The sequence below is a fragment of the Hemibagrus wyckioides genome, linkage group LG11 (assembly GCF_019097595.1).
Source record: "Hemibagrus wyckioides isolate EC202008001 linkage group LG11, SWU_Hwy_1.0, whole genome shotgun sequence".
NCBI lineage: Eukaryota > Metazoa > Chordata > Actinopteri > Siluriformes > Bagridae > Hemibagrus > Hemibagrus wyckioides.
In genome coordinates this window covers 18,031,793-18,175,971 of record NC_080720.1, presented here as the reverse complement: position 1 = coordinate 18,175,971, position 144,179 = coordinate 18,031,793, and the positions used below count along the sequence as shown (strand labels likewise).

At 37.2% G+C, this 144,179-nt stretch overlaps 11 protein-coding genes across 21 annotated transcripts in view; 9 read left to right on the top strand and 2 right to left on the bottom strand.

Annotated features, from left to right (window-relative positions):
- The window catches only part of LOC131361068 (centromere protein S-like), a 5,210-nt gene extending 4,976 nt beyond the window's left edge, over positions 1 to 234 (top strand). Inside the window, exon 6 of one of the 2 annotated variants that reach the window (XM_058401916.1) lies at positions 142 to 234. The gene's annotated coding sequence lies outside the window, so the exon portion shown is untranslated. Of the gene's footprint in view, positions 1 to 13 lie in introns of both variants that reach the window. The other variant, XM_058401915.1, reaches the window with a different exon arrangement.
- Positions 143 to 3,308, top strand: LOC131361067 (cell surface glycoprotein 1-like). The gene is made up of 2 exons (XM_058401912.1): positions 143 to 234; positions 1,727 to 3,308. The coding sequence occupies exon 2, from the start codon at positions 1,803 to 1,805 to the stop codon at positions 2,793 to 2,795; it is 993 nt and encodes a 330-aa protein (XP_058257895.1). The 5' UTR covers positions 143 to 234; positions 1,727 to 1,802; the 3' UTR covers positions 2,796 to 3,308.
- A 3,417-nt stretch (positions 3,309 to 6,725) lies between these two features.
- LOC131361100 (centromere protein S-like) lies at positions 6,726 to 11,900 on the top strand. Of its 3 annotated transcripts, none has more exons than XM_058402006.1 (6): positions 6,726 to 6,904; positions 8,990 to 9,113; positions 9,198 to 9,231; positions 9,464 to 9,530; positions 10,184 to 10,323; positions 11,808 to 11,900. In XM_058402006.1, the coding sequence occupies exons 1-5, from the start codon at positions 6,878 to 6,880 to the stop codon at positions 10,316 to 10,318; spliced, it is 387 nt and encodes a 128-aa protein (XP_058257989.1). In that variant the 5' UTR covers positions 6,726 to 6,877; the 3' UTR covers positions 10,319 to 10,323; positions 11,808 to 11,900. The 3 variants fall into 3 exon arrangements, with proteins under 3 accessions (XP_058257989.1, XP_058257988.1, XP_058257987.1); XM_058402005.1 differs by having other exon boundaries at positions 11,680 to 11,819; XM_058402004.1 differs by lacking the exon at positions 11,808 to 11,900 and having other exon boundaries at positions 10,184 to 10,606.
- Positions 11,808 to 14,908, top strand: LOC131361099 (cell surface glycoprotein 1-like). Its single transcript, XM_058402003.1, has 2 exons — positions 11,808 to 11,900; positions 13,392 to 14,908. Exon 2 carries the CDS (start codon positions 13,468 to 13,470, stop codon positions 14,458 to 14,460), a length of 993 nt encoding a protein of 330 aa, XP_058257986.1. The 5' UTR covers positions 11,808 to 11,900; positions 13,392 to 13,467; the 3' UTR covers positions 14,461 to 14,908.
- A 3,493-nt stretch (positions 14,909 to 18,401) lies between these two features.
- Positions 18,402 to 23,581, top strand: LOC131361093 (centromere protein S-like). 3 transcript variants are annotated; one of them, XM_058401995.1, is made up of 6 exons: positions 18,402 to 18,580; positions 20,657 to 20,780; positions 20,865 to 20,898; positions 21,131 to 21,197; positions 21,851 to 21,990; positions 23,489 to 23,581. In XM_058401995.1, the coding sequence occupies exons 1-5, from the start codon at positions 18,554 to 18,556 to the stop codon at positions 21,983 to 21,985; spliced, it is 387 nt and encodes a 128-aa protein (XP_058257978.1). In that variant the 5' UTR covers positions 18,402 to 18,553; the 3' UTR covers positions 21,986 to 21,990; positions 23,489 to 23,581. The 3 variants fall into 3 exon arrangements, with proteins under 3 accessions (XP_058257978.1, XP_058257977.1, XP_058257976.1); XM_058401994.1 differs by having other exon boundaries at positions 23,361 to 23,500; XM_058401993.1 differs by lacking the exon at positions 23,489 to 23,581 and having other exon boundaries at positions 21,851 to 22,273.
- LOC131361092 (cell surface glycoprotein 1-like) lies at positions 23,489 to 26,570 on the top strand. The gene is made up of 2 exons (XM_058401992.1): positions 23,489 to 23,581; positions 25,073 to 26,570. The coding sequence occupies exon 2, from the start codon at positions 25,149 to 25,151 to the stop codon at positions 26,139 to 26,141; it is 993 nt and encodes a 330-aa protein (XP_058257975.1). The 5' UTR covers positions 23,489 to 23,581; positions 25,073 to 25,148; the 3' UTR covers positions 26,142 to 26,570.
- A 3,482-nt stretch (positions 26,571 to 30,052) lies between these two features.
- LOC131361090 (centromere protein S-like) lies at positions 30,053 to 35,243 on the top strand. 3 transcript variants are annotated; one of them, XM_058401988.1, is made up of 6 exons: positions 30,053 to 30,233; positions 32,311 to 32,434; positions 32,519 to 32,552; positions 32,785 to 32,851; positions 33,505 to 33,644; positions 35,151 to 35,243. In XM_058401988.1, the coding sequence occupies exons 1-5, from the start codon at positions 30,207 to 30,209 to the stop codon at positions 33,637 to 33,639; spliced, it is 387 nt and encodes a 128-aa protein (XP_058257971.1). In that variant the 5' UTR covers positions 30,053 to 30,206; the 3' UTR covers positions 33,640 to 33,644; positions 35,151 to 35,243. The 3 variants fall into 3 exon arrangements, with proteins under 3 accessions (XP_058257971.1, XP_058257970.1, XP_058257968.1); XM_058401987.1 differs by having other exon boundaries at positions 35,023 to 35,162; XM_058401985.1 differs by lacking the exon at positions 35,151 to 35,243 and having other exon boundaries at positions 33,505 to 33,927.
- Positions 35,151 to 38,251, top strand: LOC131361089 (cell surface glycoprotein 1-like). Its single transcript, XM_058401984.1, has 2 exons — positions 35,151 to 35,243; positions 36,735 to 38,251. The coding sequence occupies exon 2, from the start codon at positions 36,811 to 36,813 to the stop codon at positions 37,801 to 37,803; it is 993 nt and encodes a 330-aa protein (XP_058257967.1). The 5' UTR covers positions 35,151 to 35,243; positions 36,735 to 36,810; the 3' UTR covers positions 37,804 to 38,251.
- Positions 38,252 to 41,714: 3,463 nt separating this feature from the next.
- On the top strand, positions 41,715 to 45,592 carry LOC131361607 (centromere protein S-like). The gene is made up of 5 exons (XM_058402932.1): positions 41,715 to 41,892; positions 43,979 to 44,102; positions 44,187 to 44,220; positions 44,453 to 44,519; positions 45,170 to 45,592. The coding sequence occupies exons 1-5, from the start codon at positions 41,866 to 41,868 to the stop codon at positions 45,302 to 45,304; spliced, it is 387 nt and encodes a 128-aa protein (XP_058258915.1). The 5' UTR covers positions 41,715 to 41,865; the 3' UTR covers positions 45,305 to 45,592.
- tardbpb (TAR DNA binding protein b) lies at positions 45,437 to 50,542 on the bottom strand. Of its 3 annotated transcripts, XR_009206052.1 has the most exons (7): positions 50,407 to 50,542; positions 49,476 to 49,723; positions 48,626 to 48,795; positions 48,367 to 48,507; positions 48,069 to 48,239; positions 46,782 to 47,830; positions 45,437 to 46,019 (listed from the first exon to the last, which is right to left on the bottom strand). XR_009206052.1 is itself a non-coding variant. In XM_058402930.1 (6 exons), the coding sequence occupies exons 1-6, from the start codon at positions 50,439 to 50,441 to the stop codon at positions 47,351 to 47,353; spliced, it is 1,245 nt and encodes a 414-aa protein (XP_058258913.1). In that variant the 5' UTR covers positions 50,442 to 50,542; the 3' UTR covers positions 46,103 to 47,350. The 3 variants fall into 3 exon arrangements, 2 of the variants coding, with proteins under 2 accessions (XP_058258913.1, XP_058258914.1); XM_058402930.1 differs by lacking the exon at positions 45,437 to 46,019 and having other exon boundaries at positions 46,103 to 47,830; XM_058402931.1 differs by lacking the exons at positions 45,437 to 46,019; positions 50,407 to 50,542 and adding an exon at positions 49,902 to 50,220 and having other exon boundaries at positions 46,103 to 47,830.
- A 2,502-nt stretch (positions 50,543 to 53,044) lies between these two features.
- Positions 53,045 to 132,411, bottom strand: ca16b (carbonic anhydrase XVI b). Of its 2 annotated transcripts, XM_058403704.1 has the most exons (30): positions 131,970 to 132,411; positions 115,259 to 115,342; positions 87,950 to 88,129; positions 83,781 to 83,929; positions 81,068 to 81,163; positions 78,882 to 78,948; positions 78,293 to 78,450; positions 76,180 to 76,363; positions 71,688 to 71,872; positions 70,650 to 70,758; positions 70,530 to 70,579; positions 69,719 to 70,436; positions 69,426 to 69,564; positions 67,437 to 67,475; positions 67,101 to 67,192; positions 64,521 to 64,612; positions 63,612 to 63,708; positions 63,401 to 63,483; positions 63,151 to 63,285; positions 62,875 to 63,009; positions 62,594 to 62,754; positions 59,949 to 60,084; positions 59,329 to 59,475; positions 58,187 to 58,274; positions 57,820 to 57,896; positions 57,534 to 57,662; positions 56,730 to 56,876; positions 54,735 to 54,877; positions 54,491 to 54,626; positions 53,045 to 53,970 (listed from the first exon to the last, which is right to left on the bottom strand). In XM_058403704.1, exons 1-30 carry the CDS (start codon positions 132,052 to 132,054, stop codon positions 53,824 to 53,826), a joined length of 4,188 nt encoding a protein of 1,395 aa, XP_058259687.1. In that variant the 5' UTR covers positions 132,055 to 132,411; the 3' UTR covers positions 53,045 to 53,823. The 2 variants fall into 2 exon arrangements, with proteins under 2 accessions (XP_058259687.1, XP_058259688.1); XM_058403705.1 differs by lacking the exon at positions 67,437 to 67,475.
- Between the last annotated feature and the right edge of the window lie 11,768 nt (positions 132,412 to 144,179).

Sequence of the window (144,179 nt, the reverse complement as noted above, 5' to 3'; positions counted from 1 at the left end):
TCCTTTTAAACAGTAAGGTGTTGAGGTTGAGAAGATCGCAAGACTTGGCTTATCCTTTGCTTTGTGATTTTTCTACACGCCTGTTTGGGATTTCTTCTAACTCCGTTACTGGACCTGACTCCTACACCGACTCTACAACAGTGATGATGAACTTCAGAGGAGGAACCGCGCTTCAGCAGCACCAGGATGTGGAGCCCGAGCCCGGATGGAGCGGACTGGACGACCCCTGGACCGGTCAGTTACTGACTTTTCTCTTTTTCTCTTAAGTATAAAGTCTTTTAAACACCGCGGTATTACAAAAAAACCGCAATCGGGAATATCGTTTTATTTGGTTAGATGATTTGGAAAAAATCTGTTCGGCTAATCGATATTTGGCTAATCTCTTTACGGACACGATCATTACGGTATGCTAAAGCTAGCGGACAAAGCGGCAGACTCCGGTGAAACGAGCAGGGAGGAAATAAACAGTGTTAATGTTTTCAGATATGTTAAAATCAGCTTTTGATAAAAGTCGGGATGTTTATTTAACGCTTATTAAAGTTTACTAAGACAAGCCGAAGAGTATTAGCAAAGATTAGCTAGACGGCTAGTTAGCATGTAGCTAAGTAATTGTTTTTCAGTGTTCATAGTTTTTTTTAAGAGTGAATAACACAAGTTAAAATGTTTACAATAACATGATCTATTTTATTATTTGAACGATTTTTCATTGTCCGTGTTTGTCGAGTTGTTAAAGCGGAGAGAGGAAGGGGCTGTGAGGAAAGGCAGCTAGCTGAACAAAACCAATCGCTAGAAATAAATGGAGCTAATGCAGAGGGCAGCTTAGGCAAAAATATCAAGCTGTTTGTTTCACTTCTGTTCAGCAAGGATTTGTTTATAGCTGTGCTGAATAAAATAGTTAGGAGTAGTGTCATTCAAGATTCAAGAAGCTTTTATTGTCATTTCAACCACATACAGCTGGCGCAGTACATAGTGAAATGAAACAACGTTTCTCCAGGACCTGGTGCTACATAAACATACAACTACAAGTTCAATACAAAACAACAAACAACACCACAGAGCTAGGACAGAAGTTTGTCTTAGCCACGTAAAGTGCACAGTGTGCAGCTAGGTGCAAACAGAGCATAGACAAGACAGTGCAAAAAAGACAATAAATACAATAAAGACAACACAAAAGAACACAGGACACTTAGTGCTGAGAGGAAATAAAAGAACGTGTACTGGAATGTAAGTGAAATAAAATAGATAAAGTGAAATGATGTAGAAAAAAGTATTGTGCAAAAATATTGTGCAAAAATACACAGCAGCAGTTGAGGTAGATACATTTACGATCAAGGGCAAATTTTTGAGACGAGACACAAATGGACTCAAAGGGGATGTGAAGCATTGGAGTAAGGAACTGATAAAGAAACACACTGTAATAGAAATGTAGTTTAATCTGCACTGTTGTGGGGAAGATACTTTTGAGCATTGAGAAGTGACCAGTGTGAGTAACAGTGAAGCCGTGATAGCGTAAGTGACTCCTATATATGCAGAATATAAATACTGAGTTTTTCTGCACTGTTATAGGAAGATTACAGTAATGTAACTTGTGTAAATACATCTTGTTTTGATAGGGAGGTTTTCCTGCTTTACAAAACATACACAGTGCTATTTAAAAGGGTTTCTGCTTCTTTTTATGAGATGTTTTTAAATGTGCCGCATTGTCTGTTCATCTTCTTTGACACAGGGACACAGAGGGAGACGTTTGTGTTTCCGGAGGATGAGGACAATGACAACTGGCCTATGAGAAGCCAATCTCCTGTATGGATCCCACCACCTGTGGGGAGCCCAGCCCCACCTATGAGAGGTCCCTTTTCTGTGTGGACCCCACCACCTGTGAGGAGCCCATCCCCTCCTATGAGAGGCCTCTCTCATGTATGGACCCCACCACCTGTGAGGAGCCCATCCCCACCTATGAGAGGCCTCTCTCCTCTATGGACCCCACCACCTGTGAGGAGCCCATCCCCACCTATGAGAGGCCTCTCTCCTCTATGGATCCCACCACCTGTGAGGAGCCCATCCCCACCTATGAGAGGCCTCTCTCCTCTATGGATCCCACCACCTGTGAGGAGCCCATCCCCACCTATGAGAGGCCTCTCTCCTCTATTGGTCCCACCACCTGTGAGGAGCCCATCCCCACCTATGAGAGGCCTCTCTCCTCTATGGATCCCACCACCTGTGAGGAGCCCATCCCCACCTATGAGAGGCCTCTCTCCTCTATGGATCCCACCACCTATGAGGAACCCATCCACACCTATGAGAGGCCTCTCTCCTCTATGGATCCCACCACCTGTGAGGAGCCCATCCACACCTATGAGAGGCCTCTCTCCTCTATGGATCCCACCACCTGTGGGGAACCCATCCCCACCTATGAGAGGCCTCTCTCCTGTATGGATCCCACCACCTGTGGGGAGCCTCTCTCCTCTATGGAACCCACCTCCTGTATGGATCCCACCACCTGTGGGGAGCCCATCCCCACCTATGAGAGGCCTCTCTCCTCTATGGATCCCACCACCTGTGGGGAGCCTCTCTCCTCTATGGAACCCACCACCTGTATGGATCCCACCACCTGTGGGGAGCCCATCTCCACCTGTGAGAGGCCTCTCTCCTGTATGGAGACCATCCCCTTGCAGAAACCCTTCCTCTGTGATGAGTCCATCCCCAGGAACGCAACCATCCCCATTGAGGAGGCCATCACCTACAGGGAATCCACAGCGTTTCACAGTTCCTCTGCCCCAGCCTCATGTCCAGATTAACCCCCACCACATTGTGGCTGGTCAGCTGTATGTTCCTGTCCCACGCCAGGGCATAAGGAGGAGGAGGGACGAAGAGGATGATCAAGAAGCCCCTCCGAGTAGACGGCAGCATGTGGATCAGGATGGGTAGCTGGGTTTCATCAGGAGGATCGTCCGATTCCCCGTTCACTGGGTTTCTATTTACATGGGAGAGCTGTATGTTCAAAAGTTCAGTCATCACCTCATGTTCATCACCTCATATCCATGATGTATGGTAAGTATCTGTGGTAAGTATGTATGGTAAGTATTTCACCCCTAGATTTCAGCATTAGTGTTTTTTTCAGAGAGAGATTTCAGCATTTTAAACATGTGGGGTGGTGAGAATCTGTAGTTTCTTTTGTATTTTGCATTTGCATTTAGTTTGTGTTAAATGTATAGGATTTTTATAATATTAATGTTGTTTATCTATATATAATATATTTTATATATATATATATATTCATATATATTAATAAATAAATAGAAATTGTTTTGTTGTAGAATCATGCATTGTTGTAAATATGTAAATATTACATTTTTAAGATTTAGATTTCAATATTAAGTTATTCATATGTAGTGTTGCATTATAAAATGTTAAAATAGTGTATAAAATATTAATATCTGTAATAGGTCCATGTACTTTTTGGTATTTGAAGTTTCTTTTTATGTTTATAAAAAGAAACTTCAACTACCAAAAAGTACACGGACTGTAATAAGTGTACAGTTTGTCATAGTTTGTAAATAGTTAATAAATTATTTTTTGGTTCAATACACACGTGTCTCAAGTGTCTTTTTTTTATAACACATCATAAACATTTCTCATTTGTTTCTCATATAATTACAAAATAAAAAAAGTAGAGTATTGCTGTATTACATATCAGTATTTTTCTAACACAACAGCCATGTTACTGTGTGAAATGCTGTCAGAGAGAGAGAGACAGTGAGTGTGTGTGTGTGTGTGTGTGTGTACTGAGATGAATCACTGAAAGCTAAATTAAATCTGAAGGTTGTGAGTTCCAATCCCAGATCCACCACAAGGCCCTCAACCCTCAATTACTCAGTTGTATAAAATAAGACAATATGTAATTCTCTCTGGATAAGGGCATCTGCTAAATCCCCGAAATGTAAATGTCTGATATCTGCCTCTTGTCTCCTCAGTTCTGGTTAAACCTATGAGTGTGTCGCACTTATTCAGAACACATGTCACTAAGACCTGTTACAAACATATTCTGTCTCATTTAACTCTGAATGAAACAAAACCTCATAAACCTCCTGATATTAATTATACTATTTTCCTTCCACCCTCATCGTCCTGACTCCTGACCCTGAGACTGACCAGTGTGCCTGCACACCAGGGGATAGTGGATAGTAAAACTGCTTTATCTTCTTCATATCTGTCTGTTGGATTTTTTTAATACATTTTGGACTTGTTTAATTTTGGACTGCAGTTGTTGTGTCTCAGCTGTGTCTATATATATAAAAAATTACGGGAAAAAAAGTTAATATCAGGTTCATTGTGAGAGAAGTTCACACTCTGTAGCCACTGCAGAATATGGTTTCTGTATTTATGTCTGGTGTAAATGGACTACACAGATATATATTTTTCACAGGCCACTGGTGTCTCAGGTGTCTGATGCGACTGATTTATAATTCAGTGATTCATCAGAAACTTGTTGCCAAATCATTTCACTGTCAGTCCACTTTGTGAATTCAGGTGGACTTTCCTTTCCCTTTGGGCTCAAGACACTTCAATACATTTTTTAAGAAACTCTGAGTTTTAGCTGTGTCAGCGTGCCCAAGAAACTTTCAAACAAAGAAAGAAAAACTTTCACAGCTTTCACCCCCCCCCCCACACACACAAACACACTTTACTATCCTTTTGAGGACCTTTTAATAGGAATAACCCTGAGCTCATATGTTTTTTGGTTAGTTTTAAATAAAATCTGTGTAAGAGGCAGATCAAAAGTCCATAGAACAAAGGTACCACACTGTATGTTCCTGTAGCTGTAGTGTATAGTTTTAATGCAGTTTACCTCTAAAGCTTAACTGTAAAAATGAAAATGCTGCTCCTTAAGGTTCACTTTGTGCTTTAAAAGATTTCCTACACTCTTCATGTTACTAGGTGAAAGATACATAATGAAAGCAATCATTTTAAAAAGGTACTTTTTCTGAATGTACAGTTTTTTTTCGGTTCCTTTAGTTCAAGCAAGAGGTGAATAATAAAGTGACATTTTTATTGCTGTCCCGCTCAAGGGCTGTAAGCAGGGGTGATTCTAGGATTTTCATTAAGGGGGCAATGAGAGTATAATAGTAAAAATAAATAAATAAATAAATAAATAAATGATTAAGAGGGTAGGATGGTAAACTTATTGCAGTATTCCACTGTATTGCATAGATGTGTATAGCATTTGAGTACTGAACAAGCCAAATACAAGTCTTCCTGATCACACACACACACACACACACACTTGTCCTCTGTTCCTCGCTACTGCGGTCAAGTTAGTTTGATATTCGGACATTAGACAGACACTCAGAAGCGGTATTTCATGGACTGTCGACAAATTTCTGTACGACTGAAATGTGGTACTTACCTGGCTATGTGCCCCAGTTATTCTAATTTCTTCTTAAATATACATATGGCATGCCTCATTGCAATCAGATTTTGTTTATTTATAAATAAGAATTTAATTAATAGATAGTATTAATTATGTATCATATGAATACATTTTTTATTATTAATTTATTTTTTACTAAAAAGATTAGGCCCTATTCCTTCAACAGCTGCTAGGTCATGTGACCCTGTGACCCCAAACTAGTACCAAAATAATCTTATTGGAAACCCCCACAAGATACACCTCTTTGTATCTTCTTTTATTTTTATTTTTATTTTTTTTTTTTAAAAAAAAACACTATTTCTTCAATAGCTTCTAGGTCATGTGACCCTGTGACCCCAAACTAGTACTAAAATCTATCTATCTCTGTCTTAATTATTATAAGATAGATAGATAGATAGATAGATAGATAGATAGATAGATAGATAGATAGATAGATAGATAGATAGATATGCACAGTGTGTAAATTAATAATTACAAATTAATTCACATGATACATAATTAATACTATTACTATTAATCTATTAATTAAATTCTTATTAATAAATAAACAAAATCTGAAATTTAAAGGGGACTGAGGAGATCCCCAATTTGTGTACAGTTTATGGAGAATCGCAGAAGGGGGGCTGAGTAGAAATGTTCTAGCCTAGCAACGCCCATGTTTCTAACTCTACATGTCAGCATGTCCTGTTCTTTTGCTATATTTTCTATTTATACTACTTTCATGTGTGTTTCCTTGGAAAACAATACAATTTTTGAGTGATCCCAAACTTTTGAGCGGTAGTGTATGTTATAAGATACCCCTAGTTTACAGTTTCTCTAGTTTGCACATTTTATTTTGTTTGCACATTTTTCTGTGCTATGTGTCCTGTACAGTATTGTGTTGCGTCTTCCATCTTGCACTGTTTGCGCACGATCTGCACTTAAACTTTCTGTCCTTAGCTCTGTTGTTTTTGTTTTGTAGCTATATGTTGTTATGTTGTATGTGTAGCACCAGGGTCCTGGAGAAACCTTGTCTCATTTCACTATATACTGCGTCAGCTATATGTGGTTAAAATGACAATAAAAGCTTCTTGACTCTTGACTTGACTAAATGAGCAAATGAGAGAGTAACTTATCTTTTGATCTTATTTTGCTTCAGATTATTATTATTATTAAAAAAAAAAAAAAAAACAGTTGCATTCCCTTTTTTTCTATTTAAAATAAATAAGAGAGAGATGTAAACTTTTGTAATCAAGTCACTGATGGTCACCACGAGGTTTTCTCCGAACCGGGAGAGGGCGCTGTTTATATATCACACAGTACAACCCGCTTTACAGGAAGAAATGTTTTCGCGCAATTTTTAACCAGTTAAAAAAGTACATCGAATTGGGGTCAGTTTTCTTTTGTAGCTTTAGTTTTTGTCTTTATTTAATATAAAGTGATTCGTTGAATACGTGTAGTGAATTCACTATGGATGAGAAAGAGGCGCACACACAGGTAGGAAGCTCTGATATTCTCACCCATGCACACCAGCTGTGTTCATCAACACACGCCTCCTTGTGGAAATAACATTTATTATTTCTTAAACGTTTTGTTTTTTGACCAAGCGCTTTAAAAACATAGAAAATAACGTTTTTACTGTCCCTGTGAAACGACAAGTCCTGGAAAATGATCGCTAATAAATGTTAGCCGTGTGTAGATGTGTTACTGGACTCTACTGTAATAGTCCAGTGGCTCTGAATGTGAGGTCTGTGAAGATAAGCCTGACGACGTTGATTTGTTTTCGGATTTACTTTTGTGGAATAATAACAACTGTCCATGTCCGTTACACTATATTAGCAAAAGTATAGAACACAAAAATATAGGAACTTCACAGAGTTCTGATCTCAACCTTTAATATCACCTATAACAGCTTCAACTCTTCTGGGAAGGCTTTCCACAAGGTTTAGGAGTGTGTTTATGGGAAGTTTTGGTCATTTCTCTAGAAATGCATTTGTGAGGTCCGGCACTGATGTTGGAGGAGAAGGCTCGCAGTCTCCGCTCTAATTCATCACAAAGGTGTTCTTTCTGGTTGAGGTCAGGACTCTGTGCAGGCCAGTCAAGTTCCTCCACACCAAACTCTCCCATCCATGTCTTTATGGACCTTGCTTTGTGCCCTGGTGTACAGTCATGTTGGAACAGGAAGGGGTCATCCCCAAACTGTTCCCACAATGTTGGGAGCATGAAATTGTCCATAATGTCTTGGTATGCTGAAGCATTAAGAGTTCCTTTCACTGGAACTAAGGGGCCAAGACCAACACCTCAATTCAATGATTTGGAGGGGTGTCCCAAAACTTTTGGCAATATAGTGTATAATATTTACTTTGGGTTTTGTAATTCTGTAGTTGTAGTTCTTAACTTGGACAATAATGGCAGTTTTCTGTTGGTTCAAAGGTCTGCCATAAAACACACTCTAATAATAGTATCAAAAAAATGCATACTTATATAATGAGCCTAATATTTCAATTATGTTCATGGAATACATTTTTACTAAAGGTCTGGAGGCCTTTGTCTGGAGAAAAGTTTGAGAAGCTCTGCTTTAGTAACTGCTTAGGTAGAAATCATAATGCTCCTCTTTACTTATTCCACTAAGGTTTTAAAATCCAGATTCCCAGTTAGAGTTATTTGGTGTATTACAGAGAGAAATCCAGCAACCTAGCAGAGGAACCTCACTACCTACATCTCCTGTCCATCAGTGACCGAGAGTTAAATGAAAACCTTAAGACACAAATTAAATTAGGGATTGAATAAAATATTTCAGAGGGATCTAGAACATATTGACAGAACCCTTTGCATTGGACTCACTGTTTTAAACTGACCAGCAAACAGAGAGCTTCATCACAGAACGGTGTTAGTTATCTACCAGTAGGTACATTTTTAAAAATGTAGTTGGAGTGCACAGTGCTCATGAAGCTATTATTATTTATTAGCTTATTGGACATAGTTTGTCCATTTTCTGTACTGCTTATCTTACACAGGGTCACTGAGTTTATCTCTGGGGATGCAGGGGACACCCTGGACGGGGTGCCAACCCATGACAGGGCACAATCACACCCACACATTTGCACATTATGCACAATTAGGATGACAATCAGCCTAGATGCATGTCTTTGGACTGGGGAGAAAACCCTGGGGAGAACACCCTGGGGAGAACATGCAGATTCTACACACACACACACAGGGTGGGGCAAATGTGTTAACCACTAAACCACTGTCCCTCCCAATTAGACATAGTGTTCAATGAAAAGCATTTATAGGACTTTTTACAGGACAAGTTAACAATAATGATGTCCTTTAGAAATACAGGGATGTTCCTCAGAGATAAATAATAAACATGAACAAAAAAAAAGGTTTACTGTACCGTATGTCAGTGATTGTTATCCCAAACAGTTGGTGTGCATTGTTCCTTGTAATTATGTTGCTGAATTGTATTGTTGGTGTATTAACAAACTCAGTCACTTCAAATGTTATTACAGATAAACTAGACTAATGTGGAAATACCCCTACGTATCAAAAACTTGTTGGCAATAACCTTTGTCTCAGAGGCTGAAAGCAGCGGTCCACTACACGGTCAGTAAAATTTGCCAGAGCACAGTGGCGGAGTGTGAGAAGCAGATAAGCAAGCAAGCGGTGGCTGCAATAGCTGAAACCACTTTCAGACAGTGTGGTGAGTTTAACACGCCGATGATTATTTCTTCATTAGTGTTGAGTTTTGTTTCACCATGTATCCGTGTGTCTTTCCACATTGTAGAGATATTTGCAAAAGATCTGGAGGCCTTTGCGAGGTAAATTTGACCTATTTTCTGTATCATACTGTATTGTTTCCCAATCCTGATCGTGAAGTAGCTATGTGCTTTACATTGCAGTGACTCAACCCGTCAGAATGCAATTGCTTCATGAGTGTAAACACTCTAGTCATGGGCTACTGTTAAATCCAGGATTGGGAAAACATGGCTTATTGTCAAAAGATTTGACGGCATGTTTTCACATACTCCTCGTTTCTCATTCTCCTTCCAGACATGCCAAAAGACAAACAATCACTGTGGATGATGTGAAACTTCTAGCAAGGAGGAGCACAGCACTGGTACGAGTCTCTGAGGCACACAACAAATAATCAGTTATAATTTGAATTAGAATTTAATTGGCCTCAGTAATCACCTAATATCTAATTACTAAATCTAGAAATATCAGTACAAACTGACTTTTTTTTTCTTCATTAAGAAAAGAACAAAAAAGCCTGTTTTTCACTTATAATGAAAGTCTAAAGATGACTTTGATAAGAAATGATTAAAAATATAAATGCATATTTAGAACCTAAAACTTTATATTCATTTTTGAATTAGGCAAACATGAGAGAAAATATTACTCTTTTTACAGGACTGTGTTTAGTGTTCATTCATGATGTGATGCTTCTTTTAGACTACTACCAATGTAGACATACAGTACACATTTTTTTATGATGGCTCTACTCATCATTAAATGAATATAACAGGGCTTTTGCTGAATGTGTATTGAGGTTCTTATTCAGAACAATTTCAAGCTCCATTGAATATTGTGGATTTTGCTTAATTTTGTGTTAATTTTTGCCATCATAAAGACCTGAAGAGACTGATCAAACCCAACTGTGGTGTTTGTATCTCTCTGGACATGAAGTATTTCTTCTAGAAGAATGCCACATTTTCATATAGTTAATGGAAAAGTCAAAACTGTATGTATTGAACAACTTTACTCCTATAGTCCAGCCACATGCAGCAAAAGAGTGAAGAACTAGCAATGAACAACCAGGAGCTGAAGGAGAAGAGAAAGAAGAATGCTGCCAAGAGAAAGAGTAAAGAGATGGAGGGAAATGAGGCAGAAGAAACCGAGAGCTGATTTAAGTAAGCACAACCTCATTAACCGTCACTGTGGATAAGTGCATCAACATTATTAAGGGGGGAAACCCCACAAAGACAAATGTACTCTGAATCTTTATAAGTGTATCAATTAAATACACAAAGCCATGCATCAAGAATGTGTATTTTATTGTAATATAGAAGATGCAAAACATTTTCGCTGCCTGTGAATGTAGGAAATTGTGACTGTATAAACAGTGTTGGATTCAGAGGGCGAGACATTTAGTAAATATATCTGGAATAAAGAATTTTGTTTTGGGTTTTTTTTTTAAAACAAAAGTCCCACAATTAACTCCATTTTGACAAAAAGGGGAAAAAAATACAAAAACAAAACAAAAGGACCAATTATTGCATTATGCAGCAAACTTAAATTTTGTACAAAACTAGTGTTTTGCCATCATTTCCACTTTGCACCAGAATGCTTGGGCCATTGTTCTGGATCCAGATTAAGCCTAATTAATCCTGCATTAAAAGATTTCCTAGCATGTAGACATACAGTAGGGTCTGATTGGTCCTTTCCTTCCCTCCCCTCTGACAGCTGGGTCTGAGTTCAGCATAGCTTTAAGTTGCTTCATTCTCTTCATTCGTAGTGAGTCATTTTGCATAAAAGCAACCAGCAAATCCACTAGTGAATGCTGCTAGAAAAATGACAGTGATCTGAAACACACCAGCAAGTCCACCTCTGAATGGATAAAAAAAAAAAAAAAAGTTCAAGTCCAGACTTAAATCCTATTGAGATACTGTGGCATCACTTTAAACAGGCCGTTCATGCTAGAAACCCTCCAATGTGGCTGAATTAAAACAATTTAAAACAATTCTGCAAAGAAGAGTGAAGCAAATTTCCTCCAGAGTGATGTGAAAGACTCATTGCCAGTTATTGCTTATGCTTGATTGCAGTTGTTCCTGCCAAAGGGGCCACAAACAGGTTATTAGGTTTTGGGGGCAATTACTTTTTCACATAGGGCCAGGCAGGTTTGGACAGTTTTTTACCCTTAATAAATGATATCATAATTAAAAACTGCATTTTGTATTTACTCGCATAATTATCTTTGTATAATAAAACTGATGATCTGAACCATTTAAGTGAAAAAAAACCTTTTCTTTTTACACTGTAAATATATATATATATATATATATATATATATTATACACAGTGCTGTGAAAAAGTATTTGCTGATTTTATATAGAATAATATTGAATGAGAAATAAAGCTCAGATATTCAGAGATAGACGGCCATGTTTTTTTTGGGGGGGGGGGGGATCACTGCGCATGCGCACTGCGCAGTGACGCAGAACACTTGACGTAATGTTTGTGTTTAAACTGTGTTTCCTTTTAAACAGTAAGGTGTTGAGGTTGAGAAGATCGCAAGACTTGGCTTATCCTTTGCTTTGTGATTTTTCTACACGCCTGTTTGGGATTTCTTCTAACTCCGTTACTGGACCTGACTCCTACACCGACTCTACAACAGTGATGATGAACTTCAGAGGAGGAACCGCGCTTCAGCAGCACCAGGATGTGGAGCCCGAGCCCGGATGGAGCGGACTGGACAACCCCTGGACCGGTCAGTTACTGACTTTTCTCTTTTTCTCTTAAGTATAAAGTCTTTTAAACACCGCGGTATTACAAAAAAACCGCAATCGGGAATATCGTTTTATTTGGTTAGATGATTTGGAAAAAATCTGTTCGGCTAATCGATATTTGGCTAATCTCTTTACGGACACGATCATTACGGTATGCTAAAGCTAGCGGACAAAGCGGCAGACTCCGGTGAAACGAGCAGGGAGGAAATAAACAGTGTTAATGTTTTCAGATATGTTAAAATCAGCTTTTGATAAAAGTCGGGATGTTTATTTAACGCTTATTAAAGTTTACTAAGACAAGCCGAAGAGTATTAGCAAAGATTAGCTAGACGGCTAGTTAGCATGTAGCTAAGTAATTGTTTTTCAGTGTTCATAGTTTTTTTAAAGAGTGAATAACACAAGTTAAAATGTTTACAATAACATGATCTATTTTATTATTTGAACGATTTTTCATTGTCCGTGTTTGTCGAGTTGTTAAAGCGGAGAGAGGAAGGGGCTGTGAGGAAAGGCAGCTAGCTGAACAAAACCAATCGCTAGAAATAAATGGAGCTAATGCAGAGGGCAGCTTAGGCAAAAATATCAAGCTGTTTGTTTCACTTCTGTTCAGCAAGGATTTGTTTATAGCTGTGCTGAATAAAATAGTTAGGAGTAGTGTCATTCAAGATTCAAGAAGCTTTTATTGTCATTTCAACCACATACAGCTGGCGCAGTACATAGTGAAATGAAACAACGTTTCTCCAGGACCTGGTGCTACATAAACATACAACTACAAGTTCAATACAAAACAACAAACAACACCACAGAGCTAGGACAGAAGTTTGTCTTAGCCACGTAAAGTGCACAGTGTGCAGCTAGGTGCAAACAGAGCATAGACAAGACAGTGCAAAAAAGACAATAAATACAATAAAGACAACACAAAAGAACACAGGACACTTAGTGCTGAGAGGAAATAAAAGAACGTGTACTGGAATGTAAGTGAAATAAAATAGATAAAGTGAAATGATGTAGAAAAAAGTATTGTGCAAAAATATTGTGCAAAAATACACAGCAGCAGTTGAGGTAGATACATTTACGATCAAGGGCAAATTTTTGAGACGAGACACAAATGGACTCAAAGGGGATGTGAAGCATTGGAGTAAGGAACTGATAAAGAAACACACTGTAATAGAAATGTAGTTTAATCTGCACTGTTGTGGGGGGATACTTTTGAGCATTGAGAAGTGACCAGTGTGAGTAACAGTGAAGCCGTGATAGCGTAAGTGACTCCTATATATGCAGAATATAAATACTGAGTTTTTCTGCACTGTTATAGGAAGATTACAGTAATGTAACTTGTGTAAATACATCTTGTTTTGATAGGGAGGTTTTCCTGCTTTACAAAACATACACAGTGCTATTTAAAAGGGTTTCTGCTTCTTTTTATGAGATGTTTTTAAATGTGCCGCATTGTCTGTTCATCTTCTTTGACACAGGGACACAGAGGGAGACGTTTGTGTTTCCGGAGGATGAGGACAATGACAACTGGCCTATGAGAAGCCAATCTCCTGTATGGATCCCACCACCTGTGGGGAGCCCAGCCCCACCTATGAGAGGTCCCTTTTCTGTGTGGACCCCACCACCTGTGAGGAGCCCATCCCCTCCTATGAGAGGCCTCTCTCATGTATGGACCCCACCACCTGTGAGGAGCCCATCCCCACCTATGAGAGGCCTCTCTCCTCTATGGACCCCACCACCTGTGAGGAGCCCATCCCCACCTATGAGAGGCCTCTCTCCTCTATGGATCCCACCACCTGTGAGGAGCCCATCCCCACCTATGAGAGGCCTCTCTCCTCTATGGATCCCACCACCTGTGAGGAGCCCATCCCCACCTATGAGAGGCCTCTCTCCTCTATTGGTCCCACCACCTGTGAGGAGCCCATCCCCACCTATGAGAGGCCTCTCTCCTCTATGGATCCCACCACCTGTGAGGAGCCCATCCCCACCTATGAGAGGCCTCTCTCCTCTATGGATCCCACCACCTATGAGGAACCCATCCACACCTATGAGAGGCCTCTCTCCTCTATGGATCCCACCACCTGTGAGGAGCCCATCCACACCTATGAGAGGCCTCTCTCCTCTATGGATCCCACCACCTGTGGGGAACCCATCCCCACCTATGAGAGGCCTCTCTCCTGTATGGATCCCACCACCTGTGGGGAGCCTCTCTCCTCTATGGAACCCACCTCCTGTATGGATCCCACCACCTGTGGGGAGCCCATCCCCACCTATGAGAGGCCTCTCTCCTCTATGGATCCCACCACCTGTGGGGAGCCTCTCTCCTCTATGGAACCCACCACCTGTATGGATCCCACCACCTGTGGGGAGCCCATCTCCACCTGTGAGAGGCCTCTCTCCTGTATGGAGACCATCCCCTTGCAGAAACCCTTCCTCTGTGATGAGTCCATCCCCAGGAACGCAACCATCCCCATTGAGGAGGCCATCACCTACAGGGAATCCACAGCGTTTCACAGTTCCTCTGCCCCAGCCTCATGTCCAGATTAACCCCCACCACATTGTGGCTGGTCAGCTGTATGTTCCTGTCCCACGCCAGGGCATAAGGAGGAGGAGGGACGAAGAGGATGATCAAGAAGCCCCTCCGAGTAGACGGCAGCATGTGGATCAGGATGGGTAGCTGGGTTTCATCAGGAGGATCGTCCGATTCCCCGTTCACTGGGTTTCTATTTACATGGGAGAGCTGTATGTTCAAAAGTTCAGTCATCACCTCATGTTCATCACCTCATATCCATGATGTATGGTAAGTATCTGTGGTAAGTATGTATGGTAAGTATTTCACCCCTAGATTTCAGCATTAGTGTTTTTTTCAGAGAGAGATTTCAGCATTTTAAACATGTGGGGTGGTGAGAATCTGTAGTTTCTTTTGTATTTTGCATTTGCATTTAGTTTGTGTTAAATGTATAGGATTTTTATAATATTAATGTTGTTTATCTATATATAATATATTTTATATATATATATATATATATATTCATATATATTAATAAATAAATAGAAATTGTTTTGTTGTAGAATCATGCATTGTTGTAAATATGTAAATATTACATTTTTAAGATTTAGATTTCAATATTAAGTTATTCATATGTAGTGTTGCATTATAAAATGTTAAAATAGTGTATAAAATATTAATATCTGTAATAGGTCCATGTACTTTTTGGTATTTGAAGTTTCTTTTTATGTTTATAAAAAGAAACTTCAACTACCAAAAAGTACACGGACTGTAATAAGTGTACAGTTTGTCATAGTTTGTAAATAGTTAATAAATTATTTTTTGGTTCAATACACACGTGTCTCAAGTGTCTTTTTTTTATAACACATCATAAACATTTCTCATTTGTTTCTCATATAATTACAAAATAAAAAAAGTAGAGTATTGCTGTATTACATATCAGTATTTTTCTAACACAACAGCCATGTTACTGTGTGAAATGCTGTCAGAGAGAGAGAGACAGTGAGTGTGTGTGTGTGTGTGTGTGTGTACTGAGATGAATCACTGAAAGCTAAATTAAATCTGAAGGTTGTGAGTTCCAATCCCAGATCCACCACAAGGCCCTCAACCCTCAATTACTCAGTTGTATAAAATAAGACAATATGTAATTCTCTCTGGATAAGGGCATCTGCTAAATCCCCGAAATGTAAATGTCTGATATCTGCCTCTTGTCTCCTCAGTTCTGGTTAAACCTATGAGTGTGTCGCACTTATTCAGAACACATGTCACTAAGACCTGTTACAAACATATTCTGTCTCATTTAACTCTGAATGAAACAAAACCTCATAAACCTCCTGATATTAATTATACTATTTTCCTTCCACCCTCATCGTCCTGACTCCTGACCCTGAGACTGACCAGTGTGCCTGCACACCAGGGGATAGTGGATAGTAAAACTGCTTTATCTTCTTCATATCTGTCTGTTGGATTTTTTTAATACATTTTGGACTTGTTTAATTTTGGACTGCAGTTGTTGTGTCTCAGCTGTGTCTATATATATAAAAAATTACGGGAAAAAAAGTTAATATCAGGTTCATTGTGAGAGAAGTTCACACTCTGTAGCCACTGCAGAATATGGTTTCTGTATTTATGTCTGGTGTAAATGGACTACACAGATATATATTTTTCACAGGCCACTGGTGTCTCAGGTGTCTGATGCGACTGATTTATAATTCAGTGATTCATCAGAAACTTGTTGCCAAATCATTTCACTGTCAGTCCACTTTGTGAATTCAGGTGGACTTTCCTTTCCCTTTGGGCTCAAGACACTTCAATACATTTTTTAAGAAACTCTGAGTTTTAGCTGTGTCAGCGTGCCCAAGAAACTTTCAAACAAAGAAAGAAAAACTTTCACAGCTTTCACCCCCCCCCCCCACACACACAAACACACTTTACTATCCTTTTGAGGACCTTTTAATAGGAATAACCCTGAGCTCATATGTTTTTTGGTTAGTTTTAAATAAAATCTGTGTAAGAGGCAGATCAAAAGTCCATAGAACAAAGGTACCACACTGTATGTTCCTGTAGCTGTAGTGTATAGTTTTAATGCAGTTTACCTCTAAAGCTTAACTGTAAAAATGAAAATGCTGCTCCTTAAGGTTCACTTTGTGCTTTAAAAGATTTCCTACACTCTTCATGTTACTAGGTGAAAGATACATAATGAAAGCAATCATTTTAAAAAGGTACTTTTTCTGAATGTACAGTTTTTTTTCGGTTCCTTTAGTTCAAGCAAGAGGTGAATAATAAAGTGACATTTTTATTGCTGTCCCGCTCAAGGGCTGTAAGCAGGGGTGATTCTAGGATTTTCATTAAGGGGGCAATGAGAGTATAATAGTAAAAATAAATAAATAAATAAATAAATGATTAAGAGGGTAGGATGGTAAACTTATTGCAGTATTCCACTGTATTGCATAGATGTGTATAGCATTTGAGTACTGAACAAGCCAAATACAAGTCTTCCTGATCACACACACACACACACACACACACTTGTCCTCTGTTCCTCGCTACTGCGGTCAAGTTAGTTTGATATTCGGACATTAGACAGACACTCAGAAGCGGTATTTCATGGACTGTCGACAAATTTCTGTACGACTGAAATGTGGTACTTACCTGGCTATGTGCCCCAGTTATTCTAATTTCTTCTTAAATATACATATGGCATGCCTCATTGCAATCAGATTTTGTTTATTTATAAATAAGAATTTAATTAATAGATAGTATTAATTATGTATCATATGAATACATTTTTTATTATTAATTTATTTTTTACTAAAAAGATTAGGCCCTATTCCTTCAACAGCTGCTAGGTCATGTGACCCTGTGACCCCAAACTAGTACCAAAATAATCTTATTGGAAACCCCCACAAGATACACCTCTTTGTATCTTCTTTTATTTTTATTTATTTTTTTTTTTTTTTTAAAAAACACTATTTCTTCAATAGCTTCTAGGTCATGTGACCCTGTGACCCCAAACTAGTACTAAAATCTATCTATCTCTGTCTTAATTATTATAAGATAGATAGATAGATAGATAGATAGATAGATAGATAGATAGATAGATAGATAGATAGATAGATAGATAGATAGATATGCACAGTGTGTAAATTAATAATTACAAATTAATTCACATGATACATAATTAATACTATTACTATTAATCTATTAATTAAATTCTTATTAATAAATAAACAAAATCTGAAATTTAAAGGGGACTGAGGAGATCCCCAATTTGTGTACAGTTTATGGAGAATCGCAGAAGGGGGGCTGAGTAGAAATGTTCTAGCCTAGCAACGCCCATGTTTCTAACTCTACATGTCAGCATGTCCTGTTCTTTTGCTATATTTTCTATTTATACTACTTTCATGTGTGTTTCCTTGGAAAACAATACAATTTTTGAGTGATCCCAAACTTTTGAGCGGTAGTGTATGTTATAAGATACCCCTAGTTTACAGTTTCTCTAGTTTGCACATTTTATTTTGTTTGCACATTTTTCTGTGCTATGTGTCCTGTACAGTATTGTGTTGCGTCTTCCATCTTGCACTGTTTGCGCACGATCTGCACTTAAACTTTCTGTCCTTAGCTCTGTTGTTTTTGTTTTGTAGCTATATGTTGTTATGTTGTATGTGTAGCACCAGGGTCCTGGAGAAACCTTGTCTCATTTCACTATATACTGCGTCAGCTATATGTGGTTAAAATGACAATAAAAGCTTCTTGACTCTTGACTTGACTAAATGAGCAAATGAGAGAGTAACTTATCTTTTGATCTTATTTTGCTTCAGATTATTATTATTATTAAAAAAAAAAAAAAAACAGTTGCATTCCCTTTTTTTCTATTTAAAATAAATAAGAGAGAGATGTAAACTTTTGTAATCAAGTCACTGATGGTCACCACGAGGTTTTCTCCGAACCGGGAGAGGGCGCTGTTTATATATCACACAGTACAACCCGCTTTACAGGAAGAAATGTTTTCGCGCAATTTTTAACCAGTTAAAAAAGTACATCGAATTGGGGTCAGTTTTCTTTTGTAGCTTTAGTTTTTGTCTTTATTTAATATAAAGTGATTCGTTGAATACGTGTAGTGAATTCACTATGGATGAGAAAGAGGCGCACACACAGGTAGGAAGCTCTGATATTCTCACCCATGCACACCAGCTGTGTTCATCAACACACGCCTCCTTGTGGAAATAACATTTATTATTTCTTAAACGTTTTGTTTTTTGACCAAGCGCTTTAAAAACATAGAAAATAACGTTTTTACTGTCCCTGTGAAACGACAAGTCCTGGAAAATGATCGCTAATAAATGTTAGCCGTGTGTAGATGTGTTACTGGACACTACTGTAATAGTCCAGTGGCTCTGAATGTGAGGTCTGTGAAGATAAGCCTGACGACGTTGATTTGTTTTCGGATTTACTTTTGTGGAATAATAACAACTGTCCATGTCCGTTACACTATATTAGCAAAAGTATAGAACACAAAAATATAGGAACTTCACAGAGTTCTGATCTCAACCTTTAATATCACCTATAACAGCTTCAACTCTTCTGGGAAGGCTTTCCACAAGGTTTAGGAGTGTGTTTATGGGAAGTTTTGGTCATTTCTCTAGAAATGCATTTGTGAGGTCCGGCACTGATGTTGGAGGAGAAGGCTCGCAGTCTCCGCTCTAATTCATCACAAAGGTGTTCTTTCTGGTTGAGGTCAGGACTCTGTGCAGGCCAGTCAAGTTCCTCCACACCAAACTCTCCCATCCATGTCTTTATGGACCTTGCTTTGTGCCCTGGTGTACAGTCATGTTGGAACAGGAAGGGGTCATCCCCAAACTGTTCCCACAATGTTGGGAGCATGAAATTGTCCATAATGTCTTGGTATGCTGAAGCATTAAGAGTTCCTTTCACTGGAACTAAGGGGCCAAGACCAACACCTCAATTCAATGATTTGGAGGGGTGTCCCAAAACTTTTGGCAATATAGTGTATAATATTTACTTTGGGTTTTGTAATTCTGTAGTTGTAGTTCTTAACTTGGACAATAATGGCAGTTTTCTGTTGGTTCAAAGGTCTGCCATAAAACACACTCTAATAATAGTATCAAAAAAATGCATACTTATATAATGAGCCTAATATTTCAATTATGTTCATGGAATACATTTTTACTAAAGGTCTGGAGGCCTTTGTCTGGAGAAAAGTTTGAGAAGCTCTGCTTTAGTAACTGCTTAGGTAGAAATCATAATGCTCCTCTTTACTTATTCCACTAAGGTTTTAAAATCCAGATTCCCAGTTAGAGTTATTTGGTGTATTACAGAGAGAAATCCAGCAACCTAGCAGAGGAACCTCACTACCTACATCTCCTGTCCATCAGTGACCGAGAGTTAAATGAAAACCTTAAGACACAAATTAAATTAGGGATTGAATAAAATATTTCAGAGGGATCTAGAACATATTGACAGAACCCTTTGCATTGGACTCACTGTTTTAAACTGACCAGCAAACAGAGAGCTTCATCACAGAACGGTGTTAGTTATCTACCAGTAGGTACATTTTTAAAAATGTAGTTGGAGTGCACAGTGCTCATGAAGCTATTATTATTTATTAGCTTATTGGACATAGTTTGTCCATTTTCTGTACTGCTTATCTTACACAGGGTCACTGAGTTTATCTCTGGGGATGCAGGGGACACCCTGGACGGGGTGCCAACCCATGACAGGGCACAATCACACCCACACATTTGCACATTATGCACAATTAGGATGACAATCAGCCTAGATGCATGTCTTTGGACTGGGGAGAAAACCCTGGGGAGAACACCCTGGGGAGAACATGCAGATTCTACACACACACACACAGGGTGGGGCAAATGTGTTAACCACTAAACCACTGTCCCTCCCAATTAGACATAGTGTTCAATGAAAAGCATTTATAGGACTTTTTACAGGACAAGTTAACAATAATGATGTCCTTTAGAAATACAGGGATGTTCCTCAGAGATAAATAATAAACATGAACAAAAAAAAAGGTTTACTGTACCGTATGTCAGTGATTGTTATCCCAAACAGTTGGTGTGCATTGTTCCTTGTAATTATGTTGCTGAATTGTATTGTTGGTGTATTAACAATAACAAATGTTATTACAGATAAACTAGACTAATGTGGAAATACCCCTACGTATCAAAAACTTGTTGGCAATAACCTTTGTCTCAGAGGCTGAAAGCAGCGGTCCACTACACGGTCAGTAAAATTTGCCAGAGCACAGTGGCGGAGTGTGAGAAGCAGATAAGCAAGCAAGCGGTGGCTGCAATAGCTGAAACCACTTTCAGACAGTGTGGTGAGTTTAACACGCCGATGATTATTTCTTCATTAGTGTTGAGTTTTGTTTCACCATGTATCCGTGTGTCTTTCCACATTGTAGAGATATTTGCAAAAGATCTGGAGGCCTTTGCGAGGTAAATTTGACCTATTTTCTGTATCATACTGTATTGTTTCCCAATCCTGATCGTGAAGTAGCTATGTGCTTTACATTGCAGTGACTCAACCCGTCAGAATGCAATTGCTTCATGAGTGTAAACACTCTAGTCATGGGCTACTGTTAAATCCAGGATTGGGAAAACATGGCTTATTGTCAAAAGATTTGACGGCATGTTTTCACATACTCCTCGTTTCTCATTCTCCTTCCAGACATGCCAAAAGACAAACAATCACTGTGGATGATGTGAAACTTCTAGCAAGGAGGAGCACAGCACTGGTACGAGTCTCTGAGGCACACAACAAATAATCAGTTATAATTTGAATTAGAATTTAATTGGCCTCAGTAATCACCTAATATCTAATTACTAAATCTAGAAATATCAGTACAAACTGACTTTTTTTTTCTTCATTAAGAAAAGAACAAAAAAGCCTGTTTTTCACTTATAATGAAAGTCTAAAGATGACTTTGATAAGAAATGATTAAAAATATAAATGCATATTTAGAACCTAAAACTTTATATTCATTTTTGAATTAGGCAAACATGAGAGAAAATATTACTCTTTTTACAGGACTGTGTTTAGTATTCATTCATGATGTGATGCTTCTTTTAGACTACTACCAATGTAGACATACAGTACACATTTTTTTATGATGGCTCTACTCATCATTAAATGAATATAACAGGGCTTTTGCTGAATGTGTATTGAGGTTCTTATTCAGAACAATTTCAAGCTCCATTGAATATTGTGGATTTTGCTTAATTTTGTGTTAATTTTTGCCATCATAAAGACCTGAAGAGACTGATCAAACCCAACTGTGGTGTTTGTATCTCTCTGGACATGAAGTATTTCTTCTAGAAGAATGCCACATTTTCATATAGTTAATGGAAAAGTCAAAACTGTATGTATTGAACAACTTTACTCCTATAGTCCAGCCACATGCAGCAAAAGAGTGAAGAACTAGCAATGAACAACCAGGAGCTGAAGGAGAAGAGAAAGAAGAATGCTGCCAAGAGAAAGAGTAAAGAGATGGAGGGAAATGAGGCAGAAGAAACCGAGAGCTGATTTAAGTAAGCACAACCTCATTAACCGTCACTGTGGATAAGTGCATCAACATTATTAAGGGGGGAAACCCCACAAAGACAAATGTACTCTGAATCTTTATAAGTGTATCAATTAAATACACAAAGCCATGCATCAAGAATGTGTATTTTATTGTAATATAGAAGATGCAAAACATTTTCGCTGCCTGTGAATGTAGGAAATTGTGACTGTATAAACAGTGTTGGATTCAGAGGGCGAGACATTTAGTAAATATATCTGGAATAAAGAATTTTGTTTTGGGTTTTTTTTTTTAAACAAAAGTCCCACAATTAACTCCATTTTGACAAAAAGGGGAAAAAAATACAAAAACAAAACAAAAGGACCAATTATTGCATTATGCAGCAAACTTAAATTTTGTACAAAACTAGTGTTTTGCCATCATTTCCACTTTGCACCAGAATGCTTGGGCCATTGTTCTGGATCCAGATTAAGCCTAATTAATCCTGCATTAAAAGATTTCCTAGCATGTAGACATACAGTAGGGTCTGATTGGTCCTTTCCTTCCCTCCCCTCTGACAGCTGGGTCTGAGTTCAGCATAGCTTTAAGTTGCTTCATTCTCTTCATTCGTAGTGAGTCATTTTGCATAAAAGCAACCAGCAAATCCACTAGTGAATGCTGCTAGAAAAATGACAGTGATCTGAAACACACCAGCAAGTCCACCTCTGAATGGATAAAAAAAAAAAAAAAAGTTCAAGTCCAGACTTAAATCCTATTGAGATACTGTGGCATCACTTTAAACAGGCCGTTCATGCTAGAAACCCTCCAATGTGGCTGAATTAAAACAATTTAAAACAATTCTGCAAAGAAGAGTGAAGCAAATTTCCTCCAGAGTGATGTGAAAGACTCATTGCCAGTTATTGCTTATGCTTGATTGCAGTTGTTCCTGCCAAAGGGGCCACAAACAGGTTATTAGGTTTTGGGGGCAATTACTTTTTCACATAGGGCCAGGCAGGTTTGGACAGTTTTTTACCCTTAATAAATGATATCATAATTAAAAACTGCATTTTGTATTTACTCGCATAATTATCTTTGTATAATAAAACTGATGATCTGAACCATTTAAGTGAAAAAAAACCTTTTCTTTTTACACTGTAAATATATATATATATATATATATATATATATATATATATATATATATATATACACAGTGCTGTGAAAAAGTATTTGCTGATTTTATATAGAATAATATTGAATGAGAAATAAAGCTCAGATATTCAGAGATAGACGGCCATGTTTTTTTTGGGGGGGGGGATCACTGCGCATGCGCACTGCGCAGTGACGCAGAACACTTGACGTAATGTTTGTGTTTAAACTGTGTTTCCTTTTAAACAGTAAGGTGTTGAGGTTGAGAAGATCGCAAGACTTGGCTTATCCTTTGCTTTGTGATTTTTCTACACGCCTGTTTGGGATTTCTTCTAACTCCGTTACTGGACCTGACTCCTACACCGACTCTACAACAGTGATGATGAACTTCAGAGGAGGAACCGCGCTTCAGCAGCACCAGGATGTGGAGCCCGAGCCCGGATGGAGCGGACTGGACAACCCCTGGACCGGTCAGTTACTGACTTTTCTCTTTTTCTCTTAAGTATAAAGTCTTTTAAACACCGCGGTATTACAAAAAAACCGCAATCGGGAATATCGTTTTATTTGGTTAGATGATTTGGAAAAAATCTGTTCGGCTAATCGATATTTGGCTAATCTCTTTACGGACACGATCATTACGGTATGCTAAAGCTAGCGGACAAAGCGGCAGACTCCGGTGAAACGAGCAGGGAGGAAATAAACAGTGTTAATGTTTTCAGATATGTTAAAATCAGCTTTTGATAAAAGTCGGGATGTTTATTTAACGCTTATTAAAGTTTACTAAGACAAGCCGAAGAGTATTAGCAAAGATTAGCTAGACGGCTAGTTAGCATGTAGCTAAGTAATTGTTTTTCAGTGTTCATAGTTTTTTTTAAGAGTGAATAACACAAGTTAAAATGTTTACAATAACATGATCTATTTTATTATTTGAACGATTTTTCATTGTCCGTGTTTGTCGAGTTGTTAAAGCGGAGAGAGGAAGGGGCTGTGAGGAAAGGCAGCTAGCTGAACAAAACCAATCGCTAGAAATAAATGGAGCTAATGCAGAGGGCAGCTTAGGCAAAAATATCAAGCTGTCTGTTTCACTTCTGTTCAGCAAGGATTTGTTTATAGCTGTGCTGAATAAAATAGTTAGGAGTAGTGTCATTCAAGATTCAAGAAGCTTTTATTGTCATTTCAACCACATACAGCTGGCGCAGTACATAGTGAAATGAAACAACGTTTCTCCAGGACCTGGTGCTACATAAACATACAACTACAAGTTCAATACAAAACAACAAACAACACCACAGAGCTAGGACAGAAGTTTGTCTTAGCCATGTAAAGTGCACAGTGTGCAGCTAGGTGCAAACAGAGCATAGACAAGACAGTGCAAAAAAGACAATAAATACAATAAAGACAACACAAAAGAACACAGGACACTTAGTGCTGAGAGGAAATAAAAGAACGTGTACTGGAATGTAAGTGAAATAAAATAGATAAAGTGAAATGATGTAGAAAAAAGTATTGTGCAAAAATATTGTGCAAAAATACACAGCAGCAGTTGAGGTAGATACATTTACGATCAAGGGCAAATTTTTGAGACGAGACACAAATGGACTCAAAGGGGATGTGAAGCATTGGAGTAAGGAACTGATAAAGAAACACACTGTAATAGAAATGTAGTTTAATCTGCACTGTTGTGGGGGGATACTTTTGAGCATTGAGAAGTGACCAGTGTGAGTAACAGTGAAGCCGTGATAGCGTAAGTGACTCCTATATATGCAGAATATAAATACTGAGTTTTTCTGCACTGTTATAGGAAGATTACAGTAATGTAACTTGTGTAAATACATCTTGTTTTGATAGGGAGGTTTTCCTGCTTTACAAAACATACACAGTGCTATTTAAAAGGGTTTCTGCTTCTTTTTATGAGATGTTTTTAAATGTGCCGCATTGTCTGTTCATCTTCTTTGACACAGGGACACAGAGGGAGACGTTTGTGTTTCCGGAGGATGAGGACAATGACAACTGGCCTATGAGAAGCCAATCTCCTGTATGGATCCCACCACCTGTGGGGAGCCCAGCCCCACCTATGAGAGGTCCCTTTTCTGTGTGGACCCCACCACCTGTGAGGAGCCCATCCCCTCCTATGAGAGGCCTCTCTCATGTATGGACCCCACCACCTGTGAGGAGCCCATCCCCACCTATGAGAGGCCTCTCTCCTCTATGGACCCCACCACCTGTGAGGAGCCCATCCCCACCTATGAGAGGCCTCTCTCCTCTATGGATCCCACCACCTGTGAGGAGCCCATCCCCACCTATGAGAGGCCTCTCTCCTCTATGGATCCCACCACCTGTGAGGAGCCCATCCCCACCTATGAGAGGCCTCTCTCCTCTATTGGTCCCACCACCTGTGAGGAGCCCATCCCCACCTATGAGAGGCCTCTCTCCTCTATGGATCCCACCACCTGTGAGGAGCCCATCCCCACCTATGAGAGGCCTCTCTCCTCTATGGATCCCACCACCTATGAGGAACCCATCCACACCTATGAGAGGCCTCTCTCCTCTATGGATCCCACCACCTGTGAGGAGCCCATCCACACCTATGAGAGGCCTCTCTCCTCTATGGATCCCACCACCTGTGGGGAACCCATCCCCACCTATGAGAGGCCTCTCTCCTGTATGGATCCCACCACCTGTGGGGAGCCTCTCTCCTCTATGGAACCCACCTCCTGTATGGATCCCACCACCTGTGGGGAGCCCATCCCCACCTATGAGAGGCCTCTCTCCTCTATGGATCCCACCACCTGTGGGGAGCCTCTCTCCTCTATGGAACCCACCACCTGTATGGATCCCACCACCTGTGGGGAGCCCATCTCCACCTGTGAGAGGCCTCTCTCCTGTATGGAGACCATCCCCTTGCAGAAACCCTTCCTCTGTGATGAGTCCATCCCCAGGAACGCAACCATCCCCATTGAGGAGGCCATCACCTACAGGGAATCCACAGCGTTTCACAGTTCCTCTGCCCCAGCCTCATGTCCAGATTAACCCCCACCACATTGTGGCTGGTCAGCTGTATGTTCCTGTCCCACGCCAGGGCATAAGGAGGAGGAGGGACGAAGAGGATGATCAAGAAGCCCCTCCGAGTAGACGGCAGCATGTGGATCAGGATGGGTAGCTGGGTTTCATCAGGAGGATCGTCCGATTCCCCGTTCACTGGGTTTCTATTTACATGGGAGAGCTGTATGTTCAAAAGTTCAGTCATCACCTCATGTTCATCACCTCATATCCATGATGTATGGTAAGTATCTGTGGTAAGTATGTATGGTAAGTATTTCACCCCTAGATTTCAGCATTAGTGTTTTTTTCAGAGAGAGATTTCAGCATTTTAAACATGTGGGGTGGTGAGAATCTGTAGTTTCTTTTGTATTTTGCATTTGCATTTAGTTTGTGTTAAATGTATAGGATTTTTATAATATTAATGTTGTTTATCTATATATAATATATTTTATATATATATATATATATTCATATATATTAATAAATAAATAGAAATTGTTTTGTTGTAGAATCATGCATTGTTGTAAATATGTAAATATTACATTTTTAAGATTTAGATTTCAATATTAAGTTATTCATATGTAGTGTTGCATTATAAAATGTTAAAATAGTGTATAAAATATTAATATCTGTAATAGGTCCATGTACTTTTTGGTATTTGAAGTTTCTTTTTATGTTTATAAAAAGAAACTTCAACTACCAAAAAGTACACGGACTGTAATAAGTGTACAGTTTGTCATAGTTTGTAAATAGTTAATAAATTATTTTTTGGTTCAATACACACGTGTCTCAAGTGTCTTTTTTTTATAACACATCATAAACATTTCTCATTTGTTTCTCATATAATTACAAAATAAAAAAAGTAGAGTATTGCTGTATTACATATCAGTATTTTTCTAACACAACAGCCATGTTACTGTGTGAAATGCTGTCAGAGAGAGAGAGACAGTGAGTGTGTGTGTGTGTGTGTGTACTGAGATGAATCACTGAAAGCTAAATTAAATCTGAAGGTTGTGAGTTCCAATCCCAGATCCACCACAAGGCCCTCAACCCTCAATTACTCAGTTGTATAAAATAAGACAATATGTAATTCTCTCTGGATAAGGGCATCTGCTAAATCCCCGAAATGTAAATGTCTGATATCTGCCTCTTGTCTCCTCAGTTCTGGTTAAACCTATGAGTGTGTCGCACTTATTCAGAACACATGTCACTAAGACCTGTTACAAACATATTCTGTCTCATTTAACTCTGAATGAAACAAAACCTCATAAACCTCCTGATATTAATTATACTATTTTCCTTCCACCCTCATCGTCCTGACTCCTGACCCTGAGACTGACCAGTGTGCCTGCACACCAGGGGATAGTGGATAGTAAAACTGCTTTATCTTCTTCATATCTGTCTGTTGGATTTTTTTTAATACATTTTGGACTTGTTTAATTTTGGACTGCAGTTGTTGTGTCTCAGCTGTGTCTATATATATAAAAAATTACGGGAAAAAAAGTTAATATCAGGTTCATTGTGAGAGAAGTTCACACTCTGTAGCCACTGCAGAATATGGTTTCTGTATTTATGTCTGGTGTAAATGGACTACACAGATATATATTTTTCACAGGCCACTGGTGTCTCAGGTGTCTGATGCGACTGATTTATAATTCAGTGATTCATCAGAAACTTGTTGCCAAATCATTTCACTGTCAGTCCACTTTGTGAATTCAGGTGGACTTTCCTTTCCCTTTGGGCTCAAGACACTTCAATACATTTTTTAAGAAACTCTGAGTTTTAGCTGTGTCAGCGTGCCCAAGAAACTTTCAAACAAAGAAAGAAAAACTTTCACAGCTTTCACCCCCCCACACACACACAAACACACTTTACTATCCTTTTGAGGACCTTTTAATAGGAATAACCCTGAGCTCATATGTTTTTTGGTTAGTTTTAAATAAAATCTGTGTAAGAGATCAAAAGTCCATAGAACAAAGGTACCACACTGTATGTTCCTGTAGCTGTAGTGTATAGTTTTAATGCAGTTTACCTCTAAAGCTTAACTGTAAAAATGAAAATGCTGCTCCTTAAGGTTCACTTTGTGCTTTAAAAGATTTCCTACACTCTTCATGTTACTAGGTGAAAGATACATAATGAAAGCAATCATTTTAAAAAGGTACTTTTTCTGAATGTACAGTTTTTTTTCGGTTCCTTTAGTTCAAGCAAGAGGTGAATAATAAAGTGACATTTTTATTGCTGTCCCGCTCAAGGGCTGTAAGCAGGGGTGATTCTAGGATTTTCATTAAGGGGGCAATGAGAGTATAATAGTAAAAATAAATAAATAAATAAATAAATGATTAAGAGGGTAGGATGGTAAACTTATTGCAGTATTCCACTGTATTGCATAGATGTGTATAGCATTTGAGTACTGAACAAGCCAAATACAAGTCTTCCTGATCACACACACACACACACACACACTTGTCCTCTGTTCCTCGCTACTGCGGTCAAGTTAGTTTGATATTCGGACATTAGACAGACACTCAGAAGCGGTATTTCATGGACTGTCGACAAATTTCTGTACGACTGAAATGTGGTACTTACCTGGCTATGTGCCCCAGTTATTCTAATTTCTTCTTAAATATACATATGGCATGCCTCATTGCAATCAGATTTTGTTTATTTATAAATAAGAATTTAATTAATAGATAGTATTAATTATGTATCATATGAATACATTTTTTATTATTAATTTATTTTTTACTAAAAAGATTAGGCCCTATTCCTTCAACAGCTGCTAGGTCATGTGACCCTGTGACCCCAAACTAGTACCAAAATAATCTTATTGGAAACCCCCACAAGATACACCTCTTTGTATCTTCTTTTATTTTTATTTATTTATTTTTTTTTTTAAAAAAACACTATTTCTTCAATAGCTTCTAGGTCATGTGACCCTGTGACCCCAAACTAGTACTAAAATCTATCTATCTCTGTCTTAATTATTATAAGATAGATAGATAGATAGATAGATAGATAGATAGATAGATAGATAGATAGATAGATAGATAGATATGCACAGTGTGTAAATTAATAATTACAAATTAATTCACATGATACATAATTAATACTATTACTATTAATCTATTAATTAAATTCTTATTAATAAATAAACAAAATCTGAAATTTAAAGGGGACTGAGGAGATCCCCAATTTGTGTACAGTTTATGGAGAATCGCAGAAGGGGGGCTGAGTAGAAATGTTCTAGCCTAGCAACGCCCATGTTTCTAACTCTACATGTCAGCATGTCCTGTTCTTTTGCTATATTTTCTATTTATACTACTTTCATGTGTGTTTCCTTGGAAAACAATACAATTTTTGAGTGATCCCAAACTTTTGAGCGGTAGTGTATGTTATAAGATACCCCTAGTTTACAGTTTCTCTAGTTTGCACATTTTATTTTGTTTGCACATTTTTCTGTGCTATGTGTCCTGTACAGTATTGTGTTGCGTCTTCCATCTTGCACTGTTTGCGCACGATCTGCACTTAAACTTTCTGTCCTTAGCTCTGTTGTTTTTGTTTTGTAGCTATATGTTGTTATGTTGTATGTGTAGCACCAGGGTCCTGGAGAAACCTTGTCTCATTTCACTATATACTGCGTCAGCTATATGTGGTTAAAATGACAATAAAAGCTTCTTGACTCTTGACTTGACTAAATGAGCAAATGAGAGAGTAACTTATCTATTGATCTTATTTTGCTTCAGATTATTATTATTTAAAAAAAAAAAAAAAAACAGTTGCATTCCCTTTTTTTCTATTTAAAATAAATAAGAGAGAGATGTAAACTTTTGTAATCAAGTCACTGATGGTCACCACGAGGTTTTCTCCGAACCGGGAGAGGGCGCTGTTTATATATCACACAGTACAACCCGCTTTACAGGAAGAAATGTTTTCGCGCAATTTTTTAACCAGTTAAAAAAGTACATCGAATTGGGGTCAGTTTTCTTTTGTAGCTTTAGTTTTTGTCTTTATTTAATATAAAGTGATTCGTTGAATACGTGTAGTGAATTCACTATGGATGAGAAAGAGGCGCACACACAGGTAGGAAGCTCTGATATTCTCACCCATGCACACCAGCTGTGTTCATCAACACACGCCTCCTTGTGGAAATAACATTTATTATTTCTTAAACGTTTTGTTTTTTGACCAAGCGCTTTAAAAACCATAGAAAATAACGTTTTTACTGTCCCTGTGAAACGACAAGTCCTGGAAAATGATCGCTAATAAATGTTAGCCGTGTGTAGATGTGTTACTGGACACTACTGTAATAGTCCAGTGGCTCTGAATGTGAGGTCTGTGAAGATAAGCCTGACGACGTTGATTTGTTTTCGGATTTACTTTTGTGGAATAATAACAACTGTCCATGTCCGTTACACTATATTAGCAAAAGTATAGAACACAAAAATATAGGAACTTCACAGAGTTCTGATCTCAACCTTTAATATCACCTATAACAGCTTCAACTCTTCTGGGAAGGCTTTCCACAAGGTTTAGGAGTGTGTTTATGGGAAGTTTTGGTCATTTCTCTAGAAATGCATTTGTGAGGTCCGGCACTGATGTTGGAGGAGAAGGCTCGCAGTCTCCGCTCTAATTCATCACAAAGGTGTTCTTTCTGGTTGAGGTCAGGACTCTGTGCAGGCCAGTCAAGTTCCTCCACACCAAACTCTCCCATCCATGTCTTTATGGACCTTGCTTTGTGCCCTGGTGTACAGTCATGTTGGAACAGGAAGGGGTCATCCCCAAACTGTTCCCACAATGTTGGGAGCATGAAATTGTCCATAATGTCTTGGTATGCTGAAGCATTAAGAGTTCCTTTCACTGGAACTAAGGGGCCAAGACCAACACCTGAATTCAATGATTTGGAGGGGTGTCCCAAAACTTTTGGCAATATAGTGTATAATATTTACTTTGGGTTTTGTAATTCTGTAGTTGTAGTTCTTAACTTGGACAATAATGGCAGTTTTCTGTTGGTTCAAAGGTCTGCCATAAAACACACTCTAATAATAGTATCAAAAAAATGCATACTTATATAATGAGCCTAATATTTCAATTATGTTCATGGAATACATTTTTACTAAAGGTCTGGAGGCCTTTGTCTGGAGAAAAGTTTGAGAAGCTCTGCTTTAGTAACTGCTTAGGTAGAAATCATAATGCTCCTCTTTACTTATTCCACTAAGGTTTTAAAATCCAGATTCCCAGTTAGAGTTATTTGGTGTATTACAGAGAGAAATCCAGCAACCTAGCAGAGGAACCTCACTACCTACATCTCCTGTCCATCAGTGACCGAGAGTTAAATGAAAACCTTAAGACACAAATTAAATTAGGGATTGAATAAAATATTTCAGAGGGATCTAGAACATATTGACAGAACCCTTTGCATTGGACTCACTGTTTTAAACTGACCAGCAAACAGAGAGCTTCATCACAGAACGGTGTTAGTTATCTACCAGTAGGTACATTTTTAAAAATGTAGTTGGAGTGCACAGTGCTCATGAAGCTATTATTATTTATTAGCTTATTGGACATAGTTTGTCCATTTTCTGTACTGCTTATCTTACACAGGGTCACTGAGTTTATCTCTGGGGATGCAGGGGACACCCTGGACGGGGTGCCAACCCATGACAGGGCACAATCACACCCACACATTTGCACATTATGCACAATTAGGATGACAATCAGCCTAGATGCATGTCTTTGGACTGGGGAGAAAACCCTGGGGAGAACACCCTGGGGAGAACATGCAGATTCTACACACACACACACAGGGTGGGGCAAATGTGTTAACCACTAAACCACTGTCCCTCCCAATTAGACATAGTGTTCAATGAAAAGCATTTATAGGACTTTTTACAGGACAAGTTAACAATAATGATGTCCTTTAGAAATACAGGGATGTTCCTCAGAGATAAATAATAAACATGAACAAAAAAAAAGGTTTACTGTACCGTATGTCAGTGATTGTTATCCCAAACAGTTGGTGTGCATTGTTCCTTGTAATTATGTTGCTGAATTGTATTGTTGGTGTATTAACAATAACAAATGTTATTACAGATAAACTAGACTAATGTGGAAATACCCCTACGTATCAAAAACTTGTTGGCAATAACCTTTGTCTCAGAGGCTGAAAGCAGCGGTCCACTACACGGTCAGTAAAATTTGCCAGAGCACAGTGGCGGAGTGTGAGAAGCAGATAAGCAAGCAAGCGGTGGCTGCAATAGCTGAAACCACTTTCAGACAGTGTGGTGAGTTTAACACGCCGATGATTATTTCTTCATTAGTGTTGAGTTTTGTTTCACCATGTATCCGTGTGTCTTTCCACATTGTAGAGATATTTGCAAAAGATCTGGAGGCCTTTGCGAGGTAAATTTGACCTATTTTCTGTATCATACTGTATTGTTTCCCAATCCTGATCGTGAAGTAGCTATGTGCTTTACATTGCAGTGACTCAACCCGTCAGAATGCAATTGCTTCATGAGTGTAAACACTCTAGTCATGGGCTACTGTTAAATCCAGGATTGGGAAAACATGGCTTATTGTCAAAAGATTTGACGGCATGTTTTCACATACTCCTCGTTTCTCATTCTCCTTCCAGACATGCCAAAAGACAAACAATCACTGTGGATGATGTGAAACTTCTAGCAAGGAGGAGCACAGCACTGGTACGAGTCTCTGAGGCACACAACAAATAATCAGTTATAATTTGAATTAGAATTTAATTGGCCTCAGTAATCACCTAATATCTAATTACTAAATCTAGAAATATCAGTACAAACTGACTTTTTTTTTCTTCATTAAGAAAAGAACAAAAAAGCCTGTTTTTCACTTATAATGAAAGTCTAAAGATGACTTTGATAAGAAATGATTAAAAATATAAATGCATATTTAGAACCTAAAACTTTATATTCATTTTTGAATTAGGCAAACATGAGAGAAAATATTACTCTTTTTACAGGACTGTGTTTAGTGTTCATTCATGATGTGATGCTTCTTTTAGACTACTACCAATGTAGACATACAGTACACATTTTTTTATGATGGCTCTACTCATCATTAAATGAATATAACAGGGCTTTTGCTGAATGTGTATTGAGGTTCTTATTCAGAACAATTTCAAGCTCCATTGAATATTGTGGATTTTGCTTAATTTTGTGTTAATTTTTGCCATCATAAAGACCTGAAGAGACTGATCAAACCCAACTGTGGTGTTTGTATCTCTCTGGACATGAAGTATTTCTTCTAGAAGAATGCCACATTTTCATATAGTTAATGGAAAAGTCAAAACTGTATGTATTGAACAACTTTACTCCTATAGTCCAGCCACATGCAGCAAAAGAGTGAAGAACTAGCAATGAACAACCAGGAGCTGAAGGAGAAGAGAAAGAAGAATGCTGCCAAGAGAAAGAGTAAAGAGATGGAGGGAAATGAGGCAGAAGAAACCGAGAGCTGATTTAAGTAAGCACAACCTCATTAACCGTCACTGTGGATAAGTGCATCAACATTATTAAGGGGGGAAACCCCACAAAGACAAATGTACTCTGAATCTTTATAAGTGTATCAATTAAATACACAAAGCCATGCATCAAGAATGTGTATTTTATTGTAATATAGAAGATGCAAAACATTTTCGCTGCCTGTGAATGTAGGAAATTGTGACTGTATAAACAGTGTTGGATTCAGAGGGCGAGACATTTAGTAAATATATCTGGAATAAAGAATTTTGTTTTGGGTTTTTTTTTTTAAACAAAAGTCCCACAATTAACTCCATTTTGACAAAAAGGGGAAAAAAATACAAAAACAAAACAAAAGGACCAATTATTGCATTATGCAGCAAACTTAAATTTTGTACAAAACTAGTGTTTTGCCATCATTTCCACTTTGCACCAGAATGCTTGGGCCATTGTTCTGGATCCAGATTAAGCCTAATTAATCCTGCATTAAAAGATTTCCTAGCATGTAGACATACAGTAGGGTCTGATTGGTCCTTTCCTTCCCTCCCCTCTGACAGCTGGGTCTGAGTTCAGCATAGCTTTAAGTTGCTTCATTCTCTTCATTCGTAGTGAGTCATTTTGCATAAAAGCAACCAGCAAATCCACTAGTGAATGCTGCTAGAAAAATGACAGTGATCTGAAACACACCAGCAAGTCCACCTCTGAATGGATAAAAAAAAAAAAAAAAGTTCAAGTCCAGACTTAAATCCTATTGAGATACTGTGGCATCACTTTAAACAGGCCGTTCATGCTAGAAACCCTCCAATGTGGCTGAATTAAAACAATTTAAAACAATTCTGCAAAGAAGAGTGAAGCAAATTTCCTCCAGAGTGATGTGAAAGACTCATTGCCAGTTATTGCTTATGCTTGATTGCAGTTGTTCCTGCCAAAGGGGCCACAAACAGGTTATTAGGTTTTGGGGGCAATTACTTTTTCACATAGGGCCAGGCAGGTTTGGACAGTTTTTTACCCTTAATAAATGATATCATAATTAAAAACTGCATTTTGTATTTACTCGCATAATTATCTTTGTATAATAAAACTGATGATCTGAACCATTTAAGTGAAAAAAAACCTTTTCTTTTTACACTGTAAATATATATATATATATATATATATATATATATATATATATATATATATATATATATATATATATATATATACACAGTGCTGTGAAAAAGTATTTGCTGATTTTATATAGAATAATATTGAATGAGAAATAAAGCTCAGATATTCAGAGATAGACGGCCATGTTTTTTTAGGGGGGGGGGGATCACTGCGCAGTGACGCAGAACACTTGACGTAATGTTTGTGTTTAAACTGTGTTTCCTTTTAAACAGTAAGGTGTTGAGGTTGAGAAGATCGCAAGACTTGGCTTATCCTTTGCTTTGTGATTTTTCTACACGCCTGTTTGGGATTTCTTCTAACTCCGTTACTGGACCTGACTCCTACACCGACTCTACAACAGTGATGATGAACTTCAGAGGAGGAACCGCGCTTCAGCAGCACCAGGATGTGGAGCCCGAGCCCGGATGGAGCGGACTGGACAACCCCTGGACCGGTCAGTTACTGACTTTTCTCTTTTTCTCTTAAGTATAAAGTCTTTTAAACACCGCGGTATTACAAAAAAACCGCAATCGGGAATATCGTTTTATTTGGTTAGATGATTTGGAAAAAATCTGTTCGGCTAATCGATATTTGGCTAATCTCTTTACGGACACGATCATTACGGTATGCTAAAGCTAGCGGACAAAGCGGCAGACTCCGGTGAAACGAGCAGGGAGGAAATAAACAGTGTTAATGTTTTCAGATATGTTAAAATCAGCTTTTGATAAAAGTCGGGATGTTTATTTAACGCTTATTAAAGTTTACTAAGACAAGCCGAAGAGTATTAGCAAAGATTAGCTAGACGGCTAGTTAGCATGTAGCTAAGTAATTGTTTTTCAGTGTTCATAGTTTTTTTTAAGAGTGAATAACACAAGTTAAAATGTTTACAATAACATGATCTATTTTATTATTTGAACGATTTTTCATTGTCCGTGTTTGTCGAGTTGTTAAAGCGGAGAGAGGAAGGGGCTGTGAGGAAAGGCAGCTAGCTGAACAAAACCAATCGCTAGAAATAAATGGAGCTAATGCAGAGGGCAGCTTAGGCAAAAATATCAAGCTGTTTGTTTCACTTCTGTTCAGCAAGGATTTGTTTATAGCTGTGCTGAATAAAATAGTTAGGAGTAGTGTCATTCAAGATTCAAGAAGCTTTTATTGTCATTTCAACCACATACAGCTGGCGCAGTACATAGTGAAATGAAACAACGTTTCTCCAGGACCTGGTGCTACATAAACATACAACTACAAGTTCAATACAAAACAACAAACAACACCACAGAGCTAGGACAGAAGTTTGTCTTAGCCACGTAAAGTGCACAGTGTGCAGCTAGGTGCAAACAGAGCATAGACAAGACAGTGCAAAAAAGACAATAAATACAATAAAGACAACACAAAAGAACACAGGACACTTAGTGCTGAGAGGAAATAAAAGAACGTGTACTGGAATGTAAGTGAAATAAAATAGATAAAGTGAAATGATGTAGAAAAAAGTATTGTGCAAAAATATTGTGCAAAAATACACAGCAGCAGTTGAGGTAGATACATTTACGATCAAGGGCAAATTTTTGAGACGAGACACAAATGGACTCAAAGGGGATGTGAAGCATTGGAGTAAGGAACTGATAAAGAAACACACTGTAATAGAAATGTAGTTTAATCTGCACTGTTGTGGGGGGATACTTTTGAGCATTGAGAAGTGACCAGTGTGAGTAACAGTGAAGCCGTGATAGCGTAAGTGACTCCTATATATGCAGAATATAAATACTGAGTTTTTCTGCACTGTTATAGGAAGATTACAGTAATGTAACTTGTGTAAATACATCTTGTTTTGATAGGGAGGTTTTCCTGCTTTACAAAACATACACAGTGCTATTTAAAAGGGTTTCTGCTTCTTTTTATGAGATGTTTTTAAATGTGCCGCATTGTCTGTTCATCTTCTTTGACACAGGGACACAGAGGGAGACGTTTGTGTTTCCGGAGGATGAGGACAATGACAACTGGCCTATGAGAAGCCAATCTCCTGTATGGATCCCACCACCTGTGGGGAGCCCAGCCCCACCTATGAGAGGTCCCTTTTCTGTGTGGACCCCACCACCTGTGAGGAGCCCATCCCCTCCTATGAGAGGCCTCTCTCATGTATGGACCCCACCACCTGTGAGGAGCCCATCCCCACCTATGAGAGGCCTCTCTCCTCTATGGACCCCACCACCTGTGAGGAGCCCATCCCCACCTATGAGAGGCCTCTCTCCTCTATGGATCCCACCACCTGTGAGGAGCCCATCCCCACCTATGAGAGGCCTCTCTCCTCTATGGATCCCACCACCTGTGAGGAGCCCATCCCCACCTATGAGAGGCCTCTCTCCTCTATTGGTCCCACCACCTGTGAGGAGCCCATCCCCACCTATGAGAGGCCTCTCTCCTCTATGGATCCCACCACCTGTGAGGAGCCCATCCCCACCTATGAGAGGCCTCTCTCCTCTATGGATCCCACCACCTATGAGGAACCCATCCACACCTATGAGAGGCCTCTCTCCTCTATGGATCCCACCACCTGTGAGGAGCCCATCCACACCTATGAGAGGCCTCTCTCCTCTATGGATCCCACCACCTGTGGGGAACCCATCCCCACCTATGAGAGGCCTCTCTCCTGTATGGATCCCACCACCTGTGGGGAGCCTCTCTCCTCTATGGAACCCACCTCCTGTATGGATCCCACCACCTGTGGGGAGCCCATCCCCACCTATGAGAGGCCTCTCTCCTCTATGGATCCCACCACCTGTGGGGAGCCTCTCTCCTCTATGGAACCCACCACCTGTATGGATCCCACCACCTGTGGGGAGCCCATCTCCACCTGTGAGAGGCCTCTCTCCTGTATGGAGACCATCCCCTTGCAGAAACCCTTCCTCTGTGATGAGTCCATCCCCAGGAACGCAACCATCCCCATTGAGGAGGCCATCACCTACAGGGAATCCACAGCGTTTCACAGTTCCTCTGCCCCAGCCTCATGTCCAGATTAACCCCCACCACATTGTGGCTGGTCAGCTGTATGTTCCTGTCCCACGCCAGGGCATAAGGAGGAGGAGGGACGAAGAGGATGATCAAGAAGCCCCTCCGAGTAGACGGCAGCATGTGGATCAGGATGGGTAGCTGGGTTTCATCAGGAGGATCGTCCGATTCCCCGTTCACTGGGTTTCTATTTACATGGGAGAGCTGTATGTTCAAAAGTTCAGTCATCACCTCATGTTCATCACCTCATATCCATGATGTATGGTAAGTATCTGTGGTAAGTATGTATGGTAAGTATTTCACCCCTAGATTTCAGCATTAGTGTTTTTTTCAGAGAGAGATTTCAGCATTTTAAACATGTGGGGTGGTGAGAATCTGTAGTTTCTTTTGTATTTTGCATTTGCATTTAGTTTGTGTTAAATGTATAGGATTTTTATAATATTAATGTTGTTTATCTATATATAATATATTTTATATATATATATATATATATATTCATATATATTAATAAATAAATAGAAATTGTTTTGTTGTAGAATCATGCATTGTTGTAAATATGTAAATATTACATTTTTAAGATTTAGATTTCAATATTAAGTTATTCATATGTAGTGTTGCATTATAAAATGTTAAAATAGTGTATAAAATATTAATATCTGTAATAGGTCCATGTACTTTTTGGTATTTGAAGTTTCTTTTTATGTTTATAAAAAGAAACTTCAACTACCAAAAAGTACACGGACTGTAATAAGTGTACAGTTTGTCATAGTTTGTAAATAGTTAATAAATTATTTTTTGGTTCAATACACACGTGTCTCAAGTGTCTTTTTTTTATAACACATCATAAACATTTCTCATTTGTTTCTCATATAATTACAAAATAAAAAAAGTAGAGTATTGCTGTATTACATATCAGTATTTTTCTAACACAACAGCCATGTTACTGTGTGAAATGCTGTCAGAGAGAGAGAGACAGTGAGTGTGTGTGTGTGTGTGTGTGTACTGAGATGAATCACTGAAAGCTAAATTAAATCTGAAGGTTGTGAGTTCCAATCCCAGATCCACCACAAGGCCCTCAACCCTCAATTACTCAGTTGTATAAAATAAGACAATATGTAATTCTCTCTGGATAAGGGCATCTGCTAAATCCCCGAAATGTAAATGTCTGATATCTGCCTCTTGTCTCCTCAGTTCTGGTTAAACCTATGAGTGTGTCGCACTTATTCAGAACACATGTCACTAAGACCTGTTACAAACATATTCTGTCTCATTTAACTCTGAATGAAACAAAACCTCATAAACCTCCTGATATTAATTATACTATTTTCCTTCCACCCTCATCGTCCTGACTCCTGACCCTGAGGCTGACCAGTGTGCCTGCACACCAGGGGATAGTGGATAGTAAAACTGCTTTATCTTCTTCATATCTGTCTGTTGGATTTTTTTAATACATTTTGGACTTGTTTAATTTTGGACTGCAGTTGTTGTGTCTCAGCTGTGTCTATATATATAAAAAATTACGGGAAAAAAAGTTAATATCAGGTTCATTGTGAGAGAAGTTCACACTCTGTAGCCACTGCAGAATATGGTTTCTGTATTTATGTCTGGTGTAAATGGACTACACAGATATATATTTTTCACAGGCCACTGGTGTCTCAGGTGTCTGATGCGACTGATTTATAATTCAGTGATTCATCAGAAACTTGTTGCCAAATCATTTCACTGTCAGTCCACTTTGTGAATTCAGGTGGACTTTCCTTTCCCTTTGGGCTCAAGACACTTCAATACATTTTTTAAGAAACTCTGAGTTTTAGCTGTGTCAGCGTGCCCAAGAAACTTTCAAACAAAGAAAGAAAAACTTTCACAGCTTTCACCCCCCCACACACACACAAACACACTTTACTATCCTTTTGAGGACCTTTTAATAGGAATAACCCTGAGCTCATATGTTTTTTGGTTAGTTTTAAATAAAATCTGTGTAAGAGGCAGATCAAAAGTCCATAGAACAAAGGTACCACACTGTATGTTCCTGTAGCTGTAGTGTATAGTTTTAATGCAGTTTACCTCTAAAGCTTAACTGTAAAAATGAAAATGCTGCTCCTTAAGGTTCACTTTGTGCTTTAAAAGATTTCCTACACTCTTCATGTTACTAGGTGAAAGATACATAATGAAAGCAATCATTTTAAAAAGGTACTTTTTCTGAATGTACAGTTTTTTTTCGGTTCCTTTAGTTCAAGCAAGAGGTGAATAATAAAGTGACATTTTTATTGCTGTCCCGCTCAAGGGCTGTAAGCAGGGGTGATTCTAGGATTTTCATTAAGGGGGCAATGAGAGTATAATAGTAAAAATAAATAAATAAATAAATAAATGATTAAGAGGGTAGGATGGTAAACTTATTGCAGTATTCCACTGTATTGCATAGATGTGTATAGCATTTGAGTACTGAACAAGCCAAATACAAGTCTTCCTGATCACACACACACACACACACACTTGTCCTCTGTTCCTCGCTACTGCGGTCAAGTTAGTTTGATATTCGGACATTAGACAGACACTCAGAAGCGGTATTTCATGGACTGTCGACAAATTTCTGTACGACTGAAATGTGGTACTTACCTGGCTATGTGCCCCAGTTATTCTAATTTCTTCTTAAATATACATATGGCATGCCTCATTGCAATCAGATTTTGTTTATTTATAAATAAGAATTTAATTAATAGATAGTATTAATTATGTATCATATGAATACATTTTTTATTATTAATTTATTTTTTACTAAAAAGATTAGGCCCTATTCCTTCAACAGCTGCTAGGTCATGTGACCCTGTGACCCCAAACTAGTACCAAAATAATCTTATTGGAAACCCCCACAAGATACACCTCTTTGTATCTTCTTTTATTTTTATTTTTATTTTTTTTAAAAAAAAACACTATTTCTTCAATAGCTTCTAGGTCATGTGACCCTGTGACCCCAAACTAGTACTAAAATCTATCTATCTCTGTCTTAATTATTATAAGATAGATAGATAGATAGATAGATAGATAGATAGATAGATAGATAGATAGATAGATATGCACAGTGTGTAAATTAATAATTACAAATTAATTCACATGATACATAATTAATACTATTACTATTAATCTATTAATTAAATTCTTATTAATAAATAAACAAAATCTGAAATTTAAAGGGGACTGAGGAGATCCCCAATTTGTGTACAGTTTATGGAGAATCGCAGAAGGGGGGCTGAGTAGAAATGTTCTAGCCTAGCAACGCCCATGTTTCTAACTCTACATGTCAGCATGTCCTGTTCTTTTGCTATATTTTCTATTTATACTACTTTCATGTGTGTTTCCTTGGAAAACAATACAATTTTTGAGTGATCCCAAACTTTTGAGCGGTAGTGTATGTTATAAGATACCCCTAGTTTACAGTTTCTCTAGTTTGCACATTTTATTTTGTTTGCACATTTTTCTGTGCTATGTGTCCTGTACAGTATTGTGTTGCGTCTTCCATCTTGCACTGTTTGCGCACGATCTGCACTTAAACTTTCTGTCCTTAGCTCTGTTGTTTTTGTTTTGTAGCTATATGTTGTTATGTTGTATGTGTAGCACCAGGGTCCTGGAGAAACCTTGTCTCATTTCACTATATACTGCGTCAGCTATATGTGGTTAAAATGACAATAAAAGCTTCTTGACTCTTGACTTGACTAAATGAGCAAATGAGAGAGTAACTTATCTATTGATCTTATTTTGCTTCAGATTATTATTATTATTAAAAAAAAACAAAAAACAGTTGCATTCCCTTTTTTTCTATTTAAAATAAATAAGAGAGAGATGTAAACTTTTGTAATCAAGTCACTGATGGTCACCACGAGGTTTTCTCCGAACCGGGAGAGGGCGCTGTTTATATATCACACAGTACAACCCGCTTTACAGGAAGAAATGTTTTCGCGCAATTTTTTAACCAGTTAAAAAAGTACATCGAATTGGGGTCAGTTTTCTTTTGTAGCTTTAGTTTTTGTCTTTATTTAATATAAAGTGATTCGTTGAATACGTGTAGTGAATTCACTATGGATGAGAAAGAGGCGCACACACAGGTAGGAAGCTCTGATATTCTCACCCATGCACACCAGCTGTGTTCATCAACACACGCCTCCTTGTGGAAATAACATTTATTATTTCTTAAACGTTTTGTTTTTTGACCAAGCGCTTTAAAAACCATAGAAAATAACGTTTTTACTGTCCCTGTGAAACGACAAGTCCTGGAAAATGATCGCTAATAAATGTTAGCCGTGTGTAGATGTGTTACTGGACACTACTGTAATAGTCCAGTGGCTCTGAATGTGAGGTCTGTGAAGATAAGCCTGACGACGTTGATTTGTTTTCGGATTTACTTTTGTGGAATAATAACAACTGTCCATGTCCGTTACACTATATTAGCAAAAGTATAGAACACAAAAATATAGGAACTTCACAGAGTTCTGATCTCAACCTTTAATATCACCTATAACAGCTTCAACTCTTCTGGGAAGGCTTTCCACAAGGTTTAGGAGTGTGTTTATGGGAAGTTTTGGTCATTTCTCTAGAAATGCATTTGTGAGGTCCGGCACTGATGTTGGAGGAGAAGGCTCGCAGTCTCCGCTCTAATTCATCACAAAGGTGTTCTTTCTGGTTGAGGTCAGGACTCTGTGCAGGCCAGTCAAGTTCCTCCACACCAAACTCTCCCATCCATGTCTTTATGGACCTTGCTTTGTGCCCTGGTGTACAGTCATGTTGGAACAGGAAGGGGTCATCCCCAAACTGTTCCCACAATGTTGGGAGCATGAAATTGTCCATAATGTCTTGGTATGCTGAAGCATTAAGAGTTCCTTTCACTGGAACTAAGGGGCCAAGACCAACACCTGAATTCAATGATTTGGAGGGGTGTCCCAAAACTTTTGGCAATATAGTGTATAATATTTACTTTGGGTTTTGTAATTCTGTAGTTGTAGTTCTTAACTTGGACAATAATGGCAGTTTTCTGTTGGTTCAAAGGTCTGCCATAAAACACACTCTAATAATAGTATCAAAAAAATGCATACTTATATAATGAGCCTAATATTTCAATTATGTTCATGGAATACATTTTTACTAAAGGTCTGGAGGCCTTTGTCTGGAGAAAAGTTTGAGAAGCTCTGCTTTAGTAACTGCTTAGGTAGAAATCATAATGCTCCTCTTTACTTATTCCACTAAGGTTTTAAAATCCAGATTCCCAGTTAGAGTTATTTGGTGTATTACAGAGAGAAATCCAGCAACCTAGCAGAGGAACCTCACTACCTACATCTCCTGTCCATCAGTGACCGAGAGTTAAATGAAAACCTTAAGACACAAATTAAATTAGGGATTGAATAAAATATTTCAGAGGGATCTAGAACATATTGACAGAACCCTTTGCATTGGACTCACTGTTTTAAACTGACCAGCAAACAGAGAGCTTCATCACAGAACGGTGTTAGTTATCTACCAGTAGGTACATTTTTAAAAATGTAGTTGGAGTGCACAGTGCTCATGAAGCTATTATTATTTATTAGCTTATTGGACATAGTTTGTCCATTTTCTGTACTGCTTATCTTACACAGGGTCACTGAGTTTATCTCTGGGGATGCAGGGGACACCCTGGACGGGGTGCCAACCCATGACAGGGCACAATCACACCCACACATTTGCACATTATGCACAATTAGGATGACAATCAGCCTAGATGCATGTCTTTGGACTGGGGAGAAAACCCTGGGGAGAACACCCTGGGGAGAACATGCAGATTCTACACACACACACACAGGGTGGGGCAAATGTGTTAACCACTAAACCACTGTCCCTCCCAATTAGACATAGTGTTCAATGAAAAGCATTTATAGGACTTTTTACAGGACAAGTTAACAATAATGATGTCCTTTAGAAATACAGGGATGTTCCTCAGAGATAAATAATAAACATGAACAAAAAAAAAGGTTTACTGTACCGTATGTCAGTGATTGTTATCCCAAACAGTTGGTGTGCATTGTTCCTTGTAATTATGTTGCTGAATTGTATTGTTGGTGTATTAACAAACTCAGTCACTTCAAATGTTATTACAGATAAACTAGACTAATGTGGAAATACCCCTACGTATCAAAAACTTGTTGGCAATAACCTTTGTCTCAGAGGCTGAAAGCAGCGGTCCACTACACGGTCAGTAAAATTTGCCAGAGCACAGTGGCGGAGTGTGAGAAGCAGATAAGCAAGCAAGCGGTGGCTGCAATAGCTGAAACCACTTTCAGACAGTGTGGTGAGTTTAACACGCTGATGATTATTTCTTCATTAGTGTTGAGTTTTGTTTCACCATGTATCCGTGTGTCTTTCCACATTGTAGAGATATTTGCAAAAGATCTGGAGGCCTTTGCGAGGTAAATTTGACCTATTTTCTGTATCATACTGTATTGTTTCCCAATCCTGATCGTGAAGTAGCTATGTGCTTTACATTGCAGTGACTCAACCCGTCAGAATGCAATTGCTTCATGAGTGTAAACACTCTAGTCATGGGCTACTGTTAAATCCAGGATTGGGAAAACATGGCTTATTGTCAAAAGATTTGACGGCATGTTTTCACATACTCCTCGTTTCTCATTCTCCTTCCAGACATGCCAAAAGACAAACAATCACTGTGGATGATGTGAAACTTCTAGCAAGGAGGAGCACAGCACTGGTACGAGTCTCTGAGGCACACAACAAATAATCAGTTATAATTTGAATTAGAATTTAATTGGCCTCAGTAATCACCTAATATCTAATTACTAAATCTAGAAATATCAGTACAAACTGACTTTTTTTTTCTTCATTAAGAAAAGAACAAAAAAGCCTGTTTTTCACTTATAATGAAAGTCTAAAGATGACTTTGATTAGAAATGATTAAAAATATAAATGCATATTTAGAACCTAAAACTTTATATTCATTTTTGAATTAGGCAAACATGAGAGAAAATATTACTCTTTTTACAGGACTGTGTTTAGTATTCATTCATGATGTGATGCTTCTTTTAGACTACTACCAATGTAGACATACAGTACACATTTTATGATGGCTCTACTCATCATTAAATGAATATAACAGGGCTTTTGCTGAATGTGTATTGAGGTTCTTATTCAGAACAATTTCAAGCTCCATTGAATATTGTGGATTTTGCTTAATTTTGTGTTAATTTTTGCCATCATAAAGACCTGAAGAGACTGATCAAACCCAACTGTGGTGTTTGTATCTCTCTGGACATGAAGTATTTCTTCTAGAAGAATGCCACATTTTCATATAGTTAATGGAAAAGTCAAAACTGTATGTATTGAACAACTTTACTCCTATAGTCCAGCCACATGCAGCAAAAGAGTGAAGAACTAGCAATGAACAACCAGGAGCTGAAGGAGAAGAGAAAGAAGAATGCTGCCAAGAGAAAGAGTAAAGAGATGGAGGGAAATGAGGCAGAAGAAACCGAGAGCTGATTTAAGTAAGCACAACCTCATTAACCGTCACTGTGGATAAGTGCATCAACATTATTAAGGGGGGAAACCCCACAAAGACAAATGTACTCTGAATCTTTATAAGTGTATCAATTAAATACACAAAGCCATGCATCAAGAATGTGTATTTTATTGTAATATAGAAGATGCAAAACATTTTCGCTGCCTGTGAATGTAGGAAATTGTGACTGTATAAACAGTGTTGGATTCAGAGGGCGAGACATTTAGTAAATATATCTGGAATAAAGAATTTTGTTTTGGGTTTTTTTTTTAAAACAAAAGTCCCACAATTAACTCCATTTTGACAAAAAGGGGAAAAAAATACAAAAACAAAACAAAAGGACCAATTATTGCATTATGCAGCAAACTTAAATTTTGTACAAAACTAGTGTTTTGCCATCATTTCCACTTTGCACCAGAATGCTTGGGCCATTGTTCTGGATCCAGATTAAGCCTAATTAATCCTGCATTAAAAGATTTCCTAGCAGTCTAGGGCCAAGCTTGATCTGGCTCTAAAAATGAAGCCCAACATTGTGGTGGTTGTTTGTCAGCTACATTCTAGAGTCTTGTATTTCGGTTACCAGAGATGCTAATGCTGTAATGGGGAACCAGACACTCCTCCATCTTCCTCCGTCCCCAAACGGACTTTCCACCTGGGGGTTCAGATGCAACCTGCAGCCAGCCATTTTCCAGGCCCCTAAACGTGTGAATTCAGTTAGTTTTCTGATTTGTTCCCCCCATTCAAAATCATTTGAGGTCAATCCAGTATGAAAAGAAAAATTGATTCAAATTAAGTTTTATTGGAGCACTCCCTTCTTTTCACAAGCCATATAAAATTTTTTTTTTTTGGGAAAACATTAAGCAAATGTAATCTAGAAGAAATTCATTCCACAGACATCCACATCACTCAACATACAAGTCTCACTTACACCATCACTCGTTCTCCCACCCCCTCAGTGGCCACTGAAGATGTCATCCACAAGTTCAAACTTACAGGTCAAATCACAAGGAAAAGCACACACACCATACAGCATTCAGAACAGTTTTATAGAAGCAAGACAAAAAAAAAAATACTCATCACAACATTCCACTAGCTATTTAAACACATTGTCAGTATATGATAGGAGAAAAAGCAAAATGGGAAGCCTAAGAGGGAAAAAATGTGAACCTTCAGGTACAGGTGAACTAATCGTCCATCTGCTCAGGGCTGTGTATAGGTGAGGCTGGGAAGTGTCAACAAGCTCTCATTCACGCGCTCACAAAAGCCACCCAGTCACATTTTAGCTCTTTCATCGCACTCGCATCAGTCTTTTCGCTCGCTCGCTTCCATGCCTTCCGTTCGCTCACTCTTCGCCACCACCAAGCGCACTCAACAGTTGTTAAAAAATGTTCACTTTTTCTGTACAGTTCTTGTGAAATCGAAAATATGCTGACTAAAAAAAAACAAAGGGACACCCACCGTGTCAGCGAGCCGAGCGATGAGAGCTTTTAGACATGAGGAAGATGGGCTTATGATCTCAGCCGCACAGTGCTGCCATAGAGGGCCTTCTTCTCAGGCAAAACCCACAGATGGCAACTGCAGAAGAGATTTCGATGAAGGCTTTTTAAATTGATCTTGCTGTAAATAAAACATGTACTTAAAAGTCTTAGGTTTCAACCAGATTCTTCCCAATGCAAGATTTTTAAATTTGGTGATCAAACATGCATGTTTGTGATCACAGATCAAACTGCATGCATTTTCAAGAATCCAGTTGAAAGTTTCTGCCTACCCCAGAATTAACCAATTCAGCATGTAAAGGGGGGGGGAGTAAATTACACAGATGATGATGTTTGTGTAACACTGCCTGTTTTAAACTTTAAATCATATTTAACATCTTGTTCAAATGTAGAAAAACATCCTGGTCTCCCCAAACTCCCCATTTGCTCCTGCTCCCACTCCCGCAATGCACAAAAAGAGTTAAGTCTCTCAGAAAATACTTACCAAACACACACTAAAAATACCAACACTTCAAAAACAAACCCCACCACTTACATGCCCCACCCTGCAGACTTGGACTCCATACTGGAGCCAAAGCTCGAGTTAAACCCACTTCCACTACTAGCAGGATTAGAGCCTGCACCCCAGCCAAGTGCAGCGGAGCTGCTGCTGTAGTTGCTGTTTCCTGTGCTGTACTGTGTCTGGTCTCGAGCGGAGCTTGCGCCACTTGCGCTTGAACCAGATGTAGCTGACTGACCCTGCTGTGCCAACATTCCCATCATCCCCCAGCTACTCTGCAGTGCAGCCTGAGCAGCAGCCATCATGGCTGGGTTCAGGTTGAAGTTGCTGAAGTTTCCCAGGCTGCTGGAGCTGCTGCGGCTGCTGCTTCCGAAGGCCTGAGCCCCGAAACCATTCCCGTAGCGGACCCGATCCATCATGTGCCCTCTGCCACTGTGCTTGGGTTCAGCATTGGATATGTGAACACTCACTCCCTTGATGATTAAGTCCTCCCCACACAGGGAAGCGGCAATCTGTGCAAGGGAGATGGAATGAGAGAAATAATGTTTTAATGAGCTATAGATGCAGAAACAGCAATCAAAATGTCAAAATATACAGGGTGGAATATCCTAACAGTCTCCATACATAGAAGGAAATAGATTTTTCATAGTTAATTGTCCTTTTAAATGAAATTGAATCAGAATAGAGGCTTATGAAATTGCGTTAGTGCTGTTTGGCTAAACTGCACTTTAAATGAACAACACGACATACCTGATCATCAGCAAAGGTAACAAAAGCGAAAGCTCGGAAAGGCTTGGGGATAAAGACATCCGTGACCTCGCCATATTGCATGAAAAACTGCCGCAGATCATCAGCAGTCAGGTCCTCAGTGCAACGGCCAACAAACACCTTCCTGCTCCTCATCGGCTCATCAGGACCTTGCTGTTAGACATGACATGAAACAAGCTGTTGGCTGTGTGACACTCACAATAACCCCAAATTCTCCATAGATGTACCACTATGCAGCAAATATCAATGAAATTCGAAAAAGTCACATGTTCTTTTTAACCTTTGAGTTGGGTAGCTTGCAGTCACACCATCGCCCATCAATCATGTGCCGCTGTGTAATCACTTTACCCTGGGTCTCCCAGTCAGCAAATCGAACAAAGCCAAAGCCTTTTGAATTTCCGGTCTTTGCATCTCTTTTCACCTAGAGAGTAAAATATGAGCTGCCTTATAACAGTGCTTGTAAAAGGCAAATGAATTCTTGCAAGTGTCAATCTCCAATCACGAACACTTTGCTGATGGAAGTAAAATTGGAAACTTACCTGCACCATGATTACATCACCAAAGGTACTGAAGTAGTCTTTCAGGTCCTGTTCTGTAGTTTTCCATGGCAAGCCCAACACGATCAGATCTGACGTCTTTTGGTCTCCTCTCTTCATCTTTGCCGATGATGCCTCGATCTCATCCATTTTGCGCTTGTTGTCTGCAGATTCTTTAAATTAAGAACGTTATAGGTTAGCACTTCTATAAAGCTCTAGAATATTCCTATTATTTAGTTAGCTCTCTTAGCTCCTTTGCATTAGCTGAATTATGTTTATGTATTTGTATATTTACAAGTAGCAAGTCTGAAATTAGTCCTTTTTGTAATTGACTTGTGGTTCTTAATGGGGTGGTGGAAGCTCATGTGGTTAAAGCTCCGGGTCGTTGACCGTAAGATCAGGGTTCAAGGGCCCTTGAGCAAGGCCCTTAACCAGCTGCTCCAGTGCCTCTGCATCATGGCTGACTCTGCACCCTGACCCCAACCCCCAAGGACAGGATATGCGAAGAATTTCAGTAATGTACATGTGACAAAGACAACTTATAAAATCCCTGTGGTCTGAAAAACACTGCCAAAAGGTTACTGAATGTATTCATAGGGTTATCCTTATTATACTATTTAACTAACCCCATAATTGAAAGGATTTGATTCAGTAAGTACTTAGTATTGCTATATTTATCTATTTAGAAGTACTTTTGAATGGACTGCTGCAGTTCTGTAAAAAAAAAAATCTGTGAGTGTGTTTTTAATATATAAATATATACACACTATATATATATATATATATATATATATATATATATATATATATATATATATATATATATATATATATTATACATACACACACGAACCTTTTGGGTAATTGACGACATAGACGAGGTTTCCCCAGCCATTTTCCGGCGCGTGCAGCACTCCGTCCACCAGGCGCACGCCGCGCATGCACTGTGAAATGGGGCTCCGGTAGCGAAGGCCGCAGGCGCCCGGGAACTGCGCCGCCACCGTGGACAAAAGCACCGTGCCGTCGTCCTCCGAGGGAATCTCCATCGGCTCTTCGTTCTCCTCCTCAGCCACTCGAATGTACATATCAGCCATCTCTCCCCTGTTAACACAAAGAAAACATTATAAGAGCTGAACCGGATTTGAGAAAAAAAAAAAAAACGAGGTGCCGACCGCTAAATGCTAGCTAGTCGGCTACTAACGTGCTAAGGACGCGCTTTTTAAAAATATAAAACTTGCAAACACAAAAACTCTTTTCTGGAAGTTTCTGGTTAATATACCTGGTCTATGAAAACTGGATGTTATTCTGTAGTGAATGGAAATGTTATATCACAACAAAACCAGAGAGCCGACAGCAGTTAGACCCGCTCGTCTTCCTTTGTTAGCTTTTGCTGCTCTCAGGCTGCCTCCCCCTCTCGAAGCGTGCTACTTGAATGAATGAGCGAGCCGAGCGGCTAACGTCTCCTCTCTCCGGCTCACACAGCACGCGAAACACAAATCCTAATGTTAAATATGTTTCTAATATTATGCCGATTTCAAATCCTAAAACAAACAATTATTTACGTTAATGTTCCCTAAACCCCACGCGCCTGTTTTCGTAGCGAAAGACATTACCCAAGTCATGGGGGAAATACGTCATCTCTAGAAGGAACCATTTTTTGGTGGGGTCGGCGATGAAGATGCATTTAGTCGACGCATAAACACCAATAATTACATTTTCGAGTCGAAATATGGTGCACGAGAAAGTTAGACAACCGATTAGGAAAAACTCGTGCAGTTACTTACAACAATTGTGCCTCCTGGTTATTCTCGTACTCCATTATCGACTACTGCTCCGTGCGAACAAACAGGCCACTTGAAACCGGAAATCTCCTCATAAAACTTGCAGGAGACATGCGCAGTTGGCAGGTCAGGGGAAAAAGACTTTTATTCTATAATAGGTATCCTATTCCGTCCCAGTATCTGGGGAGATTACTGTTGTGAGCAGCTATAATTAAACTGATTGCGTTTACATTCTTTATCTTTAAATAAATGAAAGATAAAAATGGAAAATAATAATAATAATAAAAACAAAACACGACATATAGTGTAGTAAATGGAATACCGATTATATAAAGGCATATATTTTACGAGTATAAGAGTCAATTTGAAGGTCACCCACAGCATGATAGATAATAAAGGCCTGATGTAAAAAAAAGAAAAGGGAAGCTTTAAGCACATTTATTATCTGGACCCTTACAAGTGGGACATTTGCTGCAGTGTGTGTTTTGTTTTGTATGGTAATTTTTTTGTCATATTAAACGTTTCTATAGAACCTAAAATCTGTATAAATCTGTAGGTCACAATATTTTCAAAGGGACACACACACACACACACACACTTACAAATTCATATCTGAGGATGGAAACCAGATCAGTTCAAAGCACAAAACCATCGGGAATGCACAGTGCAGACTTTTGTGATGAAGTTTAAAATAGTCCTGGCCTTGTCCTTTTAAACCCTGCAACTCTGGAAAGCTTTTTGAAGAAACTGTAGTGCTTATAAAAATTAACAGCCATGCCTGAAGATGGTGCTAGCAGATCAATAAGACCTTCCATAATCATGAGCTCATGAGATTGGAATCTGGAAAAACATGCAGTGTTCTACAAACCTGGATTAGATAGACAGTAACTGAAAATAAAGACTTTTGAGAGTCCAATATGTTCTTACCTATCTTAGTCTTAATCTTGTCCACAGTGACCCGAGCCAGTCAAAAATGTTTCTATTATGATTGCAGTGCTTGCAAAACAAAAACGATCGACAATACATTAGCATCCAGTATATTTGGTTGTACAATGTATTGTATATATACTATTAGATTTTTGTTTTTCTGTATTGTAAAATATAAGGATTATAGTAATTTCCCCCCTGAGATTCACATACATTATGATTTATATGGTGACCACATATTTTTATTTACATTTACATTTCTGGCTTTTGGCAGACACCCTTATCCAGAGCGAAGTCCAAAAGTGCTATGAAGTCTCTATCAATGAACACATCAACACTGGCTCACTAGGTAACAGACTTAGGATACCATCAACCTAAAAATGGTGTTGGGAGGAATTATATAACATTTTTTAAAATTAAAATACATAAACAGGGAAAATATGTGGTAGTTTATATATTTCAGGAAGAAGTAGGTCTCCATCTGTCACTTGAAGTCAGTGACTCAGCTGTTTGGACATCTAGGTGAAGTTCATTCCACCACCTTGCTGCCAGAACAGAAAAGAGTCTATATGTATACCTACTTCTTACCCTGAGAGATGGTGGGACCAGTCAAGCAGTGCTAGTAGATCAGAGGGAGCGTGGAGCAGTGCGAGGGGTCCAAGGAGTAATAAGATCTATAGCACAATAATTTAGATGACATCTACTATTGCGGACTGTATATTTCCATAAATATCTTTTCATTTTTTAAACACTGCTTTTTTATTCCACTAACTGGAATTGGTATTGGTATTACATGATCTTGGCACAACATGTATTTATATGTTGCACTGCTGGTATCAGTTTCACTGACACTAATAACAGAACATCACACATAGTTCCACTTTTGCTTTTGTACATTAATATACATACACTCACTGGCCACTTATTAGGAACATCTGTACATCTGACCATTCATACAAGCAGACAATCATGTGGCAGCAGCACAATGTATAAAATATTGCAGATACAGTGCAAGAGCTTCAGTTTATGTTCATATCAGAATAGTGGAAAAGTCTAATCTCTGTGACTTTAACTGTGGCATGGATGTCGGTTCCAGATGTGCTGGTTTGAGTGTTTCAGAAACTGCTGATCTCCTGGGATTTTCATACAGAACAGTCTCTAGAATCTCCACAAAATTGAGTGAAAAACAAAAATATTTAATAAGCAGAAGCTCTGCATGTAGAAACGCCTGGTTAGTAAGAGCAGTCAGAGGAAAATAGCCAGACCTATTCGAGCTAAGAGGAAGTCTACAAAACTTAAATAAGTACTCCTCACAGCACTGATGAGCAGGGAAGCATTTCAGAATGCACAACATGCTGAGACACATGAAAACTGCAAAGATTCACCGTAACTTGATAGTTCGGAAGACTGGAAAAAGACCAAGTGATCTTTGCATTTCTGTTCTTGACTTTCAGGAACAGAGCCGAATGATCCATTGGTTTGTTCTGGTCCAACTGGACCAAAACATTAAGGCAATATATTTCCTCATATTTTCCAATATGTCACAATATATTGATGTTTTAGAATGGATTCCTGTTTCAACATTCATAACCACAGTCCTTAATTACCTGCCTCAAGTAAGCTGTGGCTCTGTGAGGTGCTCAAAGTTAAGCTGATTCAGTTCATTGGAAGAAAAAGACAGAACACACTTTTTGTATCAATATATTTATATATTTTACAAAACAATAGAAATTCTACCAATAACAATATATGTTCACAGTCGGTGTTATGATACCACATTGAAATAATGTCTATAGAAGATAAACCAAGGGCACACAGTGACAGTCCACCGAGCACAGTTTGATGATTCGTTGTTCAAACACATCTAACCATGGCCAGTAACTGACAAGTTTAGTGAGGTGTGTGAGAGCAGCGAAATTATATAAACTGGGCTGGAGACCTGCTTTCCAGGCTGCTGTTGTGCACCCCTGAGTTCGACTGAACATGGTACATCTTAATAACATATTATAAAGAAAAAAAACATTAATCCAACATTTCCAGTCATGAAGGTTGCATCATGAAAGTAATCATGTGAGCATGAGGAGCTTTGTTGTGAACAGTTTGTGTGTGTGTGTGTGTTAAGCAGCTATCTATGTGCTAGTGTGATGCTGACTTGCATTTGTTTTCAGTCCAGTTTCACTGCTTATTGTCCTTCTGACAAAACAACCAGCTCAGTGGCCAGATTGGGTGGAAATCTAGGCATCAGGCAGTAACACTGACAATATAGTGCAAAGTAGACAGCTGCAGTTTGTTGTGTTTAGGTGTGTTGAAGAATAAGTTGTGACACTCAGCAGGATAACAAAAAGCAGCAAAAATAAATATCAAAAGAATTTTTCATCAGTATACAAAAAGTCTTTAGACTTTTTTTTTTACTTTATCAACGAGTCTGGCAAAAATAAAGGCCTCAAGAAAAGTCTGCCAAACAAATTCGTCCCTCGTTGTTTTCTGGAAACTTCACACCAGAGACTCCATGCTCTCCATTGGATTGGCTTTATCCGTTATCGGAACCCTCCCATGTCTGTCCATATAGGAACCAAACATTCCATTGTCTGTACTACCAACCAGGCTGAGCATTGCTTTGTAAAGATACTGATAATGCTCCTGAAATAGATGGAGAGAAGAAAAGACACAGAAATACAGATTACAGTTGACAGATTTTGTTCAGTGAACCTGCATTGATTAAGGGACAAAGCAGCCTTGCATAATAATCTTCCTAATTATCACCTGATCTTCAGTGGCATCCAAGATATATTGTGAAATGAAATTTTGAGTTAATTCAGGGTTTTCACAAGTTTGAATTTTAAAGACAATGCTGCAGCAGCGCTTTAGTCCTTCTCGATTTTAAAGCTTCAACTTTCATGATGTTGTCAACAGCATTGTGCTTATTATTTCGTCTATCACTGATCTGTCACTGTACCTCCTTTAAGGCACTGACTAACACACAATTCAAATTCTTGTACAGCAGAACTACTTGTATTGTCTTCGACCTGATATATCTCTTTGCTTATATTTACTCATTTGTATGTTGCTTTGGATAAAAGTGTCTGCTAAATGAATAAATGTAAACGCCTATCTTTGTACAAGCTGGAATGAGAACATTTCACTATTCTTCAAATCTTACAAAGTCTGTGAAGACTCCAGGACGCATGAGATTGATCATCTTGGCCACCTGGTAGACGTCCACAGCACTTTCGCTCTCTAGCTGCTGACACAGGGTGGTGAGGGCACACAGCATCCCAGCAGAGATGCCTCCAAATCTGCAGAGTCAAAGAAGTAGGAGTGAAGAAGAAACAAATCTTACTACACTACAGTTGCAGTAACTGTATCTGTTCATCCATGCTGTAGGACATGTGCAGGACACTCACTCATCGTGTACTACAGTGGGACCATCTCTGGACATGGCCTCTTCTTTGATGATGTTGATAAGCTGAAATGTGTTGCTAATGGGACCAGTAAGTTCAGGCCAGTTTGGACACTGAAAATGGCGAACTTCAAGCACATAGTCATCCTCAAACACACACAAACACATACAGAAGAATGAGTCAACTATGGTAGTTTCATTGTCTGATTATTAGCTTACTATAGCTACTGTTTTTTGCATATAAAAACAATTACAGTATGAGAGTGTGGCTACTCTTGCCTGATGTGTGAATGAGTGTGTAAATGCGCTGCTTTGTGATAGACTGACGCCCCAGCTAGATTATACCACTGTCCAATGCTTAGTGATATGATGCATAATTTGTATTTCCCCACCTCCAAACAGTAAACATCACAGAAAACAACCCTCAAATTGAAATTTCAAGGTAGTTTTCTCAACTACCAGTTCCTCTCTCTTATACTGAGATGTCACTAGCTATCTTTGTTGAAATAAAGCTATCTTTATGTGTCTGTCTTTTCACTGTCTCCTGTCTTTCACCTTCTTTTGTCTTGCACATATGCAAATTAAGTGCACAGGTTAAATATAGCCCTTAGTTCTGTGTTGTCTTATGTAGCTCAGTGTTTTTATGTAGCACCAGGCTCCTAGAGGAAGGTTGTTAAATTTCACTATGTACTGCACCAGCTATATATGGTCGAATGACAATAAAAACCTCTTGACTTGACATACATTCTTTTAAGAAAGATAATTATCAGTGTTTTGAATTATCACTGCATCACTGGCTTGCTTGATGCTAAAGCTACACTTCTTGCAGTCTTATATGTTGAAGGAATGCTGGAGGTTCACTACATTAGAACAGTATGAGAAACCACTCAGGCCTGGAATTGCAAATGTGTAGCTTTTTATGAGCTTTACATGGTCTGACAGAGCAAACAAAAGACATGCTTTTTGTGGAGTTTTTTTTTCTACTTCACACGTCTTGAGGTGGGACATGCCTTCATTATAACTTATAAATTTCCACTTACATGGCACCATGCATACAGCATTAATACAGCACCATGCTGAGCAGAATAAAGTGGTTAATGAAGATGAATGAATGAACTAGGCTTTGATGGACAACAATTCTCCAATATTTTACAAATATCTACAATAATCCATTTATGTTTGACTACAGTGAATAAATTGATTATTAATCTGTGAAATGTTGGCAAAAATTAGAAATATTTTGACATTCTGAGAGAATTTTCTGTGTTTAACGCATACTGCGTGTACAGTAGTTGTAGTTAAGTTAGTTCATGTTTGTAGAAATTTTGCTATTATGCTGTCCTTTCCTATGCATCTAAGAGGAATGGTAGAGCTTGCTAAACAAAAGTCCATGTATAAAAAGAAGCTTATATTAATAGTTTCTGAAAGTATTTTAACCTTTTTTAGCAGAACACTGGTGTTCCAATTGACTAATCAGAAATCGACTTATCAGACATTTTCAATCAGAATTAAAAAATGAATGATTTTATCGCCACAAGCCTGATATAAAATTAGTCAGGACACTGTTGGCCTGCATTTCTACATCTGTTCGGATAATTCACAGAGAAATTTAGTAGATGAAGTTTCTTAGGAAGAAGCACTTACGGCATCTCATAGAATAGAAATGGGTTTAATATCACCATTTACTTTTAAGATATAAACATTTGTGTGGAAAAAACTGTTTTTGTTTTTTTTTTGGAACTTTTCTATGAATATATTGCCCCTAGTGGGCTAGGAAAAAAACTTATAAAAACTGCAAATTCTTAAATCACTGTGTGTCTACTTTCAAATGAACCATTAAGCATGCCAAACCACGGGAAAAAAGAAAAAGAAATTCAATTTTTTTTGCCTCTGGTAAAAAGAGTTAAAAAACTCAGCTTGATATATGGTAATGAACTACAGCCATGTTAAATTCTGAACTACGGGCATCAGTGTTTGTGCTGCTGAGTGTATGAAGTACTTGTGTGGCCTCCAGGATAAAGTCATGGATGATGATCTGCTCTTCATTACACAGACACAGTTTGTCAGTGTTGATGAGGGTTACACTAAATGCTGCACAGTTCATGGGCTCTTCTCTGCTGGGCCAGTACACGAACTCATCCTCCGTCTGTAAGAACAAACAAATCATACCATCGGTTGTAAATCAGTGTTTTTGAGTCTGTAGGTATGAATTATTTGCTTCATTTTATAAAATGTATCCTAAATGCTAGACTAGTACTATGAACTTCGAACACGAACATAATTATAGTGCTAAAAGCAGCCTTCACTGGATTTTGGGGTGTCCAGTCTCATCTGGAAAGGGCTGGTGTGGCTAAAGGTTTTCTTTCCACCAAGCAGAAGCCACACCTGGGTCTGTTAAAAGCCAAGATCAACAGATTAAAAAGGTGCATCAGGTGTAGTTCCTGTTTGATTGGAATGAAAACCTTCAGCCACACCAATCCTTTCCTGATGAGACTGGACACCCCAACATTCAGTGTATGCTGCTTTTAGCACTATATTTATGTTTGTGGTCACAGTACTTAGTAGTAGTAACTAAATATCAGACTTTAGTCTCCACAAACACACACACACATCTTAATGTCTACATAGTACATTCTTCTAAGTGTTCAATGCAAGGTGAGTTTTGATTCAGTTCAGTTATTTCAGCTTCTTCTGATCACATTCATCAGTCATGTTCCTAATAAACTGGGACGTTATATGAAACCCATATCACTTTTTCAAATTCTTTATTAGCTAATCAAATGTTCTATTACATTCTACTTACTAGACTGAGATTATCTGGTAGCATGACAATGACTTGAACATTGTGATCCCAGATCATCCTCCAGAAGTCCACGGTTGTGTGAGGCAATGGATGCTGGGTAATAATGAACTCATTGCTCCTGTAGTAACCCTGTTATTGATTTAACACAAATTGTAACGTGTGTACACACACACAGACACACACACACGCAAATGTTTCTATTTTTCAACTTAGTCTCACGGTCGTTTGTCTCAAGCATTGAATTAATCTTCTCATCCAGTTGGGACCAAAAACATTTCACATATACCGTAATGTAAGAGGCATTGATGTACTCGTTGCCCTTCATTCCACGCAGGGGAGAAAGTGGGACCCGAGCTTGCTCCGCTGCACAGAGAAAAAGAATCATATATTACACCTGAGTGAAACAGCTGCAAACAACTGCAGAGTACAGCACACAACGCTATCTGCTAAAGGTCACATGAATGAAAAATGACATCCTTCTACAGAAAGATCATTTAATAATTTGTGATCTCAATTTCTCTATGAAAATGAAGATTAAATTGTAACGTGCGCAAAAACAAAAAACGACCTTTCGTCATTTCGAGAATGTGAATTTCATAACTCAAACTCGCCCATAATGAAGGGACTGATGCATGATGTTTACTGAGACTCACATGGCACCACTGAGGAGTTTCGGTTCTTCCCTTTGTTGCAGTCTTTCTGGGAACTGAAGCATTTCTGAATGTTACACTGCATCACCAGCTGAGGAGACACCGAACAGTTAACCAGCAGGGGGAGCAAGTTAGTTTAACTGAGCAAAGAGAAAAGATGGTGCAGCTCTCAGGAAAGATTGTTCATGATGTGTGGATATATACATATATCACAGTGCTCTAAGACATATTCAAATTATCAGAAAACTACCAAACTTTTCATCAGTAGCTCTTCAAACCTGGTTTTGTTATTGTTATTTGTCATTTTTTTTAAAAAATTAATTATTATTTTGGACAAGTTGATTTATTTTATTTACTTTTCTCCCAATGTTAAATCTCTTCCACATGTGCTTTATTCTGGATTAAGAACCTGTCTCAAAAACGGACATGACCCTGGAAACATACCCTGAATGGGGCATCAGTTCATGCAGGACATCACACACACATATATTCCCATCTAAAGGCAATGGAGCTTTGCCAATTCACCTGCATGCATGTTATTGGAAGGTGGAAGAAAACTAGAAATCACAGAGGACATATGGAAAACATGCAAAACTCTACACAGTTTAGGATTGAACTGAGGAGGACCCTGCAACTGTGAGCAGGCACGGGCAATATGACAAAAAATACCATCACTCTTCTTCAAGGCATTTCACTATACATAATATGTATCATGATATATAAGCTTGCTAATAAACTGCCAGCAATACAATAATTTTGCAGTGTATTTCTTATTTCTATGTTTACACAAAGAGATTCATCTTATTTTACTATAAATGCTTTCATGTAGAAATTGTAACATTTGAACATTCAAGATTAAGTACAATACACACATACACACACACACACACACACAGAAAAGAGTATTAAGATATAATTCTTCAGATTTCAGTTGGATATTTAGTTTCCATATTTTCTTCCATATATCTTCTTTCCAGTTTTTTTGTTAATTGTCAAATTGCCCAACCATAGCTGTGAGGCAGCACTGCTGCCTGTTGCACCACCAGGCCACCTGGCATTTATGTAAAATACATTTATATAATATTTATTTGTAGCTCTACTTGGGGAATTAGTTTGTATTCGGTGATAGCAGATGGAAAGTTCACCTTAAACTGTTTCTCCATGTGAGTAATGCCAGAAGGACTAGGGGTGAGGATGCTGTTCACATAGCTGTGGAGCTTCCAGGCAGGAACTTCAGTATTTTTACCAAGTACCGCCTCCATCAGAGCATCATGGATGAACACATACTGTTCCTGTAGAACGCACACACACACACACACACACAAACACACAAACACACACACACACCCCTCTGAGACTATGCTACCAGCAATATTTTTTAGTTATTGATTTATTCATCCATCCATCCATCCATCCATTTTCTGTACTCTTTGTCCTACATGTTGTCACAAGGGACTCAGAGAGGCACAAGGCATGGGACACCCTGGACAGGGTGCCAACCCAATGCAATCACACAATGCAATTGCCAGCCTACAATGCATGTCTTTGGACTGGGAGAGGAAACCAGTGTACCCCTGAAGAACAGAGGTGTGAGGCAAATCCCATGCAATCCAACATTATACATTAAAGTAGTTCATTTTGCTCTTGACACATGGATTAGCTTTAAAACACCATCCTCCAGGTACTACTCACCATATTGTCTCCATGGCACACATAATCACTGGTTTACACACACACACACAAAGTTCTATCACTACATACTCACCTCTGTCTGGACGAGGTAATTGCGCTGGGTGCGGATGTGTTTGAGAAAGCCCAAGACATTCACTGTTCCTTTATCCTTTATCTGCTGAAGCATGCTGTCAATCACAATATATGTGCCTGTCCTCCCCACACCAGCACTACACAGAGGAGAGAAGAGAGAGAAGGGGACAGCGACAAATCCAAACTTGAGAAAGCCTTACATCAAGTCTCACTACCAAAGTATGAAGTGTTTTTATTTAATATATTTTCCCATCTTTTTTTCAATCTTTTAGGACAGCTGACAATTTTGGTCTAGATATTTACAATGTCTTGGTGAATACAGTGTATTGGTGGGTCTCTGGTCAGTAAAAAAAAACATTATTAAGTTGCCATCACACTGAGTTATTTTCACTGCCGCATGAAAAAATAATGTCCAAAAAAACAAAAAAAAAAACTTGTAAACATATCTGGATCACTCTATACAAAAACCAGACAAGCTGGATAGTGCGGTGTGTCACCATTTATAATCTCTCAGTATGTAGATTTTTTTGTGTATTTACATCATTTTCATGTATTAATTATTTTCTATTTAGTATTCCTGTTTTGCCCATTTTCCAGCTTTGTTTAATGTTTTCCTTTCATAGCAATATTAAAAATGCACAGAAATTGCATGACTCCATTAGCATCTGCTAATGTTCAAAAAAGAAAAAATGGAGTAAATGGATTGGACTGCTGTGAGAACATGTGATTTTTTTAAAAGCTATATAAAATATAAAGAAGCTTGTTCAGTTTTCACAATGAAATCATTTATGTAACGGCATAAATGATTTCATTGTGAAAACGGAACAAGCTTCTTTATATTTTATATAGCTTTTAAAAAAATCACAAGTTCTCACAGCAGTCCACTCCATTTACTCCATTTTTTCTTTTTTGAACATTAGCAGATGCTAATGGAGTCATGGAGTCTTGGAGTCTTCTGTCCACTAACATGCTATTTTGTGGTTAAAAACTGTAAGTAATTTCCCCCAACTTGTTTAGATTTTTTCTGACCTTGTGTTATTCTTGTATTGATCATGTTACAGACCCTTTGCTGTGTTCCTTGTTTTCTCTTTGCGATTATTATTCTGGTTGGTTTTATTTTGCCCTGCTGTGTTTGACCCTTGCCTGCTCTACCACTCTGAGTTATGGATTGTGTTTATCTGCTTTGTTTGCCTGGATTTTTATTAAATAACATCTCCAGGACATGGATTCACTACCAGCTCTAATATTTTTTTTTTGCACACATACCTATAAATTAATTTTAAATGACTTGGAGACAGAAACATCTAGCTGTAGATGCTTTGCCTGATTCAGTTTTGTATCGATTGATGTCCTTTTCTCATTATACATTTAATTATGTTGTAGTTTGATTTCGATTATTTGATGTTTGTGTGTATGTACGACTGCTGTCTGTTAAACCTGTGTGAATGGTGCAGCTGCATATCTTGTCCAGAATGCACTTGCAAAAGACATTTTTAATCTGAATGTCCTTTTTTTCTGGTAAAATAAAGGTTTTAGAGACTGTGGGAGAATTTTTGAGATATAGAATGTTTTTTGTTTGTGTTTGTGTAAGGAAAAAAAAACAGAAGACAATATGGGTAAGTTATTCAGAGCCACTGCTCTTCCTTCTGTTAATTAATTTTAAATTTCCAACTATTTTATTCTTTTTTAATTTACAGCTATTTCATATATCCCTCTTGTTTCCTTGTCCTAGCTTTAAACCCGCACTCAGCTGAATTACATTCAATCCTCCCTCAATGTGCTTCAACGCAACATAAATTTTCTTAAAACTCTGTACCAGTCTTCACAAGGTACCAGCACTTCCACAAGTGGACCGGATGGCCTTGACCTTAGCCTCAAATCCAGCTGTGCTAAAGTTACTAAAGATGCAGCAGTTCAAGTTCTATCTACTTCTGAAAAGGCTTGTCAGACTGTGGCTGCTAAAACAGTTCATCTAGATCTCATAAATTCTCCAACATGACAGATCAAGGTAACGACATAAAATGACTATTACAATTTTAATAAACCCGTATTTTGTATGCACCATGCAATTTATATACATAAAAATAAAATAGTGAACAGAATGTTTTTTTTAAACATTTTTAAATGCTATTATGCTTGGTATTATAGTATTAGGCTTTTCAAAACATTGTAGGTTTCATGTGTCTAATTTCAGAGGTCATGTTTACTGGACACTGAATTGATATATATCTCCAAAATATAGAATTCATGGTCTTTGGACAGCATTATGATGTTATTTAATAGTCAGGACTGATGACGATAAATATTTGATCTTTTTTAACAGCTTGTTTTACATAAATGTTTATATATTCAAAGTATATTGTAATATCAAACCAGTTTATACTCTCTGAGAAAGCCAAAAGTGTCCTGAGTAATTTTATTGTCAGACTTGCGGCTTTAAAGTAATTCATTTATTAATATTGATTGAAAATGTCAATCAGCCAAATATATAATTGTAATGTATTAGAACAACAAAAACAATAATAATCTATAAGTATAATAAGTAGCAAGTGTATTTTCAAGAACAATAACAATAATAATAATAATAATAATAATAATAATAATAATAATAATAATAATAAAGTATCATTAATATTATTATCCTACCTGCAGTGCACTAGGACAGGGCCAGATTTTGGCGCACAAGCTGTAGATGATCTTGAGATGAATGTAAGAACTGGTAGTGCATATTCAGGCACACCCATGTCTGGCCACTGAGTGTAGTGATACTGAACCACTAATCTCTCATTCTGTCTTCCTTTTTGACTCTTAGAGAAAAACACAGACCCAAAACCACAATTTTGTTTATATATAACTAACCAAAAGGAGATACACCACAAACAAAAAAAAAACCTATTTTATGTCTGCTTACTGATGCAGTGACTGACCTTTGTGACTCTGGTGTTGCGTATGAGAAAGTGGCGTAGTGTGTACCAAGCGTGCATCTTCGTGCTCTTCAGTGTCACTACCATACTTCCATATTCTTCAGTGTTCTCTGAGGGCCAGTACTGATCACATTTTCTCTAAAAAAAAAAAAAAGACAAGCAATTGGGAAATAAGCAGGTGGTTACAATCCTAGCTAGGTTACGAGGAGTTCACCTACTCTTATAAGAGCTTGCAAGCTCTTGTCACATGTGGCTGGAAGTGAGTTACTGATGACTTACTCTGCCCTGCTCCACCAGATTAGTGATCATGACAATTACAGTGATGCTCTGTTCCCAGATCATTCTCCAGAAGTCTTCAAAAGTGGACTTCAGTGGCCCCTGAGCAGCAATATATGCCCTTGGTTTGTTATAACCCTAAGAAAGAAGAGAAATAAAACGCATACAGGCATAAATGGATGCACACACACACACACGCATGCACGCACACACACACACACACACACACACACACACACACACACCTACTTACATCGACATAATTCGCGTTTATGTAGTCAGTGTGTTTGGAATCTTTTCCTGCCAACGGTTGCAACTTCACTCTGCTATGATCATCTGTTGGCCAGACAAAAATGCAGCCAATGTTTATATCACAGCTTATGTCACACTTGTCCAAAATATTGGTTATGCACTATCATGCAAAATGTCTCGTATGCATACTAACATCTTCACTGAACACTCACAGGCCACAATGTTGATGTATCTGTTTTTATGCTTGTTGTCCAGGCGGTTCGAGTGCTCCGCTGTAATCTCTAGACTACCCACACAATGCTGAATGTCCTATAGAGACAAAGAAAGAAAGGAAAGAAAGAAAGAAAGAAAGAAAGAAAGAAAGAAAGAAAGAAAGAATCACATTCGTTTCTACAGTAGTAATAACGTGTCTTTCATGCAGCTCAGAATGTCATGCTGAAAGCCTTTAACCTTTAATTTTTATTCATCTATTTATTCACCTCTAGTAAGCGGTTTATCCTCATTAGAGACAAAGTGCATCCGGATTCTGTCCCTCAACCATTAATTTGACCAACAAAACTTCTTTATACTGCCCAAATTCATTAAAAAAGAGCTTGAAAACAAATCTCTAGATATTCCATCCCCTATGCTTTAATCTTGATTGTAATTTGCATAAATTATCCAATTTGTCCAAATCATTTAATTAACTCATCAACACAACTTTGACTACATTTTCTTCACCGTCACCATAATTACCACCCCAGTGTGAAGCGACAGTGCTGAGATTCATCTTACCATATGGCTAATAGTTTGTCTTTTGTCCTAACTGGGATGTTGCAGCAGATGTTTATTACTTAAACAGATCCCTTCTGTACGAGTATGTTTTGAAAACAGTGTACGATTAAACTGCTCAGGACTCATCTGTATGATGGCAGCGAGAATTTAGTTAGAAGACGGCTGCAGAGGATTTTGTGTCTGAGTAAATCGGAGTAGGCTGAAATTGAGTAGTGTTCCTGCAGTTAGAGGATGGCTTTAATGAGACTCTTGTCTTTAATTAGCTCTTTTTTTTTCCAAGACCATCTGCATTATGAGGAACAGTGATGCACATGCACAAAATTACACTCAAATCACTTCATACTCACATTGAATTCTTGAGAGAATCCCTGTTGGTTATTAGAATAGAGCTCCATTACGTGTTTGATGAACTGTCTGACTGATAGTGCTTCCAGGTCATCTAAAACACACACACACACACAGGGTCAATGCCAATCACTTTTAGTATCTGAGTGTAATTTTACAATAAAGCATGTTGATGCAATACTCCAGTCCTAATTTCCTAAAATCACAAATAAAGAGGCTAATTAGCAATGTGCCCTGTAATATATCACATGACCAGTTAATGTTAGTTGTGAGGATCATCTTTAAAGTATATTTGCATAAATGACATCACACTGAATCAGTCCCTCCAGGATTGCACAGAGATTATTGTAATTGTTGTGGCCAAAAATGCTTGATTTTGTTGTGTAATTTTTCTAAAATTATTATGCAATTTCTTGAGTTTCTTGTGCTTTTTGCAGGATTCGTATTTTAAACTACTTCCAGTAAAACACACATGCAATTAAATTCTATGATGGCTGTACTCATGTATGATGCACAGGAATCAAAGCGGACTTCAGATGAATATCTGTTGTGATGATATAACATCATGTATCTTGGGCCCAAATCTGCAGAAAATTAGTGAAAAATTTTTGAAAAAAAAACTGACAACAATTTTGCAATAATTTTTGCGTTTGCAAAATCACAATACTGGAGGGATTGTTAAAAATGGGATGAGGAAACAAAAGACAATATTTAAATGGATGTTTTGTGTTTGCAGTTGGTCTTAATAAGCATGACATTTCCTGATCTCATGGCAGATTAATGGTAATTTATTTATTTATTAGTTGTTTCTTGCTTTATTGTTTATTGCTTTATTTAGTTAATTGCAAGACACACACAAAAAAAGGTAATACAGTGTATATGATAAAGACATGTATAGACATGTGGTTTGTTTGTCTCATCAGGTAAATGTGAATGACATTTAAAGGCATTTTAACAGGCTGTGTTTGAATGCTGTTGTTTTCAGAGGTGCAAATCTGTGCTGGAAATTTAACATAAAACAAACTTTGCATCTCATTATTCTGACAACGTTAAAAAATGAGCTTATAAATGAAACTGCTTTTTGGTTGTTTTAGTCTGCTTGTGCAATCCCTGAGTAGCTTCCAGGCTTGCTACAGTACATCATGCTGCAGGTGTTAATTTATCCTTTTGCATAGATAACACCCTGTATTTTTCCACTTGTAAGTGTAAATGTATCCTATTTATTTAGGCAACCAAGAAAAAAATGGCCAAGACACTTGTGTGAAAGAAACACAACTCTGTGAATAATGTTCGTAAATCAGCTTGCATGTTTTTTTTTCTGATAGATGTTATCAAGCTTGTACGATTTTGTCACAGACAACCCTTTCATAAATCAAGGCCTCTGTGTGCAAGCCATTGTTAATATAAACTGCTGATGAAGGAACACACACAAAATATATTTACAGAGATTTTATATATTCATGAATTCTGCTCAGTAAACTGAAGCTGTGACAAATTACACAAATGTAGTATACAGTATGTGAGGTATTTATAGGGAAGATGGAGCTGCACAAATTTGTGATTTGCCAGTGAAAACAACCGTCTAAATTCACACCGAAGGTAAATGTGTAATATTCAATGCTTTTTTGAATACTGCACAAAAGGAGCAATCAATGTAGCACTGAGTTGATGATATACTATACAGTGACGTTGAGAAAGGCTACACATCAGTGCTGGTGTGATTTGTTTATGGCTGCCTCTCTCAGCAGGAGGTACTGAGTGTGGATGATATTTAGAGGGCAGCATCTGTGTGTGGGGAACCTCATCAGTTACCCCTGAATAAACAAGGTCTGTGCCACTGGCCATTGTTATATATAATGGCCCATATGAAGATGTAGCTCGCTGTTGAGTGGGAACATAAGACACAGCTGAGACCATTATTTGATGTGTTTGAATTTTTGTCTTCTTTGTGGTTCTTTATTAAACTTACAGTGCTTACATAAATTAATGGAAGGGTCTTACATGATCAAATAAAATAAAAAAAATCACTCATACAAACACATACACAAAGAAAGAGAGTGTATGTGTGTGTGTGTGAGAGAGAGAGAGAGAGAGAGAGAGAGATTAACTCAGTTGGTTTGATAGGTTCTCCATTACAGAGACATTAAACTATCACCTAAATAGTGGTGCACTCGTAAACCTTAATGGTTGATTTTTACTCCCTATGTGTACACCGATATAGGCCTGTCAGTCCAGATAAAAGAGGGGAAAAAAGCTAAGAGGTAAAAAAAGGAGTCGAGAAAGCTGGATGGATGGTTGCAAAATACTAACAGCAGCTGGGTGATTGAACAACATCAGTTACATGAATAGACCTATTTAAAACTCGACTTTCTTAAGAATTATATATATTCTCATCTGTAAAAAAGCAATGTTTGTGTGTGTGAGAGAGAGAGAGAGAGAGAGAGAAAGAGAGAGAGAGAGAGAGAGAGAGAGAAAGAGAGAGAGGGAAAGAGAGAGAGAGAGAAAGAGAGAGAGGGAAAGAGAGAGAGTTATACAAAATACAGTCTTTCTGTTAGTGTGAAATGCACATAAGAATGACTCACCCGGTATTAAGAATCCAGTTAAGCTCTCATTGTGAATCACTTGCAGAGAGTTTCTGTCCTCTATGTACATATGAGTAGTCTGGAAAAACTTCCTAAGAATACAGAGATTTAGGTCAGAAGAGCAGTGTTCAAACAAACCCCATCCCACAGTCTGAATCTGGCAACAGAACTATTCAGCACTTCAGTGTGTCTTTGAATGTCTTTGACTGCAGGTATTTAGTGTTAACAGCAGGTATACATGCTCTTCAAATAGGGAAAAAAATCAGATAAAAATTTGTACAAGATAGCAATAGTGAATTGTAGATATTCCATAAATGCTTTCAAAGAGCATCTTACCTGTAACTAATGCAGAGTAAAGCGCAGATGCTATTCATCCTTAAGAGGTGAGATGAAAAGAGAAGAAAAGATGGGTGTTAGAACAGAATGGGGGAATGAAGGGAGGGGATATAATGAAAGAGGAGGGCCCTAGGGATCACCCCCATACCTCATTTATATTAATGACTTTCCCTTTGAAATGATGTATTGTTTTTGTCTCTGTGAGTATGCCTATGTGCAGTTTAAAGGGGTGTTATTGCACAAAGTCGGTCCAAAAGCTGGAGCTGTTTAAAATTTTTTTTTAAAGTCTGGCTATTGTATCAACCGTAGAAATCTAACAGGGGCTGAGTGAATGTGTCTTGCAAATTGGTGTGTTGTAGCAGACTAAGAAAAAGACTCTGAGCCATCCCGATGGATTATATTGCACATAATCATTAGCCTATTGACTTGGCAACCTAAAAACCTTATTTCAGTTAATACAGCATACTATCTGATAACAATTTGTGTGTGAGTTAAATGAGTTAGTGTGTGTGTGTGTGTGTGAGAGAGAGAGAGAGAGAGAGAGAGAGATTGCACAGAATCTTACCTGAGTGACTCAAAGGCTAATGCCCAAATACATGAGTATAGAGTTGTTAAGTGAATGCTGATAACACAGTAACATGCCATACAGTACAGCATGCTCCAGCATCGTAATGATAAACCAAACATATTCCATCGTCTCTTGGAAGCTGTCAAATTTCCATCTGCTTCACTTTCATTCAGTTAAAAGATAATCGTTCATTAAATTCCTGACAAGCCTATTCAACCACATCACCATTTCATTCACTTCACCATTAACTTCCTTCCACTCAAGCCAGATTGCCAATTACAGAGATGAGATTAACCAAATAGGTTTCACACAGGTAATGATAAAATTAGGCTTTTTGTTCTCATTTCTTATTATTTAGATAGAATTTACAGGAAAGGAATGAAGGTTACATGATTGCATTGTTGCAAAAATAATCCCCAGGAGTCAGAAATGTGTTGCTCCTTGTGGCTATTATCATTCATTGATCTTCGTGACAGCTTTATCCTGGTAAGGGTCATGGTGGATTCGAGGCAGGTATACACCTGGGATAGAAGGCCATTTCATAGCAGGGAATGACACACACTTCATAGCTAGGGGTAATTTAGATTTGGCAGTTGCCTACTGGCATGTTTTTAGGAGGTGAGAGGAAACCCACACAAACATTGGCAGAATATGCAAAACTCCACAGACAGCAGCCTGGATTAAACCCAGTAGCTGTGACTATCATTGCTACATGCTGTTTTGCTCTGCAAAATTTACATACATTTATTCATTTGGTGAGTGCTGAACTGAGCAGTTAAACGCCCTGCTCAAGAGCCCGGGAGTGTTTGAATTTTCAACTTTATGATCATAATCATTAGGGTTGAAACCATCAGTGCCAGATTTTGGCTACTTTTCTAATACTAGTTACATCCAGCTTGTTGGAAGGTGAGGGTGATGCAGAAATTAAGCAACTTCAGTTTTCTGATGTAACTGTAGCAACTAAACTATCCAAACAAAGTAAAATCCCTTATACATAGAAGCTACAAGCATTCCTCAATTCTCTCCATTTCCAGTTTTACATTTCATTGCATTTTAATGGCATCTTCAAGTCATCACAGCTGGTGCGTAGGCCTCGCATATTGGAGCACAGCTGTGTCCCTCCTCCAAAGGCTCATGGGTAGTTAAGGTTCTGCATCCTACACTCTAATGGATGGGTGTGGCCCCCTTAGAGAGTTAATGGTGTTAATACAGTGTGTTCCAGTAGCCAGCAAAGGGCTAAGAGAATGTTAATAGAAGGATCTGGAGCTTCCCAGTGAATCATTTTCAAGTTTATGAAGACAGAGCATGGATATTAGCAGCATCATCTTAATCAGAATGGGATAACTGAAGCTGAAGGTATAATTCAAATGTTTTGACCAACATTCCCTAAATCAGAAGAACACTGCTGGTGAACATCTTACCTCCAGTAAACCAGGACAGCCAGCAGCAGGATTAAGCAGAGGAGCGTAAGAGCCGATATCACCATTAAAGGGATAATCCATTCCATCCTGTTTGGTGAGGATGTGGGATCCTTAGACACAGTGGATATGCTGTTCTGATCTGAATGTTGAACACAGAAAAGAGTGAACTCAAAAGCAAATGAATTTTAAAGACAGAAAGGTCCACAATATTTTGAGCAACAGTGACCCTTTGGCTATGACTGAGTTCTATAATGTAAGCTTGAGCATGAGCACAGGCTCTATGACTTGCTTACCAGTGTGAATGTAGATAGGCCAGACACTTTGCTCTTTATTGCTAAGTTTTGTGGCTTGTGTGGGGCTGCTGGTAAGCTGCATATCGGTTGTGTAATTTTCTTGCAGCCAAGTTGATCCTGAAGGTCTTAGAGTAACGGTATATATTTTCTCCTCTGGGGTTATAGGTGGTACTGTAGAGACTTCTCTATTTACAAGCCCACCATCCCCCCCCCTCTCTCTAGGTGGTGATACAGAAGACGCTGGTTCCTGAAATGTGGTCTGCTCTTGTTTCCTCTCATTTACAGTCACATTTTTTTCTTTCTTTTTCTTTTCCTCCATTCTGTCTTCCTCATTATCGTCCTCCTCATCTTCCTCTTGTTTGTGCTCTTCCTTGTCCAGCTCTTTAGTTATTTCTCCCTCTTCCGAGGGGAGGGGCTTGTTCCCATTTTGGTTGGTCTCAGATGTAGGTGAGGCAGGTTGCCTAGTTGGTGCAGGGCCTGAGCTGGGAGAATGGGTGGGCCAAAGTGATCCAGGGAGAGAGGAAATCACACCACCACTAAAGCCAAGGCCAGCCAGCAGTGTGCTGGTGACCAGAGATGCCATTGTGGTCTGCCCCCCACTGGATGGTGGCCCCATGCCTGTTGCAATGGACACAAAGGAAAAAGGGAGACCAGAAGACGACCACGTAGAGGAGCCAGAGCTAATGGGTGCCATGTCTGAAGAGGATGACATAGTGGGCTAGAAAAGGGCAACATGAGAAAGGAGGGATGATTATTTTAAGGTGGCAGTGTTTATTCAAATAGATATATCACCAACTACTCAAAAACTCACCATTCCAGTTTTTATAATTCTTGTCCCTTCAAATATCCTTGTGGTATTTGCTGAAACACACAAACTGAAACTTTAGCTGATGCAATTATCATGCAATATAAGCCATATAATTATGCTTACCTTTAAATAAAAGTGTTTGACTAAAGTCGCTGCGCTGGTCTCTCTGGCACAAGGCTTGTACCCTAAAGAGATACAGAGCATCTGGGGACATGTGTGTGATCACTGCCCGCTGGGGAGACACAAACATAAATATCCATGATAAGAAATATTAGTGTGTGAGAACTAAGTTTGGTTTTCAACATTAGAGTGTCTTATAAAAAATAAGAGAAAAATACATTTCTCTTAATGCAGACAAATTACTCAATGACAATATGTCATAAACTGACAAGATAGGAAATTGACAAAATGTAATTTTCCAGGACACAAACGTTGATGCAAATTCAGATTTATGTCAACATCATGCAGGTCAAAATTGCATTTATTCTTTGAAATTTCCTGATCATTCAATTACATTCTAGGTTTCAGAAATGGGAAAGCTGCGTAGGATAGACTCCTATGACAAAATTCGTCTTGACTCCCTAATGTAGACAACACCCCCAGCTCCAAATTGAAATAAAAATGTAAATGTGGTGCAGAAATGATTAGGGAGACAGAATGTGTTGGAGTCGAGAGCTGTAATTGGGCTTTGGCCGTTGCGGATGGATTTCTCCAATTGAATCCAAATCTAATTCGGCTCGAGCCAGAAAAAAAAGATTGGCAGCTTTCATCACAGAAGTTTCCTCGGCTGGCAAGGCCCATTTTTGTTGTCATGGATACCACATGTAGAAGACCAAGCTGACACTGTGACTGATGAAGTGAAGAGTTTGGGGTTGTCTCATTCATCAGACTCCTAGGAAGATAGAGCACATGTTGTCTAATTCTATCAGCTGTGCAGAGTCTTTGAGGTATCTAGGGCTCCACTCTGGCTAAGGGGACTACTTGGCCTTTTTTCTTTTGCTGCTTCTGGGTAAAAGTCTGTTACGGTGATTGAGCTAATATTGATAGTCATACTAATTTTGGAGCGCCATCCTGGACTTAGAATAACTACCAAGTTACCAAGATTATAATGCCCTTTAAGCAAGTAATTGCTTGCTAGTGGTTATGAGCTAGGACACTCACAGTGTGGTGCTCGCTGCTTTGGGTAAACATCTTCTCAATGGTTACATCGTCCTTAACCCAGCTGTAAGTGACAAGGAAGCCCACAAGGGGTGGATGGTAGATAGTGGTGGGACGATCCCATGTCAGCACCATTGCTGTTTGGTTCAGAGGACGGACCTTCATGTTGTCAGGAATGCTGCTGCAGACTGAAGTGAAAGCAAATGGGAGAGACAGAGAGAAAGACAGAATCAGAGAAACAAAACAGTTAGAAAGACAGAGAACTACAATGTGTAACTTGACATCTCATCTCAATGAGAAAGTAAAGAGCTTTTCTCATTCGATTAGGGCTGGTGTGGTTGAAGATAAATGAAGCAAATGATAGTGGAAGCACATCCATGATCTCAGACATATGGATTCCTGGCTACAGACTGAAGGTGAAGCTAAATCTTTTATTACCGTCTGACTCACAAGTGTTCTAAGCAGACATTGCTTCAAAAAGGCAAATAACACACAATTTCATCTCAGTCTGTCTCCAAGCTTTCAAACCACTTCTGTGTGTGTGTGTGTGTGTGTGTGTGTGCACGCATGCAAGTATGTAGGAGAAAGTTTTGCCTATGGTTTTTAGCAGTTATGGGGACCTATATTACACCATTACTGATTCACTTTACTTGACTCGGACTGAAAAATCATGAAATTTTGCTCAGGATATAAACATGAACAAAAAACAATCAGGATGCAGTAATGCACTAAATTAATAACACTGCACCTTTCTCTCTGTGGCTTTTCAGGTCCATGACTGCCACGAAGGGTAATTTATTGTAGATTTCTTCATGAGTAATGAAGATAGTGGTAAAGTGCAACATTGGAAAACAGGCTGCAGCAGAGTTAGGAGTAATGCTGTTTCCATATTTCAGTTTATGTTCCACACAAAAAAACCCTTTCCTGAACCAAAATTGAGAATTTGACCATTTATTCCCTTAAAACTTGAGATTTGACTTCATCTTAGAGAACTCAGACTTGACTCAAACAAAAAGTAAATTCTAACCTAGCTGTGGTCCAAATGTAACAGAGGTATGCACTGGAGACCAAAAGTATTGACTACAGACATAACATAATATCTGGCTACTGTCAAAAGAGCTGCATTCACCCTGCATGGCTGACAGCCCCCACCCCTTTTACATGCAATTTTTGCTATGATAGCTGGCTATTTTGCTCTTCAATCATCAAAAGACATGAAGAAGAGAGTAAATCATCACAGGATTAATAGAATGGCCATTATTTTAAGGGCAATGTATGAGCGTTAGTTACAAACATCATAGAAAAACCTGGTTGTTGTCTATCTAAAGACTTTAAATAAGAATATTAGCTATAATAATAGTGGCATTAGCACTGATTACTCAAGTCATTTTGCTGTTGATGTCCCTTATCATGCAGTCTATTTCTTGTTTTCATTAGGCAGGGAGGACCATATATGCAACGTCTATTTACTTAGGAAATTAACACTTGACTCATTTTTGTAAGATTGTTGGACTGTGAATGTTTTTATGAAATACTGGCCTTTGTTTCCTTGAATTTCTTTTAATCCTGGCATTAAGCATTAAAACCTCTCTTTATTCCTTGCCTGCATATTTGTAATGGGTTTTTGCTATTTTTATACTAAGCCTTTCTTTCAATTTTATTTTTTTTATCCTTTTGGGTTATTTACTTTGTGTATTTGGTCTTAGGTTAATAATAATAATAATAATAATAATAATAATAATAATAATAATAATAATGTTTTAGTAGTAACAGTAGTAGTATTAGCAGTATTAGTGGTAATGGATGGAGGAATGTAGATTGTGAAATATAAAAAAAGGTGGAAAATTGGTACAAGAGGTGATTAAGGAAAGGGCATCAGCTGTGAAAGTTGGCCTCCCTCGAGCTCTATCAGTCTGAGTGACTCAGCAAGAGACCATTATCTTCAGCAGTTCAATCGACAACTTTATAATCACTGCTGCTGCCGCTGTAGAGCAGTAATAAGCTGGGCACTGCAGAGCCAAACACTGAAGCAAAGTTTTAATATTTTGCTTAAACTAGATAGGGTGCTCTATTTCTGCACTGATGCAAGAGTAATTTGCCTGTTAATGCAGGCATGTTGCTATTTTGGTTGGGCACAAGCCAAATTTTTTGCACATTGCTGCTATTTTTACAGACATAAATTAATGCAGGGCAGCGCAGTGGTGCAGTGGGGTAGTGCTGCCACCTAACAGCTCCAGGGTCCCAGAGCCGTAAGTGAAGATGAATAAATGAATAAATGAATGAATAAATGAATAAAATAATGCTTTAAGCTAAATCATTTTGAAGCAGCACAAAAGATGTACCATTCAGTGTCAGCAGGCTCTTAGTGCAGATGACCTCCAGACTTCAAGTGCAGCCTTGTTCCATTCCAAAAAACTTTTGTTTCTGTATATTAACTATTTAAATCAACTAAATACAACTGAATTTTTGTATTTGTAAAAACAAGAGCAAACAAAAATGGCTAAAAAGGCCATTTCACACCAAAAGCATTCATGGAGTGTGTTTTATTATGATACAAGCATCGGTCTTAATTGGCATTTCAGTCCACACTAGCTGTGAGATGTATATAAAAAATAGTCCAAAACCACAGACGAAATTCAGTAGAAAATATCTATCTATTAAAATATCTACTTAATTTACATAATAATTACCAGTATTATCATATTGTTATGATTATTACCATATTGTTACAATATCTAATCAAAGGCACTCAGTCATCATTTGCATTTTCACATTCACTCTTGCATGACCTTCATCTCAACATCATTTAAAGCTTTAAAGAAGAACTTTTACCTTTTTCAGGCACAGGGCTTTAATTCTCTCACAACATCTAGCATTCAGAAGTTGATTCAGAAACAGATGTGGCAAAAATCATGGTTTGCAAGGAAAAAGTTGACTGAAAAATAAGCACATACTCTTATGCAGTGTTCAAGGAGCATTGAAAAAGGTTTTATTTATTTATTTATTTATTTATTATTATTATTATTATTTATTATTATTATTTATTATAACATTTATTTTTTACAGTTTATTGGGTTTGTGACCAAACTATTAAATGTAAACCCATATCTTGTTATAACACATCAGAACATAGTAAATATCCTGTATTTCTTATAGTGTTTATAATGAGAAACCTAAGAAGAAAATGCGCTATGTGGCTAGGGGCACAAATGAAAGTCTGTGTTTGTGGCAAAAACACTAAAATACTTTAGTAAATGAAATCTAATGACATCGTTGGAAAAATTATTTGCTGTATGTTCTGTCAATCGGCCGGTTATTTCCACTGTTAATGTATATAAATCTTCCAAATGGATTAAAAAAATCTGTAAATGAAATATAAGATTTTACTGTCTTTACAATTAATGATAATGAAGCCTAATAATGAAGCCTATTTATGACAACCCTACTTTTTTGTTTTACCAACTGTATGATGGCCATGGAGATATAACAGTATATCATCTACTTATACTAATATATAGTACAAGATATAATAGTACAATTTGACAGTCTTATGCTTTATTTTTGTACATGCCCCATGATCACAAAACCTGAGAGGAGAGAAAGTCACACTCAGAGATTCACAGATCTGCTTTAACTGCAAACTAACTGATTTCGCAATGTTGTGATAGCAGAAATGAACACAGCATTATGCAAACTCTGTAATATTTGGAGAACCTTGCAATTTTTCAAAATTACAGCAGATTTTCGGCAGATTTTTCTGCACTAATTTGAAAAAAGCTCCATGAAAATCAAGCCATATTTGGCCACAACAATCACAAAAAAAAATCAGCAAAATCGTAGAGGGACTGAATTGAAAAGACAAAAAAAAATGTGACAAATTTATTCGTAAACTGACAGGCAGGATAGAAATTGCTGTCCATGTAGGGTTCCCACAATCTTTTCTCCCACATTGCAGTCCGTTAGAATTAGATTTTATTTTTGCCACACAGTATCCATTTGCACAGTTTTATTTTTAGAATGAATATTAATGATGATTATTCTGCCCCTTGGCTGTGTTACATTGCTCCCTATTCATCACCGCCAAAAGCAATCAATTCCCCCTGCCAGGGATGGAAACAACAGTGATTTATGGCAAGAGCATTCAAACTCCTGCCCATTTGATCTGTTTGGCCTGGCATGAGCTGTCTCTTCATGCTACTCTCTTTTATCAAATAGGATGTCTGACTGATGGACTCCACAACTTGTATTTATTAGAGAATTTTATTACAGATATTAGAAATTCCACATTACCATCCACTTAATTTAAAACCTAAATAAGCATCCACTTACTTAATTTTCAGTTTCAGAAGTATTTCATGGTATGTAGCTTTGTTTAGCAATATCATTGTTTTATCTTTTAATGTAACATTTTATCTTTTCCCTATTAAAACAAACTGGTTAATCTCCTTATTTATTTATTTTATTTTATTTATTTAAAAATTTATTTTTTTTTTACCTCTGGAGGGCTCTGTGTCTGTGGCATGCCCATCAGGGTCTGGAAGCCAGGCGTCCTTCACTGCTGATTTAAATACAAGTCGGTTGTTTAGATCTTGAGTGGGCCTGTAGTTGTTCCTGAGGTACTCCACTGACTTCACATGATCCTGTTGCTCAGTGGTAAAGATAGAGTAGAATGCTTCCAACTGTAGAGCACAAGTGATAAACAGCAGTGAGTGCCATACTGAAACATGGTTCTCATGGTAATAGTATCAGTATATTCTTCTGAACACTTTAAGTAATATGAACATGTTCATACTTGACTTAATAAAACCATATTGTGCAAATACAGTTAGTCACTTTATAAGCAATGATAACCTTGGCCCTACTGAAAATTGATAGCTTGTGTTTTGACAAGGCTGTCAATGTCTAACAGCCAACAGTGTGTCAACTATTAAGTGTGTATGTCATGAAAAAAATATCAAAATGTCTTCAGGTTGTTTCTGAGAAAGTGTTTCATTCTAACAGCCTTGGGTAAAGCAATATCTAATGTGAAAGACACATACAAGTGGCTAGAATAGAGGGCATGCTGTGTACAGCTAGAGTGGGCTGATTGAGAGAAGCACTTGAACACAGCAGTGCGATAATCCTCACTGGAGGGCAAAGCTGTGTGTGCATTCACGCAACCTTTTAAGAACTGATTCACTAATGCATGTGGCAGAAACATAATGATCAGAGCTAGGAAAGCACTTGCCTACTAGGGATTCAGGAGACTGGACATTCTGCACAGTAAAAGCAGTGTATGCATTTACACTGTCATAAAATGAATAGTTTCATAACTATATGGTTCATCATACTGAAATTATGTGCTACATGTGTTCATTTAAAATAGGTCTTCTATCTAGAATAGGGCAAAGTTGGGTGACTTACTTTGTATTCATTTAATCATTCATTTATTCATTTTCAGCAATCACTTTCAGTAATTCTTTATCATAGTCACAATGTACTCAGAGTCTATCCCAGGACCAGAGGCAAAAATACATCTGAATGGTACATCAGGCCCTTGCAGGAAACTACACCCACATATTCACAACAGTATTCACAGTCATGCTTTTGGGAGGTGGGAAGAGAATCTGGAGAAAATTCAATTCAATTCAATTCAATTGTTTTTGTACAGCACGCTTAACAATGGTACATTCCAGATAATAATTCCAGATAAAAATGATAAATTTTAAAATGATCCCTAATGAATTTAGTCAGAGGTTATGATGGCAAGAAAAACTCCCTGAGATGATATGAAGAAGATACCTTGAAAGGAAACAGATTGAAAAAATTAACCCATCCTCATGTGGGTGTTCCCCATCTATAACTATGTACTATATGGTCAGAATTCATTCTAGTTTTAATATGAAGTCTATTTTAAGTTATCAACTCTTCACTGATGGAGACTTGAGTGCCCATGTGGATGCAGGGAGAACATCTGAAACTCCATTTTATACCGTGCCTAATCTTATTTTTATTTATATTGCTGCATTTTTATTTATACTGCATCATCAGCAGTTGCTTGCAGTAGATTAGAAAGTTTCAGATATTGAGGATGAAAGTTTGGACACAGTGGGAGACTGGGGGGTTCAGTTTGGCTTGTGCACATTCTAGCATTTTCATATTCCATGAAATATTTCTATTCGGATCACCAGACACAGCTTGGTTACTTCCCTAAGCATGTGTCAGTAAAAGATAGGAAGAAGGATGGGAGAAGGACACCAGTCAGGTTCATGCAGAGACCTCACAAGCTGGGGGTGATGTTTGCACATGATTATATGGGTGACATTTATCCCACAGTCTGTCTAGTCTGTTTTCCTTTCCACAGTTGTTTTTTGTCTTGCACTGAAGCTTTTACCTATCAGCAGGCTGGCTCTACAGAGGCACAAAGTCAAATTAAAAAGCTTTTAAATAATTTAGCTTTTTTTTTTTTTGGAAAATAACAGGAAACAACCTAACTAGGTCTATGAATGTGGATCTAATAAAATTTTAAGTGAAACATTATTTGGTCTTTCAGCTATTTTGTGCAAAATCTGACTGGACAAGTGTCTGAGTGATAATCTGTGTGTGTGGGGAGGGGTTTGTGCACTTACTTGATGGTAGGAGAAGTAAACAGGTCGACTGAGGATGATCCAATCCACTACTTTACTACATGGAGGAGTAGTCAAGGAGCCAGTGTAACGATAGTAACTCCCCAAAGAGGAGGGCAGCAGGTCCCTTAGGATGAAAGGTGCAAGATTCGTCTCCTTCTCTGGTGATTGGAACACACGCAACAAATATACCCAAATTAATGCAGTCTTTTCAGCTCTAAATAAGTTCTGGGTCATGTACTCATTCTCAGTGTGCTATAAATCCGTCCTGGTATTTGTATAGTAAATTTTGTAAATCGGAATATTATATATAGCTAACATCCCTCTGAGTGTCAATTGACCAGAAATGTTCATCATGACCATTACTGATCCAATCTGGCCTGACTACTGGACCATAAAAAGTTTGTAATTTGTCCAATTTAAATCAATCAGCCTGTCTAGACATCTTGAGCAAGATTACAGGAGATGTCCTTTAATGCTTTTTTTTATACATGATTTTTTTTTACACCTTTAATACATTTCACTAAAATTCAGGCAAAGGTTTTTTATGTCTTCTAAATATTGTACTCATTTTCCCAAACTTTTTACTCACCATGATGAACTACCCGTTTGAGACCGGCGATGATGGGCTCAGCAGCCACATTGTTCTTCTTTCCTACCTGAAAAAGCCAGTGACAAAACTCAGTTATGAGAACCTACACAGGCCTAACACTCTATAATACACACTGTTATATAGTACACAATCCATAAACATTTATACACAACTACAAGGTGTGTATATTCTGATAAAAAGCACTTATCTAAGCTGGTGAGTTATATCTTGTTGATTTAATTAGATACTAGATATACAGAGAAGCATGGTTTGGAAAGATACCAAGACAGAACCTGAAGGAAGTTGCAGCATAATAGCTCCACTGTGATTAGCTACGCACATTCTCGAGGATTGGATATATCTTGTTTTAAATGATAGCATTTCCCTTAGTGCCAATAGCAATAAACCATAATGTTACCAGAACCCACAGCAAGTATTTAGGTATTCACGGCTTCTCAGTTTGTCAATGCCTGACAGCAGACCTACATAAAACACACCTGTGCTCTACTTTCAGCCTGAGAAATAGACCTGTCACCTGAGGGACAGTGCAAGAATGCAGTGCATGTTTGTTTGTGTCAATGACTAGTTTCCAAAAATTGAAAAACAGACATTGCATTCAGTATCTACATCCTCAAGTCACAAATGTATCTTTAAACTTAACAGCTTGTACTTAATTTCAAGCTGCATCTGCAACAGTCAGAGTGATAGTTTGCATGAGATAAATGACGTAGTTCAAATCAAAACAGAAAGCCGCATAATATGTATCTATACACTCACTGAGCGCTTTATTAGGAACACCTGCACACCTACTCATTCATGCAATTATCTAATCAGCCAGCCAATCATGTGGCACCAATGCAATGCACAAAATCATGCAGATACAGGCATGCAGCGTCAGGTAATATTCACATGAAGCACCAGAATGAGGAAAAAATGTGATCTAAGTCATTTTCGCTGTGCCTTGATTGTTGGTGCCAGATGGTTTTATTTGAGTACTCCTATAACAGTTGATCTTCTGGGATTTTCACACACTGCAGTCTCTAGTGTTTACTCAGAATAGTGCAATACAGAAAAAAACATCCAGTAAGCAATAGTTCTGAGGATGGAAACAGCTTATTGGTGAGCGAGGTCAACAGAGAATGGCCAGACTGGTCTAAGCTGACAGAAAGGCTACAATAGTTCAGATAACATCTCTGTACAACTGTGGTGAGCAGAAAATCTAGACAGCTGAAGTTATTTGAGTATTGTTGCTGACCATGTGCATCCTTTTATCTTCTGATGGCTAATTCCAGCATGATAATTCACCATGTCACAAAGAAAAAGTTAACTTGTTTCATGAACATGACCTTCCCAGTCACAGGCTCTGAATGTGGTATAACAGGAGATTCACAGCATTAAAGTGCATTTGAAAAACCTGCAGGAATTGTGTGATGCAACCGTCACCATGTCAACATGGTGCCAGATTGGAACCAAAATCTCAAAGGAATGTTTCCAACATCTTGAGGAATCGATGCAATTAAACATTGAGGCTGTTCCTAACAAAGTGCTGTGCATTTGTATTACACTATAATAAATATACTTATACCACTTATAGTATAGTACAATATTTTCAATGACTTCCCTGAGGGACAAAGTGTCAGAGCACAGCAAAAACCTGTTGCCCTTTTGGAACTGGTGTGGAACATGACACTCCTCCTCTATTTTTCCATTTGTTCTCAAAATAACTTTGCACAAACACCAGTTAGCAGATTTACATAAGTGTAGTTATGGGAGAACAAATTAAGCGTCAACCTCATTGACTGAAACACGTCAAATTCATTCATTCATTCATTCATTCATTTATTCAGTAGTCAATTCAGCATGGTAAAAGTAGCAGTTAATCTGGAGCCTATGGTTTACGCCAGGTGAGATGCAGACACCAGTCCATCACAGGCAGCAGGCCAACTACACAAGCCACCAATATGCTCCAGTACATATTAGCTGTGCTTGAATAAAAATAATCCAGTCTTCTACTACATTTGTAGCAATGAGGAAAACTTCATAGGAATGACGTAAACAAAAAGATATTGACAATTGATAACATTAACAATTTATAACTTTTGAGGTATGTTGGTCTGTGCAAATCCTTTAAAATTATAAGATGATGTGCTCTAAATCCACTTTTGTGTGCAGAAAAGGATCCTCACCTGAAAGAAGACAGCCATGGCAGCGATGTTTCTCCTCTCCTTTATTGCAGTGTTGAGACTGTCAAAGTCATCCGAATTATAGAAGAAAATCTGCATCTGTGAGCATACATAGAAAAATGTGACTGGCATTCATCAGCTTTTTAATAAGCTAACAAACCACTGAGAAGCTCACACCTATGCACAGCTTTGCAAAAAGGTCTAAATTACATTGTAGAGGAAATCCTATTTGATTGATTCACAGTTCTTTGTCATGCATAAAATCCCATCCACATTCCTACAGATATATGTGTGCAAATAAATGCTGGATATCACGCATATCCTCATTCAGGAGCCTATCCACATTTTGACATTCGTGACAATTAAGGATTATTCATTCTCCCAGAGGATGGATTTAGAGGAAATGTAGCGATCTCTAACAATTCACTTAAAGGTGGAACAATATACGTAGTTCACATGTGGCCTTGAACGTTGTGTCAGGTCAAGTCACACAAATGAGTTTAAAAAATATGCCAATCTGCACGACATGTGCACTGGGAGAGTAGACAGAAAGGGAAAGATATTTGAAATGAAGGAAATAGGATTAGCACTCTCTCTTTCACTCTATCTCTCTCTCTCACTCTCTCTCACACTCTCTGACAATCATGTTCTGGCTCAACTAATTCTCTGGCAACCTCTCATCTTTCAGCATAATTCTCCACATCTTTGTGTTTGCTCACCATGAAAAATTGCACATGTTTATTCACTGTCCTCCATTGCACCCAAAATGAAGTATGCTTTCTTTGAGACAAGAGTGAAAAACTCTCATCCCCTTTCTTAGACCCCCTTTCTTATTATGTGGAGCTTAAAACGCAATATTTACACAAAGCTGGCTAATGTCACATTGACACTGATTCTGTTAGTAAGTTTAATCTTATAAGTGAGCAAGTGATCCAGATGAGGTGCAGTTCAGCTTCTATGTTTTTATTCAGATCATTTTAAATGTGATACATATCAGTAATGTCAGTTATGATTGGCAGATGATATAAAGCCGATCCCTCTAATGAGTAGTGGCATAGAGAACAGACCACTAAACCCAAACCAGGTTTAAAAATCAAAACCGGTTCCACTTTTGGAGATCTAATTGAGACAAGACATTTTATGTTAAAAACACTCGTTCTTCTGCAGTTACTAATTCAGTTTAACATTCATCTCTAAAGGTAATTAAAATGAATTCAAATGTAAATGAATCACATGAATCAAGCACTATTGACACTGTGGTCATTTTTTTTTTTTTTTGACATTGGTTGATTTTTTTGTGTCAGGAAAATTGTAGGCTACACATGCTGCATAAATTTCAATTGTTAAGGTAATGAAATTGGGAGGGTTAAACATGTCTTTTTGTGACTTAAAGTTCGATATTAGCACTATAGAGTTTAGGACTGAAGTATTTTGTCCTTGCAAAAGATTTAATCTAAAACCAGGGTCTGCTGGTGAACTATAAAAACCCTACCCCTCCCAACCAGCAGAGGTCACAATCTCCTGAATATTAACACTATTCATTCTCGGTTTATGTCCTGTTCTAGACAATGTGTCTAAATATTCATTATGAAGTCTTGCCCATTTTCTCTATATAATTCTTGAATGTTGTACCACTGAGTGCCTTCATTGTTTCATGACCCCAATAAACTCGCTCTTGTCAAGTTTGCAGACCTGAACAGATTATCAAGCACTACCTCCCTTTCTGCTTTGAATACCGACTTACAATTGTTTACTATGCTTTGTACACAATTTAACTTCTGCACATGAATCTTTCTGATTCTGGAGGGTTACATCTGCCTTAGAAACCAAGAGTTGTAGGTTCTAGACAAATCAACACATCACAAGACCCCAGGCATCCACATATGTTCCAGCTGAACACTAATCAGCACTTCTAAAACCTTAAAAAAAAGTCAGAGTCTTGCTAATGAGAACCAATTACTCTTTCTGTGACTTTTTTACTCTTCCTGCAGCCTTTAATGGTGTCCATTTGTAGCTTGTCTCAACATTCACAGACAGAAACATATTAGCCTGTTTTCAGCAGCTTTAAATCACATTAGCCTATTTGCATACTCTGAAAAGGGCATTTACTCAGTTTACATTGATCTAAGGTCTGATAAACACCTCCACTTCTACATGATTAGCCATTACACTTAAATAAAATAATAATAGGAACTGTACTTAAATAAATAGAAAGGTACTAGATTTAAAAGGAAGATTTAAAGGCACACATGTCACAGTAATCTATGTATGCATTACATATATCATGTATAAATAGACATGCTGTATATAACAGTTAAACTAAATGACAAAAACATTATTAGTACTTTTCAAAAACATTTCTATTTCCAATTCAACAGATTACTTACTAAAGTCCCTCATACATGGCATGGGTGGAACTCATCCGAGATCTCCGTAGGGCCTCATTTGAGATTGGCAGAACCAATTTAACACTGGCAGATTTACTGTGAGAGCACATGTACAGCTAATTCCTTTTGTTAACATTCTTGGGGTGAAGCCAAATGGACTGGGAACAGAATAAATGCTACAGCACAAAAATCGAGCAGGCAGTGCATTGGTGAATAATACACACTGACATGCACTGAAGTTCTTACTCAAGTTCAAACTCATAGTGTGAGTTTGCAGCTAGTTATCCCTTCCAAGGTTTAGTAAATAAGAGCAATATAACTTGACCTACCTCAACTGGAAACCGCTTTCCATTAATGCTGTGCTCTGAGCCAGCTGATCCATTGCTGTGGCCCCAGTGAAACTCCACCTTCTCTGCCTTGAACCGTCCAGGTAGACCTGCTCCTCTCACAAAGTAGTCATTCTTCAAAAGAATGGAGACTAGGAAGAAAAAGAAAGGATGTGCAATAGGAAAGGGGTTGGGTTGGTGGGGTGGGGGGTCATGACACGACAATTAATTTCAGCTGCTAAGTTGAGAACTGGCTCTTTCCTTCTATGTTGAGGTCTTCCTCCATATTTCAAGGCTGGTGGAGTGACAACAGAAAGAGGAATAAAAATCATTACTGCAAAAAGATTAAGGTTTTAGTACCTCGTTGTCAAAACAAATGAAATGTTGTTAGGAATTCACTTAAGCTTTTTTTAACCTTAACAAAATTCATTTTAAACTTTGAAACAGGAGTGAAAATGTTAACTACAAAACTTAGACCAAACACAAGGTTTAGAAATGTTATGTCTACTGTGCTAGGTCAGATAGACTGTATATACTGTATTTACATGCTGTGACTATACAAACGCTAATGGCAAACAGGCTTATTTAGTGGTAACAATGGTAGCAGTTCAGTATTCTGATGATAGTTCAATTCTGCTGGTGATTAGGAATGAGAGCCAATATGAATAGGCTTTCAACATTTGTTTTTGGTTACCATTCACATAATTTTCCCTAATATCTATAAGGGAATATCACACACTGTAGGTCCTCTGAAGCTTTAGACCAATGGATATTAGAAGCTCTGCACCCAGGGTAAGTAGCAGCTCCAATTGCTATTTATAGTGATGCACTACAGTTTGAAAAATAGGAGCTCCTGGATGAGGAACTCTCCCTGGCCACTGGACATGATATGAAGTGTAGATCTCAGTTGAAAACCACTTTCTCAAATAACCCATGCAGCCTACATACATTATAAAAGAACTTTATCTGTTTAAACAGTGGTAAGTAAATGAGGCCAGGGAAGAAGTCTATTTGGCATGGTCATTAAACATGATTGATGACTGATTGGCCATGTCACCTTGAGAATGAGGTCAACAATAAAGTCTGTACTGGGATGGAACTGCCGGCATTGTGGCACACATAGAAACTCCAGGAAACTAGTCTGTAGATGTTGGGGAATCTTAAGACTTGGTGCAGTGGATGTCCTGTATTCATATAAGTAGGTATTTACTGAAACAGTTTGGGGAATACTGCAGCAGCCATGTATGTGTCATCAGAAAGATAGCGTTTCAAGCCCGTGGGGCATTTAGAGGTATGAAGTGGCCTCTAGGGAGTAAAATACACTGAGTGCCATTCATCTTCCTTCCTCGCAATTAAATTTGATGCCTTCTTAAGGATCACTTGGTCAATGTCAGCTGGAACTACTGACAACCATATCAGTATTTATACCACAGCGCTGCTGAATTTTCAAATCTGATTGGTCAGAAGGTATTGATTAATTTTCTCTAACACTACTGCTCAGACAGTTGTCCTAGCTGAAGGGTTTATATCATTTCTATGTGCTCATTTCTACAATAACAACCGACACAGAGAATTGTGTGATGAATGCTTCATATAAGCAGATTAAAGTAACGGGTATAAAATGGTGTGTAATCTTTAATATTCCATTTTTTGAAAAAAAAAATTGCCAGGGAAGCACTTTGTCTTTCACTGTCAGAAGCATGATTGGAACTTTAAGTTTTCCAAAAAAAAAACTCAAGAGAAAAACTGTTTAGGAAGGAAAGCTTGATAGCTTTCTCAGTGCCATGACAAGCTGCATTTATTGTCTTATTAACTTTATGTTAATAATAAAAAGAGGCTCTTGAGGTAAAAATGGGATAAGAGAGATAAGATGTGACACAATATTAAAAATAATTATTAATATAAAGTGATCAAACATAAGGTTTGATGTGTCTTAAATATCTTAAATATAAAAAATAGTGTTGCAAAGTAAAAAGAATAAAATATGTGGTGGTAAGAGCCATCACACCACCCTGTCAATTATTATTTTTCAATAAAAGCATACCCTGTTGTGTTTTATTCGTTACTTGACAGCTCAATATAATCAATATGCCTTCCACCACTTCACTTTTTCACAAAGAAATACTCAGCTGTCATGGGAGAGGTGGAGGGATGAATGTATCCTTGTTTAAGTGTCTCTTCAGTGTATTCATCCATAGCTGCATTCTTGAGTGTAGAAGGGATAGATTCTGTCCCATGAGAGAGTGGACCCAGGGAATAGTTTGATGTCACAAGGTGCCATTCACCTGACCTGAACTGTGTCGCATAATACTGAAGCTTGGCACAATGTCAATATTCCGTAAAGCCTACCCTCAATCATATTGAAAGGGTATGTTCACAGTGTCGAACACTTCAGAGCTTTCAACTGTGGTTTGGTGGCAGGGACATGAACTGCAGTGTTTGAGACTGAAAGAGCTCCCTTGTGTTATTTCTTCATTGTTCCAGGAAATAATGTTTGTGTGGAGGATAAACTAGAATGGTTTTTCATGTATAGAAGTCACAAACAGAGGGATGGTCACCCACTGCTGCTGCCAGTGGAAAAATTCCAATGTCTGTGCAAATGCAGGGCGAATATCTTGGCTAATTCCACAGATCCTACATTTTGCTCTAAAGTGAACTGCAAAATGGGCTTCAGTCTTTAGACAGTTGCTGTTCTGTGTCCAAAGGGATGGCTCTGGCTTTAGAGCAAATTTAGAAAAAAAGTCAGTGACATTTTCTCTCTTAGTATTACACCCTACAGATTACAGTAGAAGATATGTAGTCATGGGAGCTCTATGAAGTTCTAGGTTGCTTTTCAGTGGGTCCAGAACTAAAGTCAATCCACCAAAGTAATTGCAAAGACCACCTGGTCTCAAATTCTGCTAGATCCATGTTGTACAGTAAAGTCTTTTATAACAAAAAGAAATTCTGCAACATCAAGGGATTCAAGTGCAAGAGTTTCTGATAGAAAAAAATCAACTTATAACTACAGAAAAACAGACAAAACTGAGTTAGGAATTGTAAAGTGTAGAAGTCTTTACAAAAACTATTAGGTAAGGCTGGATGTACTGTATGTGCTGTAGTTGATGAATGCTGAATGCAAGTAGGTTAAACTAATTATATAATTATATGGTTCCTATGGTAACAGTTCAAGTTCTGGTAATGTTGGGTAACAGCGGGGGGCTCACAGCATGCATATGAGTAATGTTTCCTGGATCACAAAAAGTGGGACCAGTTGGTTCTCCACTGGGAGTCCCCATAAGGGAGAAGATGCTGAAATGTCAAATTGACAGGAATTCATTAAGACCATCGGGTACACTGACAGGACGACATGCACTGGTTTATAGTGCTCAATTAAATAAAGGGCCATGTCAAAACCCTTTATTTAGAATGGAGCTTGGCCTTTCGATTTTAATCTTTTCACAGAAGGCACATACTTGTATTTAAAAGTTGTTATAAGACATTCTTAAAAGGACAGTTTTCTCAATACAGATTTTTTTACACTTGGTACATCTGAAGAGAGAGTTACAGACATTTCTGAAAAAAGTCTGGTGTTGTATCTTTGGTAGACTGGAGCAGATGGTCAGTGGACAGTGATAGCCACTGTCACAATCAATCTCCAGTGAAGCTAACCCTCCACAATATAATGATGACATAGTAAATTATGCAGTGACCCCAGCTGATATATGGAATTTAATAAGCGCATTGTTGAAGATCTCTTTATATTTCTGATTGTTATGTACACTCATTCGGTGCTGACAGTTTCAAAGCAATCCACAAATATCTTCAATTCATTTTTTGCTACAAAATACCAATGCGTGGCAAGCAAAGGATGGAAAGAGAGGTTTCATGCATTTTTGTCATGTTTGAGTTCATTCTCTAACTATAAAGCAGGAAATTTTTGAGGAAGATTTATGATGAAAAAAAGGGAAAAATTAATTTAATTTCATATTCTTCTTCCTCTATAACTGTATTACAGTTTCTCTACAGTAACTATCAGCAATATGATAAGAATGTGAAGTAAAAATTCAGTAAATGCTATTATTCATCACAAGTTTTCCAACATCTACAACAATCATTTTCAGTCCTTGAAAATCCACTGAAGTCAGATGTTTATAATATGAACCTCAGAAGCAATGTAAGTAATGACTTACCAGTTTTGCCCGTGTTCTTCATGGAGGTTTTGTTAGATGACTTGACATCAAAGCCCTCCAGTGTGAGCTCCTGGCACTGCTGGGAGACCAGTGCTTCTTCATCATGGATGTTGACAGGTGACTGGTTTCGGCCCCCGCACTCAGGGTACATCAATGCCCATCTTCCTGGCCCATGGATCCCTTTAAGCAGATACAAAAACCAAAAATCAGAACATTCACATTTCTCATATCTTTGGATAAATAATGGGGGAACTCAACCCCTATATGAAGAATGTAAGAATGCCCATTGATGACCCCAATCATGGGAAAGAAGACAGGTGTTTATCCCCAATAGTTAAACATGCCATTTTTTATCTTAGATTTTGAAGAAGAATTTAAATCTGGTTTATAGAAGCATAAACAGTGGCTTTAGTGTTTAATGACTTACAACTTGCTTTGACCTTGTGTTGGACTGTTTTTCTTTTTTTTTTTAAATGTACTATGAGCTGAAAAGTCCTAAAAAGTCAAAAGTGAAATTTAATAATCTAACTGATTGTTTAGCGCTCTGAAAGACATTCTTTATGTCTGTTTACAACAAGGGACTCAGAGACGTTGAATGCAGATTCATGTGCTTAGAGATTTTATTAATACACTAATCAAGGTTATGGCAATCTGGTTAGATATCAAAAATACACAGAATGCAAATAAACCCATCTCAGAGGCAAATGCAGGGTCAGTGAATCAAAAACATTAGAGATCAAAATCAGCAGACACAGATTACAGGGAACACACTTTCAAAATGATTGCATGCAACTATTAAGGCTTCACAGTATAGCTATTATCCATGTGTCTTAAATGTCAGTTACCCAGGAAATGAACTGAAGTTCTAAAGTAACTGAAGAAGTCATTCACAATTCGGGTTGAAGATGTCCTCTAGTGCTTTAGAGGTGTATTAACTGGACCAAATGTCATAGTGCCATTCAAACTGTGCAACAATTGCACCCACAATGTCAATTATATTTTTTTGCTGCATCTATAGTGTAAAAAGATTTTAATCAAAAGGGTTATTTCATTTATGATAGGGCTGAGAAGGTACATTTTAACAAATGTATATTTTAGCTAAACTAGTCAACATAATCAAGCTTATATTTCTAGGCAAATTTAAAATCACAACAGCCTTGAAAATGTTTAATATATATATTTTTTATATTTGGTGGCAGAAACATGTTGAATGGAAGTGACAGCATCCCTAAAAATAAACCAAGACCAACATTCATAAGAATGATTCAGCACTTGGTTCAGAGATTCCAAGCGTCTTATCGTTCTTGTTTATATTTCTGTAAATTGGCACTTATTTCTCATCTGTAGTCCTACTTCGCCCATCCAACCATCTGGGGTGATAAATATCACCGGAAAACCTTCTTGTATATGTGCATAAGAACAAAAAGTCTATGCCTGGTTTAGATATTATTTAATAGATGGAAATTGGATGAATGGATATTCTTCAAACCTTAAAAAAGTGCCATATGGCATCTCACAATGTTCTGGTCTAGACTTCTTATTGTTCTTTCTTTATATACAGCCCCTGGGATATAAAATCCATGATTTTGGCTTTCACTGTTTTATAATTTTGATAAATTACCATGTATACAGTGCCATTGTACTTATTACTTTGGCTAAATTCACCTATATAAAAAGAATGTAAGATAGGATTTCATACAGAAAAGCATGGATGAATAAACTGTTCCTTGTTCTTAAAAAAAAGATCTTGCTGATGATGTTATAAGACAACTTTATAGCAAAACAATATCTGTTAACCCTTCACATTACCAAGATATGCATACATTTCTGCTAGCCCAGACTGTAGACAGCTTTCTACCCAAATATTAATTTTTTAATCAGTATCACATTGACCACAAAATACATTTTATTATTTTATTATTTATTTTAAAATTTCATTTAAATCTCTTTTATTTGGTATATCCCTCGAGGACAACTTGCTCATCTACTCATGCAGCATAGCACATCCTGAGATTTCACTCAGATGAGACCGACCTGCTGTTAGTTTCTAAAATCATTTGCAGCTAAGCCAATGTTAGATGTTCCAGAGAACATTAGGAATACTAGGTGTTTTTACTGGGTGTTTTTTACTAGGTGTTTTTACTAAATGTTTAATAACTTCAAATATTAAAAGAATATTTATTTAGTAACTATTTATTAATTACACTATTGATTTGTAATAATTACACAGACCAGAAAATGTATAATTATTCCTGCTGTCAATTAAATTAAGATTATTTTTCTAATAATTGTTTAAACATAAAAAACAACTTTCCTGATAAGGTCATTAAAAAAAAAGGCAATACGAAATTATCAAAAATCAGAACACTGTTGGCTTTCAGAGTGAGATGTTTTTACCGCTGTTAAACCTTACACAGAATTTTGTTGGTTGAAGATAACACCTTCAGATTGTAGATGCTTATGAACAAGCCCTTGGAGCGACTTAGAGAGCAGAAATGGGTTTTATTTCACTATTTACTCTGAAGATATAAACATTTGCATGAAAAAGAACCCTAATCTTTTTTTAATGAAAATATTGCCAGTAATAGGTTAGATAAAAACAGAAAATCTACAATATTTTAAAATCTTGAGCCATTATTGAGCCATTGACCTCCACTGTAGAGTGTGACAAGACAATGAAATTCAATGCTGAACATGGGCACAACCAAAACTGCTGCAAATTCCTTTTTTTTTTTTTACATCTGGTAAAAAGAGCTCAAGGAAGTGTGGGTCTGGGAAATTGGCTATAATTTTTAAATTATAATTTCATTCATATGAAATACACCACAATTTCTCATATTCTTTTGGATATTTATTAATATCATGAGTGATGTGTTTCATTGTGTTAATGTCAGTGGAATAATTTCAGTAATGGGCTGTTAAGAGGTCATGAATCCATTTTTTTTCTTCAGGATATATTCAACCTTAGTATATTTTTATCCAGCTCACTTGTTAACATTGACGGTTACACTTAAAATATATTAGAATAGAATAGTAGGCCACAGGTTATAGCAGTGTGTTTTCTTTTTCTATAGCAATGCATATTCATGTAACCTTCCTATGTATCCTTATATATATATATATATTTAATCCACAAATTGCAGAAACAGTTTACTTACTGATACAGTTTACTAACACTCCCTGAAGCTCCATGTATAATGTCTATATTGTCACTAATTGTAATATTTATTATTGAGTAGCTATAAATAACATTATAATACTTTTTACATTGCTACTTTCAATTCTTATTATTGCTTATTTTTAATTTTGTGTTCAGAAGGAGTTCAAACAACAAATACTGTATTTTTTTTTATAGCACAGAGTCAGATGCATATGTTGTTCTATACAAGCTCTATATAAATTCCAGGTGATATATGTGTCAGCTCTGTCATCTGTTCAGACTGGTGTAGCATGCGACTTTACTTAAACTTAGATTGTGTTGAGTGTCTGTATCTAGCTGAAATATAAAGCTCATTTACTGAATCCATATTGTAGTTTACTCATTTACGATGTTTACTCATTTACTGAATCCATATTCCAATGATGTGGCTAGGCTATAATTTTATATTCATCAGCATCTAAAACTGCCATTGACAAAGAAACATGAACTCAGACTCTTACAGAAGAAGAAGCTGAATTGATTAATGATTTCATTAGCAATGACAGTTGATATATATCGCAGCCTGTGTTATGTAAGTTCAGGGTTGCTAATTTTTTTCCTGACATTTAAATCATATTTTTGTTCTTGAAGTATTGCTTAAGGAATCATTCATCCCATTTTGTTGTGAGATATACCTAGAGCAACATTTTAAGATTTTAAGCATAATATAAGTGCACTTAACCTGCCTTACTTCTATAATCAGAAGTCAGCATTTTAAAGCTCCAAAGAGGAGATGACATTTAAATCTCTTTCAGTCTTTTAATCAAATTTCAATTTAATTCCAATCAAATTAAAGTGCTAATCAATAAAAAGCTAAGCTAAGTAATGTTTTTGCTATTGATGCATTTTTAAAGTTTGTACTACTCTAAACAATACTGCCAAGTTAGAAAAGCAAAAACAGGAGACTGAAACGAATCACTCCTATTTCATGACTGTGTCTACTCCTATTATCAGGTTAACACACTGGCTTTACCATGGCAACGGCACACTCTCAGTGAAATAATCAGAGCCACAATCTAACTATCCACTCTAATTTCATCATCATTACCACCACACACTATGAGCTCCTCTGCTGGGCTCAATAGTGAGAGGTGAAAGCCAGTGTGTGAATAGTCTTTCTTGGATTATCCACAAATAAGCAGAGTTGGCATCAGTTACTATGCAGTCAGAGAAACAGTACCAAGACAAACCATTAGCGAACTTAAGTAGTTTGATTGCAATAAAAATTAAATGAAACTGCTTCCATACAAATGCAAATAATTGGTATTGGCAGGAAAAAGTCCTTGCACCTTGTGGCGAATTATAATGTGTCAAGCTTATGGAATTTTGATTGAAATATGAAGTTCAGTGAGGTCATGAGGTTTCCAAGCCTTATTTTGGAGTATCTCTGTCCTGCAGATGTTAGTGCTTTTCCTGCTTCAAACACACCCACTTCAACTAATCACCTAATTAACAGGCCTGTATGATCTCAAATGCATGAGTTAGAGTAGGATAAACAGTCAAATTTGCACGACAGGGGCTGCACGACTCTAGGATCAGGTTGGGAACCTGTGACATAGCTAATACATCACTTTTATCAGTCAGTAAATTTGACTCTACCATCTAGAAGCTAATACCATTAAACTCCTAGCTGTGTTCAGATCCACCTAATTAACTTGATGATACTTTATGACAATCTCTTTAAGATGCCCCAAACGATTAAAAATCCAATACTTATATCTTCAGGCCAGGGACATGATGCTCATGGGAGAGCAAGGAAAGATTTCTTTTTCTTTTGACAGATTAAGGTCAGTTGACTTTCCAATGGGAGAGAATTAAGTCATGCTTCTCTTCTTTGTAAAGGAAAGGTTGCTCCTTTTACCCAATTAATGAGAGGACAAGTAGGTCGTTTTACAGTTCTAGGCCCATAGCTGTAGAATGGAAGTCTTCTCAGTACTATACTAATTGACAGCACCTTTCCAAAAGCCATACCACTGGTTTCATCTTTCTCAACCAAAATTTATATACCTCAATTTAATGAAAGACAAACTTTCAACACTAAACACGTAACACACAGAGGCTGCAAGAAATGTCATTCTAAGCAATATGGCCAACAAGTGCTGACTTGTTACAGTATCTCTATCTATCTATAAAATATTATCAGATCTTTTTGCCAGTCAGGTTTGGATGAGTCTGTGCCCATGATAGCCTCAAATTCTTGCTCTTGACTGACAGGAGTGAAACATAATGTTGCCATCCACTGTTGTATCCCATCCACCTCTTATGAATTCTGAGATGCTTTTCTGCTTCCTGTCAGCTTAGGTCAGTCTGGTAATTCTCCTCTGATCTCTCTCATCAGAGACTGTTGTGCGTAAAAAATCTCAAGAGATCAGCAGTTCCAGCAATCCAGCACATCTGTACCAACACCCATCACAGAGATCACTTTTTCCCCCATTCTGAGGTTTGATGTGAAAATTTACTGAATCTGCATCTGCATGATTTTATGTTTTGTTTTTGTTTTTTTTTGCACTGTTTTTTTTGCTGCCACATGACTGGCTGATTATAAAAACTGCATAAATGTGCAGGCATGCCAGTGTTCCTAATAAAGTGGATGTTGAGTGTATGTATAGTTTGTTTGTATAGTATGTTCATTAAAAAAAAGTAAAAAAAAAAAAAAAAGATATCTCATGATGGCTAGCTTGTGTATATTTGCACAAATGACCAAAACAACCCTAGACACAGACAAATTAATATGTTATATTAATACATATTTATTATTATTATTATTATCATCATCATCATCATCAATATCATCATCGCTATACCGCTCATTTCGGACAATAAAATAGGCCTTTTTAGAACACAGCTAGAGGCTGTTTGGTAAAGTATCAATCAAGAGAACAGTGTTTGGCCATTTGAAAAATTATGAGAAATCTGGAAGCACTTGCATGACTTTCAGCAAATGCTTGTACAACAGAACATAGAGAACAGCAGGACTTCATGCCTCTGCTACATGTCCACTTGTTCCCATCACAGTTGGACTCTAAGCTTTTTCTATAAAGTCCCAGGGCCTCTCATCTAATAGAAATGTTCCATGGATGTTGGTTTACACTTTGCCACCACCCACTGTTTTTCTCCTGGGACGCTCTGCCCCATTTTGATTTGTAAATTGCTGGCAGAGCTGACCACTGTGTTAGGCGAGGACTTTAGATCTTTACATGCATACACTTGCCTTTATTCTACTTATTTCCCTCTATTTATCTCACAGTGTGCTGCAGGGCTAATGCACTACAGCAGGCAACTTAAAACACTGGCATGAAACTGAATGGAGCTCACAGTATGAGACACAGTCCTTGACTTAATCCTTCCCTTTTGTGTACGCAGTTTATTTCTTCTTTTGCAATTTGTGTTCTTTCTTTTATTCCTGAAGGTAGCTAACACATGATTACTATTCAGTTGAGACTGAGTGTTATAATAACAATAAAAAATATGTGAACCAAACTACACCAACAGCTGCTATGCCTGTTCCTGCTGGCAATATTATTAAGCAACCATAAGATCAAAGAACTACAATTGTTTTACCAAACTTTTGGATACTGTTTAAGTGAGACTTGTTAAGCTCCAATATCACTTGTATTGTATATGGTTTCATCATAAGGACAGAACGGAAGTAATCATTTTAAAAAATAAATATATAATTTTTTTGAAATCATCTCAGAGAACTATCATCTCATGAAAATATTTAATATTTTATAAAAAATATCTAATATTTCTCCAAACCCAAAATGACATGACTGCAATCATTAATTTGCTCATGTTTCATGAAATCATTATGTTTGTTGTATTAAATTTTTTCAAGATTGTATATGGTTTTGTTATATTGAATTTTTTTTTTGCTGGAAAAAAAATCATTATCTTTGAAACTATTGAAACATTTAAAAATCAAATAAATCTGTGGTGTTTATTTTGAGACAAGCTTGCTCATCCACTTAACCACAAGGACCTCAGGAGCTGGACAGCACTGAAAAAATTATTTGATTCAACCAAACACATTTTCATTTCCAGCATGTGTAAAATATTAAAAAATATCACTCCAGGCTTTCTAGAATCAGAATAAGAATCAGCTTTATTACTACGTACAAGGAAGTACTAAGTACAAGCTTTATTACTAAGTACAAGGAATTTTCCTTAGTGCATAGTAGTGTAAAGCAAGGGTAAAAATTTTGTTTATGAGAATAAACATGGAAATAGAAAGACAAATCTAAGAATTTTATACAAGAAGAAATATTAACTGTGTAATAATGCAGTATAAAAAAAGGTAAGTGCAAACAATAAATTACAAATGAAAATTAGAAGACCAAGACACATAACTGACTATGAACAATAAGCGTGGCAACAGTTATGAAATCTGTCCCATTGCTGCAATAGAAGTACAGCCTGATTTGCCTGTAAATGTGCCATCTGTGGAAACTGAGTACATTAGTGATGGTTAAGGGGTCGGATAGTGGCATTGCATCACAGCTTCAGGGTCCATACGGTGGGTTCTCTGGTTTCCTCCCTTTTCATAAAAATGCTAAATTTTTTTTTAAACCATTTTCTAGTGCCTAGGTTTTTATGATAGTTGCTTATCATAGGTTTCAACAAGTTTTAACAATGGTGAACAAAATGTCACCCATCCACCTATTCATTATTTACACTGCTTATTCTACTGCGTCATAGGGAACCTGGAGTCACAAGACAAGGTGCAATCACACACACAATCACACACTACAGGCAATTTAAAGATGCCAATAAACATACACTGCATGCCTTTGGACTTGGGGAGGCAACCAAAATACCCAGAGGAATTCTCTAGAGGAGTGAAGCAAATGTGCTAACCACTAAGCCACCATGTTTCCCATTATTATTATTATTATTATTATTATTATTATTATTATTATTATTATTATTATATTTTGTGTAGTTTTGTCTTTACTTAGAGGCATTTTATTCATAGCAGGAATTTATTATTTTATTTGTGTTAATACTACTACAACTAATAATAATAATAATAATAATAATAATAATAATAGTAATAATAATAATATGCCATGTAATCATTTCCATTTCCATCAAATAACAGCACCAATATTTCTTGCCTTGGCACTCTTTTGGTGGTTTAAAGTCACAGCAGGCACATTTACTTCCACTGAGTTTGGCTGGCTCTGCACAAATCTTCACTGGTCTGTTTAATCTTCTCCTGTCTCGGACTAACCGACTGGCTTGTGGTACCAATGACAAAGGCACTGTATCTGTTCCGCCAGCTTGAAATATACTCCCTCTACTTTGTATGACAGTGAGACTGGCATCCCTGTCGCTCCGACTGTGGTGGCATTTTTGGGAGTTTGAACACTCTCAGCATCTAGAGTGCTATGCTGCTGTGCTCTTCTGAAGGAACAACCAAATGTGTCACAACATGAAGTCTGCTGTCAAAATGCCTCATCTGTTCGGATTATGTGAAAACTCTGCATGATGCACAAGAGCACTGTGAGCCACAAGACAAATGATTGTAGTGACAGAGGCTGTAGTGATATTACTGTACTTTTCACTAACTGCCTGAAGTGCACAAGCTATTTCCAGGGACAACCAAGAAATAATTTATAATTAAATAGCTGTAAATTAAAAACAACATAAATACAAACACATTACCAAATAAACCATCAAAAACTATTTCTGTACTATACAAGTCCCAGAGTGAGTTTTAGTTAAATGTGATAAAATAAATCATTTAAGCCAGCAATCTTTTGCCTGCAATGATAACAAAAATAAAGAAACAGGCCCCAAGTCATCAGGGTCATCCAGTCAGAAAATTACTTCCATCAAGCTAAAAATGTACATGGTAAATTTGAAATAGTTGCTTTGAGTGCATTTTATGCTGTTTTAATCTACATATTCATCTACATATTCAGAAAACTGCATTGTTACAGCCATTTATTAATGATCAATGCTGTAGTGCTGCCATAAAGTTTAAACTGGTGGCTGTCCATTTACAGGGAGAGACACAAAAGGCATAAGTGGACCTCCATTACTGTTATCCTAAACTGATCTCCAGTTTAATCTCTGAGACAGATGGTACTTTCTGAGTTTGACAGTCCCCTCACAGCTCTGCCTTAAACAAGATAAATTCAGCCTGAATTTTAATATAGAGAGCTGAAGAAATAACATTTCTGTCACAGCCTGAACGAATTCATTGTGGCATGACCTATTCTAACCCCAACAGCCCCTTCTTCACAAGTCTTCAAATCTTATGTTTCTGTTGAAAATGCATTACCAAGAAAACGACCACATGTCCCAAAATCCCTTGTGAGAAGAATGAAAGGCTACATTCATTTATTTCCAAATTAGAAACAAGGACAATGCTACAGTTAACTAATAGTGGCAGAGTGAAACGGACTGGGAAAGTGAAAACTTAAGAGAATACACAATTTCAGAACATTCTACTCCCCTGTGTTGCTTTACTTCATTTACTTCATTCAAATCTTGGACTGAAGGGGAGAAGTTATGAATAGAAAATTGCTTAACATTAGTAGGAGGCATAGCGTGTCAGCGGGTAGTGTTGCCACTTCGGCTTCATGTTCAATCCTGAGCTCTTGTTACAGTCTATGAGGAGTTTCTCATGTTCTCCCTGTGTGTGTGTGTGTGTGTGTGTGTGCATCCTGCCCAGTGTTCCTAAAAGTGGCTACTAAAGATAAGTGAGTGAATTAATGCTAATAAACTTCCCATTGGGATGAATAAAGTATCTATCTATCTATCTATCTATCTATCTATCTATCTATCTATCTATCTATCTATCTATCTATCTATCTATCTATCTGTCCGTCCGTCCGTCCGTCCGTCCGTCCGTCCGTCCATCCATCCATCCATCTATCTGTATATCTGAATCTCAGCTGCTGTTCTATTGAACATAGAGTGGACTACATAACTACCACATTGACAGTGTCAGTGTCATAGCAGTGGTTCAAATGGCATTTCTAAAGGAATTAGACATACACAGAATACACAATTGTAACAGGGAAAGTATAGGGAAATAAAAAGACTCCCATTTTACTCAACTTCAAACAGAATCCAAGTAATTGTTTGTTAGTTTGACACATACAAAATGATTGCATTGCCCATACTTCAGGAATATAATTTTAGTGGCACATTTTCTTTCTGCTTCCATCTCGAATAACTGAAAGAACTGCCATGGCACAGCCAGCACAGGGGACGACCATGAACTCCACATCCCCGAGTCAGCCCATGCACTACAAATCACATCACCTGGCCAGGCATGTGACCTTTATCTCTGTTCATAGTCTCCTGATAATTAATCCTGCATATCAGTCTTCATATCAGTAGCAATCCCTTATATCCCTACTCAACAAACATTCAGATAGCCTTTAAGAATGCCTTTCACAGAAGAACGTACTGTTGCATACATAGATTTATCTGTTCATCTATCTATCTATCTCCTCTACTATAGACTATCTGATTTTCTGACCCTTTACCTGTTGTTGATTATAACTGTTGATTTCTCGTTGTCTGATTCATGAGTTTTAATAATGCATCTGTATTCAGCTCTCTGCCTTAAACTTGGCATTTATTTGGAGAAATGAGAAAAACTGTTATTAAAAAGTGATTAACCTTATGTGAGTGTGATGTAACCTTGCATAAGTGTAGTAAAAAGTTATAAATTCTGAACCTTCTAGCTGTAAATTTTTTGAACGATCAGCTATTGGTACTGGCCCGTTATTTTCATTACTTCGCATCATTAGTCTATACTTCACAAATGTCTGATCAGCAGACTTGGTCATGCAAAAAAAGAAAAGAAAAAAAAAGACAAACCTAATTTTGCTTACAGTCTGGGTCATAAATTCTTATATACAATAAAAAACCCCTGCATAATTAACATGCTAGAGAAGTAGTGTTAAAGTACTGAATTAACAAATAAGGGCAAATGATCATGCTTAGGAAGGTACCAATCCCACACCATTCTTTTTCTGTACATCCTTGGCACAGATATAATACTGATCTCACTGAGGACTTGTGACTTGAGCATGGATTAAGACAATTTGTGTCCTGTTTGCATGCATGATTTGTATTAGGTATATCGGTTAATATTACAAATGCAAGTATAATTATGTTAGTTTAGAAAACGTCATTCAGTCTGATAATGATCCAGCATTTCAGGCCATAACATCCTTTGCAGTAGCAGAATGCAGTGCATGTGTAATCCTGTTACTATTTTATATCAGATTGCTGTTTGTAGGGTTTTGATGCTCAAGGTTTTAAAAGGTTTTAAAAGAGATTAAATGAATGTATCTCTGTTCGTCTGGCAGATCTAGCATCCCCGGTAGAGAATAATTTATTGAGAAACACTTCTCATGATCCTAACCTCATGCAGCATAAGAATAAAATATGTATTGCCGGGTCTAGTGGGTGATACTTTAAATCTCCACACGCTCTAATACTTTTTTTTATTACATACTGATATTCTGTTTGGCCAGTAAGCATTTTGTGAGTAAGGCTAAACTATAATAGTTCATAACAGTTCTCATAATATTTTTGTGCTTATGTTTTATTTTTGTCTTATTTATTTTTGTTTCTTTCTTCTTTCAACAGGCCCCGAAATACTTTGTCACATGTTGCCAATTCATATAATTTTCACTGCATTTTAATTAGTGTTCAGTACAATCTCACCAAAACAATTAGAATGCACTGAATTAAATTTCAGTCTTGGAATAGCAGGCTAATTAACAGAGACACTAATTGGATTAATTCTGCATGATCTGACAGATCTGCATGATCCCAGACAGACACTGCAGCATCTAGTCAGTGATAATGAGAATGAAAATAACGTCTTGAATAAAAATACTTGTTTTCTAATATGATAGTGATACTGACAGACACACAGTCTTGGTCAGATTATATAAACTTGTGAAATCATGCTCATCATTATCCTGCCTCTCCTCCTGGCCTATTGCCTGGCCTCATTTTCCAATGATCTGCCTCACCAATCTACTAATGCTAAACCTATTTACAATATAAGATATTTGATGTTTAGTGAGGACTTGTCTTTGTCACCCTGCATATTTTCTAAACATGTCTTGTCTTTATAGCTTTTTATTTATTTATTTATTTATTTATTTAATTAATTAATTATTTATTTTATCCTGCCTTACCCATACTACATGATGTCTGGATCTGCCTGTTTTTTTTTGGGGGGGGGGTAATATTTGATTGTGACGTGTTTGCTTTCTTTTGTAAAAAATTGTTTCATGTCTGTATCCTAAGCTTCAGTGTTTGTCGTAACAGAAGACTTTACCATAACCTGATATGACAAGGATAAAGAAAGTGTTGCCAACAGCTCTACAGGGTGCAATTCAAATACCAACAATAAGCTCTATAACAGTGTCATGGAAGAAGGCTGACTGACATAGAGTACACAAGGAAGCCTCAGCTAGGCAAGGAAAAAAAATTAATAAAATAAAACAACTATTGCATTCCCTATATTAGGCCATGCCACTCCACTTCACGTCAAAACAGCTATGTCTCCAAATAGTTAAATACTACCAGAGCTATGATGGCTCACCCCATACGGAGGATTTTGTTACATCGCTCTTTGTGTATTGGCTTTCACGCTTATGATTTTATGTTTGGATTCAATGAAAATTTCCACAATCACTTCTCTGTTGAGTGGGAGGCTCCTGAACTTAGTTACAACCATCTTGGGAATGTCATGAAGGGGGAAACAACATTCTTATAATGATATCCCTTTAATGACCTGTGCACAATCACTCCCCAGATGAAAAGCTGAGCTGCTCAACTGCTAAATTTCATATATTTTTGCACTCTTGTGGTTTCTAGTGGATGGAATGAGCCTACATTGTGCACTCCAGAAACTGTTAAGGAGGGAGGTTCAAACTAAACTGTTTACAAAAAAAGTTCAGTCAATGGATATATTGAGGGTAATTTAAATGAATAATTTGCTAATGTTCTGCTGCCATTTTCCACCCATGTTTCTGACTCCAACTTGACTCACCTGTGTACCTATAGGGGAGCATTAGAACTTTTGGGCTGTGCCACTACTGCAGAAAATCTTGGGATTAGTCAGAAACATGCTCCAAACAGCCCAATAAATCTGTGCTCCAATAATTGCACTATAATAGAGCACTGTAATGATGATTGTTTCGTTTATTAGTTGCCTTATTAGTGGCTCCTCCCCTAGGAGACACTGGCAACTCCAAAATGACAACTCTTCCATTTAAATACGTCCGTGTAGTAGTTCATCAGACCACAGCATTTTCAGTCATACATTCTTACAGATATTAAGGAATATTAGCCACTTTCATGAGTTCAAACTAATAGGTTTGTGAATGACTGATCAAAAACTTACTGTGTTTTCAATTGCTATGTGCAGTTATGCTATGTGCAGCTACCTTTAAGCAGTCCTCTAACCCATCTCCTGACATATTTTCCAACACCGTTAAAATATATAATACAATGTTATGTGGATCTCAAAAAAGTTTTCACCAAGAAAAAGTTATGTCTCCCTCCCAACAGACCTGGGGAAGGTGTAATTGACCATCTTGCAGGTACTCTGCCACATAATCATATCTACCCTCTATCTGTCACAGAAACTCTAGCCATAGAAGAACAGATTTAAGAAGCACTTCAGCAGGAGTTTATTAAGCCTTCAATATCACCGGATTTTGACAGATTATTGTTCTTAAAGAAAAAGGATAGTGAGTCTACACTCACATCCTTGAATATACTATAGAGGCCTGAATACTATCCAAGTCAAATATCATTACCCACTCCCATTACTTTCGGCAACCATAGAATAATTAAGGAATTATTTAAAGAAAATATTTTACCAAGCTCGCACTGTGTAGCTAAGCGCTAACAATCTTGCTAACAAATAACCTGCAGAAGGCAAAGGGAGGTAGATGTCATTTTCATGTACCCATACTCATTCTCATCCACTCTTTAAGACTTGGTTATATCTGTTTGCAAGATATTAATATCTGTCACTGTTCCTTCTGAAACTTTAGCCAAGCAGTCGTCCCCTTATCTCGTTGCTCAAGCACAGACCGTGAAGAACACACATTAAAGGAGTGGGCACAGTGCTATTTCGATGCCAAGGTCAGACCCTGAAACTATATTCCTGTGCTTTCTTCTCCCATAAATGATCACTGTCTGAAAGGATTTATGACACTGGCAATTTGGAACTCTTGTCCTTCAATTTTACACTAGTGGAGTGGTTGAAGAATCCTAAGAGTCCTTTTTTATGATAGACTACCAAGTAAGAGTGCATCAACATTTAATTTCTTCACCTATCTATCAATCTATCTATCAATCTATCTATCAATCTATCTATCTATCTATCTATCTATCTATCTATCTATCTATCTATCTATCTATCTATCTATCTATCTATCTATCTATCTATCTAGACACATATATGTACAGGTCAGAGAGAGAAAGAGAGAGAGAGAGAGAGAGTTATAAACTTATGCAATGTATCATTTTACATTTCCTTTTACAGATTTTAAATAGGCAATGTGGAGCTCATAATCAAACTTTTGGGCAGAGCTCATGGATTATTACCAATAAAACCCTTTATTGCCCTTTTTTTGCCTTTGTATTATTTGTCTGTAATCTGCTCCAGTCAACCAAGTCATTTAGTTTGATAGACTACTCTCCATCACATTCCCTCAAGTCCTGCAGCCACATGTTTGTCTCAATACACCACCTTTGTTACTGTGCTGCAATCCCATTAACCTTGGGGATAAATAAGCACACTGTGGTTGCCAAGGGAATACTGACAATGTGGAGATTGCCTTGTCATGTCCATTTTGTCCCTTGAGGAAAGGGAACACATAGCACACTATTTGGCAGCTCTCGCAGATTTTGGCAGAGCAACGCTTACGAGTCATGTTCAATCTAACCCTCAATGTTCCAGAGACCAGGCACAGATGACAGGAAACAAACAGCACACAGACATTATTAAGAGTGGCAGTGTGGAGGATCAGGGTTTGGATTGTGGACCTGTAGTTTTTGTCATTTTTCCTGTTTCCCTGATAGCCTCAATGAGTGACCAGGGACCAGATGGAATATAACCATCTTAAATAAAAATTCATACCAAAAATCACATTAAGGAAGGAAAAATATGATTCTGTACTGCCAGTGACCATTAAATAACAAATCATCTTTCAGTAGCCTGAGATGATGTGTATTTGTTTTCATCATGTATAAATGATGAAAACAATTCATTCATTCATGTTGCTAACAAATTTATGAAACTGATTAGTGAAGTAAGAGTTTGAAGTTTTTAAGACAGTATTTCTAGGTCTTTTAAAAGACATTGTGCCAATTTTAACTCCACACTGTTTCATTATTTCATTAGCCACTCTAGCCTACTGAGAATAGTCAGCCTAGCCTTTTGAATTCATTATAGCTTTTCAATGATGCAGCAGAAACATTCCAGGGGAGGTGTCAAAACTGAGAGCTAATCAAATCTATTTTAATGAATAATAATAGGGTATTCATAATAAATAACAAAGTGTGCTCATATTACAGATATTCAGAAGAATGAAAGTTCTTGTAATACATACAAATTTATATATCTAAATATGTTCAATGTGTTAGATTTGGAAGAAGGAATATTGGTGGACCAAAAGCCCACTAATAGTCTCTGAGGCAAACCTAATAAATACTGTGTCTAATTTTTCTCTACTAAAAAAACAGCACACTAATATCCTTTCATGATTTTTTAGAGTCTTTAATCTCTTTCCCTATCTTTAATAAACTTCATTTCAATATTTCAGCATCACATATTTAAAAAGCCCTACACCCTTAAAGACATTGCCTTTGATACTTATTGGCTGATCAGAAGAAAAATAATCTGCTTAGGAGAACAGAGGTATAATTTACTTCCTTCAAACTATCTTTGAAGGCTTACATTTGCTCTACTTTAGCTTTAATATCTTCAGCATAAAATGCAGTCCTGCTTGTACTAGTTACTAATGCATTAGTGGTCGCTATTAATTATTTAGTAACTACAGGAAAACAAGTACAAAGATATTCAGTAGAGCGTAATGTTAATCAGAAGCTTAATAGCCCAACTTTGGTTACATAGCTGGTTCATATAATGTACCCTTTACATTGTTTCTTGCTTCTCATCTGGATCCAGTGTGTAATGTAAAAATAAACATTTTCAATTTGCATTCATATATATTAGAGAAAATTATACAAAAAAGAACAGCCTAGAAAACAATTAATTGACAAGTAAAAAATAAACAAGATAACCTTATACCATATGCAAATATATAACTGTATTATAAATATTCTATATGACTACCTACATATTTCTGGTCTACAACTTATTACAGCTGTGTTCTATTTGTAGACTTTAAAATAGCACAGAAGGAAACAATAAATCAATCTGCTATTTACATTTAATTAGCTGGACCAGAACACTTCCAGACAAAACAAATTTCCTTTCTGTGCTATCTGCTTCAATGTCTCTGCATCCTGTTGAAGAAAATCTGCATCTCTGCTAATTGAATAAAAAAAAAAATCTGTTGTAAAAGAAAACAAAATGATCTCACTTGTACCAATTCCTTTGTTAGGTTTATATATATATATATATATATATATATATATATATATATATATATATATATATATATATATTTATATATATATATATATATATATACATTTTTTATTTTATTTGATTTTCATCTCCTGTTACCTAAACCCCATTTTGTTAAGGCAAACCAAAAATCTTAATTGAAGGTAAAATAAAGCGGATTGTCAATTAGTTTCAAACCATATGACAGCACTTTTGCACTTTGCAAAGAGGCTTTCCAACCTGCTGATTACACAAAAGGCTGTTTCATGCAATTTCACTTAATAAAGCCCAAGTAGAGCGATGTTTCACTAAGCCACCCTTAAAAAATCAATCACTGGAAATGTGGACCACTCCAAGAAAAAAAGGTCATACTTACATGCATTTCATGTGAAATCCATTTACATTCAACATAAGTGGGAGAAACAAACGAATGATCTACTGCAGTCATATTAAAATCTTTACTGAAAGCTTTACCAGACACTTTATAATTGAGTCCCTTTTACACACAATGCATTATTTACAATGTTTAATATATATTTGAATATTAATGATCTTATAATTTTTCTGCTTCAGCAAAAAAGCACTTATATGCTTATGTGGCATACACAGAATGTATTATCTATCAAAACCACATGTGGTGAAATTATTATCACTTATTAGGAGCTCTGTTGTGGCCCTTGCCTATTTTATATTTCCCTGGATTATACATATGAAGTGTTACATTTCATCATTCATAACCAAAAAAAACAGATTGAATAGAATTTTTAAAAAAAAAATGAAAAAAGGTCCTTCTTGTTTCTAACCCACAGTGTCTGTGTCACATCTGTGGACATCATGAACTCTGTTTACCCGCGACCTACAAATATGGCCACCCCGGACTTGAACTCCCATCAACCGCCTGCACTTTCTCGTTCCCAGTCAGTATCCTTTTGACTGTTTTCACCTGTGTTTAATTAGTTTGTACTGTTTAGCACTGTTTAAAAGCACCTTTGTCTCAGTTAATTCTTTGTGAAGTATATGTCCAGTTCTCTAGTGTCCATGACATTTCCAGTCATGCCTTTCTGAGCTAGATTATAGATATAAGTTTGTGTTTTCTGCTTTTGACCCTGCTTTTTGCCTACATCGTTCTGACATGGATGTACATCAAGTGATTTGTGCCTGTTTGACCTTGTTTTTGCCTAACGTTGTGTTCCTAATAAAGTGACCTGTGCTTTCTTCTACTCTCTGGTGTCTGTGTTTGTGACAGTCTGAACTTAGCTGACTACGGCTGCCATTACCAATGGATCTGTGTGTTGCTGTCAGAAGAGATATTTTGGCTTAATAAAGAGAAGAGTAAGAGATATTAATTGTATGATATAGTGGTAACATGTGTTCTTTAAATGTTGTGTCTAAATTGTCTTTAGTTTGATTTTGGATAAAGGTTTTGAATAAATGCAAGCACAGACAATCAAACATGCCACTGCCTAGGGTAGGCCATTGACACGACTGTGCTGAGAATGATTCAATAACCAATTATTCTATCAGCGGTGGTCCTTTGGAGTAGAGGAAGGATGAAAAATGATGCAAAGCAGCAGGTGTCTACCTACTGGGAATGAGTCAATATTTTTGATTTTTCAATATTCAAGTCTTTAAAAATCAAATAATAAATTGGGTGTTTCTGAGTATTATTTAATAATAATCACACGTGCTGCATGTCTAGCACAGTTTCAGAAAGTGTGCCATTGTTGAGGAGGTGCATAGCTGCCTCCAGGTTATAATATCATTTTGCTCTTTGCTAACTCTGGTTACTGCACTGCATCATCATGAAATGATCACTGAGAATTAGGTCTGAGATGTCTGAAAGCTGTTCAGCAGTTTTTATCCACATTTATTTTTAGGGAACTATAATTTAGGACAAAAAATTCATAGGGCCATGCTCATCAGTCTATCATGGTTCATCTCACTCTCTGCTCACATGTCACGGTGCAGTATTTTAGCTCAGTGTCACAGCTATAAAGTGAAAATGATTCGGAGCTGTTGAATGAAGAGAATTTTTCCTCCATGCCTACACAAACTAAGATTTCTTTCCACATCTCTTACAGTGGTTTGTCTCAGTGGTTGAGCTTTGGAGGGTAAGCAGCAAAGAGGGTCAAGTTTGGTTTGATTAAACTTTAATTACAGCTGTGAGGCATAAAATCCAAAGCGGGAGCATTCTCTCTATCTCTCCAGAAGAAAGCTGGGTTTAGCAATCGTGAAGTGATTCTCTAGCACATCATCTGTATGCAGCCAAGAATATGGATGTGCATTACAGATATATTTGACATGCTACACGTTAACTGAATGTCACGTGACGATGCTGTAAAATCCAGTTTAAATAATTAATGTGTTGGCATGTGCTGGCTGTGATGAGTTTAAAAGATATACTGAACATACACACTCACAGCACTAGGTATTGGTTTAGTATTTTGCAATATACATGCCATTATGTGCATAAGTGGGTATCTGTTTAAATATCTGTGTCTGCAACCTTGCAGCTGTAATTAAAGTTTAATTACACAACTGAATCAAGTTCAGTCATTATTTACATATAATGTGTATAATAATTCTAATATTACTTGAATAATGCATGTAAAAATTTGTATGCCTAAGGTACACCACCTACCTGATGAAATTGCAGATAAGTGTATTTATAGTTAGATGTGTCTAATAAATTGGCTACTTTGTGGATGTTTGTAGCAGACATTTGCTTTTAATTGACCCAGGCTTTAATTGACTCCTTTTCGGCTTTTTTCAGTGAGTCAGGAAAATCAGTTTAGCTCACCAATAAGAGCCCGACTCTTTCGTCTCTCCCTCCTGGCTCATTTCTGATTTATTTCAGCAAAGCTGGCCTTAGAGTCATCAGACGTTAATCTATCACATAAAGTGTTCAATAAAAACGTACATATATTTTGCTTTTTGTTTGTTCTAAAATCTGTTTAAATAAATGTAAAACCATTGTGCTTTGACAAAGACATATTGCATTGACAATGAGTAAATATTCTTGCATTATTATATTTTTGGGCTTGCTGTGTCTGCACTTAACTTTCATTAAAGTAGAATTCAAAGACAGTTCCTTTTATCCTGATATACACCTCCACAGCACACGACATACATAAGCACCAGAGCCGTCAAAACCTCTCTCTGTATCAGTCACACACAGATTCGTTATTCTGCTATTCTAGATTTTGATAACTGGATGCATTTTGGTTATAACTGACCACATGCTAAACACACAACTCTGCCAAATTCTCAGCCAGAACATGCTATGACTCTTCAGATATGCAAGTAAGCTCTCAGTGTTGAGCTAAAAGAGCCCTCTTAGGAGTTGACTCGTTCAAAAACAACATATCTATAACACATACACTTGTGTCATGATGAGGTGAAGGCAGTTGTTTATTGTAACCATTCAAACTAGGCAGATAAACGATGCATTCAGACAGGCAAAGTTCAATATAAGGGCAACCACAGCAATGGAGACAACGTAGAAGCAGTCTAGTCAAAAGGAAAATGGAAATCAAAACACTTTAAACAATGCTTAGAAATGCTCAGCGGGCAAAAAGCTCACAAGGAGTGAGTGAACAAAGTGGTCTAAATACAGAGTCTGATAAATGGGAATGAAAACTAGTTAGTGAATCAGTAGGATGGTAAGCGCAAGTATGGCAAAGTCAATGCAGGAGTAGGAACTGATTGTAAACTGTTCATGGCTTCTGGGCTGGTGGTAGATTCAACTGTAACTTCTAGTGTTCAGGGTTCTACTTGTATTGTTATTATCTTGCCTCATTAGTATAAGTAATGCAACTTAAACACAACACTAATATGAACAAATCTATTAGAACTTCAGGTCACTGTATATCTATTCTTAAATCCAGAGATTTATCTTTGAATATGATTAAGGAGGTTTATCTCCAGCCCTGTTCCACAACTCTCTAACTAATGAAATAGTAAGGTCATGACATTCTTGTTATAGATATAAGCCCCAGAAGTCCAGAATACATTCAACGTTGGAAAAAATACAGTCCTGTGGGAGCAACAAATGTTGGTTTACAGAGTAATAACTGTGGATTGTTCAGCTAATTTATAGTTTACAATTTCTCTGGAAACCCATTAAAAGGATCTTGGCCAAGGATTACAGTGATGTAATATGTCAATGTGGCATTGCATATTTTGTGAATGTTTCTGGCTCTGATATTCATTAAATTAAAGTTACTGACTTTAAAGACTGTGTATTTTTTCAGACAAAAATCTTACATTGTAATAGAATTCTCTTGTCAGGCGTTAAGATTGCAACTCATAATACAACATGTTGGCATCTGAAGTTATTCAGTGGAGGATATCATAGGACACAAAATTATGATAGAGACAAATACAATAGAGAAAATGACGTTTTCTGAATGAGTCAAGTTTGTGCTGATGATTTAAGCACAGTCATTTTTTAAATCTTTAGAGGATCTTCATTGGGATATGGAAAACATGTTTTTGTCAAGGATTTGTTTATTAGGATCATCCCACAAAAAGTCATAATCTTTTGTAATATAACAGTCTCTTAATCCATAATAAAACCTGTTGTTATTTATATATAATAGGGCTGTTCCTCAATAAGGTACTGCATCCTGAAAAAGTAGACTAACGTTCCCGAGCCAAACCCACCATTAACTACGCATCCTCTTCCTCCCAGATACAGAGATATAATCAGTGTCTAGACTGTAGTAAGGGTGGGGTTGGAATGTTTTACTCAGCACACTCCCTCCTAAACAAAGACCACATTACACATTTTGAAAGACTTGTGAGAAACCAGCTTGACCATCAACACTAGTGATTATTTTAATGTTACTTTGTAAATACGTATATATTAGGGCCACAGATTAACACAGATTATTACTGCTGTTGAAAGCAGTTGAGCAGGACTGAGTATTTGGTTTATTGGTTTACTGTACAAACACTAGATGTTTTGGAAATCACCAGAAGATTCAGCAAAAATATTTGTAAAAAACACAATGATCTAAATTAAGTTAAACAACTAGAGAAACCACTTACCTTTTCTTTAAAAGGAAAGCACTTTTTTTCAATTAGAGTGTGTTCCCTTTTAAAAAATTGCCAAAATTACTGACATTCAAGAGGAGTATTAAAAAAAAAGTATCACATGAAATGCAATAAATGAACATTATGCATTATTGAAACTGCACCATCAACATGTTTGTGGACTACAAAGATAAAGCACCTGATACCTTCTGTAAAATATGGTGCTGGATCATTGATGCTTTGGGGCTGTTTTGTAGCTAGTGGGAAGATTGATGGCATCCTAGTACCTGTTTATTTTTTCCCCCAAACCATGTTGGCTTTAACAGGACCTTGGAATTGACCATAGATGGATCTTTCAACAACAACAAAAAATTGCCCCCAAAAAAAGCAAAAAAAAAAACAAAAACAAAAACAATATTTGCAATGGCCAGCACAGTCTCCAACCAAATCTTGATTTTAATAAATATAGCATGTCAAAAAAGTAGAATATACTGTATGGCATGGCATTGTGATACAACAGAGCTTTCACAGCAATCACCTTGAGAAATGTTTGCTGCATAGCCTTGTAAATGACAGTAGACTGAGGCTTCTGTAATAATGTCATATTGCAACAACAGAGAGTTGCCAAACATCAATACCTTCTTTCAAGCTTAAAGTGAATATTTGCTGAAGTACAAAGAAAGCTAGGCAGAAAAAGAGGAATATAAGAAAATGATGGAATAAGGAGAAAATATAAATTGCACCCTTCAGTGTGCAATATTATCTATGTCTCTATCTCAGAAATACCTGCATAAACAGACACTAAAGAAATAAAAATCAAATCTCAACCCCCTGGGTAACTTAATTGCCAGTGTGCGGCTAGATTCAATAACAGTTCCCAGGCCCGCTTATGGCAGTTTGTAGCATTTTTCTCCGCTTAATTACATTTAAATTACCTCCTTTATATCATTTAGATGTAATTGACTTACTGTTCCACCTAGAGTGATCATTCTCACATGTGTGATTATCACTTAAAAAACAATAAACAATTGTTCAGAAAATATAGCTGACAGAGGCATAGTTTAGATTAGAGACTGAATAGGTCTCCAACAGAGATGAGGCTATTTTAATTTGCAGTTAAAAGCAAAGTACAAATTAGAGGCCCCAAATGAATGGAGCGAAAAGTGATAAAATTGGAAGGAGGTTAGGGACCATGGGGTAGCCAATCATGTGTATGTCGTTGTGTGTGGGGGTGGAAAGGAGTGGGAGATAGACCTGAAAAATAAAAGCGATTTGAAAAATGGCACTCCCTCATGGAAATGTTATCAATCATACCCATGGCCTAAATACGTGAAGACACATACTTTACAGCCTCTGCAGTGATTTCATAAAGACACCCACAGATCTCTGAGCAAGCACACCAGTGATCACATCGTCTGCACACAGTGTGTACTGGAGGCTTGCATATAATGGGACTTATTGGATATACGTGCAGTACTGTGCAAGACCTTGGCACATGGAAAGAAAAGCTATAAAGAAAATATGCATTAAAAAATAATGAAAGATCCATCCATCTATTTTCGGTATCGCTTATCCTACACAGAGACTCCGGGAACCTGGAGCTTACAATCGCACACTCCTTTACACACTACAGACAATTCAGAGATGTCAGTCTGCCTACAACTCTTGTATGTGGACTGAGAGGGGAAACTGTAGTACCCAGAGGAAACTCATGTTGTAAGGGGAGAACATTGGGAACAAAGGGAATCGACCCCTAAAACCTCAACCCCACACCACCCCCCAAGGCATGAGGCAAACATATTAATCACTATTAATCACCATGCCCCTTACAACTAAACATTTTCTACATTAACAAAAATCCGTAAAGCACAATAACTTACACTAAAGTAAACAAGGTCTTTAAAAAAATGCCCCAACAGTTTCAGGTACACTTCATACGGTTTTAAAAAGACAATAGCTGGTAGGGTTTTAAGCATCTTGGAGAATCTGCCACAGTACACCTGGAGACTTTGTCACACATTCCTGACAATCAGCATTCATTTCCTGCCTGAAAAGTGTTCTATTACATATTGCAATCTTCTGTATATACACACATTTTTTTCTATAACATTTAATTTTGTATGAAAACATTATATCTATGTTATGGTGGTCATCAAATAAATATCAAGGTAAAATATAATCTAAAAGACAAATAGACAAACGTATAGACAGAATGTGTTTAAAATAAAAAAAAATTAGTTGACAAAGACTTTTGCACAGTTCTGTATATGTGTGGAGACCTGGGGAAAAGGTTACATTTTGAGTCAACTACATATAGTTTTCCAAAAACTACAGGGATACATGAACTGAGTTACTGTTGCTTATCAACTTCATCCACATCAGAGTATCAAAACATTTCATCTTCAGCCTCACTGTTGTCTCTTCACTATACTGATCACTGCTTGTACTAGCATATGTAGGAAAATAATCACTGATTAAGTTAGATGTGTTTTGTTGGCAAATATTTTTCTTTTTCTTCTTCTTTTTTAAATAATGTTTTCATAAGATTTCTTAAATACATTTCATTGTACATTACAGGCAGAAAACTGCAGTCTGATCAAAACTAGATTTTTCAGTATTGAGCCACAGCTATAGCTGACAGCTGTTTACCAGCCCTCCACACATGATAGCATTAGTCTTTAATTGCCAAAAGTAGCCGGTGAACTGCCTTTTTCACTCTCTACCATTTTCAAACACATCTATAAATGTCCACAAACAATGCTCGCATATTTTCTATTTAAAAAAAATGATGCAGATGTAGAATCACTAATAAATTAGCACAAGCTGACACATATGATTTGACATGTTCCATGTTTGTGCTTATTTATAGCTTATAGGGTTCACCATTTGATCGTTTCCTCCCTGTTTTATGTTGCTTTCCTGTTCTGAGTCCAAAGAAAATGTTCGGAGCACAAAGCATTAAGATGGAGGAGCCTACAGAAATCTTCTGGCAGAGAAATGATTGTGTGAGTAGGAGAGGTATAACCACCTTCTGCTTTCTTTCACAACAAACAAACACAGATAGAAAAAAGAAAAACTTGCCAATTAAGATGCCTCAAATGTCAGAGGATTTGAGAGGTTAAAACAAAAGGGCTATTGAACAGCTTCTGTAAAATCTGTGCTAAGCAGATTCTGTTTGCACATTGGCCTCAAGCTGTGAGATATTACTTGGCAAATCAGGCATATTTTATAGTACTTTTGTTAGACTTTAAATCTAGATTGCCTGGAAACAGGCAATGTGGCAACTATGATCGACCAAGTCTGACAAACCTGATCGGCCACCTGCTAAAGATAAATGTGCTCCATGAGGTAACCTGACACTTGTATTTCTGTGTTCAGATCAATAGAAATTAAATGAAACTGCTATAGGTATTCTGTGCATTACATGATCAAAGATTGCCCAGCAAGCTCACCCTAAATTTAGTCTAGTTTAGTCTTTTGGAATAATCGTGGAGCTAAAAGCGTAAAGCGTAAAATACATATATTTTGAGCTGATGTATATAAATTATTAGGCTTTCACATATTTGTTTGCCAACAGAGTTTTAGACTGGGTCATACTAACATGCCTTTGGCTTGTGCATCTATTTTATAACTAATTTTACAGCTTTGACCCAAAATAAGAGCAGAAATTATTTTCTCAGAACAACTTTTTCAGGTCAGCTCAGACATTCTCCAACAGCATTTCAAAAACCTGCTCTGTAAATTCCACAGTGTTAAATCAACATCTACACTAATTTGATAATGTGAAGATCACACTGGGGTTAATCCGACAATGCAGGTTTTCAACACTGAAGATTTTGCTGTGTAAGGACTACATGTAGCATATAGCTAAAGTTTCAGGAGGAAAAAAAATCCTAACATTGCATTGAGTCAAAATGTTCCTTTCCAAGTTACCAGACTCAGGGCAGGGACCCCTTGGGGCATATTGGGCTTTTCTACATAGAAAATGCACTCATGAAGCTGTCAAGGTGTGCATAAGGCAGGAAAGTAGAGCACTTAACGATCATTCCCTGCTGGAAGCTTGTTGGGAGCGCCGGCATAAACGTTGCAAGTTTGTCTGTGGAATCTCTCAAAGGCACTCAGCAGCCCAGAGAAAAAGCAATGACCTGCCATTGAAAATAAAAGGTTGGCAACATCCACCTTAACACAAGTCATGAGAGGGACCAGAGAGATTAAAATAGTACTGGGATTACAGGTGGAACAATAAGAAAAATTTAGGTATGATTTATTTGCTCTATGCAATTTTTGAATTTTGAAAACATTATTTTAAGCTCAGTTGTTTATGTGTGTCAGTGGTAAGTATTTCTATAATAATAATAAAACTAATAATAATAATAATAATAATAAAAAAAATAATAACAACAATAACAATAATGTTATTATTATTATTATTATTATTATTATAGAGATACTATAATAATAATAATAATAATAATAATAATAATAATAATAATAATAATAATAATAATAATAATTATTATTATTATTATTATTATTATTATTATTGTTGTTGTTGTTGTTGTATTAGTTTTGTCATTATTACAAATCACTGCTATTATTTATTATATATCAGATTTGTTCCACGTCATTACATCTGAACATAACATTTCAGCTTAAGGTATAATATTTGTATATTAGTATAAAAAAAAGATTGTGATTCTACTTGAGAAGAAAATAAAGAAGAAACATTACAGCAGTGACTAGATTATAACAAGATAGCTGCAATCGTCAGCAGTTGCACTAAAAATCTACACCTAACACTGTAAACGGTGACCATTTGGTTAATTATCCTGTGCCTTCAGTGTTATGCTAAGCTGTTAAATTGAAAGACAGTGAAGCTCACTTTAAGGGATCCTTTGTTAAATTAGCCGGATGTGGAAAGTGGCACAGCTGCAATCGAGTGCACCGAAAGCTCATTTTCACCTTATTTTTGCTGGATGATGTGAAGACTGTTCGGAGAAATGGGTATAAATTCAACCCCGGAATGTTTTTTGCCTCTCACTGAAAGATCGTACTGCTCTGTTATTACTACCATCTTTTCTGCTACCGTTTGAAGTTACTGGAGATATGACATTGCCAGTCAATGTACATACTCACGCAGTGAGATTAGGCATAAAATTGCTGTTTTGTAAGTTGCAGGTTTAGCTATTATTAATAATTCATGTTGCCATTTTAAATCACATTGGTATGGATTATTAGAGCAGAAATAGCATGTCACAGAATAAAAAACTGTAATGACTAAACATTTCTGAAGGAATGGTTTCTTTTTTAGCTAGAAGAAAGAGAATAACTGTTTTTAGACAAGGAATGGCAAAAAAATAATGTATAAAAAATCTGCACAGCCTTGTCCATCCATAAAGCAACTTTCCTGATTAAAAGCAGCAAAGGAACAACTCACCCGAATATGCCCAGTAGGGTTCTCTTGTGGCTCTCTTCTCTCTCTGATTTGACATTCTACCATGTTTCGTTCCTGGTGGTGCAGCTGGTAAAGACAAAATCAGAAAAACAAAATTTAGCCCTAAAATCACAGTCCATGATTTTGCAACCTTCTTGCTGGGTTCATTAGTTAACACTGGATGTGTCCTGCTGACCTGAGCTATCTCCATCTCTTATCATTTTATCATTCTTCATCTCAGTTATAAGCAATATAAATAATATTGGTACAGATACTTCTTAATATTTTGTAACAAGTGAACCCAGTATCCAGTTCCATGACTAAGCAGCAATTGGTATTAATAATAATACTAATAATAAGAAGAAGAGGAAGAAGAAGAAGAAGAAGAAGAAGAAGAGGAAGAAGAAGAAGAGGAAGAAGAAGAATTCCGCTTATGATGCAATACTTATATATTATGTGCAATATTTGTATATTAGGATAAAATAACAAGAACAGGGCTGACAGCAGTAACTCAACTACAAAGTGATAGTTACAACCCTGTAACAAAGATTGCTTCATCATTTTCTTTAGAACAACTGAGCCCAAAACATTTATTTTCATTTTACATCTTAATTGTTTAACTTAAAACTCTCTCTCTCTCTCTCTCTCTCTCTCTCTGTCTCGCTCTCAAAAAAAACCCAACTCTCAAACAATATAAATCTCAAAAAATATAAACATAAAAACATTAAATAACTTACAGACATAATTTTAGAAACTAACTAGTGTGGATTCCTCTGCAGATGCTCCCATGTCTTGCTTTTGCCTCTCACTTCAATAGCTTTATTCACACTATTAGGCACATGTCTAAATTTCACAAGCTACCAGTTCATTTTTGAAGTTTTTTTGTCCTTGCTTCTTTGAAAGAAATATTTGAGTTAACCTTATCATTATTCAGGGAGATCACATATATGCTTGCATGGTGGACATGGATGTTTGAATTTACCTTATTATCTCATAACACTAACAAACCCCCCGCCCTCTGCGGGCTGAAATCCTGGCTTTAACAGAGCTGCCTCTGGCAGAGTAATTCATTCATCAACCATTTTGTCCATGTTAATTTTAAAAGCTTTGGCATTGCAGTTACACAGTTGCCACACTGTTTTGCTGAGCTTTAAACACTGACTACTACAATATACGATTTGTATAATAATTTTGCATGGTATTGCATGGATTTTCTATTACTATGTAAATGCTAGATAATTGTTCACTTAATGGTATGAACTAGTCTCGTAATCTGATAAAACTCTTGGGACAGAAATGTTTGGTAAGGGGTTCTCACTGCCATATATATATACACATTCATAATCATTATATAAAGAAGTGAGCAAAAGAAATTGTTGCATAGAAAAATGGGACACTAAAGGGCAGAAGGGAAACAGAGAGGGAGAGAGATAAAGAAAAAGAAACATGAGAAACAAATAGTAATCTAGAACTAAATAGTGACGATTGCACACCTCTGCACATGCATTAGAGAGCTTCATGCTGGGCAAAATCAGCAGCCCACACTTCGCTAAAACCACACTTTAAAACATGCTTAGCATAATTTTTCCTGTGATTCTTCCCAGGGTTCGGTAATTGTCCTGTTTATCTCACTCTGTTTCGAAGCCCTGGTACACCTGTGGGAGACCCCCTGTGTATGTGAACGACATCTTAAAAACCTGGTGAGGAGTTAATATGACTATGCTGCTCTGTCAGAGTTTCTATTTTCTGTCCAGAAAGAAGCTGGCATATCTGAGCAAAACAACAAAACAACAGCTAACAACCTGCTATTAAAGGGGAGGGATAATAAATGAATGTGTAAATGTGATTGAATGACTGTAAACAAGCCAGGCTACATGGAGCTTATGGAGGCATGGACCTGCTGGCCACGTCATCAAAGCTCTAGTGTGACTGCTTCTTCCTCTTGAGATTTGTTTGGTGCTTCTTCAGGGCCAAAAGGGGATTCCTGTATTTATATCTCACTTCAAAGCAATCGCCACCACCTTACCAGTGGCTCAGTCTCAGGGGAAGATGCTGTATTCGCATAAACACATTTTCCTATCCTCCACACTGTTCTTACGCACGCTTGCATCATTACATTGGAGATTAATTAGAAGCTGAGCTAAGTCAATTCAGTCTGTCCCAGCAATTAAGGTCGCCCTTATTGGTTAGCGAACAATTAGGCAGACTGTCATTGGCTGGTGAGCCGTCCTGCCTCGTTTGCTGTTTAATCCCCTGACAGACAGAGAGGCTGATCACGCAGGCAACCGCACTGGAACTGTAAACAATTACTTGTTTCTATTACAGCTTAGATCAAATATTCAAAGGCTATGAATACTGAAAAGCAGGCTATTGTTTTCTCATTACGTATTATTGAGTTCAAATAGAAGATAGGCTTAATAGCATTCCCAAAATCCTGAAATTACTATGTACTCTAATAATAGCCACATTATTTAATCAGTAAGCTTTTTCTATACTAAGTTTCAGAATTATTGGCACCCTTGGTAAATTGGCTTATTCTCACCCTGAAAATATGAGCAAAGCCTAACCTTTAATTAAAGTAAATGTATTCGAAGAAGCAAAAAACACCATTTAGGTGTTAAAGTCCACCTGTTAGGACACATGGCATTGAATTCCAAATGAAAATCTGGCAACCTTTGCCAAGAAACTACTACTGGGTTGTACAAATCCACACAAAATTTGTTCAGTGAGCATAGAATTAAGCATCTGACATGTCAATCCCAATCCCATTTGCTAAATCACACAGACAACCTCTAGGAAAAGATTATTGGGTGCCGATAATAGTGATGCATGAGGGAGGTTTTTGATTTTCTCTGAATAAACTGACTTCAATTAAAGGTTAGATTGCTCTCATGTGTTCAGTGAGATTCAATAAATTAACTAATTCAACTAATTAAACCTTAAGAAGGATGCCAAGAATCTGGGTCTGACTGTAGCCATAGTTTCTAGCACTGCAGCTTCTTTTCAAACACACCATTATTTTGCATTTTATATTTTCACTATTTTATTACCTACTGTTCCAGCAAATATATTCAAACATAAATCACCCTTTTCCCAAATACTGGAAAGGAGTTTCCCACAATACTGTCACCTAAATGGTTTTTCTGGAGGGCAGATAATAAGTTCCAGCTCACAAACAGTGTAGAATAATACATGAAGAAAGATCCCTCTAGCTGAAAAAACAGAAGGTTACATCCAATTTAGGGACCGAGTCCCCTTCAAGGGTGTTTATATACCCTATACTCATATAAATACATGTTCTGTAGCTTTTCAACACTTGATGTTGCTAGGTGTATGGTAATAAATATATGCAGGCCCCCTGTTGTTGACCCTGCTCCTGCATCCATATTGAGAAAGGAAGATTTGCAGTTCTGCTGCTGTGGGGGCTGTCTAAAGTGCTCAGCAGTCTACATCCCTTGAGTCTTGTAACGATGGCTACAAGTCGACAGCCTCCACAGGAGCATGTGCGTGTATGGGTCGGGAGTTCGACAGTCGCAGAAGGGGAGTGAGTGTGCAGCAGTTAGGGAGAAAAATACAGCAGGCTTTGAATTGAAAGTGACAGCGTAAAGATGCAGCCATATTGTACAAATCCTATGTACAATATGTTTGCCTCACAGCTAGACACAAGATTATGACTAACACTGACAAACCTGCATGGGTTTCGAAGCAAACTTGGATTATTTTATTATTATGGAGCACATAGCTAATAGGGATCAGTATCACCAAACCTCCGGTTACCAGTTGTACCTGTTTCTAATGCATTTGTGTTCTTGTGGTTTCCCTCCACAGTTTAAGCCATAGTTTGATTATTTCTCTTTCTGTTATTCATCATTTACCCTTTTTTTCTGCACCTTATTTCCAATTCAAAACTTTCCCTGCACTTACTGCATCTACCCTGACTGCTACATAGTTATAATTATACTACAGTCATTTATGGTCTACTAATTAGATTGGTTGAACATCCATTCTAAGAGTGCTTATATTTAGTATAAGCGCACTGGGACGTTCACGGTGTGTATCACTCTGCTAATCTGTGTTCGCCACATAAAAAGCCTAGTTAGCAACAGCATCTGTTGGCATAGCAAGTGATACATGTTTCATGCATATAATTTTTCAAATCAATAGAAGCTCCAGACAGACTATAAAGTGAGCGCAGCTTCTTCTGGATCCATTTCTACTAGGAGAGCAAAAGTAAACAAATTTAGCCATATTGTGTCTGAAATGTCAGTTAAAAATATTAATTGCTTGCTTATAAAGCTGTTGTAGAACAGCAATATTGCAGCTGATTTGCAGTGGAATGGCTATACTGAATATTGGCAATCATGGTCTCTCTGATATTCAGTAGAACCATTCTCAGTCTTGCTTATGCAATACTGCTTAATTATAAAGTAATGATGAGATATTAAAAAGTATATTCATAGTCTGTAAACTACCAGTTATTCAATATCATTTAGGTCATAACCAACATTATGCACAGAACAATAAGATAAGGTATGCAGTGTTTAATTTAACACCCTTGCAGCAGCAGACAGACATGATGTTGTAAGTGTCTTTCCTTCATGCTTCAATTAATCAAAACACTCCATCAGACTGTAGTCCACTCAGCAAAAGTCCTAAAATGCTCCAGCTATGGACATAAGGGAGCACTTACACTCGGATAACCTAACACATAAACAGCCCACAGTCCCAGTAGGAAGCTTGAAACTAGGTTCCAGTCTAATATGGGAACTTACAGTTCTGCTTAACCAAGCTTTATAGTGCTGATAAACAAATAAGCAGAAGTTTAATGATGGGCATACTTGCCTTCTAACCTACTGAAATTTCTGTCTTTATTCAGTACAGGTCATGGGAGGTAAACTTGTGTGAACTAGTCTCGTATTGGAAAAAAAAACAACAACTTTTTTCCATGTTTATCAAAGGTTTCTAAAACTGTTAAACAAACAGGAAGGAGAACAGCTCAGCACATATTTACACTGTGCTCCAGAGCAAGCTCTTAAAGGCCAGAGGCAGAACACACACCTCAGCTGAAAAGGTCACAAAGACTCATGGCTACATTAAGACTCTCCTGGCCATCATCAATACCTGTCACAGAGTATTTTAGAGTCCTGCTGTTCATACCCACATCAACCTTGGTGATGACCTACTGGATAAGTAGTCTAGCGGTTGACATACCTTTAACCACGATTCAACTTCTGAATGTGTGTGCTTGCGTGTGAACAATGGCAATTTATCTGCTTTACTTAGAGCTGCATTGCACAAAACTAGTAGTGTGCTTCTCTTGTCTCATATACAGCCAGCCTTCTGCTTCCCACGCTAGCTGTTTATTCTTTTTTGTGGTAAATGTTTATATCTATTACATTATCTAGAGGAAAATTTCCATAAAGAAAGGCACAAGGTTATAGAGACAAGTTGATGAAGGTGTGTGTGTGTGTGTGTGTGTGTGTGTCTGTGTGTGTGTGTGTGTGTGTGTGCAACCCACTTAAATGGTTTATGGAAAGAAGTTTTCTCAATTACTCTCATTTTGACTCAGGTGAGCAGTGGAGGCTACATTACACTGACTCTGTAGTGCATATACAGCAACTGTTTTCCTCTTTCTATATTTCAACCAGTCTGTAAGTGAGTGAATGTACGAATGGAACATAAGGCATTGCAAATGGAGGCTATAAACTAAGTGACTAAAAGAGTGATTAGCAGAGCAGAGACCAGGGGTAGAAAAAGAAGGAAACACAACAGTGATCTTATGACTGTGACTGGCAGACGTGTGCCTCTGCCCAAGCAGTTGATTGACAGCTTCTGTTTGTTGTGGCTGTCCACCTACACTAAGAAGTATACACTGAGGAAGATTAATCAAAGCTAGAGAAACAGCTAATCCAAGCCGAAAAGGTCTGTGTTAAAAGCAACAATCAAGTCAAGTTTAAATGCAAATAATGTAAATGTTAATTGAAATGCTAATTATAATGGTAATTATTTTTTAATTAAATTACTGATACTGAAATTAAATTTGTGGTTACCCTCTTCTTGCATATACACTCTAAGCATTTAAAAGAAAATGTCTAATATCATTATTTGACTCAACAGTCCAGACTAATAAATATAAAGAATTAAACATAAATGATAAGCCAAAATATATTGACAGTGTATCAGGTTTTAAATGAGGCAAATTCTTTAGTCATGGGTCAGTCAGTGGATTAACTCCCTCACACAGTAAATGTTTTGGTAGAGCTCATTTTTCTATTTCAACATTGTGTAGAAAAGAAAATCTTATCAACATTATCAAAGTCAAGGGCAAGGAACAAGATGGATGTCTAGCAGTCTTAGTCGGCAAAGTGGAGTCAAAGCAATGAGGCCCACATTGTTTGCCTGAACATGCAACATCCTGGCTTTATCCTGTATGTATAGACATAGCATTCATCTATTGTCTTATTGTTTCCTAAGAAGCAAGGCCTATTTTAGACGATAATACAGGACTTCCTGAGAGGGAAAGTCATTAGTAAATGGACCTCCATATAGAATTCAAATGTTTCCAGCGTTATATATCCGGCTAGTTAGCATGATATTCCTGAGTAAGTCATTTCTGGGTGAAATTATTATAGCAAGCATTCCATCATCTGAAGAACCAGATGAGTAAACTGAAGGTCACCATGACATATGCATGAAATTCTGCTATCAAAATCTCTATGGGCCGAGTCTCTTGGATCCAAAGCTGCCAAAGCTAACATAATAAACTTTAAATTGGTCCATGGTTCACTGACTAAGACTATCAAAGCCTCTAGGTTAATCCATTAGCAGAATTAATTATATGTTATAGGTTTATGGAAAGAGCAAACATATCTCCTCTTCTTTCTACAACATCATTTGAAGGGGCAAACATAATCATATAATCAAGTCGGATTCTCTCAAATGACTCTATTAAATAAGTCTCACACTGTGTAATTGGAGGAGATCAAAGTCAAAGTGTATGGCCAGGATCATTCACTGCTTGGTAATATAAAAAATTAATAACATAAATTGACAAATAAGTCTTCATTTAGTATGTACACTGTGGCTTTAGCAACAGTGTGGCAATTACAGCTTCCCCTCTTGGTAAAACCCCTTGCTGTGATCAAATATATTTTAGTTTCTTACGTTATGTCAGATAAAACAGAATTCTTTTTTTCTGCAGACTTTTTTCTCAGACTGATTGGGTGCACAGCAGGGCAACTGTGAGTGAAAGAAATAACACATCAGTTCCAAAGCTTTAATTACAGCAGCAAACTTTGGCCCCCACAACAAACACAATTTTCTCTGATTACCAGCTTGCAGCATTACCTGTTCAAAGAAGCTGTCACTGAAATTCAGTCAACAAAGATTAATGGTTATCATGTTGGAATTTAGGCTTATCTTAACTAGACTAGTCAAACTTTATTATAGATGTTGCCACATCTTTAATAAATGAAATAACTCACGTGGGGTAAAAGAAAGACAGAGAGAGAGATAAATGAACAAACCATTCAAACCTGTGGCCTTGAATTCCGAGTGATATTACCTGGATATAAAAAAAAAAACATGGCTAACTATTTTAGCTGATAGAAACAATCCAATCAGCTTAATTCATAATAAGACATGACTCATTATGACTGCTAACATAACACACACACAGTGTGTGTGGCATATTTGAGAAATGTCAGTAATAGATCACAAGCCATCAGATCCAAGCAGGTAGCAATATATTCAATTTCACAAACAGAATTTCCCAGTAAACAGACATACTTGTGGAACTGAATAAGCTTTGCAGCTTATAACAACTAAAAGAGGCAGGAGAGATAATAACATGCTCGTAATTGCACATTGTGCTATTGTGAAACTTTCAGACCGCTACGATACATTTTACAATTACAGTACATTAATGCTGCAAAATAAATGTTCTTCAAAACAATAAAAATAAAATATGTGTAAAGAAATACAGAATAAACCTATGAATCGATCATATGGAATACTTCCCTACCTACCTCATAGCGCTATCTGTTGTGTGTCATATTGTGCAAGCTCAGAATTATATAACACTTCTCAGTAGAAAATACATAGACAAAAGGAAGAAAATGCTCTACTAAAATGGGAAGTGTTTACATTTGCTAATTAATCCATTAAACTCACTGTTGATGGGTCAAGATTCAGGTGACTGTTTTTCACAGTTTTTACTAAATAAAATACTTAAGCTGTCAGAAAAAAATGTGCAAAAAATCATATCGGTAGGGGTACCACAGCCTGTCATTAAGGCAGTACCCTGAGATGTACACCTGTTGTACCCTCTAATTTAAGTCCACATTGGTGCCCATGTAATTTGTCCCTTTCAAAGACAAATATTTACCTTCAGCCACTAAATTTATCCTCGGGTCTATGGTATCACATATTGTTCCCTTGGTGCAAATTTGACCTTTTAAGGGTACTGCCCCAGTGACAAGCCCTTAGTATGTTATTTAACAGTAACATCCTGCTAAATTACAGCTGTATACTGTGGCTGTCAAAAAGAACATCTAACTGTTCACTTCAACAACTTTAACATACCATAGTTATACAGTATAATGCTGCTAACCGCTAACAGCTGCCAGAAGTTTACTGATTTTTTTAACAGGATTTTTTTTACAGTGCGCCTCATGAGGGCAAGATCTGTACTCCAAACAGCATACTAAAAAGACCAAACTGCTATTCAAACCACATTTACTCAATAACATTCAAAAAATGTTGTAATACTGTACATTTCTCTGCACATTTTTTTCCACAGGATGAACATTTCATGATGAAATTATACATACTGAGCTTTTTCACTTTTTCAAAAAAGTTTTCTAGGGGTTAATTTTGAATATTGTTCCAGTTGTTTTTGCATGGATTGCCTAGTCACTTATCCTGTAGAAAGATCACCATATAAACATATGACATATGAGTGTTTAAACACGGTCTTCAGGGAGTGTGCAGTTTTCTACATATTCACATAAACACTCACTTACTGTATATCATGGCTTATTCACACACCACTAATAACTCTATCTTAGGCATCCAAATTAATGGAGCGCAGCAGCATGAGGCCATGCATATGCACTCTAATTAATAAAAGCAAATTAGTCTGCATTTTGGGAGACAGTGCTTTAACTAGCAACACTATTACGCTTTCCTGAGAAACAATAATAAGGCTGATCAATTAATAAAATCTATTATAGTGAAAATGTTCTCTTTTTTTTGTCTCCATTTAAACATTTTGTCTGTTTTATATGATTTAATTCACAGGACCGGCTGGCTATTCCAGACCTACATTATGTTTCTCCTTCTGATGATTAAATACCTTTCCTTTCCTTTACTGGAGAATATAATTATCAGTACTACAGATTGAGATCAATTCATTGCAACCACAAGCTGGGGTTTTTACTGAATTACTGACAGAAAAGTAAAACCTCTCCAGTGTTAAATAATGCCTGACATTTTCTTCAATAATCTATCCTAGAATAGTGGAACTATTGTATTCGACAAATAATTGTTTACAAATTATGCACTAATTCAAATATTAATAAAGTTAATATAACATTAATGTAATTCATTTTTCTCATATTTTTTATTCATGTATTTTATTTCATCCATCTCTGACTTATTATATAGCTGAGGAAGACATTACTCATTCAGTGCTAACACACCGGCATCCAAAACACTTCTCCCTCTATAAAGAGCAAAGCACTTAAAAAGAAAAAAAAAAACCTAAAAAGCCAAGTGACATGTGTAAAAGTCACACCCATCTTGTGGATATGAAATATGGATCTGGATCACTGCATTCCATTAAGTTTAATGCTTCCTTTGTATTGATTTTCACTCTCCGCTTTCAATTAAACGATTTATGGGCTCTTTTTATGCAGGTCAGGGTACTGAAGATAGACAGATTAGAAAAAGAGAGGGAGAAAGAATTCTTTTCTGATTTCATTACATAGACGACCATTCAATCACAGAGCACAGGAGTGCTCATTAGAGGAGAGTGAGTGCTGCTGGGGAGAGTGAAGAGCAAGGTAAAGCATTAAAAACCTAGCGTTTTCTGACAAGTGGCCCTTGATGGATTCGCTTGTCAGGCTGGAGCTTCCAGCAGAGCTTTATGCCTATTTGACAGAAGGCCAAGAGTCAATCTCTACAGGGCACTGTGATCTCTGACTTACCATGCGCACACACACACACCATTTTTGCCATTTAGATCTACCATATGGGAGCATTTTGTAGGTAAACAATTACTAAGCATAGCCCATCTGTTACTGTGAACAATGTGTCAGCTCCCCTCATTTCCTTCCACCAGTAAAAAGGGACCAACACCCATAATTCTGTTGGAAATGGCAAAGACAGTACAAAGAGAAAAGATAATCTCATACAGAAAATAATTTAGAACAAAAACCAAAACGCCTTCTAGACTCTCACATGGTAAACCCCACAGCACAGACTACAGTGCAAATCTGAAGAGATTAAATTGCAACTCAAATCAACAAAATGTCCATTTGCAACAACTCTTTCAATTATTTTAAGCATAGCAATAAATATGAAAAATGAAATAAACTTCAATGTGACAGAAAAAAAACAATTAGATTCAAGAGGCCCAGCAGCAACACTTTCAGAACATATTTTAATACATTGAAAATATACGTACCTCATTAGAAATTCAAGAATATTCTCATTGTTAAAATGACTTAAAGAGAAAATTAAAACATTACAAAACTTCATTATCACTAGAACACTTAACACTTGGAAGCAACACCACAACAATAAATCACTGGGGACTGATGGCTTCCCGGTTTCATGCGTTAAACTCTGTGAAAAGACTATTCCATCACTTTACTTCGGAACAGTAGAAGAAAAAAAAGGTCAGCTTCCATCTCACCACACATGAACACCGCTTTCATGTCAGTACTGCTTAGGCCAAACAAGGATCCAGAAGTAGCTACAGAGGAGTAGTAGTTATCCTCACAAACTTTCACATTTTTCCATGACACCATTTAATGATGTCCACTCTCCCCATTACCATTCATCCTTTTCACGTTTCAGCAATAAGAAAAAAATGACTATCACGAGCATCACTTATAATATCATTCTTGCAGAATCCAGTAGACTTGCCGAACCTTTTTTATCAGCACAGTGACCTTCTATTTCAGCGGCGAAATAGAAATCGACTTATCAGACATTTTCAATCAGTATAAACAAATGAATTATTTTATCGCCGCAAGTATGATCTAAAATTTGTCAGGACAATGTTGGCTTTCAGTGCAAGACATTTTTACCTCTGTTCAGATAACCTTACCCAGAATTTTAGTGGTTGAAGATAAGACCTTCAAATCATAGATGCCTATGAACAAGTACTTGGGGCATCTCAGAGAGCAGAATGGGTTAGATACCACCATTTACTTTGAAAATATAAACATGTGTGTGAGAAAACTTTTTTTTTTTTAAAGGTAAACACGGGCAAATCCATTTTTTTCCCATTTTTTGCCTTTGCTAAAAAGAGTTAAAGAAGTCATACAATACAGTTATTACAGTAAATTAAAGTTAATTACAATGAATTCTGATTGGTCTGTAAACTGGAATAAATCTGTATTGTGTTACAACTGGAGAGTTGCAAGTTAGAGACTAAACACTAAAGTCACATTAAGCAAAGACACTATCATATATCTCAGCGTAAACGTCTCCTCTGTCTGTGTCACTCAAACTTTACACCACTTCTCAAAACAGTAGAATATGATTTAGCCTGCTGGAACACTACCAGTATTTATTGTAGGAAGTATTGGATTGAAATGGATTCCAATTCACATCCTAACAAGCTGGCTCACAAAACTGGACTCTCTTACAATAAATAAGAAATGCAAGTCATTTGTCATACAGAATCTCACTAAATGGGTACATGAAACACCAATGAATCATCCCTGGATGGACTTAATGCAAGCTCAATGCCAGAACATATCAATCAAGATCTGTATTTTTTAAAGCACTTTTGAAGCCTGGTGGAATATAAACACAGCTGTGTAAGACTGTACTGACACCAAGCGCACACCCTGGCTGGGGTTTATCCAGACTTTTTAAGAAATAGATATCCAATAAAAGAACAAATTTGAAAGAAAAGACATTATACATTTGAATAGAAAAGGCCAATCCTCATAGTATATTTAATTATATCATTTTTCAAAAAGGAATCAAAGAAAAATTTAAGTATATCTTATAATTCCTTAAAATCTTCAACACTGATAGAAAAGATCAGCACACTGGCAAACCCATTAAAGCCCCTGCTAAACCATATGCATTCTATCATCCAATTAAGACCCAGTTAAAAAATGGGGAAAATGTTTAAACATTAAAACTGATCTCAACATTTGGACTTAAGTTAGTAAATCCATGTTTAATACGACTAAAGTCATTGACATACAAATTCTTCGGTATAAGACTAGTCATAGAGCACACAGCACACAGCACACTATGTATGCCATAGGGTTTACAAACCATGCACTTAACCCCAAAAACAGCTATGTACATCCATGCAGTTTTGAAAAAAAAATCTAAACAAGTTCAATAACAATATTTTTTTTCTATCAGCCTATTCTAAATATGATCTATTTATTCTGTCACAATATTACTGCACTGGAAATCCAGGAATGAACTAACTATAATCACATGGTCTGAATTTTCTTAACAACAGTTTGGCATTTTTCATTACACAAGAACCAAATCATGCATTCAGGTAACTTCTTCAACTGCTACACAAGCAGACATGAGATGCTCAAAAGGAAATAACTGTATATTTTGTATTCTAGGACTCCCATACAAAAATCATAAGTATATATTAGTACTCTCGAAACTCGAAGCTATATATGAACTCTCGTATATAGCTTGTTCTAGTTGAACAACACATCAGCAAAACCTTAATATTTAATACTGTTCAATCTGCACCTCTATCTACTCCTTCCTAGTCCTATTGTATTTGTTTTTCTCCCATCTTACTCTTTTTATTTCATTTTCTTGCTTGTATTTGTCTGTTTTGCTGTCAAATTAAAATTCTGTTTAAATGAAAAACTGTCCTTTTTTTAATTTGTTGTTGTGCACATGCATGTGTAAATTAGTTTTCTCCTTTCATCCCTTTCTCTTTATTTGGCATCCAAATGTATTTGTATGATGAACAAAAGGTGGAAAAAAGAAGATACATACAAATATATCAATTTAAAGATAATTTTATTTCATAAATCAAATTGTAATGCACTACATGTCACCCATGCTTTAATATTTATAACATGTTATAGATCATTATGTGGGCGGGTTGGACAAAAATTATTTCTACGGATAAAGCACATAATATTTATTTAATACTGTTCAATCTGTGCGTCTATCCACTAATCATCTCTCCCTTGTCATATTTGCTACTAAATCACCCCATTTTACTGTTTCCCTTCTTTTTTACTTTCTTTTCTCACATGTATTTGTCCTTTTCTTGCTTGAAAGGTCCACTAAAATGTCACTTATAAATTGCCACCACAGGACCAACATAGGACCACGGCTGCAAAAATATCACATAGCGGTGGAGAAGTCTTAACAGAACTGCGTGTGTGCCTAAAAAAAGTGGCCGGTCAGTGAACCAAACAATAACGTTGCTGTGACTGGTACACTCGTACCACCACCACACATGCTAAAAGTGCTAGATAGTCCACATCACTGATCAGCTGTGGTCCTATAATGGTCCCTTTTCGTATCTGAACATTGTATCAGATTAATCAACAAATTGGCTACAAACTGCACTTATATGGAAAGTGTAGGGCTCTTCTTTTTCTTCCTCTATTAAAGTGGCAACTTAGTAATATATAACACATATTCAACATAGATACATGCTTTTGCTTAGTGGTGTTCAATAAATGCTGGTCCATAAACTGAGTTGTTTACATAAGGAAGCTGAGGTGGAGACAGAGGATAAATCTGTAAACGATAATCAGAAGCAGTATTTCTGATTTGACTCAGAGTGCTGCACAGTTCTTAAGAATCTTATCAATAAATGTTTAATAAATAAAAAAGTGTTTTTGCCTGATTTTAGGTGGATTCTCACCACACACAACACCAGACAGATATTTTTTATAAAGTGAAGCTAATCAAACTTAATTCAGGTTTTGCTTCTTTCCACAGAAACAAGGCAATATCAATCTTAAGATGAGTAAAAATGACTAACATTAGGCTTAATCATCTTATATAATAATATATTCATTATATATTATTTATTGTATGTTAAGATTCATGATTTAAGAGCTTTATTGTCATTTGTACTAGTACGATGAAATTCTTTCATAAGCCAAATAAGAAATATCACATACATTTGTCTATACCTGACTATACTCAACCTATTTTCATGAGATAATATATGATTTTTTGCATTGAATCCAGTCAAGAGTTAATTGAACTAAGTAATTCTATCTTTACTGGAAACACGCATTCAGAAAAACACATTAACAAACACCCATATAGACACTGGAAACGTTACTAAACACAAATGCAATGCCAACTCAAACAGAATTACGTAATAGGAAATCCCAGCCCTTCCACAAGCAAATAATTCAGCTTTTTGTGTTCCTTTGAAGAAACAATGGTGAGTGGCTGAGGTCATGCAGTTCCCCATTGTGCTTTTTAGTACACAGTAGCCACCCCTGGACAATATCCTTAGAACAGCCTAAATATGTCTGAACCTCAAAAAATATAAAAATATAAAAATCTTGCAAAAGGACAATCCATAAATATTGCTGGCCAGCAGAAAGTTCCACTTATACTGTTGTGACATTAATGACAATTACAGGCCAAACTTATTCTCTATAAAAAGCTATCAATATTTCTAAATCTAAATATGTACAGCTCTTAAAATGAAACATCCAGTACACTGAAGCGCAGTATATCATATGAACAAACTTCATGTAAACTGATTAGTTATCAGTGCACTGATGTGGCTTACTAACCCCCATAATATATTTTTGTCATTTTATCAAACCCAACAGCATAATGATCTATCACATTTTCTAAATATTAATGCAAGTGTGGCATTTAGTGAAACAAGGCATTCTGACAAGCTCCTGACAATAAACATCATTCTGTTTATATCCAATACACCATTCATTCATTTCTTTTATTTTTTCTAAACCTTTTGAGCCTTTTATCTGAACCTTATGTACCCTTTGTTCATCATCCAAATACATTTATTTTCCATTTTTATTAAATAGCATAAATGATGCTTGAACCAAGATACAGATTGTAAAGGTGTTCATAATGGCATCTTTTCAAGGCTTTCAAAGCTCTGGCTGTAAATTTCGAACGGGTAAACCTTCTTCCAATTCCAAGTAACCGCTTTGTTTCCTTCTGAAATCCATTATTGCATGCTCAATAACACAGTACAGAGTATCAATAGGATTGGACTGGGAAGGTGAAAAACTGATGAAGAATGTCTATCAATAGCCAGGTGACTAAGCCAAGTGCAACCTGGTGTATCCTTAGATGACAGGGCCTTTTAACCAGAGCATTTATCAGCCCTCTAATAAAGCCATCAAAGCCTAATACAGCATGCAGAGCTCAATAACAGTATGACTCCTTTCAGGTACATTAAGGTAACCTACAGATTTGGGAAACGTTTGTGGGTTGAAACAAGAAAGCAACCATCTACATATATAAATAAAACCTATTTAAAAGGCAAAAAAGGATTAGTGAGTGTGTGTATTCCTTCTTTTTTACAGGATTGATGTGGTGTACAAAGCAAAATATGTTCAAATATTTCGGCCGCAAGATCCCTTTTTGGGTGTGATCATATAACTATATATATATATATATATATATATATATATATATATATATATATATATATATATATATATATCTTATGTTCATTAGGGATCCACATACTGTATAGGTTTTTGTAAAGTATGTAGATGCCTAATGTCCATGAACCAATACTAATAACCTGTTAACCTAAAGAAAAGCTAAGAGATTTAAAGGAACTAGCAAATATGAAAGGACTCCATACACAGTCAAAATGTTCTGTTTCTCATTAGATTGGCGTAAGGATTATTGTGTTATTTTGCTACATCTAATGCAAATAGATCTCATTTCAAGAGGAAAATAAATCGATCAGTAAGTGCTCCTGATGGATGATTTCAGACATCAATAAAGACTACAGCAGAGTAATATGTACCGTGAGCAGTTACTGGCTCCTGACCAAAAATTCTTAAGGTTACATCACCTGCAAAGCTCTAAGAGCAAAATCATGTATTAAATAAAACACCAATAGCCCTGAATAACCCTAAATTAACACGTAGAGCGTTGAGTGAAGCTAAGCTGGGCACAAATAATACATAAACACTCTATAAAATAATTGTTCCCCGTAGATTTTGCAGTGTTTCTGCAACCTTACCTTTGCCCCTAGGGACAAAAGCCTTGCCCTTTTCTACTTTTTGCTTTCTGGTGATTTATCAACAAATATATACACATTTATGTATAGCAAATGTCAAATAGAATCTGTTTTGGACAATGACTGACAATGTCTCAAGAATCCTTCATTCATATTTTCCTGGGTTGAAGTAAACTAGCGTTCAAACCCAAGTTCAGCAACTTTTTTTTTCTCGGAATTGCCAAGATCAGATGAAATGAAATATGCAATGTATGTATGTCCACTTACCGGGATGAGAGCTGATGGACTGGATGAGGAGCACAAACAGACCCCAACACAAGAGTCCGTAACGGTGCGGGTTTCTCACACTCATGTCACGCTGACCAAGAGGCCGAACAGCGAACGAAACTGAGAGTCAATTTTGGAGAAACGCCTTATTCAATCGCCGAGCGCTTCTAATTTACTGTCTGCTCAGAAGAGTAGTTTAAGGCTGCAAAAGGAAAGCAAGTAGAAATGCTGTGGGACATATCGCGCATCCCGCGATCGGAACACACACACTTCTCGTTTTTCACATTTTCCGCGATTAATCCCACCGGTGTGCACTTTAAGTCGCTCTTCCCTTCGTTTTGTCCACCGCAGATCTCGCGTTCAGCGTCAAGCGCGTTCGCGCTGCTTCATGCAGGAAGTTGGGAACTCGAGCGCACCAGCAGGAATCTGTTTCTGTTTTTTTTTTCAACATCAGTGAGGCGGGAAGGCAAAACAGAGTCCTCCCCCTCCGGATCCTAGCGCCCTAGGCTGTACCCTGATGTCTGACTCAGGCACATGCAGAGCTGGTGGAGATATAAAAAGAAAGCCCGGCTTTTGCATACAGTCCATTTACAACACGGAAGGAAACTCATGCACGGTGGGGTGCGTCCGGTCTTACTTGTAGCCGTGACAGTTAAGTAAACTTCCCAATTTCAAACTGCATAAAAAAATAAAACAATAACTATAATAATAAAAAAAACGCCCAGAGTCAGATGAACAAATTCTGCAAACACTGCTTGGGTGATTTTAGGACATTCTATTATATTAATCACCTCAAACGAGCCAATTCTAAGAGGCAATCTTATATATGTAGGACAGTTCTCCCCATGGTGTGGACAGAAATATTTTTTGCAAACTTTCCGTTTTTAATAACTGAACAATCAGCAATTAATGACGCTGTAGTTTTGTTATAGTGTTAATTATTCCTTCTTAATAAAGATTCCTATTCGCGTTAGTTTCCCTTTATATTAAACCGCAGATTCCGGCGCTGTCCAAGGTGCTGAAATTGTGCCAAGCCTTTGGCTTTCGAAAGGCCTGCCCTCCCCCCATAGTGCTTACAGCACGGAGAGTTCAGTTTTCCTTGTTTCTCTAAGTCAGGGGCATTTGCCATTATAGTTTATAATTGATACATTTAATTGCACATTATTGTGCATTTCAAATCCAGAGAGGAATCCATGAACATATCATATCTCAAAAGTGTAATGGCAATCAAGATATTAAAAATGGAAGCATCTCAGCTTAGTAATCACGCACAGATCGTGTGTCCTTATGTCACTAAAATCTCAGTGTTGCACATCTGATAGTCTTCTCACAGTATCATGTAAAAGCCGGCAGGAAGATCAGAGAAAGAGAGCAAAACAAGAGAGCCTTCTCTATCCTTCATCTGGTATCAGTTTGTTGCACTAGTGGAAGGGTGCATTAAACTGTTACTGGCACTCCAACTCTACTTATGAATAGAGTTATTCTGCACACTTACACACAAAAATTCCCACTTCCCCTTTGCTTGAGCCAGTTTTGTGAACACTTTCAGCATCTACCTGCCCTGTCACAACTGTGGAGCCAATACTTTATCATTAATTATCAGCTCCAGGCTGTCTCTCTGCTGCAGATAGGTTTTTGTGTTTTGTGACTCATCTACAGTGAGCTCAACAGACAGCTCATACAAAGGAGAGGCAGTGGGGATGATGAACAGCAGGAGAGTTTGGGAGAGAACCCAGCTGGACTTTAATTTGAAGAATCTGATTAAATTCAGTATTTAATTACCCTTTTCTCGGAGGAGCTGTTGGGGACTGTCACAGTGTTCTGAGTGTGTAGACTGTGAGCCATCTGCCTGCATTTCTGGAACTCTCTCTAGTGACCCCAGCAAAGCATACTAACACACACACACACACACACACAGAGCGAAAGAAATGTTTTATTAAGATTTCTGATATTATTCAGGTAGATAGACAAAGATTCAGGGCTGTATCAGAGAGAATTGTGACAAACTGCATGCTTTGCATACTCATTTTATTAGGCTATAAAACCCACATTAAAACCTTAATTAGTTCCTTAAACAGTCCCCAAAATGTTTTGTCATGAGACATGCATCTCAGTCAACATTAATTAATATTGACACCTCGCTCAGAGTGTTTCCATGTACAAACACAGCATCACTATTCCCCTCTACATTCCCTACACATTACCATGTGCCTCCATTTTTACCAGCACTTTATTATTATTATTATTTATTAATTAATTATTTTTCCAGTGGTTTGACAGGTTCTGCATAATACATAGTGAGGTATATCAACTGTGTATTGCTCATTCAGGCAACAACACTATAGTACATGATGTTCATTTGATCCATGCATGATAAGCTTCTCTTGGGGCAAAAATTCATGTTTTCATGTACCAAGTAGATTCTCCCATGAGTTATGCATTGAGCATATTTACAAGATAGATCATCTATGTCTAAGGGTCCAGAGTTCATATTTTAAGAATATATTTAAAACATACACAATATTGTCTCTAAATAAGTCACTTTATGTACCGCATTTACTGTTGTGTTACTGAGGATTTATGAAGTCCTTTAAAGAACAGCACAGTTGATGGCTTGCTAATAGAACAGTCCATTAAAGACTCCCTACTGATATTCAGGTGAGTCAGAAACCACAGGGGGCTTCTTATTTTTGTTATCACTTTCAGCGGATGTTATCTCTCACTGATGCTAATCAAATACTGATCCGAAAGCCCTATTAAATTATTCATTTAGCTGTGTGCATCTCTCTACATTCAGGTCACTTTTGAATGGCATCTGAATACAAATTATTCTTTGGTTGAAAGGTGGAGACTCGAATGAGCCACTGGTTGACACAAACTGGGTTTAATTTGAGAAGATTCCACCAAATGATCTGAGTCATATAGAAACTTATATTTGACTATGTCTGCAGAAGACCTAGTAACAGCTACTATCCTGGGGCAACTGCCCGAAATAAGCAGGAGAAAACAGCAGCCCTGTTTCTGGCAATTTGATATGTTATATTCTGTAATTAGGTCATTTTGGGATTATGCAGCTTAGATTTTGAATTTCAGCAGAAATGTGCAGTGCAGATTTGCTGTTCCTGGACTCTTTTACATTTCTGCTTTTGCCTTCCAGCACCTCCAGGCACTGTGTTAAGCATTTAAAAGGCCCTAACTTGCTTGGTTAGTATCAGAGTGATGGAAGCCAAAAATCAGGCACAGTCTAAAAGCCTAGAGGGAGAACAATGTGGAGTTTTTTTTTTTTTTTTTTTTTTAAATTCGTCTAACTCTGACTTGTTTTTGAAAAATGCTGAGGTGTGGGAACATGCCCAAATACATATTCACAACCTTGGAAGTGTTTGCAAGATTTGGTTTAATGCAACCTTGCCAGATCAGCAGTTCTGTGAAAACAATCCTGAGATTTTCTTCTGTATACATAGGGAGTTCAGGAATGGTCAGAAAAAGCATGTAAACATGTTTCATGTTTTATTCAGATATCCAAATGAGAAAACCTTCGAAGAAATTGCAACAGATTCATTTCAATTTACAGACAAAACCCTCAATAAGGTATTAGACACAGGTACAAGCCATTTTGTCAGTGAACATCATACATAATCTACTGTATGCATAATGTCAGTCACATTCCTTCTGAACACTTGTCCCTCTCAGTCCACTGGCTGCAGTATCAGTTTGTCAATATCCTTAGCAATCAGTTCTCCCAAGGACATGCACGGAAGGGTCAAATACAGCTGCTCAACTTAATTATGCTGATGCTGGTAGGCAGCTAAAAGCTGTAAGGCTACTAGCTTCCAGGAAAAGTCCCTTTGCTGTCCTGCAAAAAAGGCAGATGCTCTGCATTGGCAATTGCAGCTCATGCATTTTTATTATAAGAGCTGTTCATAATAGACCCAGTGGAACCGAGGTTAAGAGTGAGTGCTTGTGACAATGACACATATACATTGGCTGAATAGGAATATCCTAAGATAAAATGTTGTACCAAGCCATTTAGGATGTTGGAGTTGTTTCAGTGATTGATTGGAAGCCCTATATTTAGAAAGATCTATCCTTGAACCAGTAGCTGTGAAAATGGATCCATGCCTGGTCCCCAAAGTAGTAATAATTGAATACAGTGAAAACATTAGGGCAAAATGAGAGCTGTAACTTTTTTTATTGAGGCATGGACCATTTTAAGAACCCAGAAGAGCAACTGTAACTTGGCTATTTATCAGTTTAAAAGTATGTGACTCAATGACTAGGCTTGTGATGTATGACTTTAGGATCTAATGTGGGGATGTGCAGTATTCTTTCTTCCTTTATGTTTCCAGTGGGACTAGGCTAGGTGGAAGTTCTGTCCTAACTATTTGCCTTTTATATTAAATAGGTGAAGCTGTATGATAAATTCATTTTGTTAGGTCTAGAGGACAGTACTGCACTATGTACATAATATTTATGCATACTGTTACTGTGGTGTACCTATGATTAATCTTAATAAGAGCATGGTAATTTGGTTTATTTTAGCTTTGTTAAACCAAATATTGTTTACGGCTATATTGTTTAGAGCTATAAAGTGCAATGTTTTGTGTATTTGCTAGTGTTAGGTCAGAGGAATTAATGAGGGATGTTAACATTTGTCATGCACTGGGAAATGGGAGCATTAACCATAATTATCATGCCGAGATAAGAGTAAGTTTGCCTGAGGTACAATCACAGTGCACAATGGATATCTAGTTTCTTTTACCCACCCCACTTAAAAATAGTGCTTATTCTCTATATAACTTTGCAAAGGGATCATTTTCTGCAGTAAAAAGCACCAGTGTAAAAGGAATATGAACATTAAAATGTCACTAGTTCACTGCATTCTTAGTTTATGCACAAGATGAAAAGCAGACTAGAGTTGACCAAGCCTGCTTACCCCTATTTTGATTACTTTTTTTTGGACTTGTGCACTCTCGAGCCTGTGTATCTTGATAAAACTGTTTTATCTGTGCCTGTTTGACCTGGTCTTTGCCATGATATTTTTAGATTGTTCTACCTTCTGTGATTTTGTTTTTCATTTTTTTAACTGTTACTATTATTTTGCATGTTGCTATTTTTGTGAAGAAAAAAAAACAACTCTTGCAATAGCATCCAACCTCCAAGCATCGGGTTTAAGAGTAGTTCTCAGTTTCCATCTTTCAACCTGAAAATGAAAAATGCAAATAAATTAATGAGAGAGAGAGTAAAGATAGGTGGTTACAATAAACTGCTTGGATTAGGGTTACAAAAAAACACTGCACTGATGAGACAATTATGTAAAACCACAGAGCACTAAATATTTGAATTGATGATGAAATATTTGTTAAACTGCTTTGGCACACTGGTGTGGATGTAAATATGGATGTGTCGAAGCTTACCATAAAGATAAGGATTTAGATGCTGATAAAATAAAGAAACATAAAGATTTAGATGCTAACAACTAGCAAATGACAGCTGAACTCAAACAACGTCAATGTGCAGCAACTAAAGCTGAAAATAGTCATGCATGGAGAATGGTGCCAACGTTTGCAAAGATTCAGAAGACAATAATATTGTCAAAATCACATGCATATTATGATTTGCTGCTACCCTTCTACTGTTCACAAACCCAGGCATGGTGGAGTCCAAAACTGTACACGTTGTTGTTGTCCTGCAGCTGCTCAGTTTTTGGGATCATCCAATCTACATATTTGATGTGGCACAGGATTTATACCGGATGCTCTTCCTGATGCAACCCTCCAATTTTAACCGGGTTTGGGGCCGGCACTGAGAATTAACACCTCAGTGACTGGGTTGGTTCCTTGCCCCGGAATTAATGTCCAAAATTGTACATAAATATCTAAAATTAAGTTTGACTGTTGGACTGGCATTCCCTCCAGGAGGTGTTCCCACATCACACCCAGTGTTCTCATGATATGCTTTGGACCCACTGCAACCCTGACTAGGATAAAGTGCTTCCTGAAGATGAATCAATGTTTGCAAATGTGCGGCATGTACCTAGTGTAACCATGGTGAAACCTCCAGAGGGAGAATGAGACAGCAAACTAGACAATATTTACACTGTTACAAAGAGTTCAAAGTCATTACCATTACCAGATTGTGGTTGAAAGAAAGCATGCTAGTAATTATAGAGCATTTAATAAAGCAAGTGGAAGCATCCCCAGCTGCCCTTCACACACTCACTGTTGGGGTTGAAGTATTATTGCTGGATATCATTCCCAGGGTTCACACGTTATGAGGAGAATTATAAAAACAGTATGGCAAGCCCTGGGAATTAAACAAAAGCTTCACAATTAATTCCAGCAGCAGAGTTCAGGCCTAGCTGAGTGTACAAATCAGAGCCTGAAAAAAATATCTAATGATACAGCTCTTTTCAGTAACAGGCCAGGGCTAGAGAACATAGTTTGTAGTATTGCTCTATCTGAAACCAATCAGATGAAAGTTACAATCTAGTTAACTAGTTGTTATAGTTAGGTATTCAAATGAGTGTATAATTATGTATGTGCTGACATTGCATCTAGTTAGGAATTATCATATCCACAGGAACTAGCATTTCTATAGCCATCAATTTTTATCATGACAAGGCAAAAATAAATATATAATCAGCAACAGGTACTACCACATTTACAAATGAGGAATACTGACTAACCAATCTGTTTGATATCTAGAATTAGAATACCCAGCAAGGCACTGATCACTGTATAATTAAAATTTTCTCAAACTGACTTGACTCCAAGTCAATCCAAGCCTTACCTGTCTAACAATTCTTACAATCATCATATATTGTCTCATTACTCTGCCTCCTCTCAATCAGTGTAACCACTCATAGGCATGGTAGATGGCACCCTCTTCCAAGTATGTTGCATTGCCCTTTTATGCAGCAGTTCCAAATGTTGGCTTCATCTGTCTTGATGGAAGCATGTGTTTGTTCTTGGAGTCACTGATTGGTAGCTATTGTTTAGCAAATTAAATATAAATGTAGCAACAATCTACTGATTTTCCTAGCAGACATTTCTGTCCACTCAATAATAATGACATGGTTAAGAAATATTTAATAAAAAATGTTCCATTTGAAAGCTTAGTATCTGTGATAGATAAGTGATGCAGCTCCTGCAATGACTAACTGGCATACAAGCTATCCCATTCATCTTATGGAGAGCCAAGAGTTCCATATACACCAGCAGGCAATGTGTTCCAAAGTGACAGAATTCATGTCATGACATGAACTCCAACGACTGTGCAGGGGAAGGATTTTACAGTGTTTTTCATCATTATTGTGCAAAATCACAATGTTCATGGAATCCAGAAGTGAGGACATTTCCCAGCTTGAGCAGACCAGTGGTACTGGACCTTATCTTCCCAAATGACATTACTGGGAAACTGGACATTTGAACTGCAGAATGCAAGGCAATGGTAAGTCATTGACATAATCAGTGCTGTAAATGCATTTAAAGTCGAGATCAACCTTTTTTCTCTCTGTATTGACAGAAAGAGAAATTGCAGCTCTTTCAATCCATACAATCACTGCTAAAAAACAATGCTTCTGCATCAGGGGTCTTTGACAAAGCTTTAAATAAGTACTCTTGAAATGGCTTGGACAAGAAGGAAAGATTTAATAACCTTCCTAAGCTAGAAACATGCATGTCATTCATTTCAAATCCTTTCATGGAACTGGGCATTTGGTGCATTTCTGAGAAACTAAGTGATGCATTTAACCTGGATACTAGTGAGGTGGAGTGACATTCATCTCAAAGCCCATCAGGGGGCCCCTTGTGAAACCTTGTTGACCTGGAGAACTTGCACTGCAGCCATGAAAGTTTCTTTCTTTTTTAAATGGTCTGTATGAATCTGTCTTTTCATATGATGAATTTCATTACGAACAATCACCGAGCATGCTTTACTGATGCACATCTGGAAGATTCAATTAGCCTTGCAGTGTTAGGTTATACTTCTGATTCTAGGGCACTTATGGTATTATGCAATGTCAAGCTTCCAGTTAAAATGCCATAAGACAGCCACTGTTTTTTTTGGTTTTGTTATCATTTTAATTTAATAAAATTTTTTGTCTATAAAAGACAAATCACCATCACTGTAAATTCTTATTGTTGCAACAGTAACAAATGACTGGGGAAAATGGAAATTGTGTGGCTTTTAAATATTCAAGGAAAGTATGTGATATAATGTGATTTACACAAATAAACTTATAAACTGACATATTTCAATATATTTTCATGATTTCCCAAAATTTAATTTAATAATTTAAATTTACTAAATGCTACTAATTTCTACTTTTTGTGAGAAATCATTAATATTTTGAAGCAAAAAAAAAACAAAAAAAAGCACTACCATATCAAACAAGTAGCCCTCTAGATTATTTTATCCCTTCAGGGAGCTCTCACTCACAAAAATGTTGGAGACCCTGCTCTACTCATTTTTAGTGCAACAAAAGATGGCGTTCTAAAAGGGTTGTTGTGACCTAGTGGCTGACAGTTTCTAACATTTTGAGTGGGGTTTCTGCGTTGTCGCTTTGCTTCTGGTAGTTTATACAGCCCTGATTTATAAAGATTCCAAATAATGCAGGTTAATTTGCATGTGTAAGCGGATAACCATGCATGCAAAAAATGAGTGTGTGGATGAGGATTTACAGAAAATAATTGTGTGACAAGTCTTACATCACATGCAAAGCCGGATAGAACAGAATCTAATTTTTAAAACTAGTGAATGATAACTTTTTGACTTCACAGACTGCAAATTTAATACGCATAATAATAAAATTTAATACGCAAAATAATACCTGAGATATTATTTTTTCATACAACTGCAGCTGGCTTGACTTTATTTACATTGACTACATCTTATCTTTTACAGTACACTTATAAATGTAAATGTTCCAAATGATACATATGTTATAGCAGACACATAAAAATGGACAACACCTTGCTATTTTGCTTATTTAAAAGATGCAGACTTTTCTTAAAACTTATTAGTAAATCAACTTGCACATTTTTTTCTTTTTACAGGTATTAAAAGCCAATGTTTTATATGCACAAAAATCTTGGTACATCAGGGATCATATGTATTATAAATAAAAAATTTCTCGATGACATCATAATTTTACAAATATCTTTCACAAAGAATTTAATGACAAATATGTTAAATTTCCCAGTGCCAATGTAAGATTCCCCAGTGACATGGGGTCTCCTCAGAGGTTTTATATCAGTAAGCATATTATTTTCCTTGTCACTGTTGCATTGGTCTTGCTCTTATGGGTAGCTGAAGGATGCCTTAGCTAGTATGTTCAGGAATGTCTATTATACTATGCAGATAAGAATATAAGTAACACTCTGCAGATAAGAGAACACAAAACAGGGGACTGCAATATTCAAGACTTTACCTAATATTATTTTGAATATTAGAGTGAAATAATTTGAATTAGCTATAATTTGGCAGAAGAGCTCTTCTCAGCATCTCATCTGAGACTAATCAACATTTAGCACTAAATTACCTACACCATTATGACTGGGCAGAAGAAATGGCACTGCACTGTGAGCCCATGGTTGATTATCTTTTGGCAGCTTGTACCTGCATAAAAATGGTATTTTCAAGCTGGTTCCAGCATCTGGATCAGTAAAGTTGCAGAGAAATGTTCTGCATTGATCTAACAAAATTGCATGATAATTGCACGTGGAATACTCAGACAATCCATAAGAAAGAGACTTGGGTCTGCATCAATCTGTTTAGGATATCCAGGCTATTAAGCACTACTGATTACTTCTATTCCTCAAATTTTAGATTCAAGCAGTCACTGAATTCGGTCAGTGAATTTGATAGTGTGCAGAAGCAGGCTAAAACCAAGTAGTATTTATCAACACTATTATAAATACTTACACACGTTGTTTTCTTAAAACAAAAAACAAAAAACAAAAGTAACACCTTACCACTTTACTCCCAGATGAGCTAACATGACTGGGGCTCTTTTAAGTTACTGATGTCGAATTTTCCTTGGGCATGTACATAGAGGTGAGCTAAAGCTGGATTTTGAAATGAAATTCTAAAATGCAAGTAACCATTCAGATCTGCCTTTTATAGTAAATAATATCAGTAAAGTGATTTCTAAATTAAATGATTTCTTTGCACGCTTATAATTTCAGATCATCTTTTTCACTAATAGAAGTGAACAATTCTATTAGAACTAAAAAAGAAAGTCTATACCAGCTCAATTTCAAAGTTAAGAGGCCAGTGTAAATACAGAACAGGGAGAGGGAGATGCAGAAGGGAGACGAGGAGACAATAAAGAAGCAGGTCTATGGCTGGCTGAGCCAGGGAGTATTATCACCTCTGACATTGGTGTGTTGTGTTACAGAGAAGCACCATATCAAAACACAAGGAATAAGAAATACAACATATTCAGAGACAGCCCTAGGCATAAAGCTGTCATGTGAAATTATAACGCATGAATGAACATAATACTTTAGCAAATGGTCATAGAATCTGAGGCAAATAACCATCGGACACCTACTTACTTACTTACTTACATATATTTACTTACACATACTTAATGAACCTTTTGTTTGTTGTTCAACTACACAAATGATGCTACACGATGACCTCCATGGCTCCTAGACCTCCAGACCTCTTGCAAACTTAAACTTCAAGCTTCAACTGACCTAACCTTCTCTAATCTGAACATGCCCACTACCAATTAATAGCAACAGTGCCAGACATGGGTAATTTACTATCCAGGTACAATGACACATCAGCAGCACTATGTGGCTTTTTGACCTCATTAAGGTGTAGAAAATTAGCAACGACCACCTAGTGTCCAATTAATTTCAGCACCTTTTAATTTAGTCCTAAAGTAGAACCCAGCTGTGACTGATTCGTTTTGGCTACTTTTCAGTAGATGTACTGTATGTGTTTGTTGTGGTGGAGAAGGTTAATTACCACTAAATCAAGACTGTATTAATTTTCTGAAACATCTATATGTATCAAGGACAATGCCTGCTTCTATTTATTTTGTGTCACAACCAACAAAACAGTAAAAAAAAAAAATTGTTATTGAAGAAAAGGCAGAATTCATTTTTCAATTGGTGGATTTAAGTCTCTGTGTGACATTTTGCAGATCTCCTGTATGAATAAAAATTGCCATCTGGCTCTAAGTAGACAACAATTTCCCTGTTTTCTTCATTCAAGTAATCTACTTACGCAGGTACACACTGTTTCTGTGCTGTTTGTATTCTCTATTAGCAGACACACATATTTAATCACATTTTTATTAAGTAGATGAATTCAATTGTTTTGCTTCCAGCAGTTGCCTCCAGAAAACCTTTGTATGCGCACCCATGTGATAAGGTCAGTACCTGAAATGCCAGATATTACTACATGCTACAACTCAAAGTTCAAGAGCTGACCCTAATCTAATTTCACAAATGTAATGTGTGCTGCTGAAGCTGGTATTTTTTTCTTCTTGTAAACAGACTTTAATTAGATATTTTTTTGCTTATCTTATTTTACATTAGATTTTTAGCGGATGTATGTGTCAAGGTTATTCCTATAATAAAAATGCTATCAAAGTGCTGTTTTGCTAAAGGCCATTTTGTTACCACATATTCATAAGAAAATAATCCAAAAGTTGAATTAAATTAAATCATTGCACTAGAACCTACTTGACAGCTTACATGCTTCGGGTAGATAGATATTGCCTGTCTCCAGTGTCTTTTGTTTCAAGAAGTGAAACATAAGGCAAAAGCTTCAAATTCCTGCTCTGTAATCTAAACAGAATAAATGAATAAGACATTTGACTCCACCTACACCTTCATTGACACTTTTAAACAACATGGTTGTATCTGTAGATTGTTTTCTAATGTACTTTCATACTGCTTAATTTAGTCACAAATGTTACTTTGTACACTCTAATAATGATTCAGTCTAATGTTTTCTTTTCCAAACCATGCCCTGTATTGTCAGATTAGATTGCTATTTTGATTACAGAAATAAGTTTTATTTATCAAATGTCCTTTAAAAATTTTGGAACAAATAACAAATACCCTAACTGCGTTCACCGGTTTGGACACTTCAAAATCACATTTTTGTGTTTCTGTCTACATCATAAAGAATTCTACAAGTACTTTAAAATGACATATTTTTAGTATAAGGTTCACACAATCTTTCACA

Bases quoted from the DNA above. Each gene is read 5' to 3' on its own strand.
- LOC131361067 (XM_058401912.1), top strand. From the start codon at position 1,803: ATGGATCCCACCACCTGTGGGGAGCCCAGCCCCACCTATGAGAGGTCC.
- LOC131361100 (XM_058402006.1), top strand. From the start codon at position 6,878: ATGGATGAGAAAGAGGCGCACACACAG. The intron at 6,905-8,989 runs GTAGGAAGCTCT...CCTTTGTCTCAG, and splicing joins AGAAAGAGGCGCACACACAG to AGGCTGAAAGCAGCGGTCCA. The intron at 9,232-9,463 runs GTAAATTTGACC...TTCTCCTTCCAG, and splicing joins GATCTGGAGGCCTTTGCGAG to ACATGCCAAAAGACAAACAA.
- LOC131361099 (XM_058402003.1), top strand. From the start codon at position 13,468: ATGGATCCCACCACCTGTGGGGAGCCCAGCCCCACCTATGAGAGGTCC.
- LOC131361093 (XM_058401995.1), top strand. From the start codon at position 18,554: ATGGATGAGAAAGAGGCGCACACACAG. The intron at 18,581-20,656 runs GTAGGAAGCTCT...CCTTTGTCTCAG, and splicing joins AGAAAGAGGCGCACACACAG to AGGCTGAAAGCAGCGGTCCA. The intron at 20,781-20,864 runs GTGAGTTTAACA...TCCACATTGTAG, and splicing joins AACCACTTTCAGACAGTGTG to AGATATTTGCAAAAGATCTG.
- LOC131361092 (XM_058401992.1), top strand. From the start codon at position 25,149: ATGGATCCCACCACCTGTGGGGAGCCCAGCCCCACCTATGAGAGGTCC.
- LOC131361090 (XM_058401988.1), top strand. From the start codon at position 30,207: ATGGATGAGAAAGAGGCGCACACACAG. The intron at 30,234-32,310 runs GTAGGAAGCTCT...CCTTTGTCTCAG, and splicing joins AGAAAGAGGCGCACACACAG to AGGCTGAAAGCAGCGGTCCA. The intron at 32,553-32,784 runs GTAAATTTGACC...TTCTCCTTCCAG, and splicing joins GATCTGGAGGCCTTTGCGAG to ACATGCCAAAAGACAAACAA.
- LOC131361089 (XM_058401984.1), top strand. From the start codon at position 36,811: ATGGATCCCACCACCTGTGGGGAGCCCAGCCCCACCTATGAGAGGTCC.
- LOC131361607 (XM_058402932.1), top strand. From the start codon at position 41,866: ATGGATGAGAAAGAGGCGCACACACAG. The intron at 44,103-44,186 runs GTGAGTTTAACA...TCCACATTGTAG, and splicing joins AACCACTTTCAGACAGTGTG to AGATATTTGCAAAAGATCTG. The intron at 44,520-45,169 runs GTACGAGTCTCT...TTACTCCTATAG, and splicing joins CAAGGAGGAGCACAGCACTG to TCCAGCCACATGCAGCAAAA.
- tardbpb (XM_058402930.1), bottom strand. From the start codon at position 50,441: ATGGAGTACGAGAATAACCAGGAGGCACAATTGTT. The intron at 49,724-50,406 runs GTAAGTAACTGC...TTGTGTTAACAG, and splicing joins AACCAGGAGGCACAATTGTT to GGGAGAGATGGCTGATATGT. The intron at 48,508-48,625 runs GTAAGTTTCCAA...TTTACTCTCTAG, and splicing joins GTGATGTAATCATGGTGCAG to GTGAAAAGAGATGCAAAGAC.
- ca16b (XM_058403704.1), bottom strand. From the start codon at position 132,054: ATGAGTGTGAGAAACCCGCACCGTTACGGACTCTTGTGTTGGGGTCTG. The intron at 70,437-70,529 runs GTGAGTTTTTGA...GCCCTTTTCTAG, and splicing joins GAATTATAAAAACTGGAATG to CCCACTATGTCATCCTCTTC. The intron at 62,755-62,874 runs GTCAGTCACTGC...TTTTTCTCTAAG, and splicing joins GCAACACCAGAGTCACAAAG to AGTCAAAAAGGAAGACAGAA.